This window comes from Vulpes lagopus, chromosome 12 (genome assembly GCF_018345385.1).
Source record: "Vulpes lagopus strain Blue_001 chromosome 12, ASM1834538v1, whole genome shotgun sequence".
NCBI lineage: Eukaryota > Metazoa > Chordata > Mammalia > Carnivora > Canidae > Vulpes > Vulpes lagopus.
The window spans coordinates 64,063,265-64,207,443 of NC_054835.1; positions in this window are offsets into that span (position 1 = coordinate 64,063,265).

A 144,179-nucleotide genomic window follows, 5' to 3' on the forward strand; every position below is an offset into this window, starting at 1 on the left:
TCCTTCCACCACCACTCTGCTCATTGGCTGGAAATCGTCAGCTGTCCTCAGTGTATTCAGAGTTTAGCTCAGTTCTGTACTGATGTCTCCCTCCGATATTGCAAGAAATCAAATAAAATCTGTTTTGCCATTTCAGCCAACTGCCTGGTATATATACATCTGCATGTCTTATATTGTAGGAAGTTTATCACAAGGACTGATACTCTTGCCCTTTCAATTGGAGCATGTAGTCCATTTGTAATATAATTATAATTACATCTTACCTTTGGTTTTCCATTTGACTATTCCACTTTTGTTTCTCAGTTACTACTTTCTTGCCTACTTTTTAGTTGATTTTTTTTTCAATATTCCATTGCTCTCTCTATATTGGCCTTTTTATTTTTATTCTATCATCTATCTATCTATCTATCTATCTATCTATCTATCTATCATCTATCCACCATCCAACTATCCTTTTTCCCTATCAGTTAGGTATTTCATGATGCATTGTAAACATCTTAGAATTTACTTAGAATTAATAGTGTATATTTATCCCCACATCTCAATTCACTTAAGAAATTACACATTTTATTTCTCACTATATATAAAATCTTCATGCTTATAGCACTTACAAACTATACTTTCATTTTCCTCACACTCTTCTTGCTATTACAGTCATATGGTCATTTGAATACCTGCTATAAATCTCATTTTACTGTTATTTTTATTTAAAATTTAATTATCTTTTAAGGAAATTACACGGAGAAAACAAATTTTATTTAAAAGTAAGTTCCATTTATTAAATAGTTTTAAAAAGAAATCCAAAAGTACATTTTCCTGCACCAACCAGTTACAAAATTCAAAAGTGTCACTTATGCGTTTGCTTTAAGATTCAGCTTTTAACTTTGTAAACCACATCTGAGAGACTTGGCGCTTTTGCATTGGGTGTTTAATTTATTTTTATTCTATTTTGGTTCAGAGGAAGTAGAAAATATTTTCTGGCATTCTTATTCACTTGTTACATTTGTATGAGGTTCTGGTTGCCAATTTCTCAGATAACAAATGACAAAGCAGAATTATTTAAAGTGTTAAGGTTCCTACACCTAAAGCTAAGTCGTGAATATATTGCTGAATTCTCTAATATCCTTATAGCTAACAGATTGACAGCTGTACATTCGGCATGCTTTGTTTTTTGGGTTTAGTTTCCATTGAAGGGTTATTTGTCAAGGTATAGCAAATTTTGTAAACTTGCATCAAGTTTATGAATAAAGGATCATTTTTAAGAAAGTTTTAGAGGAAGATTTTTGGTTAAATCAAGTTAAATACCATTTTTGGTGCTCTTCTTTTCCAAGTCTGGTATTTCATTTTACACCATTGCTTAAGAATCTTGTAGTTGAGTTCGGCTGGTTACTAATTCTCTCACTTATCTGATAATCTTCATTTAAAAATAATTTTTTTAGAGGGTACTTTTACTGGGTTTAAAATTCTGGATGGCTTTTTATCTCTTTCAGCACTTTAAAGAGTTTACAGTATTTTGGTGTTTTCAGTTTCTGATGAGAAGTTTGTGTATTGTCTCTTTTTTACTCTGGTTGTTTTCAAGATTTACTCTATTTTTTGTTTTAAGCACTGAAAACATGTGCTTGTGTGGCAACCTTTTTCTTTGTCTTTTTTTGGGGGTTAGTTGAGGTTCTTGGATCATTAAATATTCTTGTATAGGTAAGGAATTCTTACTGTCTGTAAGTGGGACATCAGACTTCATTGTTTCACAACTGTTTTTGTTAAGGTCAAAATTTTGTATTCGAGTGTTCTGACGCTAATTATCTACAGCATAGCCCTATCTATCTAGAGGATATTAACGCTATTAAAAACAATAATTTGAGTCATCTAGACTTGAAATTAGTCTTTATCACAAATTATTCAAGCAAATCAAAGATGAATAATTCCCAGGACTGAATAAGATTTGTTCCTTCTATGTGTTCCCAGAACCTCTTGTACTTAAACTGGTCAGAGCATGTATGTGGAAATATGTGGAAATACATTATTTATAGCTTTTTAAGTCTTTGTATCTCTTTGCGATATTTTACAGCAAATGAGTTAAAATAAAGAGCTATGACTTTTTCTTTATTGTAATTTCAATGTATAGAGTGGAAGGAAACATTAGGCAGTCAATAATATGTTGTTGATTGAATTAATGAATGAATAGGATATCATACTTCTCTAATTCATAACTCTGTAATCTAGGGCTATGCCATTACCAATATGGGAAAATAAATTATAACCAATCATATGAATTTATCGACAGCCCTTTTTGTTCTACCTTTCAGTCAAGGGCATTACATGTCCCCATTGCTGCTTGCCAATTTTGCAGAATATTTTTCTTGCTTTTCTTATTTAGCACTGTGCATAAGAGATGACCTAGCATCAGATTATTTATTCTTGCTATCAAACTGAAAAATAGATAGCCTTTTGTGATTGTTCTCAGGATCTATTCTCTGTGACTCTGGAAAGAAGTAAGTGGCACTGTCAACAGGAGTATAATGGTACCTCTACGCCCCCATGTTATTAGTACTCCATCCATGTCATGGTCTAAAAATTCACAAAAGTCTCATGGTCATATGAAGTGATTTGGGGCTGCATCTTCAAGAAATGTATCCAAGCTGCATCCCCAACCATATTGATGCCTCCATCTCCATTCAATAAAGCAATGAAGATATTGACACAAAGCGAGCCACTTTCTTGTCTGCTCTAATCTTAAAATCCTGCTAGAAGTCTTTTTCCCCCAAACCAAATAATAATCTGAACGTTTGGGAAGGAAGATCTGAAAACTTTAGTAAGAAATATATGACTGATATCTAAAGTCTAATTTAGTAATTCAAAATTTTGGCTTAACTTATTTTTTTATGAAAGTATGATGATCGCTTCTTGGCCTTTTGGCTAAGATCAAGTGCTTATGAAAGTATGAAAAAGTATCATTCCATAAGGTAATATTAAATAAGTGACTCCTTTTCTAAAAGAGTATGCAGTTTATTATCTGTTTTGCTATGATGGATTTTGAATTTTTTAAAGACTTATTAAATTATTATTTTAGAGAATGAGAGAGCTTCGGCAGAGAGAAAGAAAATTTTAAGCAGGCCCCACTCTGAACATGAAGCCCAAAGCAGGGCTGGATCTCACACCCTGAAATCATGACCTGAGGTCACAGTAAGAGCTGGATACTTAACTGACTGAGCTAACCAGGTGGCCTGATGCATTTTGAATTTTAATATGTTTCTTTTTAAAGTCATTAGTAGGGAAAGTCTTCTTATTCTTAAAATATTTTAATTCAGTTATGATATGAATAAGTCATGGAGTGAGTTGTTGAATCACTGTGCTGTGTCTCTGAAACTAATGTAACATTGTCAACTATATTTCCATTAAAAAAAGGTAAAAGGAATGCCTGGGTGGTTCAGTTGGTTAAAGGTCCAGCTCTTGGTTCAGCTCAGGTCATGATTGCATTGGTGGTGGGATCCAGCCCTGCGAGGCTGTGGGCTCTGTGCTTAGTGGAGAGTCGGCTTGAAGATTCTCTCCTTCACTCTCCGTGTGCTCGCTCTCTCTCTCCATCTCTCTAAAATAAATAAGTAAATCTTTTTTCTAAAATATGAAAAAGATAATAAAAATAAAAGATTTAAGATTGTATTTATGGAAAATGCAACAATGATGCAAGATAAGATTAAAAAGATGAATTAACTTAGAGATAAATTATTAAATTACAGTATCTGCATTTTTATTGTAGACAATGATATTCAGAAAAGAAACTTTTGTATATGAGGGAATATGAAAAATGTGTAATAATTTCTTACATGAATTATAGAGTTATACCTCCAAAACAGGAAAACTGATATTAAGATTCAATTAGGTGACTAGATCCTAAAAATAAACATTTTTGTGTGTTTCATCAAATTTAGCATATTACATCTTAGAAATAAATATGCAGCGTATGGGCAAGAAGAATCAAGTCAAACTTGATTTGGGTAAATATCACCCATATTAGCTATAATCAAATGGTGGAAGCTCCAAAAATTCAGGTTAAATATATTTTTGAAAGCTCAGTTACATAATGCTGAGGCTTCAAGAACTATATGCTTAAATAACTTTTTCTTGTACCCTCCTTTCCATTGTTTGAATATAACTTATTAAGAAAAGTTTTTTTCTACTTACTGTAATATCTTAAGGTACATTCTACAGAGTTTATTTTTAAATGCCCAAAATAAAATACAATTTGGGGGAGGTGTCCATCGAAAGATGAATGGATAAAGAAGATGTGGTTTATGTATACAATGGAATATTACTCAGCAATTAGAAACGACAAATACCCACCATTTGCTTCAACGTGGATGGAACTGGAGGGTATTATGCTGAGTGAAATAAGTCAATCGGAGAAGGACAGTGTATGTTCTCATTCATTTGGGGAATATGAATAATAGTGAAAGGGAATATAAAGGAAGGGAAAAGAAATGTTGGGAAATATCAGGAAGGGAGACAGAACATAAAGACTCCTAACTCGGGGAAACGAACTAGGGGTGGTGGAAGGGGAGGAGGGCGGGTGTTGGAGGGGAATGGGTGACGGGCACTGAGGTGGACACTTGACGGGATGAGCACTGGGTGTTTTTCTGTATGTTGGTAAATTAAACACCAATAAAAGTTAATTAAAAAAAAAAAAAAAAAAAAAAAAAAAAAAGTACCTTTTTAAAACACTCTTTTAAATGCTATCATCCTTCTATATAAAAGAGAATTTAAAAAATCGGGATATTGGGGTGGGGGAATAATTAATAGTCCTCATCTCACCAAAGAAAACCAGTTACCAACCTTTTAAATCTCTTTATTATGTGGTTATAATTATTCCTGAGAATATTGTTAAATGTTTTATAATTTTCTTTTATTTAATATTAGAAAATAAGGTCTATACAATGTATAAATTATTCCAAATATTATTTCAATAATATTTAACATTTTAATGCACATATTTAGTGACTATGTGTGATTACACATACACATTTAGTACCATTTTGCAATACCTACCTTTTATGTGTGAGAAAACATCACATGGTTTAGAAAAAAATCTGTAGAATTCGGATACACAAGGGAAAAAAGCCTTTTTGCACTGTAATGGGCAGAGACACCCTTTTACGCAGAGAATACAGATAATGTAAAATTTGAGAGTGTCTAAGAAAGGCTCTTGTGTCACGCTATGCAGAGTTAATCAGATCTGGGAGCAAGCAGTATGTGTACTGTTCCAGATCCTATACAGGGGTCTTTTAGTCCCTTGTCTCCCACTGTATGTTCTTTTAAAAACAGTGTATTCATTATTTTCTTGCATTTATTAGTTGGATTTAATGCAGAGCCTCCCAGATTCCTGGGAAATCTTCATGTATGAAACCTTTGTTCACATTTTATCAGAATATTAATTTGCAGGTAATAAAAGTGATAATGACAAAAATCACTTCAAATTTATATAACTGTTTTAACTCTTCAAGGCACATTTACCTATAATTTTCATTTTCTTTAATGGTGGGTGTCAAGCTCATTCATCTTTGTACCTGGTTTCTGGTGGTCTAGCAAGTTGTTGCCACATTGTAGAGTTTCAATAAATGCCTGCAGAAACGTTACTCACAGATATCCTGTCAGATGGAGAGGACAAATGTCACTGTGCTATCAGACAAAAGAGGAAAGTGAGTAGAGCTATATTTGATTTACTCAAGAACACATTATTTGTTAATGGCAGAGTTCAGACAAAACAAAACAAAACCAGAACCGAAAACCCTAAGGTTCTATCTTCTAGCCTGGGGATGTTTCCTATCTAATTGAATTTGTCCTTCTTGTTGATAGAATTTTGTGCAAAAATAGAGTTTTAGATAAAGTATATGCTACCATTCAGCATTTCTTTTCTTTTTCTTTTTTCCAAGGAAATATAATGTAATTTTGGCCCTTTTTCTATCAGTATTAATACCAGTTGGACTCATTTATAGCAGTGAAGTTAATGCGTGTTTTAAAAAGTACTCAGAATTTTATGTTCATTACAATTCCCCCCAAAAGAAACACATAGTTCTATGCCTTATAGAACTAGCACCAGTGTTGACCGGGAGGCCAAAGGGGCCAGGGAAAAGTAAGGGCCAGATCTTTTATTGTTTTCACTAGAATGAATGGGTAATGCAGTATGGTTAGCATGGGATAGTTTGAATAATTTCATTGCGCCCTGGCTATAAGGATCCCGGGCTCCTTGAAAGAGCAAAAGTTAAGTTTATATCCGACAGTAAGAATATAATCAGGGTGGCCATGTGGACTTTAAATAAATTGCCTTCCTACTTCTATTTAATTCTTTTACTTTAACGTAAAGCTAAATCTTCTAAAATTTCAAAAATCATATACTTTTCACTAATACCCCATTACTAGAGGGGGAGTTGGTATAACTAATATCTAAACTTATTTTGAAAACCACCATTTAACAATGTGGAGACATTGTGACTTTTCTTAAAATTAGTTTTAATATGGAAGGCATACTCAGTAAATTTCCATAAAATGTATATATGCTTCTTATCTGATGACTATATATTTCTGGGTACTAGCATGCAAGAAGCAACCTCACCACTTAGAAAGAGGCAAAAAGAGAGTACTTCTGTGCTTTTCAAGGCCTGCTGGGCTGTTCACATAAATATCCAGGACCCAAAGCATAATCATGCTTTCTCTGTTAGAGTAGAAGTGAATGGTGGACAAGTTAATGGAATCCTGTGCAAAGTCTGGCATGCTGCACATCTACTGGGACACACACTGTTTTTGTTTTTTTGTTTTTGTTTTAATCTTGGAATACATAATAGGAAAGGAGACAGTTGATACTTTGCAGACACTCCACTTTGGTTCATTTGCTGGTAAAATAAAGGCTGCTATAGTCAGATAGCCTAAATGGAAACCATTAAAACTGACTCGCTTTTCTAGAGAAAGCAAATTTTAAAAATAAAATCAAATCTCTGAGAACACTGCAGAAATTGGTGCCATCTGTGAAAATGTGAAAGATGAGGATGAGTGGTAGTGACTGCTATCACATCCCATCTAATTTTATCAGTCTAACCCTTCAAAACCAAGGTGGATATGGAGGCTGGTGGTGGACTACTGCAAACGTAGTGAAATATTTCTTGTACAGGAGATTATCATAGTTTAAGTTACATTGTACCTGTGAGGAGAGAGGCGAAATGTAAGTCACTCTGTCCCATCACTTCAGGGGTTCACCTGGAGAATTTCAATGCCAGTCTTCACAACTCTGCAAGTTTAGAAGGGAAATACTTCAAGTAGGGGGAATGGTTAGTTACTTAAACACTGAATGATAGGTTGGGCTGATAACGATTAGGTTTCTAATACCAAGAAAGTCAAAGGGCAAGGAAAAAATTATTTTCTTAGAAGGGATAGTTTACCCTGATGATTTGGAGGATTGAGACCTCCTAATACACAATGGAAACAGATAAGCTTAAATTTGGCAAATGGGCAATTCACTGGGATATTTCTAAAATCTCTTGACCAATTTTGACTTCAAACAGACAAGTACTGCTGCAGTGGGATAAGAAAAGCACAGAAACTGTGAATGTGACAAACTTCAGACTTTTTCTTTTGAGTCAATAAGCTTTTGGTAGTTTCTTATTGCATCAGTAGGAAACCATGCACCATCTATTTCTCTTAACACTCCTAACTTCTCATTTATGAATTCTCCAGTATGTGGGGTAAGATGATGATCAAGGTTAGTAAAAAAGTCTCATTATATTTTAAATGATAACTTTGCTTATGACACACAATAAAGTGATTATGTTTGCTTCTGTATTGGTCTTTTTTTTTTTTTTTTGTATTGGTCTTTTTTAGATCTGAAAGATTAGAATTGTTGCTAAAATTCACTTAGCAGCTTTGGCATACCTCCACCATGTAGCATAGCAGCTCTACTTCAAGACATTTACCCAAAATATATATATATATATACATATATATATATACATATATATATATACATATATATATATGTTAATTAAAAGATACATACAAGAATGTCCATGGCAATCATTTTTATAAAGCCTAAAACTGGATGTAAACCAAATGTCTGTTCAATGGAGACTGGATAGATGGATTATGGTATATTTGTACAATGTATTTCAGCAATAAAAAAATGAAACAAACTAATTACTTGCAATGAAATGGGTGAAACTCAAAAATATGCTGAGCAAAGAAGCCATATTCTTACATGTATACATACCTGCACACATTTATATAAATAACAGATATCGCTATTTATATAAAGTGAAAGAGCACAATAAAAATCTATGAAGATATAAATTAAAAAATGATTGCCTGAATGAGGAAAGAATATTGACAAGAAAGGAGTGTGGAGGGATCTCTTGATGTGAGGGAAATGTTCTGGATCCTATCTGGGTAACAGTTTCATCATTACATGGGTATATAAAATGGTTGAATCGGTGTCCATCGAAAGATGAATGGATAAAGAAGATGTGGTTTATGTATACAATGGAATATTACTCAGCAATTAGAAACGACAAATACCCACCATTTGCTTCAACGTGGATGGAACTGGAGGGTATTATGCTGAGTGAAATAAGTCAATCGGAGAAGGACAAACAGTGTATGTTCTCATTCATTTGGGGAATATGAATAATAGTGAAAGGGAATATAAAGGAAGGGAAAAGAAATGTTGGGAAATATCAGGAAGGGAGACAGAACATAAAGACTCCTAACTCGGGGAAACGAACTAGGGGTGGTGGAAGGGGAGGAGGATGGGTGTTGGAGGGGAATGGGTGACGGGCACTGAGGTGGACACTTGACGGGATGAGCACTGGGTGTTTTTCTGTATGTTGGTAAATTGAACACCAATAAAAGTTAATTAAAAAAAAATAATAAAATGGTTGAATCTCACACAATTTCACAATTAATACATTTTATTGTAATGTAAATTTATCTGCATTAAAATGAGAAGCCTTGGGGATAGTGACTTAAGGCCAAAGGGGAGACTTTAGGGAACTTGTAATATTCCTTTTCTTTTTTTTTTTTTTAAGGTATTTTTTATTTATTTATGATAGTCACAGAGAGAGAGAGAGAGAGGCAGAGACACAGGCAGAGAGAGAAGCAGGCTCCATGCACCGGGAGCCCGATGTGGGATTCGATCCCGGGTCTCCAGGATCGCGCCCTGGGCCAAAGACAGGCGCCAAACCGCTGCGCCACCCCGGGATCCCTGGTATGAATATTTTACAGAATTACATGGGGCCAAATGAGATTATGCATAGAAAATACTTGAAAATTGTAAAGCACAATATAAATTAAGGTATTATCACCTTCCTCACCAATTGCACTTTTCAAGATGAGTCGTTAACAATGAATTTCACCAAATTTCCACACATCAATCAGGATAGCCAATAAAACTATCAATTCATCCATGATCTGAGAAAGAGAATTGGGGCTCTGGGTATACAGTGACACAAATATTTGAGTTATAAGGATATAGGTCTTTCTAGGAGCAATAATATTTGACAGCCACATCATATCTGTCAACTGAAATTAGACATACCCAGAATCTGTGAGTAAAGACAAAGCCCCTGTCAAAAAATACACTCTTCCTTCACTGTCACATTTTCTTCCTATGTATCATCATCATCATCATCATCATCATCATCATCATCATCAGTATTGCCCTTGTTATTACTACTATCATTTGTTAAATACCCACTAACTTTACATCTGTTTTATATGGAACATATAATTTCTACAATTCCAGAGTGACTACATTCCCATTTTCTTAAAATTACCATTGTTCACCACATGTATATTGATCAGACATTCATGATCAGCGTCTGATTGATGAGTTGCTCAACCTCAACAAAACAGACATTTTAAGTTGAATAAGTCTTTGTTGTTGTGGGGGGGGGGGACTGTCAGGTATCTATATAATGTTTAAGAGCATCTCTGGCCTTGACCAGATAGATGCTAGTAGCACATTTACCTAATTTGTGACAATCGATCATGTCCAAAGACACTGCCAAAATGTCGGGAAAGAGGAGGTGCAAATTCATGCCCCTTCACCCTGTTGCCTGTACATTAAAGTAGCCACAACCTAGTGCCAGTTAGGCACACAAAAATTCCTTTTACTTTTACTCAGAAGATCTGGACTTGAATTCCAACTTTACTATTATAGTAGCTGTATGATGTAGGCAAATTATTCAGTTGGGTCTGTGAGAGTAATAACATATCAAGTCTTCCTGGGAATGACTTTCATTTTTGAGTCTTAATATAAAAGACAATTCATGTGTTCCTTTTGTAATTAAAATAAACCTTTACCTATTACTTTATAATAAGTCACCATGTCTGTTCTTCTTGTAAAATATTTCTCAATAGCAATGACTTTTTCTTTTCTTTCCTCATTCATTTGTTTTTATTACCATCAAACACACTAGAACATTCAGTGCATAAGAGGCCAGCCTTGTGTCTAGGTAGCCACTTGATGCCCAGTATCTCACACATGGAAAAGTAGCTACAAGGAAATGCTCAATATACATTTAGCATATAATGGCTTAATTGTGATAATTTATGGGAAAGTAACAGAGTAGTTCTAATTACATTGCTGGTGCTTACTAAATGCCATTTCCTTGTTCTCTTGTGTTATAAAGAAGAAGAATGAGTCTCAAAATTATTTCCCTGGTGGAGAAGTACTCTGTTACAATCTGGAATATGATATATGTTAGGCTGAATAATGGCTCCCTGAAGATGGCCAGGTCCTAATCCTTGGAATTTATGAGTGTGTTGTCTTATGTAGCAAAAGGGACTTTGAAGATGTGATTAAATTAAGGACCTTGAGGTGGGGAGAGTATCCTAGGTTATTCCCATAAGTCCAAGCTAATCACAAGATTCAAAAAAAAAAAAAAAAAAAAAAACACAGAAGAGGGAGGCAGACAAGTGGAACCCAGGCACATGGCAATACAAGTCTAAACAAAGGAAAATGGGTGGCCTTGAGAAACCCTTAAGGCAAGAGGGCATCTTTTCTCCTAGTGACCCCAGAAAGAACACAGCTCTGTTGACAGCTCGATTTTATCCCCCTGAGACCCATTTTAAACTTCTGGCCTCAAGAACTATAAGAATATAAGTTTGTGAGTTTTAAACTCCCAACATTATGGTAATTTATTATAGCAGCAATGGAAAACCAATAGAAGAATTTACCCTACATATAGGTGTTTTATCTTCTTTTCTCACCATCTCATCTCTTTTACAAAAAAAAAAATAGTAACGCAAGCTTTTCCCATTTTTTTATCCTTTACTCTTTCACTTTAATGTGATGCTTGCTCTGAGTCGAGGAAGGCAGAAGTTTCCTAGCATACGAAAACCAGTTGTAGGGTGCAGAAAGTATAAATTGGTTGATAATCCAATTGTGCAATGTAATCATTCCATTCATTTGGTCAGTAAATATAGTTGAACAACTGCTAAGTTGTTGAACAACTGCTAAGTTGTTCAATTCTCATTCACTACTCACAAAGAATAAAATATATATAACAGAGTTCCTTTCTCTTACAAAGTCAGACTCAGTGGGGAGAGGAAAGGGGAAAAGAAATGGACACTTAAAGAGGGAATTTTTAAACACTGTCAGATAACAATAATGGAAGTGTTCCTAAAGCTCTATGGGGACACATAGCTCTTTCTCAGGACATCTTTTTAGAGAAAAATAGATACACACTGGCTTTCCTTTGTAGTACATCCTTTTAAAACTTATTGAAAAGCTGAGTAAAATCTATTCATAGGGAATTAAATTGATTCACACAATATAAGGAAAAGAAACATCTCTTTTCAAGAGGCATTAAATCTACCTCCTTAATAGAGAAATAAAGATTAAAAGAGGTGAAAAATGATGAGAATGACCTTTTTAGTTCTAATCACACAAATAAATCAGTGCACTGGTGATGAATTCATTAATTTTGATTAAACACAGAACTATGAAGTCATTTGAATTAATTCAGTAATCACCATCAGGAACAGATGCTTTAGAGCTTGATATTGAGCAGACCCTCTAATTTGCTCTTTGACCCAGTCTTAGGGAAATGTGTACCAAGATCTTCAAGGTAGCTGATTTTATACACAGATGGATCAAGTATGAAGTTGAACAAGACCTATAGATAGTAATGAGGCCCTAACCTGCCCCCTAATAAGGATAACATCAAGGTTAGCATAATTTTTGAAACAAGCAGTGGTTTCACATTAAGGCTAGAAAGGGTTTTATTGGCAGCAATGATAGAAACTCTTTAGAGCTGTGCAAGGAATTTTGAGATACTTCAGACTTAGCATCTAGGACAATGGAGCTATGGAACTTTAAGTTGTCAGATATGCCATAGGTAGTGGTAAAGTCAACTAACTATAAAGTCACTTCCAGAATCTGATTACCAAGTACACCCAACTCCATTCAAGGTTAGTGATTCTGAGAGGGAATGAGTTGTTGGGTAGGAGCCTTATCCATGAGTATAAAGCCATTTCCTGTAGGAAAATAAAATTGGGGTTAAATTTGGGGTTAAAATTTGCAAGAGTAATAGCCAATATTACTCTTGGCTATTAAAATAGCCAATAGTAATAGCAGAAGCTACTAGCTGTTTCTCATAGAATTTTATCTAAATAAATGAAAAAAATCCTGTACTCTCAAGTAATATGATTTTCCCACTCACAGTATCGGAAAGCAGGTGTCCTAATGTACCAGGAGTGCTGTAGTGTCAGAGGATCCTCATGACAAGTCTTCACAGAAAATTAGAACAGCAAAAGACTTAAGCTGTATGTACAAAGTATACATTTCCATCTCGCTTTTTACTTCTTTGGATTCCAACCATAAATTACCATAACAAAAAAAAAAAGAAAAAAAAGAATTACCATAACAGAAAATGGAAGAATAATTTTTTTTTTTTGGAGAATAATTTTCGTATTGAATTGTCAAAGGTTTTCCATAGAGTAATGATTTTTAAAAACACACAAAAGTTGTTATGATTTTTTTTGGAGGAAACCTCAAAAATGTTAATCAAACATGTCATGAAAAGCCTTATTCATTAACAAAAGTACTTATTAGAATTAATCAATCCTATGCATCAACTGGCCCATAAGTAAATGGAGAAGAAGTTGAACAGGCTACATGCACACAACTCAAAATGATTGGCCCTTTGAGAATTGTTATTTTCTGGATAGGATAAAAAGCACAGTAAGAGAGTGGTGTTGGGAAATAAAGCCTATTTTTCTCTCTCATTCCAGAAATGAGAATTTTGGCTATTTTCAGGCAGATATAACTCTGAGCACCATTGATGGGGGTGGGAGGAGAAGAAAAGAGAGACTCAAATTCAGGCATTTAAATAAAGTCCAGTAGATTTTTTAAAGACAATCAAAAGTCTAAAATTAAGCACTCATATACACAGAGGACTGTTCCGTAGCATCAACTGTTCCGTGTTGTGCAGGGATATTTTCTACATGAGTTACAAAGGCTCTCTAATGGGATTCTGATAGATACTTGGAGTTCCTCAAACAAGTACGAGGAGGGGCAGAGGGAGAGGGAGAAGCAGACTCCTTGCCAAGCAGGGATCCCAATGTGGGGCTTAATCACAGGACCCCTAAATCATGCCCTGAGCCTGAGGCAGATGCTTAACCCACTGAGCCACCCAGGCCCCCCATTGTGAACCACCTTAATAATTCTTTTGTAACAGCTAATTTTTCCCTACTAGCAATCATGACAGCATCACAACCCAGCAAAGTCCCATCCAATATCTTTCTTTATAAATAGGTTAAACACTTATTTTAATTCAACAGTAAACATTTTAAACCATTTACATGGTCGCCTCTACATACCACCTTTTCAATTTCTTTATTAGATTTACTCCTAATGTCAAGGAGAATAAATAGCTCCTGAGCACTACATAATCCAACATAACTATTTTTATTACCGTAAAAAAATCACATTCTGCATTTTTCTCTATAATTTTGATTAATTTTATTGGATAGTCAGAGATTATCTTTAGTTTCTCGAAGTCAATGTACACATTAGATTGACAATGACCCTGTTAAAGAAAAAAAAAAAGATATTCTTGACACTTAATAAAGCGGGAAGGAAAACTTTATTCAAGACGTGTGATAGGTGTTAAGGCTAAAACAACAGGGGAGGGAGATGGGGATCAACTCTAAATATAACAAGATTAGTGGGGATTTATATTTAAGGAGCAGATTAGGGGATCAGTGGGTAGAAAATTACTAAGAGGAGACATCAACGATACAGTGGAATTTTTGCTAAACTGATCAAACAATTATTGCTGAAGGCAGGTCAGGGTGATCAAGTATCACCTGGGGGATGGTAGGGATGAGGAATTTGATCTGCTATTGAGGCTGATGGGAAATCAGGGGTGGAAGGGTTCTGTTTAAACTGGCTTAATAGGCTTCTTGCTTAAACTAGGCTTTGCAAAGACAGGGAGAAGAGGGCTCAGGGGACCCTGACTAATGTTTGGTCAAGGAAAGTCCTCATCAGTTTTTAAAAAATTCTTACTTTACCAACAGACTGTATTCTATTATTTGCATCTGCTCATGCTGTTCAAAACACACTGGCTTTCTCAGGATTTCTTGAGTGTACCCGGCATGCTGCCTATCCAGATGCTTTGCACTTGATCTTCCTTTTCCTGTAATTTTCTTTCCCCACATATTCACATGTTGTCTTTCCTTACTTCTATCAGATCTTTGCTTAAAATATCTTAGATTAACCCAACCTAAAATTACAAAAGCCATACCTACCCCCTAGCCCTCTCCCTTTCTTCCTGCCTTTTCTCCTTATAACTTATCAACTGAAATTATCATAAAATAAACATACATATAATACACATCTATCATGTGTGCATTGATTTCCCATATTTTCTCTCTCACTGTGTGAAGTTTCCTTGAGGGTGGGGGATTGAAGCTGTTTTATTCATTTGTGTAATCCTAGCACTTAAAACTGTCCTTAGAACTGTATGATAGGGAAAGTGTTCCACAAATATTTGTTGATGAGTGAACATACACAGCCTTGGTATAGTCTTTCCATTAGGGTAGTTATTTAACAGTTTATGCCCCTAATTCCTATCGTTATTCTTTTACATAGAACTTGCTTTGCAACTGCATTTATAGACCATGCTCTGTACTTTTTATAGTTCACAGGTAGGAAATCCACAACTTGGAAAGTGCATATAATTTTATAGAAACAACATAAAATCGAGTATTCATATTAGATAATTAAAGTAGTAGTTACTCTACCCTACATAATTTGCAAGAAAAAAATCAGAGTGATTTATGAAGCACTTGTGGTAGCTTTAAACTGAATCATTGATAACTGGATTTACATGATTCATTTCATGTAAAGCTACAAAATTTGTGAGGTATGGTTTAGAGTTATAGCTAATTGCAATTTAAGTGGCTGATATAATGATCACTGAGGATAGATTCACATGTACCACTATTGATTCCTAAGAACACAATAAAAACAATAGTTATGAAGAATGAGGAAAATCAGAAGTTAAACAAAAGTGTCAATCTTTCAGGCAAAAATTCTGCTTATATTAGAAATTTTGTGAATTCTCTTTTCGTTTTTAACAATACATAGAATAAAAATGATTTTATGGAATTGTGATATTCACCTTCAGGGTTTCCCAGAGACCTCAAATAAATCGGTCAATATGTATCAATTAACTAGCAAAGATGGTCTGAGCAGCACTTGGAGAAGAGGCATTTGCAGCTAATTCGTCCAAATTTCATTATTTATATAGAAATCATTTCTTTTCCAAAGGAATATAGAAAAAGTTGACTGGAATATAATTATATATCCTCAGAATCATCTCATTTCAGTCATATTTTTTGAAAAAAATTAACAATGCCTTCTCAAACTAATTAGGACAAATAAAACTCCATGTATCTTTGGGACTTTACATATTTTGATAGCATAACCTGAATTATAACTTTTATGACATTTAAAGAACATTGTTGATGTTAAAAGACTAAATTTTCCATTTGTACAGGTGAAATCATTAATTCTCTGATATGAGATTAAAGTTCTAATATGCGATAGACTCTTCTAATGTCTTCTCTGTTAAATGCTAACATATAGTTGTTCTTTCAACATGAGAACACCATAACCACTTTGTCATTTTGAAAGACTAAATAAAGCTTCTGTTATACATGTTGTAGCATCCCACAGACTATTATTCCTAGAAATTTGGTTGTTAGGTATTGTATTCATCTTACATATCAGTGGAAGTTTAGAAATTGGAAACATCCTGGTTCCAATTGTTTCTGGTTGATTAGCAGCAGCAACAAAAATAACACAAGCTTAAACTAAACAAACAACAAAATAACACCCTTCCCCAACAACAACAAAAACAGAAAATAAAATATTTATCTGGGCCTCAGAATGGATACTTTTAACTATTAATTTGACCAGATCAATTTCCTGTGAAAGGTAAAATTTTGTATAGGACATACCTGTAAACACCACACTCAGAAGCATGCCATTGTCATAACGTAAAAAAAAAAAAAAAAATCACTTCTCTTGCCCATGAAATTTATTTAAACTCTCTTCTCTATACTTAAAAGAACACTCATGTGCCCCACGTAACTCTGAGAAAGATAGAAGGAGGGAGATACATATATACACATATTGACACACACACATACAAACACACACCTGTTTGTGCTCTTATAAATAGTCCATAGTCATGTCATAAATAGTGTAAGTTCAATTTCCTCTTTGCTGATTTGAATGCCTTTTACCTTTTTGTTATTGTCTGAGTGCTGTGGCTAGAACATTCAGTGCTGTATTAAATAACAATGGCAAGAGTAGACATCCCTGTCTTGTTCCTGACCATAGAGGAAAAGCTCTCAGTTTTTCCCCATTAAAGATGATATTAGTTGTGAGTTTTTCATATATGGGCTTTGTTATGTTGAGGAATTTTCCCTCAACATCCACTTTATTTTTTATCATGAATGTGTTGTACTTTGTTGAATGTTTTTCCTGCATCTATTGAAATGATCATGTGATTCTTATCCTTTCTTGTATTAAGTGTATCACATTGATTGATCTGCAAATATTGAGCCCTAGCAACCCAGAAATAAATTTCATTTGGTCATTATGAATGACTTTTTAATGTATCATTGGATTCGGTTTGCTAGTAGTTTATTGAGAATTTTTGCATTTGTGTTCATCAGGGATATTAGCCTGCAGTTCTCTTTTTTCTCTTTCTTTTTTAATTTAAATACAGTTAGCCAACATATAGTAAATCATTAGTTTCAGATATAGAGTTCAGTAATTCATCATTTGCATATGACACCCAGTGCCCATTACATCTCATGCCTTCCTTAAAATCCATCACCCAATTACCTCATCCGTTAAAGCCTATCACCGAGTTACCTCATCCCACCCTCTCCAGCAACCATCAATTTGTTTCTTATAGTTAAGAATCTCTTATGGATTATCTCCCTCTGTGATTTCTTCCCATGCAGTTTTCCTTCCTTTCGCCTACGATCCTCTGCACCGTTCCTTATATTCCACAGATGAGTGAAACCATATGATAATTGTCTTATTTCACTCAGCATAATACCTTCCAGTTCCACCCATGTCGATGTAAATGGGTAACGGGTAAGATTTCATTCTATTCTGATGGCTGAGTAATATTCATATATATTCATATATTCATATTCATATATATATATATGAATCACATCTTCTGTATCCATCCATCTGTGGATGGACTTAATCAAGATAAAAAGCCTTTGCACAACAAAGGAAACAGTCAACAAAACTAAGACTGCTTATGGAATGGGAAAAGTTATTTGCAGATAACATATCAGATAAAGGACTAGTATCCAAGATCTTTAAAGAACTTATCAAACTCAAAACAAAACAAAACAAAACAAAACAAAAAAAGAACTTATCAAACTCAACACCCAAAAAACAAATAATCCAGTCAAGAAGTGGGCAGAAAACATGAACAGATATATCTCCAAAGAAGACCTACACATGGCCAACCAATATATAAAAAATGCTCCACATCACTTGGCATCGGGAAAATACAAATCAAAACCACAGTGAGATACCACCTCATGCCTGTCAGAACGGCTAAAATTAAGAAGTCAGGAAACAATGAATGCAAGAATGCAGAGAAAGAGAACTCTCTTACACTGTTGTTGGGAATGCAGGCTGGTTTTTATCTTTCCTTCTATCCTGAATGATAGCCTTGCTGGATAGAGTATTCTTGGCTGCAGATTTTTTCCATTCAGCATGTTGAATATATCATGCCACTCTCTTCTGGCTTGCCAAGTTTCTGTTGAAAAATCTCCAGCTATCCTTGTAGATTTTCCCTTGCAAGTTTATGACATCTTTTTTCTTCCTGCTCTTAAGACTTCTTTTTCTTTATCACTGTATTTTGTAAATTTAATTACAGTATGTCTTGGTGTTGGCTTCATTTTGCGGATCTTGATAGGAGCTTTCTGTGCTTTCTGGATCTGGATATCTGTTTCCTTCTCCAGACTAGGGAGGTTTTCAGCTATTACTTCATCAAATAAATTCCCTGTCCGTTATTATCTCTTCTTCTTCTGGCCATTCTATAATATGAATGTTATTACATTTGATGGAGTCACGGAGTTCCCTAAGTCTATTCTTGTGTCTTTTGTTTCACTTCATTGCTTTCCATTAATTTGTCTTCTAGGTCATTAATTAGTCCCTCTGCTTCGTTCCGCCTCCTGTTCATTGCATTAAGCATGTTCTTTGGTCATCCCAAGACTAGTATTTGAGGATATCATCTTAAAAATGGAGGAAGGGGGACTAGAGCCTTGAATATTGTGAGCAAGACTTATAATAAATGCTAATGGGAAAAAGTTAGCTATTAAAATTAAGCTGATCAAATAATTTTGAGGACTATTGATAGCAAAAGAGATTTCAAGTAGATTTAATAAATGGGCTCTTTTTGTTTTTAAAGATTTTATTTATTTGTTTGAGAGAGAGTGAGTGAGAGACAGAGAGAGGGCACAAGTGGGGGTACGGGCAGAAGGAAAGGGAGAAGTAGACTCTCTGGCAACAGGGAGCCTGAGGTGGGCTTAATCTCAGGACCCCGAGATTATAACCTGAGCAGAAGGCAGACACTCAAACAACTGAGCTACCTAGGCACCCCTGAACTGTTCTGACTTTTTCTCAGAGACTCAAACTCTAAGAGAATAATTCAAGACATTGAATGGTGGAAATATGAATTAATTTAAGATGCTTGGGATACTTGCAAATGGATAATCTTACTAATAATATTAACTGAAAGTAGTCACTCAATTAACTATGATACCTAATCAGCTGCTTGGAAAGCTTCTGTTTAAAACTGCACTTATCCAAAATGTGTTCCACTTGACTGTCATGTGGCATTTTGTCTCTACCTTCTGTTTTGTAATCTTCGTCAGGAATTCATGCTTAATGCTGCATCAGGTAATTTAGCAACTGGTCAACTTCCTGCTGGTTTTAAACCACGTTTTCTTAACCAAGGCTTATTCATACAAACAAATCTCCAGTGCAACCTAATATGTGTAGGCTGTGAAACTTTTTTTCTTATCAGTTACTTTCAGGCACCCAGTGTCTTAACTATGATATCAAATCTTAGCCTAGATTTTTTTTTCTGCATTAAACTATGTTGTCCAGTCACCATGCAGCATTTCTTTGGCTACCTAACTCTCTACAGTTTCATAATCTTGGAATTCTAGTCTTTGTGCATTATCTGTATCTCAGGAACTCATTCTTTCTGTATACTGCCAATGCCAATTTGCCTGTTGACCGCATGACAATCTCAATAAAACACACTTTTCCTCTAGTCTATACTTAAATACCTAACAACAGATGTGTCACAGATACAATCAGTAAGAACAGAAGAAGGTCAAAATGTAAAGTAGGGCCTGTAATTCCACCACCATGTCAGGCATTAACACCCTTGTTACTTAACATTTTGATGTTGGTGGAATTCTGAAGGGCAGAGTTCTGGGGCAGCTAGAGGAGGGGATGCTCAGGAGGCAAGGCGGAGTAGTTTTTTGCCCACTGATATAGAATTATTTGAATATTTTATCCATTGGTTTTGCTGTACTAATTGTTAAGAATACATATAAGTCCTGTAATACTTGACTGAGTAGTCTTCTCTTTAATTACCTGTGCTAGGGTTACTATTTTTTTTAAAAAAAGATTTTATTTATTTATTCATGCTGTGCAGATTTATTAGAGGCTGGCAGAAACTTGTTAAAGTAATCCAGCAATAGTAAAAGAAGGCAATAAATCAGACAGAAGATAATGTCTTCATTGTGATTTCAGACCAGGGGAAGACACTGTCATAGATGACTCCTAATTCCACCAATAATTGGCTCTATTTGTTATGGAAGCATTGAGGACAGAACACACGGTATTTCACCATCATTCTTGTGGACTTTATGGCCCAACTTTGTAGACTTTAATTACTTAGGCTATACAAATAATAGCATTGGTGAATGAAATATGAAAGCTACCTTCTATATTCTTCAGCCAATTAGGATGTACAGGTGTAAATAATGCTTATCCTACCATAAACAAATCACTGGGATAAATCAATGATTATTATACTTTGCTTTATTTATATAATTATTTATAATATTATTTATCAAAATTAACAATTTTGAGCACTTATAATTTACTATGCACTGTTTTAAGGATTTCATGACACATAGTAAATAACACATTAATACTTACTGTTCTATTAGGATAATAATGAGCTCTTATACCAGTAGGGAAAGTGAGGCATGGAACATTTTTAATTGTCTAGTGTTGCATAACCTATAAGAAATCCATAGAATATGACTAAAATATTAATGACCAAATCATCTATGTATGAGAAAAAGATTCAAATTGCCTTGAAAGTCCAAGCCCTCTAAATTATACTGTAAAATTTTTCAGGTTTTCAAGACAAAACTAAGAAATGAGGAAGAATATTATCTGAATTCCCAAGATGTTTTCTTGGTACCAAGTACTATAACATAGATACAGTGTTTCCCAGCTGTGTTAAATATTACATAATTATTAAATATCTATATATTAATATTAAGTTTAAACATTTCAAAATGCTTCACACTAAACATTGTAATATTAAATATTATAATATCTAAACAATATACATTTTATATATTGTATAACACATAGATCATGTATTTATCTTCCTGAAACATTTGTATCAGGCTTTTGTAAAAGAAAAAAGTCGCCAAGCGATTTCTTCAGAATAATATTATTAAAAAATTAAAATAATATTATAAAAATATAACCAAATTTACCTCAGCATTTTCTTACTCATTCCTAAATTATACTTAAGACTTTAAAATTATTGGAGGTAGTCCAATTCAGATCTTGTGCTTATGGTAGCATTTTTACCTTTATTTATTTCAATACAAGAGAACCACCTTTTTCTAAACATAATTCTGAATGCTTTGGGGCCTTGAAGCTGAAGGCTTAAATAAACATTCATTTTACTGTCTTTGATCTTAATAATTTCATACATGTTTCATCTGTTACTTTCTGAAAAATGAAGAAACCACATGCAAAGTTTATGAATATTCATTGTTATGGTTATCTACACTTATTTTGTCTTTTTTATAGGTACAACTCTTTAATAAAATGATATTGGAATCAATTGCCTTTTAAAAAACACAAAAAATAATATGCATATTTTTCATTGGCTAAATGCCATATCTTTGCTTATACTAGCATCCATTTTTCCTGTCTATCACTTCTTCCCTAACACATAGAAACAGATGTGTATGACACAGGAAAATGTATATGGTAGACAAATACTAATGGTGATAGGCTTTAGTTATAATATTTTTTAAAGTGACATTAATAGAGATGCTTTTATGGTTTCTAAGAGTTACCTATGGTGAAAACTTGAAAACCAATACACTATAAAAATTATGAGAGGAGGCAAGTGTATCTCCAACCAACAAAGCAAAAATGAACATGCTACTACTAGATTTCACAAAGGAAATGATGAAAAAACTTGTTGATGTTACTTTAAAGGTGTCATTCCATTGTCTTTTGGATTACAAGAGTTTGAGATATGTGCTTTTATTTATATTTGTTCCCTCTACATCTCATACACGTTTTTTTTTTTTCCTCTCTACCTGCTTTCAAAATTTTTCTCCATCAGTTTTGTTTAACATTCTGATTATAGGGGATCCCTGGGTGGTGCAGCGGTTTGGCGCCTGCCTTTGGCCCAGGGCGCGATCCTGGAGACCCGGGATCGAATCCCACATCAGGCTCCGGGCGCATGGAGCCTGCTTCTCCCTCCGCCTGTGTCTCTGCCTCTCTCTTTCTCTCTGTATGACTATCATAAATAAATAAAATTAAAAAAAAAACATTCTGATTATGATCTGCCTTGGTCTGATTATCTGTGTCTTTCTGTTTAGAGTTCTTTGAGCTGTTTCTTCTTCTTCTTCTTCTTCTTCTTCTTCTTCTTCTTCTTCTTCTTCTCTTCTTCTTCTTCTGATGACGATGATTTTATTTATTTGTGAGAGACACACACACAGAGAGAGAGAGAGAGAGAGAGAGAGAGAGAGGAAGGGACACAGGCAGAGGGAGAAGCAGGCCCCATGTAGGGATCCCGACGTGGGACTCGATCCTGGGTCTCCAGGATCACGCCCTGGGCTAAAGGTCCACCACCTGAGCCACCGGGGCTGCCCCTGTTTAGAGTTCTTTGAGTTTCTTAAACTTGGTTAGTTACATTTTTTGTTTTTCAAATTTGCTCTTGCCATTAATATTAAATATTTCCCTAGAGTCTACTGATAAAATATCCTTCTTTTCCATTTGTTTTTACTTTGTACTTTATTTTGGTGAAAGTTCTATGCCTTTTTAACTTCACTAGTCCTTGTGCCCAATCTGGTTTTAATCTCCTCTCAATTTTTTTTTGTTTCATTTCAGAGACTATATTTTACATTTCAAGGTCCACTTGGTCTTCTGTTTTATACTGAAGAGTTCTATCTTTATGACAGTCATGCTTCTCTCTATATTTTTGTACATATTTATAAGATTTATAGTAGCTTTTTATTTTTTTCCTTATTCTTTGGTGGTTTACTTATTTATTTGAGTATAGTTGACATTAGTTTGAGGTGTACAACATAATGATACTACATCTCTATATGTCATGCTATGCTCACCACAGTGTAGCTACCACAGTGTGTAACCATACAGTGCTATTACAATATCTTCGGTTATTCCCTACATTGTACCTTTTATTCCATGACATATTTCATAGTTGGAAGCCTTATTTCCCACCCTTCTTCACTCTTTTGCCCATCCCTCCACACTTCTCCCCTCTGGCAACCATCATTTCATTCTTTGTATTTTTAGATCTGATTTTGCTTTTTGTTTATTTTAATTTATTTTTTTAGATTACGTATATGAGAGATAATATGGCATTTATCTTTCTCTGATTTATTTTGCTTAACATAATACCCTCTAGTGCCCATATTATTTTGAAATTCAAATCAAAGAACTGAATTGACCTTAATCAACAAGAAAGAATGTATTTTGGTAATAACCCAAATAGCCAGAAAGTAGCATTGTTATTTTAGAGGAAATATTAAAAAGCTCAGGGAAGGGACACCTGGGTGGCTCAGCAGTTGAGCGTCTGCCTTCGGATGGGGGCATGATCCCAGGATCTGGGATCCGGGATTGAGTCCCATGTCCAGCTCCCCATGAGCCTGCTTCTCCCTCTGCCTGTGTTTCTGCTTCTCTTTGTGTGTCTCTCAGGAATAAAAATAAAAGAAAAAAGAAAGAAAAAAGAAAAAAAAAAGTAAAATAGCTCAGGGAAAAGAAATATAAAACTCTTGCTAATCGCCCAAGTAACTGAGTTAATAATATTCAGTTGTTGTTTCAGCTTGATTTGTAGTGACTTAATAATTCAAAGAAACTGTCATATATTATGCATGTATACACACATACATATTCAGATATACAGCAATTTCTATCATACGCCATTCACAAAATTAGTCCTAGATGGATGATATATCAAAATGTTTCTTGAAAAAAAAGCTATTAAAAAAAGCTATAAATATACCTGATTTTAGATTCTGACACTAAAGATAATCTCTGCATTTAGAACCTTCTTTCTACTAATTGATTTTTCTCCCAGTTATGGGTCATGCTTTCCTGCTGCTACACAAACATGGTAAATTTTTATGAGATGTTGGAATTGTAAAGTTTAAAATTATCCATATCAGTTTTAATATTTCTTTAAATAGTGTTACAAGTTGTTTTTTCGTGTAGTCAAGTTATTTTAGGTCAGTTTGATATTCTTAAGGCTTGTTTTTAAGCTTTGTTATGGCATGGCCAGATTTGCCTTCTCTTTGGGCCTAATTTTGATCCATTCTCAAAGCATGACACTTTTAAGACGCTACCTAATGTCCTATGTAATTTTAAGGTTTCTCTGGTGTGTCAGTTGGGAACTCTTGTGATTTACAGAAATTATTTGGCTTACAGGGTCTGGTGATTTCTTTGGATTCTTACAGAATTTTTCCTAGTGCACGCAAAAATGAGGACTGAAAGATTAAAAGAAACTCCTATGTAGATTTCTAAAGTTCTGTCTCTTTCTGGTTTTCTCTTTTTCAGCCCAAACATTATTTCTGTCTCTTATTCATTGGACTACGATATGTTTCTCTTCAATACAGTGAGGAGCGTTTTAGTTACCTCATTTTTGTGCTGTGGCCTAAAAGCCAACTTCAGACAGTAAGCTAAAGCAACCACAGGAGTCAGATTGTTTCTCATTTCCTCAGTATCACAACCCCACATATCTTGCTGTCCAATGTCTGAAAACAAATTTTTAAAATTTTAATATATTTATCTGGTATTTTAGTTGTTAATGGCATTAAGGCAATTTGTCTGAAAGTTAAAGAGCCTGAAGGCAAGACAAAATAATTCTAATCCTCACCACATTATTTACAACATCAAAGATAAGGGAACACTATACAACCCATTTATAGGAATACCATAATTCTGATACCAAAAGCAGACAAAGACATTATAAAGAGATATTATTCTGTATGATTGTAGGTAGCAAGATCCTAACCAATGTTAGCAAACAGAACCTAGCAATAAATAAAAGGTATAACTTATGACCAATAAGTAGGTTTTTATCCCAGCAATGCAAGATGCTGAATTAATATTGAAAAACAAATTGTTGTAATTTATCATATTAGAGACTATGAAAGAAAAATGGGTGATCACAACAGATGTATAAAGAACATCTGACAAAATTCAAACTCATCCATAATAAAAACTCTCAGCAAACTAGTAATAGAAAAAAAAAAAAAAAAAAGGAAGGGGAGGAGGGCGGGGGTTGGGGGTGAATGGGTGACAGGCACTGAGAGGGGCACTTGACGGGATGAGCATTGGGTGTTATTCTGTATGTTGGCAAATTAAACACCAATAAAAAATAAATTTATTATAAAAAAAACGAAAACAAAAACTTCTTCATCCTGATAAAGAACATATGTGAAATACCTACAGCTAAGATGATACTTAATAGTAAAAGAGGGAGTAGTTTTTTTTTTTTTCTCTCTAATATTGAGAACAAAACAAGGATATTTGCTTTTATCACTTCCATTTAGTATTGTATTAAGATCCTAGCCAGTGCCTTAAAGCCGGAAAAAAAAATAACATTCATACATATCAGAAAGGAGTAGTAAGCTATTTTTGTTTAACAACTGCAGAATATTCTGTATATAAAAATCCCATGAGATCTACAAAAAAGGCACATGAGTTAATAAGTTAAAAGGGTACAAAATCCATATGTAAAAGTCAATTGTATGTCTAAGTGCTAACAATGGGTGTTTATACATTGAAATTAAAAATAAATGCCCTTTATAAAAGAACTTAAGATAAAACACTTAAAGATAATTTTATGAAAACATTTGCAAGACTTCTACAACTGAAGACTTCTGACTGCTGAAATAAACTATAACTAAATAAATACATTATGTGTAAGGATTAGAACATTTAGCATTATAAACATGTCCATTTTCTCTAAATTGATCTATAGATTAAATTCAGTTCCATTTATAGAAATGTAGAAATAAAGAGGCTGTTTCTAGATAAATATTGTAGACTTTTTGTAAAAAATAAAAAAGCCGTTTCTAAATCGATATTTTACGGCACCTCTGCTTTTCCACTTGGATTTTAAATTAATCAATTTCAATCAAGGTGCTATTAAAAACACATGTTGCAATTGTAACAGAGCCTAACCTTCTGACAAAGAATAAACAGAGTTGCAGGATGGCTATATTAAAAATGTGCTTTACAATAAATATAATACATAAGAATAAAAAGACAGTAGACATATAGTTTTCCCAGATGGTCATTAAAATACCAAGCTCTAGCAGATAGTGTCAGGGGTAAAACAAGATTCAGTCAAGGAGTTCACATGTGTTCTTCAAACCTAACTGCTAAAAGCTGAATGAATATCATGCTATATCAAGGGGCAGAGTCCTTAATACCACTTTCCATCTAAGTATTTTAGTATTTCTGTGATACTATCACTCATTATTTAGTTACTAAAGATATTTTATGGGAAAATGTGCAAGAATTGGAAGAAAATGTACAGTAAAACTTGATATCCCAAGCTTTATAGCAATATTAGAGAAAACATGCTCACTCACAAACACACTGGCAAATATATATACACCAGATAATTTTCATGAAAAATTATTTTCATGTTACAGGAGTTGAAGATCAGAAGAGTTAAATATCAACTTTCTAGACTTAGAAATCTGAGGACTTGATGGCAGAGCCATGATTTGAACTTAATTTTGTTTCATTTTAAAGGTTTTAAGTTTAAAGGTTTTAAGAATATATATGAGTATATATGTATGTATATGAACTATCTATCATTTTTATTACATTTCAATTAGCTAATTACTAATACAACTGCTACCTTTGTAAGGGATTGAGTATAAATAGTTAAAAAAAAACAAAAGCTCCTTTATTTAATCATGTGGAATTTATTCTAATGATCTAAAGATGATTTGGTGATAGGATTCTTGTTATATTACTAAATATTAGGGATTTTTTAAATTTTTTTTCAGATACTATGATTTTAGGATGTTCATATGCTAAGACTAGTGAGAGGGAGGAATGAGAACAGCTGGAATATGGTCCCACAGGCAGAGAAGTTGGCCTTAGACAGAACCATGGATTGCCCTTCTAGAGTATTGGGGGGCGGGGGACTGTGGATATTTGAAGAATGGTTTTTTAGATTGCTTCTGAGAATGCATGAAATTTTTTCTCCTATTCTTTTTCACATTGGAATTAAAGTGAGGACATAGAACACACACACAAACACAAGAAAATAGTTAACATTGAAGACCTGAGACTGCTATCTTGAGAAAGATCAGTTTGCAGAGTTGTCCTGTTACAAAGATGTCTAGAAATTTGAATCATGGAAGCATTCAGAACTGAGGCTGGCTCACAGTGTATAAACTGTTCAAAACATATTTTCTGCTGAACACTTATTTCCTACTAGGAACTTCAGATGTGGTACATGCTAGGCAAGGAAAGCCTGTAAGAATAGCCCCCAGGAAAAACTGTGGACACTGAATCTCTGAAGAGTTTCCCTGGTAGAAAAGGTTTAATATACGTTGTCATAACTGGTTATTGAAGGAATTAAGCACACTCTGTGTGACTCCACAAGGAGAGAACTTTTGCAACTCATACCTGGTTTCCTCTGGATTTTGTCCCATGTATCTTTTCCTTTTGCTGATTTCGCTTTGTATCTTTCATCATAATACATCAAAGCTATGATTATTAATGTATGAGAGTCCTGTGAGCCCTCCTAGCAAATAAACCTAAGGGTAACCTTGGAGACAACTTATCCATAAACCCACACATGTGCATGCACACTCTCTATATATACAATTAAAATATTGAACAAGTTGGGTCAATTATTTAACCGATTTATGGTGAAAGATCCCACTTTCTATCATTGTTGGGGATTTTTTAACCAAGTGTTGATATATCTATGAATATGGATAAATAATTATCTTTAAATATGACAAAAGGACCATAGGAGTTTTAAAATTCCTTTAACTTTTCTAAATTCCTAAAAACTATACATATAAGATATAGTGTTAATAATTTAGAACTATTGTGATCTTAAGGTTTGAAGAGTCTATTTGGGTTTCTAATATACTATCTGCTTAATTAGAACTAGAGCTAATTCAAAATGAAGTATTAAAAATATTGGATAGGAAATATAAAAGTGTTTTATATAAGGATATAGAAGGTAGACTCAAACTAGAAAAAAATACATACTTAAGAAAACAACTTTAACATGTAATTTTTGTAGGAAAAAGGAAAAAGACCCTAATGATTATTTATATTTTAAACACCAGTGCAGAGACAAAGAATTAGTGAACTAGAAATTGCATGTAAGGACATTTCTCAGAATTCAGGACATAAAGTATAAGAGGTAGAAAATATGAAATTGAGAATAAATGACATACAGGATGGATTATATATGAAATCAGAGTCCCAATATAGGGGACTCTGTTAAAAGAGAGACTGTTAAAGAGGTAATATGGGAAATGAAATATTTCCAAAAATGATGATAGACTTGAATTTATAGTTTCAGGAAGCACAGTAAACACTAAGCAGCAAAAATAAAATGAAATACATTATAAGCCACATAATAGTAAAACTATAGAATGTTAAAATCAGAGTTACATTAAAATATCCAGAGTACATAGGCAGTTTATCTATAAAAAAATAACAAATTAATAAAAAATTGTCAATAGCACTGGTGAAAGCTAGAATGCAGTAGGATAATATCAAATTTTCAGAAAGAAGAAAATTCTCACACTGTAACCCCAGTTTAATGCTAGTTTATGAATTAAAGTGGAATATAACATTTTATAATAAAAGAAACTAATAATTAGCTATGATGGACTTTGCTAAAATAACTTTTAAAAGTTGTAAATCAAGAAAAAATACCTGAGAAAATATGAAATTGAATAATCAGAAAGAAATTAATAAGTATGCTATCACATTCATATTATAAGAAAATATCAACTGTATAAAACTAATGATAATGTCTAAATTTGGAGGGAAGAAGGCAGAGTTAATTAAGATGTTGGGCAGTCCTAACCCCTACAAGAGGTTAACACGTTGTAAGGTATTTATGGGGTATATATTTATAGTTTTCCCCTAAGTTTGTATACCATGCTATTAAGAGCAATCAATAAACAATAGACAGACAATAAACTGGCATGTAACTGCCATTCACTAAGATGAAAAACTTTTTGCCATGCCTCTAACATCTGTTGAGCTTAACAAATTCAGATGCTATATCAATATCGCTTGTATTGTTATTTGAAGTGAGTTTCTTGTACACAGCATGTGGTTTGATAATATAGGTTATTAAATTCAATTTGCCAATCTCTGACTTTTAGTTGGTATATTTAGCACATTTACATTTAACATAATTATTGATTTATTAGAGCTTAAGTGAGGCATTTTGGTTTTTATATTTGTTTCATTTGTTCTTCATTTCTTTGTTTTTATTTTTTCCATTTTCCTGTGGGCTCTTTTACATTTCATTTTGATTTGCCTTTATTATTTCTGAGTATATCTCCTGTAAAGATGTTTTAGTAGTTTAAGATTATATTAAGAAATGTTTAAGATTATATTAAGATTATATTAAGATGTTTAAGATTATATTAAGAAATTATATTAAGAAATGCTTAAGATTATATTAATGGGGGGAAATGTAAAGGGGCCTAAAGGGATATAAGTTTTCTACACTCTACTCAAACATTTCTTGTACATACTCAAGAACCACATCAGATGTTATAATTTTTACTTCCACTGTCAAACATAATTAAGAAAACTCATGAGTTTATTGCATTTACCTGGATTTTCACTTTGTGATTTCATCCTTTTTGATGGTTTAAAATTCCTTCCTTTATCATTTCCTTTCCATCTCAAGAACTTTCTCTAGCTGTTTTTTGAGGGTATCTTGTTTAAGTCTCTTATCACAGACCTGAGGTGAAATTGCATGAATTTTATTGATTAACTCATCGGCTTATTGCAATTTTGAAAATAAGTTTTATTTGACCATCAATAAGCAATTATTTACCACTTAGTTTCCAGACAAGGCAAGTGTCACAGAGACTAAACAAAACATTGGCACCTTGAATTGTTCCCATTCTCTTTTGAGTAGCCAAGCCTCTTTTAAAAGCTCTTCGGGGAAAATGATATATTTAGAAGTAGGTAAGAAGTCAATGTCTTTTAACTTTCGGGAGCAATTTTATTATATAGAGAATTGGGATGTCTCTCTTTAACAGATCTGAATGCTTTGTGAAAGGACATCCTTCTTTGTCACTGCTTTCATTGTTTCTACTTAAAGTTTTTCATTTCCAGGACTGTTACCATGAATAATCAAAGTCCTTTGAATTGCTGTATTATTATAACCCCCATAATATATTAATACTTCTGTGATTTCAAAAAGGTCACAAGAGCATCACTCAGATTCCTATTGCCACCAATTCAGCATGTCCCAACTTGACTGAACTTGTATTTTTATCTCTTAATCTTCTACAATAGATTATTTGGTCTTTACTTTTAAGTTATATAACTTTTAAGGTATATTTTAAAAAGTGGTGTAGCTACTAACTGGCCTTTGGTCAGATTCTTCTTAAATTCCATTCTTAATTTTTCTGATATTTAATTAATCTCTGACATGATCTACAGGTTACATATAAATCATTTATCTTTGAAATAAAGACTTAGGAATGAGCAAAAGCAATTAATCTTGACTAAGGTTATATCATTGTTCTCTCCTCCTGTTCATGATAGACATCTTGCCTGGGTCCCAGAAAGTAAATTGCTGGGTTTAAAGGTGTCTCAAATTTCCATATTTTTAAAACTTAGATCTTCCTATAAAATAGCACTTCGTTTTATGATATTAGGATTTTGTCTATTATTCTAGACCATCTCTTATAAAAATTGACACATGAAATGTTGTTTTGTTAGTTTTTATTATAAATGATCATACCTTTTCTTTAATTTTGCTTAGACTTGTTCAGAAATACAGAGATGATTCATACTTCTTCACAGCCACATTTAAAAATCTGTAGACAAGTACAGTGAAAATCCCTGACAAAAATTTTCAATTAAACACAACTACAAGGACATAGGGTCCTTTTTATTTAACATAGTTATTTTGCTTTATTTAATTTTATTTAACATAATTTTATATTTAAAGGCTGTAATATTTCTCATTTGATCAGTTCTTAGTTCCATGGTTTTATGGTTTATGGTTTAACGTTATCAATTACAAGGATCACCTAGTATATTCCATAGTATTCTTCTAATCCAATGGGAAACATGAACTGAACATTATCCCTGGATTTTTCAAGTAGAATTTTTAAAAGTATCTCATGTTTTAAAAGTCAATCAAATATAGAAATGTAGTAGTAAAAAAGATAATACTATTAAACTGCATTTTAACAATGAGCTATATATCATGAAAAGGGAAGCTTCAAAATTACTCAACGTTAACAAATTAAGAGTATTTTTCCTGTCAGTGAATGGAAATTTTGAAATTCTTAGAGAAATTTTATTATATACAGAAGAAATTTAAGTAACAGTGTTTTACCAGAATTTGCTTGTTAGCTTTCTAATTGCAAGATCTCTGGCCTTTAAAGAGTTGAAAGCCCTGATACATTGAACATATGAGTTATCAGAAGGTACACATAGAAAAAACTCTAAGCATAGGACATGTCCAGTGTTTTTCTAAAGGTGGCATATCTCCCTCTTGCACTGCGATGACTGATACTGATAACACACACATGTAATTTTCCTTTCTAACTTGGATTTAAAAGCAAAGGGTTTCTCCTGTTTTCCAACAGAGATATTGCAAAGTAACAAGCATGACGATATTCTCCTTACACAGCCCCAGATAAAAACTCAAGACCATATTATAAATTTATTTTATTTCCCTTTTTAAAATATTCTATCAGTGGTGGCTTTATTCTGTCATGCTCTCCAATTGATATATTTTAATTCCATTCTTTCAACTGATATATTAATCAAGTAAGAAAATAGCAAATGCCCTAGGTTTGTCCCTCAGTTTGGTTTATAGAACTTTCAATACTCCCTACCCACCTATCCCTTCTCTAACACAATGGCCAAACATAAAATTTGGCTATACACTTACTGATAGTCCAAACAAATGAGAAACTAAATGCTAGACAATACTCATTAGATAACTTTTTTTTTTTTTTCAGAAATTTCTCATTGTCATTGGGGAACGTTTTCTAACTTTGCTTTTTGGTAATGCCTTTGGAAATAATTTTGTATCAAGTCCAAAATTGATTTTCTTACTACCATCCCTTGTGCTAATCAAAGTCAAGCTCTCACCACTAGATGCGATTCCTATAAAGTGATTCTGTGAAGATCTATCCTTACGTTCAGTTATGCACCTCAATCAAGGAGTATGCCTTACAATAAGAGAGCATGGGAGGACTCCTCAGCACCTTTACACAACCTTCTCTAAATATAATTTCTAAGTTTTTTGATGGGCCCTGGAGTGCAGACAGCTTGAGTGTGTATTTTCTGACAAGTATTGCAAGTGCTTTTTTTTCTTTGTAAATTATGATAGAATCATGTACTCTATAAAGAAAAGAAGTGTATAGGAGATTTGACATCTTTATATAAAATCTAAAAATTTGTGGAAAGTTAGAAATACTGAAGTTAAGAATCTTATAATGAAGTATATAACATATAAAGGTGTTTTCTGGGTTCAGACTTTGGCAAGTAATTGGTAGCGGGTTTACTTTCTTTGAAATTCCAATTAAAATGTTCATAAGTACTGAGGAAAAAATAAATAAAAATTGGTATGGCACTGGCAACTGAGAAAAATAAAGAGTACTCGTGACAAAGGAAAGTAGGAGTATAATTTTAATGTCAATTCAAGTAGTATTTAAGGCAAAAGAAAGGGTATATGAAACAAGAATTATTTTATATTAATAAATAGAATAATCCTAAGTGAAGAAGAATGGTCTCCAACTTTTATGCCCTAAATAGAGTAGTGGTCTTTGGTGCACTGTTTTCAATCTTTTTCAGATCAAATACATAAAAAAATCAGATAATCCTTGTTTTAAAAAATTCAGAGAAAAAATTTGAATGAAAGAAAACAGACATGCATATGTTTGACTCTTAAATAGATAAAGGATGATATATGAAGATCCTATTATCTTTGCATGGTTAGAGAGGGACAGGTGAGCATTCTGTGAAATCACTGACCAGAGAACGCTACCCTTTTTCTCTGTCATTAATGAATGTATAACCATAAGGTAAAAAATTCAGCTCTTCCAAGGATTCAGGAAGAACTGTCTGCTGTCTATTAGAATCACTGGACTGCGGCTCCATTGCTTTAGCCTTCCAGCCTCCTTTGCTTCCATTAGCTTTTGAACCTAGTCTGATCTCAGTCTTTCTATTTTTGCAATTGCCTGTCCTTTATTTGAGCATTTCTATTACATTAGCTTGGCATTTGACTCAGGTCAAATCACAAATTGTACCTCTGCTCTGTGAAATGAGTGTGCTTTCCCAAAACTTCTATTTAGATTTTAATATGGTGGACGATAGCACTTAAATGCCCCAATAGGTTCTTAAATCTCTGAATCAAAATATTTATCTTAAAAATATCAGATTGGGATCCCTGGGTGGCGCAGCGGTTTGGCGCCCGCCTTTGGCCCAGGGCGCGATCCTGGAGACCCGGGATCGAATCCCACATCAGGCTCCCAGTGCATGGAGCCTGCTTCTCCCTCTGCCTGTGTCTCTGCCTCTCTCTCTCTCTCTCTCTGTATGACTATCATAAATAAATAAATAAAAGTAAAAAAAAAAAAAAAAACTTTCACAAAAAAATAAAAAAATAAAAAAATAAAAATATCAGATTGTTTCTTTAAAGTCAAGTCTTTATCATCAAAGTAATAAATGCTTATCAATTCATACCATATTATTGGAAAAAAATGAATGAACTACAGAGACTTGTCACAGGCACCTGTTTATATGATATATGAGTGAAATAAGCTTTTTCCAACAAGCCGAAAGTACTTATTCTGTATTTTATTTTATTTTTATTATTATTCTGTATTTTCATTGATGAGTATATTTGTATTCATTTTCTGTCTACAGAGGTGGAAAATTTTTTACATATCATCTGTAACTGTGAAATGCTTTATAAGTAATGTTTTTCTTACCATAATACTTTATATTCCTTTTAGATTAATTTTTATTGAATACAATCCTATTGTAACAGAAAAAAATAAGCCTTTTTGGAAAAAAAAATCCCTAATTTGTCAAAATCTATGACTGTATGAATAGTTTTGCATTATTGGTTAGGTTATTATTGGTTTGCATTATTGGTTATTTTTTTCAAATTTTGATTTATTTAAGTTTTAATTTTGAAATCAAAATAGTTGTTTCAATTTAATGAATATTAAAAAATGATATACCATAAATTTTTATAATTCTATAAGTTAGATATTTATTTCTCTCACTGAAATGTGAACTTTAAAATCAATTCTGGGGACGTCTGGGTGGCTCAGTGGTTTGGTGTCTGCCTTCAGCCCAGGGCGTGATCCTGGAGACCCTGGATAGAGTCCCACATCAGATTCTCTGCATGGAGACTGCTTCTCCCTCTGCCTGTGTCCTGCCTCTCTCTCTGTATCTCTCATGAATAAATAAATATTTAAAAAAATAAAATCAATTCTGATGCCATTAGTCACACTTTTTATACCATAAGAGGTATCTGACATCAACTCTTTATCATGTGTATATATTATGAAAATTATTTACATAGGTATATATGGTGATACATAAATCATAAAGCACTTTTATAGTCAAGATATATATGTATCCATTGAAATTGAAATCAGGGAGGTAAAGCTATTTACACAGTCATAAAATGAGTAGTGTTAGAGTTGGGAAATCAGTTTATATCTCCAAATTCTTAGTCGAACCTTCTTTCCATACTGAATGTTGCTTTTCAATCATCAGAAATAATCAAAGGAATCTGTGTTATTTAGCAAGTAGGCATTTTAAATACCATTTGTTATTCTCTGTTGTGTTTCACTTTACCTCTAGATATCTGTGGCTATGAACTGAACAAACTGAAACTACCTACTTGCAGTTGAAATTCAAACCTTGGCATAATCTAAAACAAAATGATTCTGAAAATCCATAAGCATACTTTAAATTGCCTCTTATTCTGACTGTTACTCTCTTCTTTCAGACACACACACATTTACTCACACATTACATGCACACATACACACTATGACTATAAGAACTAATCTTGTTAGCATATGGATATTTTTATGAGAGAGAGAGAGAGCAAAGGGGAGGACAGAAGGTGAGAGACAGAGAGAATCCCAAGCAAACACTCAGCATGGAACTGAGATGGGGCTTGATTCCATTACCTGAACAAAATCAAGAGTTGGACACTTAACCGCCCGAGACACCCAGGCACCCCCTTGTATATTTTAAAGGAATTCCTTATGTCCTTAAGCTCTCATTTATAACATTTTTCTTTGTGAGGGCACCTGGGTGGCTCAGCAATTGAGCATTTGCCTTCAGCTCAGGATGTGATCCTGGAGTCCAAGGATCAAGTCCCACATGGGCTCCCCATAGGGAGTCTGTTTCTCCCTCTGCCTGTGTCTCTGCCTCTCTCTCTGTGTGTCTCTCATGAATAAATAAATGAAATCTTTAAAAATAAATAAATAAACATTTTCGCTGCTTTAATGACTTCACCAACTGTGTGGCTTTGCAGCATTTCATTGATTATAGTGACAATAATCATGACTGGCAGGTATAACAAAAATAATGAAGATGACTCAGTTGTGATTCTTACAGAGTAAAATAAAAGGACTATTTTAAATAGGGCAAAATAATTTGTCGATCTAATTATTATATTAATTCCCATCATTTTTTATAATCTAGTTATCTAGGTAAGATTAATTAAAGCAGTTGCATATACTTTAATATAACATCCACTTTTACCAAGTTGTGGTTTTACTTAATTCTATAGATGATTAGAAGGTAGAATATTTTAACATTGCAGAGTTAAATAATTAAAACAATTACTAGTTTTAAAATATTTTATTGATTATGATATCATTTCATCTAGATGTAAGAATCTTTAATCTCATGGAATTAAATTACATATTTCATAAGAGGATTAATTTTAGAACCAAATATGACAAGAAGGGAAATCTATTTTAGTATATAGCCACATTTACATATAGAGTGATTTGGGAAACTGATTTCCTAAAATTATTCCAATACTCTTTAAAGAATTCAATTTTTCTGCTTTGAATATTCAGCATCTAGCATAATTGATCATGTGTTTTTGGTTGTAATCTTAATCTTATTCTTTCTTATTGCATTGCATATACATATTTAGATTGGTAATCTGTGTTTTTCTTGGAATCTAAGTAACAAGCTGAAAATTTTACCAATGGAAAAATGTAACTGGGCCTTTGTCATAAGAGGGGTATAGGATTCCATTTCAGGAAGCAGATTCACTTATTTTCTGGACTGATTTTACCTTGAAATAAAATATTCTCTAGAGCCGCTAATAACTTTGTTTAGATATGTTTGTGCACAGAAAATATCAAGTGCTTCTTTATGAAAGAGCGAAGAAAGAAAGAAAGACAAAGCTTTGCTAGCCTAATCCTTCATTATTTTTTTCATGTTTAGAGTATGATGAAAATAGCAGAAATGTAAAATTAGAACTGTAATATGGGTTTATGGTAGAAGTTGGAAAGTGTCTTTTATACATGCTTGCCAAACTGTTCAGGTTAGGCTGATTTGTATTGATACTTGATGCCAAAACAGGAAATCACAGAGCAACCCAAGGGATCACTAAGTTAAAACTTGGATTGGAAGAGCTATAGATTTATGCTTATGAATGATAATTACTGCTTTGGGTGCATTTTGTTCACATATGTGTAGTTGATTGTGATAATAGATACTGGACATCAGGCACTTTTCTCAAACTAACATATCTAACAAGTGATTCAGAGGGGTTGTACTAATCTTTGATAATATCTAACATGGATTGAACTGCTAATCCAATGACTAGAAACAACTTGGACCCTTCACCAACATTCTTTAAAACAAAGTCAGAAAATCTGTGTCCTTCTTCAGACATTTGTGAACTGGAGAGAATTTATTACATGAACACACAGAGAATATTCATTGCATATCAATCTTAATCAATGACTAATCAATAAAAAATAAGATATAATTAGATTGGAAAGTGTAAAAAAAACAAAAGATTTGAAAATAGCTAAAATGATTTGTGGAGAGTTTCTGCTGCCTCATATATACACTTTTGGAAATATTACATTCCCTTACTAAATATCCACTTTTCTCTATACAACTAGGACAATACAATATAACGTTTATTTATTCATGTAATTTGTTTTCAATCATTATTTATCTGGTTTCTACTATGTAGAACCTAGACATTTATGTCACAGTATTCAGTTGTGCAGGGTAATAAGGCCAACTATTTTTGTGGCTTTGTTTAAAACAATGAAATTTTCTTTTTTTTTTTTTTTAAAGATTTTATTTATTTTTTCATGAGACACACACAGGGAGGCAGAGACACAAGCAGAGGGAGAAGCAGGCTCCATGAAGGGAGCCCGATGTGGAACTCGATTTCGGGACCCTGAAATTATGCTCTGAGCTAAAGGCAACTGCTCAACCGCTGAGTCACCTAGGTGTCCCCAATGAAAATTTCTAATGGGGATCATGAAGACCTCCATCTTTATAGCAATGAACATGTTAGGAATGCCAAGACACACTTCTCCAATAGGCATCTGAATAAATGCCAGTATTTAAATGGTCAGCCAATCTTCTCAAAGTCACCAAAACAAAATATTTCAACTCCAAGTCAGATGTACCACTGCTTGCTTCCTGCCAGAGTTATATCCTACTGTGTAGACACTAGCTGATTGTTTTATAGGGAGTCATAGACAGAGAGGTGGGGACACCAAGAGAGAGGACCCAACCCCAACCCCATACTTGGTCATCTCACAATGGAGGGAGGCATCTCACAGGCATATATTTAAAATAACTAGAAAATTAAGACTAAGAAAGCATTTGTTGCATCACTTTGAACAAATGTAGATTGAAGGAAAATAAAAGTCAAATTCCTACTCAGTGGTAAAATGTGAAGCAAGATTTATTCACATCTGATTGAGCCACATTTTTTTCTTTGGAGAAAAATTTTTAAAAAGAACAGAGAAAAAATGCCAGAGCTAATTTTCCAGAACTCCACATGTGATGGGAAAACAATACTTTTAGTCTATATAAAATAAGGCAGAAAAATAGGGGAAGAAGAAAAACAGGTAATTCTCTTAAGTGTAGTATATTAAGTTTTCTTTAAATCTTCAGTAATTCTTTTCAGAAAAACAAAATATTTGACCAATCTTTTTTTTTAAAGATTTACTTATTTATTTATTATAGACAGAGAGAGAGAGAGAGAGAGAGGCAGAGACACAGGAGAAGGGAGAAGCAGGCTCCATGCCAGGAGCCCGACGTGGGACTCCATCCTGGGACTCCAGGATCACGCCCTGGGCCAAAGGCAGGCGCTAAACCCCTGAGCCACCCAGGGATCACCATATTTGACCAATCGTATACATTCTACTGATTGCTAATTTTTGCATTCAAGAATCTGTTTTACAATAAATAATAGGCTGTCATAAGTTAACTTAAAATCAGATTATCAGAATGAATTTTGTTGTTTTATATTGGGAAAATAGGTTTATGTTGTATTTATTTGGCATGTGGACACAAAGAAAACTATGGGAAAATTAAAGAAGTAATAATGCTAATGAGTAATCAGGAAAAAGAAAAAAAGCTGGTAAAATAATAAGATTCAGGTTGTTGCCTAAATGTGAGTAGAAATCAGTGTGGTATATGGTATATTCACTGAGGACATTCTCAAAAAACTTAAACTGCTTAATACTTCCTGGAAAATGGAAGTGAACCTTCATCAAAAATACATTCAGAACTTGTGAAGACCAAAAAGCAAAGAATACTGAAGAGATTTTACTAATAGAGTAGGTTATAGAGGTCACTATTAAGTCTTATTTTAATGAAAGGTAATCTCAGCAAGAAAGTAAAATGTGCAAAGAAGTGAATGTCTGAGATTGTAATGGAAAAAGAAGCTTTATTTGCATAATGATTGCCATCTCTCCTATCTGCTGCGTTCACATCAAAAGAGCAAAACTCATCATTTAACTATAATGAGGGACATTTCAAACATGCCAATTTAGTCAGTATTTAAATTTCTTTTTCAGATAGCAAGTCCGCTTGTCATAAACTACTATTTGCCAAGAAGATTTTGAAGATATAGTGACTTTTTAGATGCTAAATCAGTTGATGTATACAAGTGGGAAATAAATTATACAGGAAGTGATATGCAATAAACATCTCTTTCTCAGAAGAAAATGCACTCCATATGTGTACGCACGTACTCTCATTCAGTGATGTTTATAAGTGCAAGGCACAGAAAGCGAATGTCTATCAGTAGATGTCTGTATCCACAGAAGGAAATTCTATGTTGGTATTTTTTTAATAGGGTATTTTCTACATTTACTAATGTGAAAAGAGACCCACAGGACATTGCTAAATAAGCACGTAAGTTATAGAACTGTTAAATATCTTGCTATTTAAATAAAAAGTTTCAGAAGGTAGATAGATGACACGATGATAATGATGGGTCGGTGGGTAGATGGATGGACAGACAAACAGAGTTAGTGTTTGAAGTCAGGGAGATGCTGATTTTGATTATGCATAGAAAGTATGAGGGAGCAGGATTCACTCAAATATTACTAGTGGCTTCCACAGAGGAAGTAATGCTAAAGAGGGATTGTATGGGATTGGAGGATTTTAACTTTTCCTATTACATGTTTCAGAGCAGCTTTTTTCTATATAGTATATACAAATTTTATAACATGAAAAACAAATAAAATTAAATTAAGAAGCTTTACAATGTCTATGAATACTGTTAAACCTGTAGTCATAGTTAATGCTGATCTAAGAAAATATATCTTCAGACTCCATTTTGTTCTGCACTTACAAAGCAGAAATTTCACAAAAGTAAATGCCACAATAATATGTGGAATAGCAATCATTTTTTCTTAAAATCAGGTTTTCAGAACACCAATATCAAAATCTTCCGAAATGTTTATTAAAATTGCAGACACTGGGCCCACCCCACACCTAATGAAGCAAAACAAGGAAACAAGGTTTTTGAAATCTTTAAGTTAAAAAATATTTCTCAAAGTTATTTGTGATGAAAAAAGCCTGAAAAAATGGCTATAGAAAATATACAAATATAAAGATGTGTCATGAGGAGAGACTTCTATTTTAATCAAGGATGTAAATGGTTGGATATCGTCATGATGCCTGCGGTAAGTTTTGCCAGGCTGTGTTGCATAACAGAAAAACCTATCCAAAACCATGTGACTTGTACCAATGAACATTAATTTCTCACTCAAGCTAAATATGGTGGTGGGTCAGCTATAGCTCTACCCAAAGCTGCCACTTTGGCTCTACAATTCCTCTCTCTATAGGACCAGGGTGAAGAAGAAACCTATCTCTGGATGTACTCTTATAAGGAGAGATAGGAAATGCAGGGAATCAAGACAACCAGCTCAAAGAAACTTAAAGTTCTGTTTGGGAATGGCATTTGTCATGGTCACATACATTCCAATAGCCAAAGAATATCCTACGGCCAGATCCAACTATAGGGCAAGGGAATGAGGCATTTTCTAAGTCATATTCAAAGGGAAAGAACATGAAATTATCTGACAGTGATAGAGCAGTGAGTTGTGAAAAATAACACAACCTACCATACAAGGAATGGTTGGAGGAAGGTAGTCTGGAAATTACTTTATGAAAAATAATTTCCTACATAAAATGCTCATCAACAACATAACATCATGAGGTTTAGATTATATAGAATTTAAGTTACATGAAGCATCTTTTTTTTATTTACTTTTATTTCATTTTAAATTATCTGCCTACCTTCCTACCTTTTTTCCTTCCATGCAAATTTCTATGACTCTGTTGATTTAATTCAAGGGCATTGGCCTAAATGTTTCTATAAGATTACTAATTTCAAATACATAGTGCTTGCTTAGCATTATATGTGTATGTAGGTGTGTATATTCTTCAAAAACCTAGTCTAAAATAAGTGAAGACAGCACTTCTGAATTCAAACTTTTGTTGCACAATGCTCCCTGTGAAACTTAAGACAATCAATTTCTTTTGTCTATGTCTTTCTCTATGAAGTAGATATGGTTCTGTAATCCCTACTCGAAAGTGCTACGAGCGTTCAATGAATAAATATAAATGATTTGTTACAATAATGTTTGGCATATGATAGACAAAAAAATGTGTAAGTGCTTATTACCATCACATTGTTGTTACAGGTGAAGAAAACTTTTTTCAGAGAAGTCATATAACAAACCCTGAAAGATTTTTTTTAATTTTATTATTTTTATTTATTCATGAGAGACAGAGAGAGAGAGGCAGAGACACACAGGCAGAGGGAGAAGCAGGTTCCATGCAGGGTGCCCGAAGCGGAACTCGATGCCAGGACCCCAGGGTCACGCCCTGAGCCCAAGGCAGATGCTCAACCCCTAAGCCACCCAGGCATCCCAATCCAAAATAAATTAAAATCCATACCAGTTATATTTCTAAAAGAAAATTCAGTACATAACAAAGATTAGTTCCCAAATCAATACAGGCTTAAATATATACGATTTTTAATCTTTGGAAGCTTGCACATGAACTTTGAATAACATCAAATTATTATGATATTTAGCTTTGAGTCATTTATTTTTATCCTAAATATCTTTCATTTCTGAAATTACAGTGTACATCATTCCACTAATACTCATGCTTATAGGAATATTCCTTCTAGCGAGGCCATGTATATAGGGGAGATTTTTTTTCAATGTAACTTAACAACTGTTTATTGGACATCTGGTAATTGCTGGCCTTTTGCTATCTTTTTCAGTTCTACTGACACTTTCATCAAATACACATAATTTGATGGTAAAAAATAGTATGTGAATTTCACCATTTGCCTTTTTGAGTTTTGATTTTCATGTTGCTGACTGGCTTCACATTTAAAGTTTATTCATGTGAAGTAATCTGTCTCTTTCTCATGTTTTAAGCCATCTTCACATCCTAATGGCCAAATGTATTGCAGATTTTCCAACAGACATGGAAATAGAATAATAGCTTCATTTAGTTGAATTTAAAAATAGATCCCAGGTACCTGCGTGTCCTAACTGTTGAACCTGTTAGGTAGAATTATGTTGCTCCCCTGCACCAAGTAGCATCTCATCAGTCCACTCAATCTTATATTATTCCATGCCAGTTATTGGGGTGTGGTCCCAGTGTCCTGTAAATGCAATTTCCAGAACTATAAAAATCCACAATATATGGTCTCTGCTAATGAATCAACATAATTATGTTTCCATGGTAACCTAGCTTCCAGAGCAAACCACTGTCCATTGCATGATGTGAGAATGAGTGAAAGAAAGTGTTTGAGACTTAAATAAAGGCACGTTTTCAAATGGTTAGGTTTTTTTTTTTTTTTCATGACTGTATAGATGATTTGCAACTTTATTACAGGCAGAGATTTTATCAAATATTTCAGTAAAATACCATCTCAATCCGAATGGGAAATTAGAAATCTGAGGGATTGGGTTTATAAAAAAGTCAGAGATCTCATGGATGAGAAAACTGATCATAATTCAACTTATATTTCTATTTTTTATTGTACCCTGCTCTTCTTGGCACCTCTAGTTTTGTTAGTATGGCAATCATGGGGAAATATTTCAGAGTGCCCCATTTTTTTCAAGGCAAGTGTAAGAGTTTTCTATTTATACATTCTTGTCATCTATTTTATGAAAGCCAGGTTTTAGCTGGAAATGCAAACAGAATCAAGTGTTTGTCATTAATGGATTTCTTAAGTTATATTATGATAGTATCTAGTCATGTTCTATGACGGTTGGAATTTTTTGCTTACATGAATGTTCAAGTAGATAAATGCATTAAATGTTCATAATACAAACTGAGGGTTGCTGGAGGGGATGTGGTCAGGGGATGAGGTAACTGGGTGATGGACACTCAGGCGGGCACATGATGTGATGAGCACCAGGTATTGCAAGCAACCGGTGAATTATTGAACTCTACATCTGAAACTAATGATATACAATATATTGGCTAATTGAATTTACATTTTAAATATAAGATAAATAGATAAATATCCATAAAATCTGGTGTTCATCCCCATTCTCTCCTCTAGCCAGGCTTAGAAAAAGAAGTTGGAATATGAAGAGGAACAAAATACAATATTTTTGGCTAACTGAACACCGGGCTGCAGAGTAGGTTCTGGAACTCTCTAGATTGAATCACTTCCAGTCTTGGGTCTCAGCAAATCTGTTTTACCAAAGACCAAATATTAATAGATGTATTGAGTGAAATCATTACTAATGTGAATATACAGCAAAATTCTTTGTAGGGATAGTTTGCAGATTAATACTAAAGTATCCAATCAATTCCTATGTATTCCATTTTCCTCATTCCATTATGCAATTAAATTGAGGAGCAAGCACCCTTAATATTCAGATAGCAATGCTTCATATTGAACAACACAGTGTGGAATTTGGCCTTTTGGGGAGACCTGCATGATTATTTTAAATTTCATTAGATTTTGGCTTTAAGTCAGCAAGAGTCCTTTCATATTGTTCCAGTTATTTTCCATGTCCCCAAATGAGTCATTTTCAAAGTGCTTTTAGGCATCAGATTAGCAACCACTATGGTTTTATTCCAATAAATTCTTCCTAATTTCTACACCTATCAAATGTCGTAGGAGTTTGAAATCTCACTGTTTCAGAAGGTCTTGTAAGAACTATTCTTCCTTCAACTTCTGCATCTTTGGATCACCCACACATGGCTTAATTGGTGATTTTATTATAGAGGAGCTATCTACTAGAAATGATTTCATTTCGGTTTCTTTCCCCCTCTTCTTTCAAAGTGACCAGTGATATTTAAAAGTATGGTTGTTATATCAGCCAGTGTCTTGGGTGTACTCCAGTGACAGTATTGGAAGAGCTGCCATAGCTGACCCTTAAAGAAAAATGTAATGTGATTATAAGAAATAAGCCTCTGTAGTTTTAAGTTACTCAGTTATGGGCAATTTCATTACTGCAGGATAACCTGGCCTCACTGATCTAAATACTTCAATTGTTAGGCAATTTTGGGGGGGTCGGATCCTCTTGTATAAAGGATATATACATATACCATGTATACCTATGTACGTACATAATAGATTTCAAATAAATATTTGTTGAATGAATGAAATGACACATTAACAAATGGATATATGCATATTTCATCCTGCTATTTAGCATTTTTGTGCCTCAAAAATCATAGTTCTAGAAGGAACACTTGTTGAATGAACAAAGGAAAAGTTGGGCAAATATCTACATACAAATTACATTCAAGAGGGAATGTAATTAATAATTCTGAAATTTTGTCCAAATTTAGAATAAGAAAAATAATTTTTTTTAAGATTTTAATTATTTATTCATGAGACACACACACACACACACACACACAGAGGCAGAGACACAGGCAGAGGGAGAAGCAGGCTCCTCGCAGGGAGCCTGACGTGGGACTCGATCCCCAGTCTCCAGGATCTCCTGGGCCAAAGGTAGCACTAAACCACTGAGCCACCCAGGCTGCCCAAGAAAAAGAATTTTAACACATTCAGCTATCTGTAAAGGTTTATTGCATTGGGTTAGATAAATGTAATTTGTAAAAAATATATTTTCAAAACTCCTGCTTTGGTGATCAAGAGAATTATTGTAATGGCTGATTCCTTAAGATCTTCCTGTTAAAGAAAACATCTAGCATTCATTTGATCTAATTTTGATGACATTTTCTAAAAACCCAGTGCTTTTTATTCAGCAGTGTGTTTAGCAGTGCCACACCATAATTCATTTAATTTTTGAAGCATATGATTGATATTTCATTGCTAATTATAACTTCCAGCTTCTGTTTCTACGCAAGATTTCCAATTACATTAAAAGTCTCAAATTTGAATTGCCAAACAATGATGAGGTTGAAGGAAAATTATCTGATTTTATAACTTAGAGTTGGAAATTACTTAAGATGCTTTCTGTGTAAAGCCAGTATCCTTGACATGGCAATTTATAATTTAATATTTTCACTGACACAAACCATTGACCCAAGGATTTCCTTTTCTCATAGAAAGAGGGGCATCTCTCTTCAGAATAGCCTATTTTGTTGTTTCCATGGAGCTCTCCCATTCAAGGTACCAAATAAATAACAAAAAAGAAGAATTTAAGAGCATCTTTGGCATACAGTACAAACAATTTCATTAATATTGTCTTCTTTCATTTTTGAGGATTTGGGATGAAGGGCTTTTTGAAATACCTAATATCTACTGAATTCCTGGCTTAAAACTTAATAAATGCAGAACAATGTGCTGTCTACTGAATTTTCTCATTCACACTAGAGAACTCTAATTTAGAAAGGTAATAGTGACCACATGGAAAGTAATTTGATTAAACATAGTGAGATAAGTACTGGAGTGCACAATTCTGTCCAGTAATAATTTGTTAACAGTCTTTAACAACGCAAAATATGCAATTTGATTCAATAAAAAGCCCGTTCAAGTGAAATTATTCCCTACATCTAATTAACTTGTGTATAATTATCCTCTTGCTTTTCCTTAGATTCTTTAATGATTATATTATCAGGGTGAGGGAAGTATCAGGTTGTGAGAGTAAATATCACAGGATGTGCTCTGATATCTGTAGTTATCTTTGGGTTCTCGTATCTGCGTAGTAAGGAAGAATGACAAACCCTAACATTGACTAAACTGATGGCACTCAATCTCTTCTCTTCTTTCAATGACTTATTCCAAAGAATCAAGAATATAAGCTACGTGTAAGCATTTTGCAGTATTTTTTGAACCACACACAGGCAGTTACATGCTTAAAGTTCTTTTATTTCTATTACCAGAATCTATTACCTATATATAAAATATGAATTTGAGGAGCATTTTAATTGCTGTACTTAAAGGGTAATACTACTTTCTTAGGAATAAAAAGAACCATATAGTCACCTCTTTCCATGCATAAAAAGTAAGTGTTATACATAAGTAATGAGTATTAATGAAAAGACTGACTGTGACCATGTTGTATTATGAAGTCAGTGAAATTCCTGTCTTAAATGGTGACATTCTGTTTTCTAGACAGCTTTAAAAATCCACTTGACCTCTTCATACTTAAAGCTCCAGGATATCGTAAATTTAACTTTCCAAACTTAATCAAAAGCAAACTTTATTAGATATTAAATCATTCTTTGAATTGGATTTCAATAGTTATGTATCTAAAATAACCCGAAACTGTCAGTCTTAATACTATGTGGTATACCTTTCAGAAGATTTTCTTATAAATCCAGAACAAAAGAAAGTGTTTCCTACATTGTCTATTCTGCTATTCAGGTATAAAAACATAACCATACTTCATTAACCTTGGTTTATTCATGGGAATAACAATATAATATTTTTCTGACTTTTATGGAACATCATGCTGAGAAAGAACAATTGGAGTAAATTATTCGATATCAGCTTTTGAATCATAATGAATGGCATTGATTTAAATGATATTGTGCATTTTAGATAACTTAAGCACTTTTCCTGCAGTGTATTATATTTTCTGTAGGAATATAATTTTTTTCTGAATAGTATTTCTTCCTTGTACTGCAAATAAAAAAGTATGGATAAGTAATCTTAATATATTGAAAAGTATCAGTGACCGAATCACCTTAAGTAGCACAGAACAGAACTTTCATGTAATGTGATCAATTGTTCAGAATATCGTCATGCACACACACTCACAAGCACGTACATGCGTATATATTGTTGTCCACACATTTAGTTTATACACCTTGTTTTTACTTGTCTTTTCACTTATCATATCTTTTTAATTATGGATTTCAATTGTGACTTAAAATTAATCCATATCTGTATCTATTTGTTGTATTACATTGCAGAGAAGTAAACAATTCATTAGTCTCTCATGAATAAATAAATAAATCCTTAAAAAATAAATATATTAGTAAGCTCAGTAAAGATATGTTTAAATAAATCAGAAAGCTAGCAACAATAAATATTTAATGATATCTAATATACATACTTAAATTTCCCCAATTGTTTCAAAGATGTCTTTTTTACTGTTGTTTTGTTCAAATCAGGATTTATAAAGCATACTCATTATATATTTTTGGTATGCTACTCAGTTCTCTTTTATTTTCTTGCAGTGCCTCACCATTTAGTTTTCTGATACTTGAATTTTTTGGAGTAAAAAAAAAAATCAGAATTCCTATATTCTGGATTTGGCTGATTACTATAGTTTCTACTATAGTCATTAAAGAATCTACTAAACATCACATTCTTTCAGCAATCTTCTCATGGGATTTGTTTTTTTCTAAGAAGGTTTGTGCATTTTTCTTCAGTACTGACAAGTTTGTAGACAGATATTGATTGTCGAAAAGCAAAACAAACCAATCCTAAAACTATTAAGTATAAATTTAACAGAAGATGAACAAAACCTTGCAAAGAAAGTTAACATGGAAATTTTAAAATGAATAAAAATTAAGAGATCAATTTTATGCATGGAAATACCTAATATTTTTTAAAAATCAAGACCCTGTGACTTGTGGGAACTTAATGAACAGTGTTCATTCCATTGAACTTCCTGAGTGTATAAGTTAGGTTTTTTAATTTATTATTAACAATAATACATTGTGCAGATGACAAAACATACTCTACACAAATAACTGCCTATTTTACTTTCTTACATAATTCTTCTTTCTGGTAAAAATTCTACTTATATTCTTTTCCCACACAGAATTTGGTAAGTTGATTCTAAAATTTATATGGACTAAAGAACAACTAATAGATAAGATGATTTTGAAGAAGAGAAAAAGAGTTTTATTCTAACAGTGAAATACAAAGCTATAATAATTTAACATGTGGTATTTGATAAGTAGACAAATGGATAATTATATAAACCTGAGTCATGGACATCCACATATATATGGAACAATGGGAAAATAATAAATGATTTTGCAGAATTTTCTATATATGATGAGATTCTAAAAGTTAAAACCTTTGAAATTTATAAACACTTCTACCCTTAACTTGGAATTTTGTACTTAAATGAAAAAGAAAGTAAAATTGTACAAAAATTACATGAGGATTTACAAATGAACCATGACATAAAGTGCATGAAGTTCTCACAGGATTTGTTCTGCAGAATGATCCAGACTTAATCTATGAAACATGCAGGGCCATGGCTTTTTAAAAAATTCTTTAACAAATCACATATCATGCAGCAAGCTGCTTCAAAATTAAGATGAATTCTTCTAGGATTGTGAGAATAGATCTTATGTACAACAGACGAGAACACTTCATAATCTGCCAACAGTGATAATTATAGAATCAGGGAACCTCTAATTGTTATTAGCTATCCACCCCCTCCCCACCACTGAGCAGCATTTCAGGTAATGAAGACCCACCACAGGACATCAGAACAATGAAGCTCATTTTTCAACGGAGCAGCAAAGTACACAGCATGCATATTACAGACTCTTAGAAACAATAAATAGGAAACACCCCTGGATCTGCAATCATCTATCTTATGATTGACAGTGATTGAAGTAGATGGAATCTCCTTAATATGTTCCAGAATTTATAAATAGGTTTACAGTATCCATTCTCTCTATAAGTACTTAGGGATGTCCCCATCGATATTTAGGATATCACACTAAACCTTCTTGGCCTACTCCTTGACTTACCCCTTCAAGTTTTTTCCTTCATTCCTTAAATTTAGCCAGCTTGTCAAGGACCTTGCTAGCTTTACTGTATGACTTCTTGAATGAGCCACTATTTCTAGTATGAGGGCCAACTAGATTTTCTTCAAGAGCTTAGAGCTTCAGAAACAATAAAAAAAAAAAAAAAAACTTTCAGGTGATGTGATTCACATCTTTTCAAATGACCTTTCTTAGCTACCCAGCGTTTTCCAAAAACACAACTGAAGGGCATCCCGAAGACTAGGAAGGATGATAGATTGTAAAGTAGGCAATACTAAACCTTCTCCCTCTACCAAAAAAAAAAAAAAAAAAAAAAAAAACCATGGCCATGTGGCTGCTTTATCAGAAGCACCTCTATATTTATGTTTCCAATAATATTCCGTAGATAAGACCATTTCTTTCATCCAATAATCCCTGCTTTTCTGTACTGTTATTATTATTAATGCAAATAATATTGAGCCTTGGTTCATTATTGTGTGCTGTATTTAAGTACTTTGGATCTATCATCTCTTCTGGCCTCACGGGAACCCTATGACGTAGCTTATTATCCTCAAATTTAAAAATGAGAAAAATCAGGATACAGCGATGTATCATAACTGATTAGTGGCAAAGAGTGTTCATTTCATTGAACTTTCTGAGTATGCAAGGTGAATTTTTATTTTTTAAATTATTAGCAGTAATACATTATGCAGATAACTACAGGAAATAGTCTACAAGGATAAATGCCTATCTTACATTATTACTGATGTTCAGATCTCATCATCCATGATATTATAAAATTAACTGAAAACGAAACTCCTTAAACAAAGTTAATGAGGTTTAAAATGACTATATAGTTTAATTTGTCAGAAGTGGATTCGTGGTTAAGGAAAGAATAAGGAAGGATTGAGGAGGGGAAACTGGTGTGCTCTTTCTCAAGAGAAGGAAGAGGGCTTATTTGGCGTTCCAACAGAAAATTTAGAGAAGTTTCGTCGAGATGTCCTGCTTTCCCTCCCCTGTCTGCCTCTATTTCTTCCACTTTATCTGTTGCTTTACCACTTTTCAGTATGGCTTTCACTTTTACTTTGCCATTTTGCCCTTTCCTCTTCCTTGCTATCTTTTTTCTTATCTTCTTTCTTCTGCTCTTCTTTCTTCCCTTGCCTTCTCGGTGCAGGATCTGAAAGATCATAGTCGCCTTTGCTAGCTTGAGCTTCTCAGCTCTGAAGCTGCTCACATTAGAAAATGAAAAGGTCCCATGCTAGGGTGGCCTGGGCAGAAGCTTACCAGTCCAAACTAATGTGAGATCTTGGAGTAAGGACTGACTGATCAGGAAATAAAGAATGAAGGTTGATTCTCTCCTTGCCTCTCGTTTATTCATTTAACAGATGTTTTGAGAGCTGTGAGATGACAAAGCACATACCTTATGGACAGTGCATCCCATTATTAGTTGAGCAAGTAAATGAAGGTCTTCCGTGCTTATTTGAGACATTAGATGTGCTATTTTACCTTAGTATTAACTACATCTTTTCACATGTTCCCCAATGCTAATATATGTTGTATAATCCCAGGTATCTGAGAAACCAGTGGGTATCATTAAAAGTAGTTTTTCTTTCTTCTGTGACACGTTGCTATAAGCCAGCATTGTCTAATCGGAGACACTAGCCACAGGTGGCCAATAAGCACAAAAATACGGTAGTCCAAATTGATATGTGTTCTAAAAAGTATACTAGATTTAAATGACTTTGTATGAAAAAAATTATTATAAAACATTTCATTCATACATTTTATATAGATAAATTATATGAAGTTTTGGATATAAAGATTAAGTTATATAAAAGTCATTAAAATAGCTTCACCTGTTTTTTTTTTTAAGATTTTATTTTATTTATTCTTGAGAGACTCAGAGAGAGAGGCTGAGACACAGGCAAAAGGAGCAGGAGGCTCTCCGCGGGGAGCCCCTTGTGGAACTTGATCCCAGGACCCCGGGATCATGACCTGAGCCGAAAGCAGACACTCAACCACTGAGCCACCCAGGCGCCCGTCTTTACTTTTTTTTTTTTTTTTAATCATGGTTATTAAAGAATTCAAAGTGACTTATGTGTTCATGTTGTACTTCTCTGGCACAACACTGCTCTAAGGAAAGTTTATATTACCTTTTCTGTTGTGTATGTCACAGGAAGATCCCTATGGTAAAACATTATTCTCAATTCCATATCTGTTCAAGTAAAAATTGTCTTCGTGCAGAAAATTGCAAAGGAAGTGTTAAGGTCTAAGCATTTCTGCATTTATTTATGTCCTCAAATGATACTGATAGATTAGACAAGCATGAGTTCCTGTATAAAAACAGTCCTCCAGGTCTCCAAGTAGGAGGCTTCCTGAAGTGGACGGGGATCTAAATCTTATTATTCATTCCGCAGCTTGTGCAGATGCATAGTGGTCTGTAGTTCCCCAGGGCCTATTGCAGTCTTTCACTGAAAATGGTTTAATTTAGTCCAGACCAAGCCAATAACTATCTGTTAAATTTTCCACAAGTTTCAGTGGCGATTTGCCAGACTCTGCTCAAATGGGTTCTCTTCCACTTATTATGGAGCAAGAACATGTGGTGCAAAGGATATTTGGGGATAAGGATGTAAGAGAGTAGTAACAATTCCCTGGCGTCTCCCTAGGTTCTCCAGGGGGCACAGTGGAACCCAGTCTTAAGAGTCAAACATCAATATTCAAGGATCTCAGAGGTGTCCCTACAGATATGAAAGACAACCCCCATAGTAACTTATTTCTATTTCTACTGTACTATAGGGTTTGCACAATTTAGAAAAATGCCCGTAAGTTTCTGATAAACCCAAAACTATCTTTTACAGCCCTGTGGTAGAGTAAAAATCTGGGTTGAATCAAATTTATACTGATGAATATATTGAATCAATTATATTGATTGAATATATTGAATCAATGATATTGAACCAAATTAACCACATTTGTTCACCTTAAACTTAGATTAGATTTCTTAGGTCATTATAGCCTTTTCAGATTGACTTCTTTCACTAAGTGATATGCATTAATTATATAGAACTCCATGTCTTCTTTGTGGCTTATTTCTCTTATCTCTGAATAATATCCATTTAATGGATGTACCACATTTTATCCATTCACTTATTGAGGAATATCTTGGGTACTTTCTGATTGGGGAAATTATGGATAAAACTGCTATAAACATTCATGAATAGACTTTTTGTGGACACACATTTTCAACTCATTTGGGTAAATATCTAAGAGAGCAATTTTTGAATCATATGCTGTGAATATGTTTAGCTTTGTAAGAAACTGCCAGACTGTCTTCAAAAGTGGCTGTATCATTTTGCATTTCCACTAGGAATGAGTAAGAGATCCTGTTGTTTTACATCCTTGCCAGCATGTTGAGCATCTTTACATATGCTCATTTGCCATCTGTCTATCTTAATTGGTGAGGTGTCTGTTCAGATATGTTGCCCACTTAAATTAATTGGACTATTTGGTTTTCATTATTGAATATCAAAAGTTCTTTGTATATTTTGGATACGAGTCTTTTTTTTTCAGATAGAAATTTTGCACATATTTTCTTCCAGTCAATGGCTGCCTTGTCATTCCCTTACAGAGCCATTTCCACAAAAAAAGTTGTTTAATAAAGTCTACTTTATTTCTTTGATGGATCTTGCCTTTGCTGTCTTATTAAACACTCATCACTAAATCTGAGTTCACCTAGATTTCTCTTTTCTTCTAGACATTTTATAGTTTTTCATTTTGCATTTGGATTCCATGATCCATCGTCAGTTAATTTTTGTGAAAGCTATAATATCTGTGTCATGATTTTGTTTTCTTTCTGGAATATGAAACTCCAATTGTTCCAGCACCATTTGTTAAAAAGAATAGCAATATCATTGAGGGAGACAGAACATGAAGACTCCTAACTCTGGGAAATGAACTAGGGGTGGTGGAAGGGGAGGAGGGCAGGGGGTGGGGGTGACTGCGTGACGGGCATTGAGGGGGGCACTTGACGGGATGAGCACTGGGTGTTATTCTGTATGTTGGCAAAGTGAACACCAATAAAATTAAATTTATTATTAAAAACAAAATAAAAAATAAAAAAAATTAAAAAAAGAATAGCCCTGTCCATTGAGTATCTTTGCTCCTATGTCAAAAATCTGTTGATTTGATCTATGCAGACCTATTTCTGAGCGCTCTGTTCTGTTCCATTGTCATGTGCATCTATTCCGTCAACAGAATGCTGTCTTGGTTCCGGTAGCTTTAAAGTAAGTTTTGAAGTTGGTTAGTGCCAGCAATGTCATTCTCCACTTTCCTTCTTTTTACTCAGTGTTCTGTTTTAGAGCCTGTTTATTGATATACACAAAAATAGTTTGCTGACATTTCGATTGGGATTGCTTTCAAACTATATCTCATTTTGAGTAGAATGGACATCTTTACAATATTGACTCTTCCAAAATACAAGCACGGACTATGGAAATACACCGCTATTTATTTAAATCTTTGATTTCTTCCTCATACCTTTTTCCACATATAGATTGCATAGTATATTGTTAGATTTATTCTTAAGTACTTCATGTTTTGATGATATTTTAATGGTGCTATGTTTTTAATTTAATTGTTTGACAGTAGATAGAAATGCAATGAACTTTAGTATATCAATGCTGTACCTAGTAACTTGCTATAATTGCTTATTAGTGAGAAAAAGATTTTCTTTGATTCCTTGAGATTTTATACATAAACATGTTACCTGTGAACTAAGTTTTATTTTTTCCTTCCCAATTTGTGTACTTTTTATTTTCTTTCCTTCTCATATTGCACTAGGACTTCTGTTATGTTAAATAGAAATGTTCACAGGACATATTGCAGCCTTATTTCTCATATTCTAAAGGCAGTATATAGGTTCTTACCATTAAATATGATGTTAGCTGTGAGTTATATGTAGATGTTCTTCAATAAGTGTGGAAGTTCCCCTCTCTTCCTAATGTGATAAGAGTTTTTATTTTTCAAACGTTTTTCCTGAATCAATTGTTATAATCATATGGTTTCTATTCTTGATTCTGTAGATTTGGGGTTACATTAATTCATTTTTGAATGTTGAACCAGCCTTGCATACCTGTAAATCCCACTTGGTCATAATATATAAATATCTTATACATTGTAAGATTTGATTTGCTGATTTCTTTGTGGATTTCACATCTATTTACCTGAATTTTTTTTTCTTGTGTGAGTTTTACTGGGTTTTCTTTCTTTCTCTCTCTCTCTCTCTCTTTCTTTCTTTCTTTCTTTCTTTCTTTCTTTCTTTCTTTTTCTTTCTTCTTTCTTTTTTTTTTAGAGAGAACACATGTGAGAACATGAGCTGGGGAGGAGGAGCAGAGGGAGAGAGTGAAAGAATCTTAAGCAGGCTCCACGCTCAGCATAGAGTCCAATCTAGGGCTCAGTTACACAACTCTGAGCTGAAATCAAGAGTCAGACAGGATGCTTAACACACTGAGCCACCCAGATGCCCCAGTAAATTGTGTTTTTATTTAAGTTATTTAAGTTTATTTAAGTAAATTGTCCATTTTATTTAAGTTATCAAATTTGTAGAGATAAAGTTGTTGTAGTGGTCCTTTATTATCCTTTTAGTGTCCATGGAATCAGTAGAGAGGACCCCTTTTTCATTTCTGACATTGGTAATTTGTGTTTTCTCTATTTTATACACGTTTACCTTAGTTATAATTCTATCAATTTTATTAATCTTTTCAAAGAAACAGCTTTTGGTATTGCTGAACTCCTTTATTATTTTCCTATTTCAATTTCATTGATTGTTTATTTTTCCTCTGATTGTTTAAAGGTTAAATTGCACTCTCTTCTCTAGTTTCCTAAAATAGCTTAGATTATTGAATTTACATGTTTTTTATTTCTAATATATGCATACAGTGCTATAAATTTCACAACTTTTGCTGCTTCTATAATTTGACTTGTATTTTCACTTTTAATTTTGTTCAAAATATTTTTTGAATTTAAGATTTCTTTATTGATCCATGTGTGATTCATAATCATATTGTTTAATTCCCCAAAGTATTTTAGGGTTTTCTGGTTTTATTGCTGTTATTGATTTCCAGTTTAATTCCATTGAGGTCTGAGAGCATACTTTGTATGATCCATATAAGTTCATTAATGTATTTTAGGTCCAGACATGGTCTGTCTTGGTAAATGTTCTATGCGAACTTGAGAAAAATATGTATTCTACTGTTGTTGGGTGACCTATTCTATAAATGTCATTTACATCCTGTTGATTGGTGGTGGTGTTTGGGTTAACCATATCCTTGCTAATTTTTGGCATGCTCTATCCATCAATTACTGGAAGAGAGATGTTGAAGTATTCAAGTATAATTGTATATTTTTTTCTACTTCTCTTTGCTCCTCTATTAGTTGTTGCCTCATATTTTTTATGTTCTGTGTTTAGATGTATATATGTTGATTATTATGTCTTCCTGCAGAGTGGAATCCTGTATCTTTATATAATGCTTCTTTATTTAAAATAAGTTTTCTGGTTCTGAAAAGTTCCTATGCTGAAATAGTGATTCCAGCTTTTTAAAAAAATTAATGTTATCATGATATATCATTCTCTGTTTACTTTTAAATTATATATGTCTTTATGTTTAAAGTAGGTTTCTTGAAGACCACATACAGCTCATATTTTTAAGTACTCTAATACTCTTTGTCTTATAATGGGTTTATTTAGGCTATTCACATTTAAAGTTAGTATCAATATAGTTATATTAATATTTATAGTATTTGTAACTTTTCTACTTATCACACTTGTCATTGTTTCTTTTATTTTCTTCCCTTCTTTTTCCACCTTCTCTGATTACTTGGTGACATACCTTATTCCATTTTTCCCCATTATTTTAGGGGTTGCCTGCATTTGCAAGAAACACTTAACAATAATCCAAATACACTTTCAAACACTATATAGCTTAATTGATGGTGCGGATACTATATAACACATTAGTTCCCTCCCTTTCCTCTTTCCTGGCCCTTGTGAAATTGCTGTCTTTCATTTAACTCACCCATATCCTATAATCACTCAATACATAGTTGCCATTATTACTTTAAACAATTATATAATATCATTTAAAAATAAAAGCATAGATCTTATTTACTTTTACTTTTACTTTCTCTAATGTTCTTCCTTTCTTTGCCTAGATTTACGTTACAAAGTTTCTGACTTATATATCCTTTTTTTTTTCCCCTAGAGAACTTCCTTTAAAATTTCTTTCAAGTGGGTCTGCTGGTGATTACTTCCCTCAGTATTCATTTGTCTGAGGAATTCTTTATTTCTCCTTCACTTTTTGAATAATATTATTACTGAGCAGAGAAAATTGTCTGGTGTTTTTTTTTTTTCTTTCTTTTTCAATACATTGTTTTATTCTATTCTTGGTTACAAGGATTCTGATGAGAAACCCACTGTAATTACTATATTTGTTCTCCAGTAGATGAGATATTTTTTTTCTGGCTTCTTTTAAGAGTTTCTCTTTTTTTGAAGTTTGAGAATGCTATGCCTACATATAGATTTGTTCTGTTCAGTTTTGTATTTTCTCCACTTGGTGTCTATTTGGTGAGCTTCTCCAAAGTGTGCTTTGTTGCCTATTGTGAATTTGGAATATTCTCTGACATTATTGTAGCAGATATTTTTCTCTCTTCTCTCTTTCTGTGATTGCAATTGCATGTATGTTGTATCCTTTTGAAGTTGTGCCAAAGTTTTTGGATATTCTGTTCTGTTTACATTAATTTTCTCTCATTGCCAAACTTCAGTTTGGGAATTTATATTAACATATATTCAGATTCCTTAATTTCTTCCTCAGCTATGTCTAGTCCTCTAATTAGCCTATCAAAGGCATTTTTCATTTCTGTTAAATTTTGTTTTGTTTTGTTTTTTAATTGAAGCATAGCTGGCACACAATGTTACATTAGTTTTAGGTATACAGCATAGCAATTCAGCAACTCTGTATGCTATGCTGTGCTCACGCCAATGTGTCATCAGCCAACTACCATGTGTCATCATACAGCACTTTACAATACCACTGATTTTATTTTCTATGCTGTACCTTTCATCCTGTGACTTACTTCTTTTATAACTGGAAGCCTGCACCTCCCACTCCCCTTCATTCATTTTGCCCATGCCTCATCTCCTCACCTCTGGCAACCACCAATTTGTTTTCTGTATTTATGGTCCTGTCTGTTACAATGTTTTTTATTTCTAGCATTTTTTTTGGAGTATCCATCTCTTTGTTTACACTACCAACCAAATCTTTTATACTATCTCTCTTTTTATTTAAAAAAAAAAATTATTTATTTATTCATGAGAGACACAGAGAGAGAGGCAGAGACACAGACAGAGGGAGAAGCAGGCTAAACTGCTGAGCCACCCAGGGATCCCCTATACTATCTCTTTTTACTTAGAATCTTAAACATATTAATTATATTTATTTTAAATCTCCTGTCTGATTATTTTGTTTTTTTCAATGTTTTAAGATTTTATTTAAATTTTAGTTGGTTAACATATAGTATAATATTCATTTCAGGAGTAGAATTTAGTAATTCATTACTTACATATAATACCCATTGCTCATCACAAGTGCCCTTCTTAATACCCATCACTCCTTAGCTCGCCCCCCCCCCCCAACCACCTCTCTCCATCAGACCTCAGTTTGTTCTCTATAGTTAAGAGTCTCTTACGGTTTGCCTCCCTCTCATTCTTTTTCTTTCTTTTCCTCTATGTTCATCTGTTTTGTTTCTTAAATTCCACATATGAGTGAAATCATATGGTTCATTGTTTCTCTCTGACTGGCCGTCTGACAATTTTAAATTCTGTGTACTATCCGAGTCTGTTTTGTGTCTTCAAACTGTGTTTTTTCCCCTACCTTTTTATCCTGCCTTGTGATTTTGTGCTAGAATCCACACCAGGTGGTATCAATAATTATAGTTATTAAAAATGTAATTGTAACATGAATTGAGGGAAAGAAAAATGGATTGAGCATTTACTATGTAGCAAGCCCTTTTAATCAATGTACCTGGGTTGTTTTATTTAATATTCAAAGCAAAATATTATCTTCCTTCAATACATTAAAAAATTCAATTCTAAGGTATCAAATACCAATGATCATACAACTAGTGGGCAGTGGAACCTACATTGCACTTTTCTATATGACTATATAGTATTTAATTCATAAATACATGTCATAATAAATATCTCAGTTTTAGAAAAAGAAACAAATGTAATTCTGCAAGATAAACAAGAAATACTAAGTTTTCAAAGACTAAATTAATAAAGGCAATAACATTAAACATATGAGAATTACTTCCTACAATTAAAAAACCATGATGGATTTTGTTCAGGTTAAAATTACTAAAAATAGAACTTCAAAAGAGAACTAAGTTTATAATATTTATACAAAAATAATCAATATTATTTATTATTGTTGCAAATTCTAGTCTAAATGTTGACATTCTGAAAAGTGTTGAATTACCAAGCTGTGGAAGGAAGAAGGGGAAAAAAAAGCCTTTTATGAAGTTTCATGAAAATTTTAATACATGAATGCACAACACCTATCCATCATTTTTTTCATTAAAAAAATGTTTTCATCTGAATGTAGTTGATACACAATATTACATTTAGGTTCACATGTATAACATAGTGATTTGAGATGATTACATATTACTCTATGATTTCAATGTAGCTACCATTTGTCACCATACAATAGTACCACGATATCATTGACTATGTAATATTTTTAACATTGTTGTATTCCGGAGGCCTGGAAATCTTTGAGTTTTTTTTTCCCACATATTTCAAAATACCAGATAGCTTTATTTTCAATAAATGGAATACACTGGAGTTGAAAAAAATGTCAATGTCATCAGGTAAAATAGATGCTAATATAGGAACAATTTGATACCATATTGAATCATTTATTATTTATTAAGCACATGCATAAAGAGGATGCCATTTAGCACAAGATCCACTCCTGTATTTAAATATTAAAGTACTCTGCCTTTTATAATTGTATTACTTTTATTTGATTTTCCAAATAACACATAATTTTCCAAATAGTGTAGATAGGTACTATAATAATTCACTAGGATGAACAATAGACACTAGAATGGGAATATAAAGCTATCATCATTGAATCACATATTAAGGGAATTGAAGAGCATCCTATAATATGTGATATACCTTTTTAAGTGTTCTGGTTATGATGATGACATGATAAACAAGAAAACATGGTGTTATGTAAATATTAACCCAGAAGTGTTGTTCAAGATGGATTGAAGATGGCCAGAATGAAAACAAAAGGGCAAGCCAGAAGACCAGGTGTGATGCAGGCTTCCATTGATAGACTTGAACTAGATTAGTACAAATAGGAAGAGATAAAATTGGAATGTATAAAGAGAAGTGGACAGACCCAGTAACTATTTTTAGATGAAAGTGAGAGAAAAGAACAATTTACAAGCCTGAGTTACTGACAGAACTATGTCACCTCCGTGGAAATCTAAAACTCAGATAAATTCTTATCCGGAATAACAAGTAACCCTTTTCATTAGAATAAGTTTTGTATATTCCCTCACAATAAAATGCAAACCTAGTAAAAGTATTTCTTTTTAATTTACTCTATTTTTTAAATTTAATTAAGAATGAGTTAGAGAATAGCATATATATATAAATAGACTTTTTTAAGAACTGATAGACCTATCAATATGCTAGCCAGGGACATTTGGAAGGGCAATAATCAAAATATAGTAGAAGATGCTGCACAGGATTTTAAAAAGAACTCTTAAGGAACCAAAATCATAGCCTAAAGGAAAACCATTGGACTAGCCCAAAGCATAAAAAATAAGACCCAAATTTAATCAGAAGAGATCAGACCCTAAGGAGGCTTCTCTTTATTTTAGAAAAGAATCTACTTATCAGAATTTAAGTTTTATTTTTTTTAAAGATTTTATGTATTTATTCATGAAAGACATAGGGAGAGAGAGATGCGGAGACATAGGCAGAGGGAACAGGCTCCAACATGGGACTTGATCCTGGGTCTCCAGGATCATGCCCTGGCCTGACGGGGGCGCTAAACCCCTGAGCCACCTGGGCTGCCCAGAATTTAAGTTTTAAACCAATATTCTGCTTGAGTGGACATGCTTATCTACTTGTAGAAAAATAAACCCTTCCAGTGACTAATATAAGAAATTAGTAATTTGAATTTGCAATAATTCATATTTTCTGTGTCATTGCACCTTTGTAATGTATTTCAGAAACCCATCTTGTTTAAAAAGCAGAGATAGAAGTATAAGATTTAGATCCTAGAAATGATCTTTCATTTGAAAATGTTTAACAGATTTGTAATTCTTGCTGCAACAATAACTGTGACATGTATCAATTTTTTTTATACATTAAGGTTCTTACATAGAAAATGTATATGCAACTTAATTTAGATAATAACCCAAAAACTTCAAATAGGTTCCTCAGAGTTCAATGTTCCTAAGAATTGCTCCTTGTTTAACCAACAGTCATATATTTTTTCTTCCTTGTATTCAGATTTGATACCATTTACTAATTACTTCACATTACTGCTCTTTAGAAGTTATGAATATACATAGACTTTGATCCAACTGAGTAGTTGTATTTTATTGGAATGAAATTCATAGCAATATCACAAGAATGTAGAATAGAGTCTACACAGTTGTCAGGAAATTTTTACATCTACACACAATTTAATCAAACATTGGCTTCATTATTCACTGGGTATTGATCCAGTTGCATAGCAAAACTGAGATCAAACAAACAAAAGAAAAAGACAGCTCTTTGAGAAATCCCTACCTCTTCTGGCCTCTTTAATTCTTGATTTACTTAACTATCTGTCAACATAGAAATGTAACCTATTGGTTATTCTAATGATAACTTATGGATCCTAATGTATATATTGAATGATTCCTACCCTAACATCTGAGAAGTATGTTTCGGTAAAGGTAATTTTCAAGACCTGATGGGACACCTGTAGCATAGGTTTATGAAAGGAAGGGTAGTGGGAAGATTAACACCCAATTGCTGCACATCAAGTTCTAGATCCCCGACAGTTTTGCCTCCCAGAGAACCTTTACAAATGTGTGCATACGTTCTAATGCAAAACATCTATGGATACCTGTAGATATAGATACTGTGTAGACACTGAAGTATAGATACATGCATACGATATACATAGATACAAAGATCAGTTTCCCCAAGCATCATTTTACTAATTTTTCTAAAGGTTTTTATTCAGATTCCAGATAGTTAACATATAATATGCTATTAGTTTCAGGTGTACGTAGTGATTTGAAACTTCCATGCAATACCCAATGCCCCTCACAGCAAGTGCACTCTTTAATCCCCCATCTACTCAACCCATCCTCTTAGCCACCTTCCCTCTGAAAACCAGCGGTTTGTTTTCTATGGTTAAGAGTCTGTTTCTTGATCTCACTCGCTTGCTCTCTCTTTCTCTCTCTCTCCCTCCCTCTCTGTTTTTTTTCCCCTTTCTTATTTGCTTTGTTTCTTAAACTCCACATATGATTGAAATCATATGATATTTGTCTTTGCCTAACTTTTTTCACTTAGCATAATCCTCTCTAGCTTCATCCATGTCATTGCAAATGGCAAGATGTCATTCTCTTTTATGGCTGAGTAATATTCCATATCTAGACCACATCTTCTTTATCCGTTCATCAGTTGATGGACACTTGGACTGTTTCCATAATTTACCTATTGTACATAATGGTGATGTAAACATCAGTGTGCATGTATCCCTTTGAATTGGTATTTTTGTATTTTTTGAGCAAATACCTAAGAGTGCAATTGCTGAATCATAGGACAGTTCTATTTTTAACTTTTTGAGGAAACCTCCATACTGTTTTCCAGAGTGGCTGCACCAATTTGCATTCCTACCAACAGGGCAAGAGGGTCACCTTTCTCCACATCCTTAACCACACCTACTATTTCTTGTATTGCTGATTTTATTCATTCTGACAGGTATGGGATAATAAAGGGTTAGTGTTAAAAATGTACAAAGAACTTATAAAACTCAATACCCCCCAAACCCAAACAATCCAATTTATTAATTTTTTAATGGATTAGTGACAGATTCAGATCCTTTTACCTGGTTAACTCCTATTAACCCTGGGAATCTCAGCCAGACAGATTTTAGATGCCACCTGGGTATTGCCATATATCCTAGAAACCTCTATGATCTACCATACTGACTCACATACACTTCTCCAACCTGATGTCTGATATATCTCTATCATATTTTTACCATACAGTAAAATTTTTCTCTTGTAATTGCATGTTTTTTTTTCCTTTCCCTTACTTCACAGAGTATAAGCTTGTTAATATTAGAAATTACTTTTATTCACCTACAATATTTAAGAGGAATTGCTACCAAATAGGTACTCAATTTTTTGAAACTTAATATCATTTCTACCTCATTCATAACAAACTGATAATTTCAGTCCAAATTTTTCTCTCTATGCTATATCACCTGTTAACTGTACCATCTATTTTGATATTTGCTAATATGTAGCCTTGTATTGTTGTCTAAATATTTTATCTTTTAGCTTTTTACGTAACCAGAATATAAGTTCTCAAAGTCAGAATTCAATTCCTTTATTCCACTCTTCTTCTAACAAAAAGTATTATGCATACAGATATTCAATAAATAAATATTAATGGGAGGATGCCTGGGTGGCTCAGTGGTGAGCATCTGTTTTTGGCTCAGGTTGTGATCCTGGGGTCCTGGGATCTAGTCCCTCATCGGGCTCCCCGCAGGGAGCCTGCTTCTTCCTCTGCCTGTGAATAATAAAATAATGAATAAATAAATAAAATCCTTAAAATAATAAATAAATAAAATCCTTAAAATAATAAATACTAATGAGAAAATATGTGGTTATTTTTTGTATATAGATTTCATTTAAATTAAAAATAAAACTATTACATAGTAAAAAGGAAGTGAGCTAAGTAATCCATTACATGAACAAAACACGAACACCAAAAAATTAATTTTCTAGGATTAAGAAACATTTTAGAGTAGAGATGCAAATGCTTTCCAAATTTTCATTCTTAGATTTTTACAGTAAAATGTATCATTTGGCAGTCATAATTTTTATTTGACTGTATCACAAAGACACATCCTCTGACAATAATAAGGTAGATAAAATCTTGAGAATAACATTGAGGTGTGATTCAAATCCCAGATGCATTAACAAATAATATAAAATTATTTTAGAAGGGATAATGATGATAAAATAAATTAAATTATTGTCAAAATGTCTACATTATTTTAAACTAGGGGACACTTATGGAAAGATAACTAAAGGGATTAAATGATGATTATTTTATTCAGTTTTGTTTGCTTATTCTAAATAATCCCATGGACTAGACCAGTTGTCTCTAGTCTTTAGTCTTTAACAACTAGAGAATGGAACAGATTCATAAAAAGACTTAACCTGATGTGAGAGATTAGACTATTGTGATAGTCTCCACTCTCTCCTTGTTATAGAATTATATCCACATTCTTGTAATGTGACTTTGCAGGACTTCTCATAAGAGTGAGCAGAATGTATTCCATCACCACTCTGATGCTGGGCTTGTACCTATCTGAAGCCAATTCCTCAACTTAAGCAATGGAGATTTCATCCTTTATTGCAAACTGGAAACACATCACTTTAATTTCCCTGTTAATCTTCTCAAAGGCATTACTACAAAGATGTTTCCCTCTCTTACAACAATATTCAAACATGAGATTATTTCTTCTAACTTAAAAAATGAAAACTTTCTCTTGACCATGTTCATCTGACCAGCTTACCCTTTGCACCAAAACTGCTTCAAAGAACGATGCATATTTAGTGTCTACAGCTCTTCTCTTCCTATTCTGTTTTTGACACATTATAATCAGATCCTATCATGGTCACCAAAGAAGTCCATTGCTGATAAACCCAAATGTCAGTTCTTGATTTCCACTTGACCTGATTCCATATGTTCTTGGTTTTCTTTCTTTCTCACTGACTTCTTCCTCTCAGTCTCCATTGCTGGCTCCTCTTTCTTACATGTAACATCTTAATTTTGGAGTATCTCAAGGATTGATAGATAATACTTGTGCCACTATTTGTCTCTATCTACACTTATTTCCTTGGTGATCTCAGAACCATACACTAATGACCCTCAACTTTCTTTCTGTAGCCTAGGCTCCTTTCCTGAATTCTAGGTTTAAATTCCAGACTCAGTATTCCTATTGCAATTTCTCATAGAAAACTCAAACTTAGTATCCCCACAACTTATCTTTTTTCCTTCCAAACTTGATCTCCCATCAGCCATTTCCATCTTGGCACATTGAAACTCTAAGGCCTTTCTAACATGAGTATTCCTTTTAATAAAGTAAAACCCAGTTCAACAAATATTTGAGTGTCAAACACTTTAGTACACTAGACACATAAAATGTCCTTATTGTAGCTCACTGGTACCCTACCCATAGAGCACTACAGGAGAAAGCCAACCCCTGGAACCTCACCCATGAAACCCCACTCAGACTCTTGACTACAGTCTAATGGTGATATATAATATATATATATATATAATTAAATATTTATTGTATGTAATTATATATTAAAATTAAAATATAAAATTATATAAAACTTATGTGTTTTATAAAATATAAAAGTGAAATTTATATTATTGGATACTAGAGAAAAACTAATCCTTAGCCCAGACTAGGATTAAGAGCACAGAGCAATGATGATCTGGAGTTAAGCCTAAAAGTTTGACAGAAGTTTTATAAGTGATCATTTATATGTAATATTTGGTTGAATTTTTTATTAAAAAATATATTTAATTGAGATTTTACAAGTTGAATTGGACAAGAATATACTGAAAACTTATTATAGGTCAAGTCCTGGGTTAAACGCTAAAGCTGTCATGAAAGTGAATCCCATGTGATCATTGACCTCAAGGAGAGAAGACATAGATTCATCTTTATAATGAGTAAAACTATAAAAGTCAGTTGAGACTCAAGAAAAGTAATCTTACGTTCTCTAAGATGGTGTGTGACCCAAGTATTTTAAAAAAATGATCAAAGAATTAATAAAACATAATCAAATGCCAAAAGTCAAGAAATGCTGGACAGGACACAGTCTTGAACAGCAACAAGAGAAATGAGCACCAATGACCACAGTTTTAATTTCATCAGCCTTCCCTTTGGAAGGCTAAGTTTATTGATCTTTCTCTATACCTTTCTTTCACTGGAAGACTTTTATATATGATTAACGTGTTTGTAGAAGATACATACAGCCTTTCCCTGCCTATCTCTCTACTTTCCAAAACCCAACTGTCCTTAAAACACAGATATTTTCTGCTCCATCCTGAACAGACTCTTCTACATAAAGCAGGCTTGCAGTTGTCAAGCACTAGCCATGACTGAAGGATAAGGGCTACTTCGTTAAGGAGCATAAGATTATGAAGTTCACTGTGACCCTATACTTAAGTTTCATTCACCATCCACCTTTATTATTAATAATGTTTGATGCCCATTTGTCTATGTTCTGCATCTCTTGATTCATTCCTCATTCTGGAGTGGATAATGGAGCACTTTAATACTGAACCCTAAACCCAATAAGAATATGCTTAAAGGGTGGCCATCACTGCATTAAGGCCAGGGGGAGTAAAGGAATATATTTTTAAAATTAGTTACTTTGGATAAAATACATTAATTAGTATGGGGAGCAGAGCGCAAATTGCATGTGTAAAAGAAGCAAATGAATGATTAAGAAATGGAATTAATGAGAATTATGCAAGTGAATTATCAGTTGAAGAAACAAAAATAATGGAATACTAGCCCTGAAATAATAGGAGAGAAAAAATATTTTCTTTCCCTTTTTGTTGTATTTCATTCTAATTACTTTTAGAATTTTGGCATTTAGCAAAGAGGAAATAGATAATAAAAAGTAAGATCCAACAAAAATAAAGCTATCTCATTAAAAACACTTAAGATGACATAAATCAAAACACTATAAGGAGATTAATTATAGACAGAAGAGTATGCATTTTTAAAAATCAAAATATAATGAAATTATGTAAAAATACAAGTATTTTAATATAAACAAGAGGAAATTTGATAAAGGTTATTTTAACTCAAAGTTCTCAGCTATAGTCAATGTAGAATCTTCAGCAAAGACTCTGACGGTTGAACACATACCCAAAAGTTGGAAATTGCCCCAATAAAGTGTCACTGATAAAGCAGTTTCTAGCTGCAAAGCAGCAAAGTAAACAGCAGGACTATGGTAAAATAACATTTTAATGGATTTAATTTTTCTAATATTTTCTAAGGCCAGATGTAAGGAGAAATTTCTTTATGTTTTGTGTAATAACTTATTTAAATTTTTGCATAGTTATTTGACTAAGAATAATTAAATTTTTGTGCTCGAGATAGGTAGGTAGATAGATGATAGATAATAGATAGGTTATGTTTTATATAAAAACACTAGTACAATACTTCCCATATATTGTCCTTATTTTCAAGGGATTAAACACCTAATGATATTTATGAAATAATGTACAAATATGTTATTATTTTCTAAACTGGACAAATATTGGGGCACCTGGGTGGCTCAGTGGTTGAGCATCTGCCTTTTGCTCAGATCATGATCCCGTGGTCCTGGGATGGATCCCAGGGCTCCCAGCAGGGAGCCTCCTTCTCCCTCTGCCTGTGTCTCTGCCACTCCATCTGCATCTTTCATGAATAAATAAATAAAATCTTTTTAAAAACTAAAACTAAAAACATAAAATTAAATTAACAAATATTAAATCATACCATGGAGATTTTTTTTTTCCTGCATGAAAGAGAAATATCAGGAAATCTCCATAAGTAGGGGAAAGCTCACACTTGAAAACATCTGTTATCCCATGCACAAAACTTAATTCAATGTCAGGTTGATTTTATATGATCCTTATAATCTAAGGATAAACTGATTATTGATACTAATATATTTCTCAGAGAGTGGAAATATATTTATTTTTTATCCATTGTACATATAATATTATGAATTAATTTCTTCTCCTTTTTTTGTAAATTCAATAAGCATAAGAATTTATATCCAAACATTCAATAGTGATATAATCATTAGCAAATTTTGTAACTATAATGAATGTTATTCTTTTTAACTTAATTGAAGTATAGTTGGCATACAATGTTATATTAATTTCAAGAGTAGAGTGAATCAATGTTTATATATATCAAAAAATGTTCACTACCATAAGTGTGATTGCCGTCCTGTACCATACAAAGTAATTACAGTGTTATTGACCACATTCCTTATGCTATATTTATCCTTGTGATTTACCAATTAATTTATTAAGTCATTAATTTTTTCATTTTGGAACATTGTTTTAAAAATCTAATTTAATCTTGAAATCATTCAAAACATTTTGGTGTTTCCTTACTATTTTATAGAGGTTCAGGTTAGAGTACTATTACCTAATCTACCCAGTAAATACTGATGAGAAGGCTAGTTTTCCTTTCCAGACTTTTTTCAACTTCTAACATATGCAAAACCTGGGAAGTTATCAAAGAATAGAGACACGGTCTTGCTAAATTTGAGAGTGATTTCAAAATCTGCCCAAATACGATATAGCATTAAAATTTAAATATGTTTTTATTTCTTATTTTCAGACTCTGAAAGAAAACTGGACAATATTTTTCAAAGTGATGTAAAATATGCACTTAGATATAGAGTTGGCAACATGGAATTTCTTAAAGTGCTTTGAATCTCACTTGACATAACGGTGTAAGAATAACATATTTATTATTTATCCCTTGGTGCATTAGTTGTGCATTCTTTTATGGTTGTGCCATTATCTCTGCAGAAGAAAAAAAAAAACAACTATAAAGAATCACTGTCAGAAGGTCACCATGTTCATTGCTGGAGATTGAAAGATCGCCATGCCCTAGTCTGCCTTTTCAACAGCCAAACACTATTGTTCTGTACCTTTTTCTTCACAGGACTTTACTTAGAAACCCTCTGAGGCCATGTTTCTATTGTCTGCTACCAAAGACGGTTGAAAATGCATCTGTTTCAATGAGATTCATATTTCCACTGTATAGGTGATGTGAAAATGCAGAGCTAGAGTGATAGAATTGCTGCATTTCCATCTGTCACTAGTAAGCCCATCCTCACCATGCTCCATTTTATAGCTGCAAAATCGCATCTGCAACCTACACCAACAAACTCATGTATCTCATCCCATCTCACTCACACTCCGAGATCAGAGATCACACAGGGCATGTTCCCCAGGGCAGTCTTAGAGGCCATCTTAATAGCCTACCTACTACAGCAATCATCTGGCTCTAAAGCATGTTTATCAGACGTCAATATTCACATCCTTGGCAATAATAAGTATTAGCGATGTAGTAGAAAGAACAAAATCAAAGCACATTACTCTCTTCAGTTCATCAGTGTTACATCTTGGTTTTTGTTTAATGGTCTTTCAAGTCTTCTCATCTAAATTAATAATAATTAGTACTCCTGTGAAGATGAACTAAGTTACAACATACAAAATGCTTTAAAAGAATAAAAGAATCACAGTAAGGAATCACAGATAGAGATACACATGCACTGTATATATGTATTTTGTGTGTATAACATATTCCATCTAATTATTTACAGAATAACAAATATATGTGCATTTATATGAATCCATGGTTATGTGTTTTTGTACGTATACTATACATTTACTCAGATACATATTACTAGTAGCAAAACTGAGTAGTTTTAATTGATTTGAAGGGTAACCTTTGGAAGTCTATAACATGACCCAAAATAACTTTAGCTTCATAAGCCTCATTCTCCTTTTTTTGGTTCCCTTGTTTGACCATTATGTCCCATCCGAGTCATATAGCCTTGATTACTTCAATTTTGGTATGAAAGGAGTAATGTGTATTAAAGACTTTTTCCCTTTGGGGAATATTTGATTCCCTTGTAGAACCCTGCTTGTGGGAAGGCTTTATCTATCCTGAAATGGAAAATCCTTTCAAGTCTTATCAGGTCCTTGCAATGTAACTCTACTAGGCATTGTTTCAAACTGAAAGTAAGAGTTCCAGGAGTCATGAGTGCTCTTAGGTGAAAAGGTTATTACTCTCTCAGAGTATGTAGCTTTGGGAAATGCTGTAAGCTCAGAGCTGCAATGCACATGAGAAAACCATTATGGTAAAAATAACCTTGAAATAATTTTATAATATATTGAAATTTTAATTCATAAATCCAAATCCATATACATTAATGAGTAATGACAAATTGTGTTGTATTTATATTACAAAGATTTGCTGTAATACAGTTGAAGAACACTGTTAATAATTCTGAGTTTAGAGAACAAAGACTGCATATCAGGGGCTAATATAATTTTTCCCTAGCTGGGACCACTTGTCCCCTAGATTCTTAGTTGTAGAGAAGGCAAGGACTATCATGAATTTCGTTTGAAAAACAGAATTATTACACATTAGAGGCTACAAGTAAACACTTGCCCCTCCAATCAGATGAAACAACTTGCTTCCAGGACAGGTAGTATTAACTACATGAAATAATCCATCCCTTTGAGAAACAACAGTTGAAAACCACAAAGTGGATTTTGTCATTCAGCTCATATGCAAAAGTTATCTTAATACACAGACCACAGTAGCCCTCTCAATCTGTAGCTTCTACTCCAATATACCAACTCATTTCTAATAAAAAAAAAAAAATGTGGGTGGGGCATTGTTTTAACAACACAAACATCTAAAATGCACAACTATTTCTGTATAATTACAAAATTTATTTCAACTTCTTAAATATATATAATAACTGACTTTTACAAATGCTCAAAAATTCATCAAATACTCATTTCTTCTGTTTCTATATTCACACTTTACCTATTAAATTACTCTGAAATTTGTCAGAAAAGTATAGAAAGGAATGCCAAAACTGTAAAGGTGATTATTCAAAAAATAAATAATCAAAACTATGTCATTAATTTTAAGATGCACCATATTTTTAATGTTCGATAAAGAAAGAAAAAAGATGCTATCAATAACAAAACATTTATATATTAGAATGCTTATATGGGGGCAGCCCAGGTGGCTCAGTGGTTTAGCGCCGCCTTGGGCCCGGGGCATGATCCCAGAGTCCCAGGATCGAGTCCTGTGTCGGGCTCCCAGTGCATGAAGCCTGCTTCTCCCTCTGCCTGTGTCTCTGCCTCTCTCTCTCTCTCTCTCTCTCTCTCTCTGTGTGTGTCTCTTATGAATAAATAAATATTTTTTTAAACAAGAGTGTTTATATGTATTAAGAATTATTGAGGTGTGCCTATTGTATCATATCTTCTACAACCATCGAAAGAAAAATGTAGGAAACAAATGTTTGCCTTAAAATGTTTTGACAAAGTCCTAATCTCTCAGATAACTCTTTAAAATTGGAAACTTCAAAGCCCCTCTCCTTTTTCTTCCCCCTTATAGTAGCATAGTCTGAACCAGCTTAAGGATTGGTGCTATAGCATTTTCTCCAGTATTTCCTTCCAGACTTCTGACAGCCATCTACAAGTTTTGATATTGGTACTTACTTATTTGGTATGTGATAAATGGTCCTTTTTATTTATCTCAGTTACAAAACATGATGCAGCTTAATCTACTTTCAAGTCTCTTCCTTTTTGGGGTCCCCTAAACCACTTACTGTTATTCAGCAAGTAAACATGGAATCACTTTAATTGTTCCAACAGCAGATATTTGCTTCACTGCTATCAAATGTATGCCTTCACCGTTCCCATATTAATTTCCAAAGTAACTTTACCTCTCAGTCAATCATACTATTTTTTAGATATTTTAAAAGATAACTAAGTATAAATATGTGGTACCAAAAAATATGTGGACCAATAATGTGTTTTTCCTCTAATATGAAATTATATGACTAAAAGTAAGGTCATGCATGAAAAGGCAGGGGCAGCTTTGTCATGACTTCCATTTGACTATAACTATAAGATGCCATCAGTGAAGAGACACATTTCAATTCCAGAAATGTCTAAATGATGTAAGTCTTGAGAGTGATGAAATATTTATGTTCTTCAATCTAATACAGGGAAAATAAAATAAGAAACCTATGATTTTAAGAAAATTCAGAAAGCAAAACAGGAACAAAGTAAAATCACAAAAAACAGAAAACAGAAACTAAATTCAAAATTATTAGTCATGTCACTAATTGGGAAATAGGGAAATCCAACTATTAGGAGAGACTTTGAGATTCTATTTAAAAATAAAACAAACAAAATAAAATAGAATAGAACTCAATATGAGCCCAAATGACAGAAGATGAAAAACTAAGAAGATAGAGGTTAAGAAATAGAGAAAATTGCTGTAATAATGCTATACAACTAAAATAGATTTCCAGTAAGAAAGTATTTAAAGGTACAGAAACATATATTATTTTCTTAGGAAGTTAATATTATACCAGTGTTATTAGTAGGAAATAAGACAGTAGCCCTGGAACACTCAAAAGAAACAACAACCATACTATTGAAATCAGCAATGATTTCCACAAGATGAATAAGAAGACCAATTACAAGGTGGAAATCAAACATCAACATATTTTCTCTATCTCAGCAATATCCACATGGAAAAGAGAAATAGAGGAACTGGATTCCATTAACCTAACAGCCAAAATAATTGAGTACCTATGATTAAATCTAACTAGAACTGTCCAAAACCTTTATGCAGTATCTACCACAAGATGTTGCAGGTAAACCAAGTGGAGGAGATAGTTTTGTTTAACAAAGACCCAACCAATTTGATCTAATGTTGGTGACTTTTATTAAATGAAATATTTGATCAAATTAGGGTAATCTACAGCCTTGAATCCAGGCCATTTACAGACCAATGCTGTGTAAATAGTGAAAATTATAGGAAAAAATATTGGAGCATCTTTGTTATTTCTTGTCTCTTCCAGCAAAAAAGGAATGGCTGGTCTGAAAGCAGATCACTCACGATATGGCTTTAGTAATCTAAATCGAGGGATCCCTGGGTGGCACAGCGGTTTGGCGCCTGCCTTTGGCCCAGGGCGCGATCCTGGAGACCTGGGATCGAATGCCACATCAGGCTCCCGGCGCATGGAGCCTGCTTCTCCCTCTGCCTGTGTCTCTGCCTCTCTCTCTTTCTCTCTGTATGACTATCATAAATAAATAAAATTAAAAAAAAAAAAAGTAATCTAAATCGAGCAAGAGTCCCATAATTTTGAATTTAAAGTCTCAAAATCCAATTTATTCTGTAACTTGAGCTGAAGCTAATATTAGAGGATCAACCTTATCAGGAGTTCAGATAAGACACAAGGCTTTGCATTTTTTTTTTTTTTTGTCAAAGTAAAAGACCTTTAAGTAGAAAAATCCATTTAAGAATCCAGTGGGTTTTTTTTTAATCTTTTTATGTTAGGTGTTCTGGGCACATAACTTGTTTTACTTTTGAGGTTGCTAAAGACAGATTCTGAACCTAAAGTTTGATGAATAACTCAAAGGTATTTAGGCAAAAGTTTTTCATGCAATGGATATATGTGAGAAAAGTGCACGTTTGAAGGTTGGGAATATAAAGGGTAGATTGTGGCAGGCACTGAGATGGTTGACACAATCCAGCCTATTCCCAGCCTCTTTTACTCCTTGCAAATCTCAGTTATTAAGGATGAGAAAGCTAAGAATTTGCTCTGTAACAGTTAGGGGTAGCCACATAGTACAACTCTTGTCAAGGGACTGAGGGATGAATTTTGTGAGAAAAGCATTGCTTTTTTAAAATTAAAAAAATTAATAATAAAACAAAAAGATATCAATAGCAGTAGTAGTTCTCATGGTTTTCCCAGACATTATCTTTGAACTCCATTGCAAAGTCTGATGCTGCAACAGTCATCCACACAAGTCAATAATCTTAGGGCAAGGCCAGGAGAATTATAAAGCTGATAGCTCCAAAATTTTAAATCTCCCAGATTCCATGTTATACAAAAAACATTTTTCTTTTTTTATTTTATTTCAAAAAATATTTTTCAAACCAATCTAATTCAGTCTTCTTCCTATGCATTTCCCCCAAATCCCCTCCAAGGAATTTCAAGTTGCTTGCCCCGAAATTATTTTCCTCTACCTTCATGCTAAGCATTTATGCCCAAACCTATCAGTTAGAATTCATATTCCAGTGTTATCAAGGTCCTTAGCATTTACATGGCTTTGTACACTTATATGTGTGTATATATCTAATCTAAAAATCTATCTCTACACAATCTTAAACTTAGAGAAATGAAATTTACTTAACCATAGTTAGGTAGCAGAACCTATTCTTCTATTGCCATAAATGGCACCATCATTTCACCGCAGTGCCACACAAATGAATTTCATTTGAAACTCTGTATTTTTGTCTCCCTACACATCCAACCTTAATTTCTATCTATTCTAATTCCAAAATATATCTCATGTCCATTCAGTTATCTCTTTCCCCATTATCCCCATACTCATTCAAATGTCACTTCTCACAATGAATGCTTCTGCAAAGGGGCTTTTTCTTTGCCTTTAACTTTGTCCTCTTCTAATCCATTGTCCTTCCAGCAGCCAGAGAAATCTTATGAAATTCCAATGTGACTGTGTCAATCCTCTGTATAAAACATTTCAACCACTCTCTATTGCTTTTAGAGTAATGTTACAATAAGATTTCCAAGACGGGCTGACTTATTCTTACTTCTCCTCTCTCTCTCTCTCTCTCTCTGTTTTTTTGTTTTGTTTTGTTTTTATTTTGTTTTGTTTGTTTGTTTGTTTTTGCCTCTCCCTAACTCTCCAATCCATGGCCATGTTAGTCTTCTTTCAGGTTCCATGTTATCTTCCACTTCTGTGTTCATTTTAGATTGGGTGCTTTGGAAACAGACAGTGAGATGGAGAGTTGCATGCCAGTGATTTACTGGGGAGTGTTCTAGGAGGATACACCTGTAAGGAAGGGAGGCCAGCGGAAGTTGGGAGGAGAGAAAAGCTAACCAACAATGTGATGGCAACCGAGGTCTCAGCCAATCTTATGAAAAGCTCGAGCTAGGATGTCTCTTTGGATTCCCCCAAACTGTAGCAAGGAGGCTAGATGTTGGCATCGCCACATTGACTCATAACGAGCAGCTTCTTGGGAGAGAGCATGTCCTTAGGCAAGGTGTATTTGTGCAGCTGATGGGAATTCCCAGAGAAGGATACAGCTTTGAGACTTCAGTGGTAGATATTTCTAGCGGGAGGGAGATAGATGTGTTAACTCTGAAGGAGGTGTCAGAGGGGAATGTGACAATGTTTATTTCTATATATCTGTAGATCCTGTTTCCTTTAATTCCTCTCATCCCTCATAACTTTTCTTTTTTTTTAAATCAGGCTAGCTAACCTCTATTCATCCTCAGGTCTCATATACTGTGCCATTTCTCACACTCTATCTTCACCGACCCCAATTCTTGGATTCCTTTTTACATGCTTCAATAATATAATGCAAAATCCCCCAACCATAGAACTCAGTGAACTGTGTGATGATTGTCTACTTATTAAAGCTCTGTGAGGCAGAAATCATCTTTCTTACCTTAGTGTTCCTAGAGTCCAGAAGAATTCCTGACAATACTTGGTGCAAAATGAATACTTGTTTGCAAAGTGAATGAATTTCACACTTATTTTTTTTTCACTTTTTCATGGGTTGTAGGTATTTTTTTTTAAAGATTTTATTTACTTATGCATGAGAGACGCAGAGAGAGAAGTAGAGGCAGAGACATAGGCAGAGGGAGAAGCAGGCTCCTTGGGGATCTCAGTGAGGGACTCCATCCCGGCATCCCAGGATCAAGCCCTGAGACGAAGGCAGGTGCTCATCACTAAACCACCTAGGCATCCCTGTAGGTACTTTATTTTTTACTTTAAATTCAATTTGTCAACATATAGTCCATCATTAGTTTCAGATGTAGTTTTCAATAATTAGTCAGTTGCATATAATACCCAGTGCTCATTATGTCATGTGCCCTCCTTAATGCCCATCACCCAGTTATCCCTCCCCCCACCCACCTCCCCTTCAGCAACCCTCAGTTTGTTTCCCAGAGTTAAGAGTCTCTCATGGTTTGTCTTCCTCTGGTGTGTATTTTGCTTGGATCATGGTTGATATGTTTTTATAATATCTTTTTTTTAAGATTTTTATTTATTTATTCATGAGAGAACAGAAAGAGAGGCAGAGACACAGGCACAGGGAGAAGCAGGCTCCCTGTGGGGAAACCAATGTGGAACTCGTTCCAGGACCCTGGGGTCATGCCCTGGGCCGAAGGCAGATGCTCAACCTCTGAGCCACCCAGACATCCCACGGTTGATATTTTTGAGTCTGTTCACTCATTCATCCATTCTTCACTGGACAAAGTGATTAGAAGGAGGAAATATCAACAAAGGAATTTCACACTTATTTTTATGTTTTACTGAGTTCTAGATCTTGCTGAGACAAAACTCTCCAAGATCAGAAAAATAAGTGAGAGGGAAAAAGAAAGTAGTAAAAATCATAACTGGGTGCTTTTCAGAAGTTTTTCAGGTAATCTCTCTATTTCTAAATCTTGTTTGTGGAGAAGTTTCAATTTTTTGTTTTGTACCAGACTCCTTGCTTCCTACCGGCAATATCTTAGACAATACACACTTTATTAACAGTATGTAGATTATTTTAACTATATGGATTTCATCATGTAATCTATTCAGCTGAGAAGTAAAATTAGTAAAGTCATGAAAGCAGTGTTTTACTTGCTTTTTTTCATGTTTCCATGACTATTAGCCATTTATATAAGTTACTGTTTCCTTAGTTATATAGAAAAATATAGGAAAGTACCTTTGGTGTCAAAAGGCTCATGATGAAATTAAACTATGCCTATTCATATAAAATCTAAGACATTCTTATTTGTACATAGAAAACACCATAGATATAGAAGGCAAGGTTAAAATAAACTTAGATAAAAGCAGCATAAGTAGAAATGGTACCCTCTACTTAGCATAGTAGTATATGTTCATTTTCTGTGAATTAGGACTGGATATATATATATGTGCAAATATAGCCAAAACTAGAGCAAATATTATGAACCATACATGTTAACCTCCTAGTAATTTCCTGAAGGGTTAACATCCTGTTTAACTTTGCCCGCTCACATCAGTATGTCAGAGCACCTAGGCACTTATTAACTGCTTTTTGCATTGAATTTTAGGGATTAAAAAATGCATTTAAAAGATAGTGATTCCCTGTTAATTACAGTTGTTTAAATATGTACACAATAATCAAAGTTCAAATGTCTTGCAGTCCCAATAATAGTAAACATATTCTATTTTTTATTTATTTATTTATTTTTAATTTTTATTTATTTATGATAGTCACACAGAGAGAGAGAGAGAGGCAGAGACATAGGCAGAGGGAGAAGCAGGCTCCATACACCGGGAGCCTGACGTGGGATTCGATCCCGGGTCTCCAGGATCGCGCCCTGGGCCAAAGGCAGGCGCCAAACCGCTGCGCCACCCAGGGATCCCACATATTCTATTTTAGAAGACTAATCCAACCAGGCAGTTTTTCAACCAATAATAAAATTGCAAGCAGTATACTTCCTAATAGATTTCCAGGTTTAAACCGAGTGCCTGGTCAAGCTCTCTACAGATGTTTTGTTTTCCAGCATAGCCTCAGAAAGCACCATATACAACTACAAGCCCACATTTACTTGTCCTCTTGGAACACTTCTTCTAAGAAGAAGACTTCAGAAAGATGAGTGACTCTTTTAAATGATTCTTCATTTCTTTACTTGTAAACATATTTTTTTAATTCTTTAGACCCAATTCTAAAGTTGTTCAACAGAGAATCTATCAGAGTGCCTTAGTAATCTAGAATTTAATGCATATGAACTACCAACATAAAAAATGATTTTACTTCTCTTACTTTGCCCTGAGGTAACCTGATGATAAAATTTTTGCTCTCCTATTGTCCTTGAATAATAGCATTATTATCCATAACTATCTAGTCTGCTATTCAAAAGGACAGAGTATGAGTAATTTGGTAAGTCTCTAAAGCATTATATTAATGGGGCATTATTCAAATGCAAAGTTAGACATGACAGCATTAGTGAAATATAGAAATATTTCAAGGTTTTGTTAAATGTTGAAGATCATATTTTCTATAAGCTTATGTTCAGCAAAAACTAATCCCTGCTATTGTAGCATTAATTTCATCATTTTATGTAGTTAATATTGAAAATTACTTATGTCAAGTCTAGAAGTTGTATATATGTTTGTATTCACCTATAGACTACTTCGAAGCATATGTATATATATATATGGTCATGTATAGAAAAATCATGTAATTTATAGAAATCCTGTAGTAACACAAAGCCTAATGATAGGAATTATAATACAATGAAATCTCTATTTATGACATTTAGTTAACCAGATTTCTTTCTGAATTAGCATTTACTGACTCATATTACAATGTTTATTATTACAATTCCTATCAATCGGCAGTGGCAATTATTCACTTCGTTTCCTTTAGCTAACATGAAATATCCAAATAATGTCTGAAACAAAGAAACACTATATTCAGAAGATATTTTATGTGTTTTTTAACATATTTTAATCTTGAAAACTTGGACATCAGTGTGTGATAGATAATGAAACTTGATTAACAAACCCATTCACGGAGGCTGTACACATCAGTTTATGACCACTTAGGATTATAAAGACTTTACTAATTTGTGAATGGACTCTTGATTTTAGTGATATTTATGCAGTAGGTTTTAATATCGCCATAAGTGTCTTCATTTCAAGCAAAAGAAAAATTAGGCAGGTAGAAAAATATGTCCTGCTAAACTCTTTATGTTTTAGGTATGCTATCAGTCATTTTTCTTGAAGCTGTCTAAAAGCTAATTTTTTATGTGCCTTTGCCCCAAACTATGCGTTTAGCATTTAGTCTTATCTCATTCAATATTCAAATTAGCTCTTAGAAGGAAATTTGATTTTTCTGTTTATTTACAGAAAACAAAGGTTTAGAGAGTATATTTGATTTTCCTAACACACAAAGGCTCTAGAGGTCAGAACCAAGAGTGGACTCAAAGTACATCTTATTTACAAATCTGTGATTTTCCACAACTATGTTATACTGCTTAAGCTCATTAAATGAACAGTTCAATTCTATTCAAATCAATATCACTTGAAACTTTTATGTGTTTGCACATACCAAGTTAGAGATAAGAGGCAATAGTATGTTTTGGGTGTATTATCTAATGAGTCCAAGCAAGTCACACTCAAAATTGATTTTTATTTTTTTCTACCATTCCTCATGCCAGTTTCCTGTGACACATTAAAAGTTGAATAAATATAATTAATAAACACACTTTTTTGACTAATGAGAACTACAGGATTTATAATAGAAAAAGGAAATAAAGTCTTCTAAAAAAACCCCATCAATCATAATTTTTTATTATTCTGAATAATAATTGCTCTACATTAAATAAGACTGAGTTTGTCTTATATTAGATGCATCTCCTGATCTGCAAGTTATTTCTTTGTGTATCTATTCAGTTCTTATTTTATATTTTTCAAAATAGAATGAGTTAAAAAGTTACTTTTTTCACATTTGATTTTTCAGGAAACAGTTTATTCGCATATTGAGAGTGAAAAAACTTTTATTACACTTATTAATAATACTATTATGAAATTTCTGAATATTATAAATTTTTATAATGCTTTGTCATGTCTTATGTTAAATATGTAAGTGTAGTATGGATTCTGTCCATTGGATTAAAATGCTTAATTTTTTATAAAAGTACAGTAAGAAAAATCTATGGGGTTATAATTAAATTGAATTATGCATCTCAAAATTAGACCCACTATTTACACACAGGTATATACTTTTTAGCCTTCCATGACTTAGGCATATTTCTGAGGGAGTCAGATAATGATTAAATTTTACATACATTGTAATTAAAATGTTGATGTCCTATGTAGAATTATAATGTGCTATGAGAAAGAATAGAGGTAGGATATGACTTGGTCAGGGGCATTTCTCCTTTAGAAAATGATATTTTAGTTGAGTTTTGAATAATGACATGACTTCCTCAGGACAGAAGATTGTCAGCACCCGGGAGTGGTATTCACAGGTGCCAGGTCTATAGAAGGACCTTATTCCCACATGTGCCTATAATGACTACTTCACACTGTAAACTGAACATCCTAGGTGCCTTGGGTCAGTCCTATGACCTCAAAACCTAGGGCACCCATCAAGTTCACAGAGCAATGTGGAATTGAGAGTATTGTGGAGAGGAGCTGGCAGAAAAAAAGTCTAATTGGCGTAGATTCAGGAGTGACTAATAAGAGAATTGGAGATAAGAAGTGAAGATTACTCCTATCTTAGAGGTAATAAAACCGTTGAGCACATAAAGACTTTGTAGGAAAACCATATTTTATTCATGTAGGAATAATCCATGTGGCCTATAATTTATACAAACACAGATATTTTCTTTTATAATTTTATGCAGTGTTATAGAACACTTTATTACTTGTCTGAAGGAAAAACCATTTAAAACAATAAATAAATTTTAAAATATAAACATATACTCATTGATACTTGTCAGCTTAAAAACTTAACCAGTGAAAGATTACTGTATTTTTTCTTTTCTAAATAAAAAAATATGAGCTTGTAACTGGTGATATAAATAATCACAATTTAATAATTCTGTATACCAAGTGGCAGAGTTTTAAATAGTATTAATTAGTATTTACATTAATTTTAAAATTCAACAAAAAGACAAATCTGCAAAGTATGTAAACAAACAATTCATAATGATATAAAATGGCAAAAAAAGAAAGTTCATCCTACTACAAAACTAGATAAGAGTAAATTATGAAAACAAAGAAATAACACTTTACGTTATGTATTGGAAAACATTGAAAATTGTGTCCAATATTGACAAAATGCCAAAGAATTGGGCATTTACAGATAACTGCTAAAAGGATTCTAAAGGATAATGGTTAGCACTTAGAACATAGAATCTTACCACTAATCATATTTGAGCACGTAATTGCAATTTTAGTTTTAAATTCTAAAAACAATCCAATGTGCACACAAAAAAACAAAAATAATTTCTAACCTAATAATATTATACAGTAGTAAGCATTTATCACCATTTTAAGTTTCTAATGATACAGAAAAAAAGATCACAATTCATTCTCAGTTTTGAAAAAAAAACCATATTTGTTAAAAAATTGCATAGAAGACTTGAAGTAATCATGTCAAGAATAAAGAAAAAAATATTTTTGTGGTAGGATCACAATTGTTTCATTTTTATTTTCTGTTAAATGTTTGGAAAAATATCAAATGTTTACCGATAAGATTTTTTGTTAATATGCAAAGTAGGGGGTGGGGAAGGGCTGACTGGGTGAACAGGAACTAAGGAGGGCGGTTGATGGGATGAGCGCTGGGTGTTATACTATAGGTTGGCAAATTGAATTTAAATAAAAAATTTTAAAAAAATAAAGTAGAGGGATCCCTGGGTGGCGCAGCGGTTTGGCGCCTGCCTTTGGCCCAGGGCGCGATCCTGGAGACCCGGGATCGAATCCCACATCAGGCTCCCGGTGCATGGAGCCTGCTTCTCCCTCCACCTGTGTCTCTGCCTCTCTCTCTCTCTGTGACTATCATAGATAAATAAAAAAAATAAAATAAATAAATAAAAAAATAAATAAATAAAGTAGAGCAAAAACAAAGCTCTTCAGAGTAAAAAAGTAATTTGGATTATGATGCAATCTAGGCATTAACAGCTTCGATTCCTAAATATATATATATTTCTAAAAACTGCATTGTTCTATTCATTTGCATAATGTGCTTTTCACAAGTGGTGGAGAGGAAATAACCTATACTCTTCTCAGCCTGAATCTCTAAGCAGTCATAAAGCCACCGAGCAAGGAGGCAGGACAGTGCTTTTCTTGACAACCTAGTTCGAAAGTTGTATAAGCTTCTACAAGGCACTTAGCGTCATGGGACCTTACCTGTCTGACCAGGAAGAGTGCATAATCATATTAGCCCCACTGATGTATTGCATGTAATTCTATGCAAATACTTAAGGCATTATGCAAATATAAAAATCTGTTATCATCAGCTCTGAAAATATACTGAGCAAGGTATCTGGTATTTTTGTTGACACAGGCAACTGTATACCATCTCAGCTGTTTTCAAACATTTCTTGAAGCTGAATCTTTGCTGGTGAGTTTTATTTGTCTTTATTCATTACCTACACCTACAAACTGTGCTATTTTTTTTTTCTTTCTGTGCAAACAAGAACTTGAAACACGGGAAGAAAGGAAGTACGGTAGGCCAAATAAACCCAGAATCATTACCTTTATGGCAAAAGGGTTGTAATCGTTAAAGATTCTAGTAGGAAGGAGTGAGAAGAGCAGAGACATGGCAGGAGAAATGGTGATAGAGTCAAGTGTTTGGAATAACACAAGAAGGAGGTCACCAGTCCAGGAGTGCAGGGGGCTACCAGATGCTAAAACAGCCAAGGAAAAGGATTCTTCCCTAGAGCCTACAGAAGGAGCCCATCCTGCCCTCACCTTGACTTTAACCCATTGAGACTGTTTTAAGACTTCTGTCCTCTAGAACCGTAAGGGAACATGGATTTGTTCTGTTTTTAGCCACCAAGTTTGTAGTCATTTATTACAACAGCCATAGGGTACTAATTCAGGAAAGAAGGGAAGGCGGGACAGAGGGAAAGAGGGAGGAAGGAAGAAAGAAAAAAAAGAACATTATCACAGCAGCCTCCAATCTAAGAATACAGTAGACAAACCCACAAAGAACAATTCCATGAACTTTCTGGCCGCAGGGGTTGTGCTGTAAACATCAGCCTACCTTTAAAATCATTTTGTGTGCTATTTTAGGTTGTTTATACCTCTATAGGAAAAGAGATGGTCAAGCCCATTTTATGTTTTTTTAAAAAAAAGTTCAAGCTCTTGCTTGATGAAGTGGTTTCTATGGAAACAGCCTTCAAAATCTAATATAAGGAAAAAAGAAAATATTTTCAGAGAACAAATTAAAATGAATTCCAGTAGGCTTTAAAATGGTTTAAAATTCAAATGTCAATTTTAGCACATGGAAATTATTTAAATAAAATTTGTTCCATAGAGATTTTTACTTTATATTTATGCTCCCATAATGAAAAGCATAGTTTGTCACCAAAGCAATGTGTACTATGTCTGTGGGTTATTTGGCCATGATATATATTTCATCTTTATTAGATTTTACTAGTTTTCATGAATACTAATGCTAGTTTTAGCTGTATTATCTCCTTTTCTTTTTCTCTCTTTTTTGCTATTAGTTGTCACTCAAAGTGGGTTTACTTTAGCAAGTTTGTTATGCAAGTCTATGAAAGCTTTATTAGCACAATGAACTGCACACTAAGGAGCAGAACTCTAGCATAAAAACCTCTTCTTTTTCTTAATTTGAAAATATTTGAAGAACTTTTTCTTAGTCTTTCCCTGAGAAATCCTCCTACCCAAAACACTGTTCACTCCCAAAGTTTCTGTAATTCTGACATCATTAAGGCAAAGACTATTTCTGCACATATTCTTTTAAAGCAATAGATTTACTGGCATTATTGTGGAATTTTTGTGAATGTGGTGCAACATGGCAGTAGATGAAAATGGTTCTTAGCTTCTAGGTAAAGATAAAATATCTGTACCCTAGTGCACTGATCCCATTAATTCAAATAACTTAATTAAAAGCTTGCTGAGCTCCTTATCTCTGATAACCTGTATGTAGTATTATTCAATATCTTTTCTTTTTTAGAATGGGAAAGAAAGCTCTGGTCTAAAATCAGTCCAGAATAATTTTATCTTAATCTTTTTCAGTAATTTATTTTTCTCAGTTGAATCCTTCACACAGGTATTAATGACAAGATTTCACAACCCTGAGATATATCTAGGGGGGTTCATTCTCTTCCTGTGCATAGATCATTATCATCATCACCATAGCTATCTTCTATCGCATTTAATTCTGTGTCAAACATTCTGCCTCAGGATTTACATGCATAACTTATCAACAGGGAAGTTTCTTTTTTTTAATCTGTATTTTACAATTGAAAAAAAAAATAGAGGTTTAAGGGCATTTATCGGCATGTCCAAGATTATGTGGTAAGTAAGAAATTGCCTGTCTGATGAGAGGAAGTCTTTAGCTTCTGAGCCCTGGTTTCTATTGGGTTCTGGTATGCAGACAGAGGAAAAGGAGGGTAGGGCAGAGGGTTGCCCAAAGAGAGGCCATGCAGAAGGGCAAAGAGCAACACAGATGAAGAAGGAGCATTCCAGCATCGTTCCTGGTAACAGTTAAGATGGTTTTCCAGAACAGGTGGTTAGCAGCAGAGACTTACTGTGCAATCAAGTCTATTTCTTTTATTCTGTTCTTAAACCTACAAGTATCCAAGTGCTAGATTAATAAAAAAAAGATTTAAAGCATTTCCTTATTTTTTGGCATGTTCTAGAACTCCTTAATATATTCACTAACACTTCAGAAACAATGATTATTTGGGGAGAAAATCACATGGACTAAGTTTTGTAAAATGACTTGAAGAGAGATATCAAAGTCGTCTGTGTTATTTTGTAACTTCATGGTTGTAATAGCTGGTCTGTTGTTTGGGAAATATGATTTAGTTTTTCTTAAATGGATTATGTATGTACCATGTCACTGAACTCACATTTTTAACAAATATTCTACAACTCTTATAGCAGTTTTTAATTTTTTAATTAAATAATTGACTTGAGCAGCCCATTTAGTTAGGTTTACACTGTAATAATTAGCAAAGATGAAAGCAACGACATCAACACACACACACACACACACACACACACACACACACATGCCGCTCTTACCTCAGTTATAAAAGCTATGTTGGGAGAATCGTTGATATAACACCAAAATAAAGTTCAGCAATCCCCTTATTTTTCCAACACAAATGTAATGACTGTGATACATACAGGACGTCATACTCTGCAAGCATGCTGAGATAGATCAATCATTGCATTGTCTCTAAAACATTACATCATAAACAGGATAGAACCTCCTGATAATCATTTAGGGCTGAAAGTGACAAAAGTCATAAGAAAAGTGTAAGTAAACTCTGCAGGGGCCTCAAGAACCAGGCATTTAAACCCCAAACTACAATAAAAGCAGAATTGAATATATCAAAATATACAAACCTTAAATCCAGGTTTCCTGATTGTCAAAACTGTTAACCTTATGATTAGATTCTAGGTTTTCCGGAGTTTGGAAAAAATATATAAGCTTCAGTGTAGACCTCCCCACAAACAACCAAATATCATGACCATTTTTTTTTAAGCCTCCCAACAATGCAGCCCAAACTCTAGCAACCTTTTCCCAGAGGATCTGGGCAATGGGCCTGTTGTAAATGCAAGGAATCCAGCCTTGCAGGGTTCTGTGTGGCCCTAAGGCTATTTTAACCCCACTGTTGAAGACCCATGGACACTGTGCCACCATTTCCAGTCCCTTGAAAGGAAGGCACTCTCTGCCCCCTTAAAAGGATTCATTCAGATAACTGGACACTCAATTAAACCCCTAAGCCAGTGAATAAGTGAGCTGCATCTTTAAAAGCCCAGTTCATTTCATGAAACCCACTAGATCTGATTTGAAATTAAAGGATTAGTCACCTACTACCATGTTGCCACTTGTCAAAAATGCCCAAGAAATAACATTTTGGGGGCTTATAAACAATAATAAAATATAGTGTTTCTTAGAGACTGTACATTTTATCTTTCCTGAATTAAACCATAGTTAGACAAAAGGCTCTCTGCTGTTGACCTAAGAAAGTCTGCTCTCCAAATATCTGGACCATCTTTTATTTTATTAAGAAAACTTGAGCCGGGAAATAAAGGATACATAAAGGATAAATCCTATCATTCAGTTTTATTTTTTTCATAAAAGATAATGCTAACACCATTCATGATAAAATTCACTTAATTTTTAAATTATCCTTTTTGTTTTTAAGCATAATTACTACTGCTTTGTTAAAATAATCTTTTAATTATAGTTATAGGAAGTTGGGATTATGAAAATATAAATTGCATATAGTATAAGCACATATTAAAAGTACTTTATGTTGATTTTGAGTAAAGTAGATAAACAAAACAAGTCCTTACCAGCAGAAATGTGTTTCTAAAATACTGCATTTGCACATGCTCAGAATAATTTTGAATTCATTTTGATTAGAGCAAACTGCTTATTCTCAAGATGTTGTCAGACTTTAAAGATTTCCACTTTAGTGGTTTACTGTGACATCAATGCTACATTACATTTCATGCAAAAATCTGTTTCCCTAGCAACAGGAAGCAAACTGCTCATTTCAAGGAAACCAGTAGAAAAAAAAATTTTTGTTGTTTAATGTTGAATACTGTAGCTTGAGATGGTTAATTACACTGACATAGAATATTGTGGTAAATTAAAATGATTTTAAATCCTTCATAAACAGAATGTGAACTGCTGTACTGTATTAATAAAAGATTTTCAAGATCTTATTTTAGGGTACAGAATAAAATATGTTCCCACACATGCAGAATGTAAAAGACCAAGTATATTATCAATGAAACTGACACTAACTTTATGTTCTTGAACAAGAAGGTCATTTTACCATTTTTGGACTATATTTTTACCTCTGTAAAATAAATGGCATGGATTAGATTGGATCCAATGTCCTTATAGCTTTAGCAGTCTATGATTTTGTGATTTATAACTCTCACGTTGATTGGTGAAGATTTGACCTGACCTGACCTTCTTTCTACAGATAACGTAATACATCTCATAGCCTGTAAAACAAATATGAGCACAGTAGCTATAGGCTGTTAAGGTGGAAAGGCAGAGGTGGTATCCACCCCTTGAGTAATGACCAGGGAATCAAGGGTGGATGAAAGAAGGCAATATGGAATAGTATATATCTTCCATTTTGGAAAATGTCAATGTGCACAAACTGAGCCAAACCTCAAATCTGATAAATTTCTGAGTTCCCAAAGAGGATCTCTGGTGTTTGCTACTGTTATGAGCATATAGAAATTCCGGGGAGCTTATAAGGGCTCCCTTTCTCTTGGATTTGACCCTAAAAGAGGTGAAGAGACATGAGGTCATGTGTCTTTGCAGGTCTTATTTAGATTGTGTTCTTTTGCTCCCTTAATCTTTGGTTAATCTTTATGCTTTTCCCATATTCCTATAAAAGATCAAACTGGAGCTTCGTTGACTGAAGAAGGAACCCTTCCCTTTTCTAGACAGCAGCCACTCTCTTAGGACTTGGCCTTTTCAGTAGCAATAAACAGTAATTCTCACCCCATTCCATCCAACCCACAAATAAGAGGAGGACCAAAGAAAAATTAAGCAGGCACATTATGCAAAACAGGTATCACTTTGTATACTATTTATGCTCTCATCCAAAGTAGGTATGTAAAACCTAGCTATCAAGGATAGAAGTTGACAATACAGTTTGGTGAGCAAGAGCCCATCTGGTAAAAATAATGTAAATTTATGCTTTTCTACAAGAATGGGTTCTACCTCAAATGAACAGAAGGAAAGATTCTTAGAGTCATAAAGTAATCCTAAGCATCAACCCCAATAATAATTGGCACAAGGCCTAGTACTCAATTCATGTTATGTATTATTGTTGTTTTGTTATTGTTTTCTTAACCATATTAATTTAGTGATAATCATCTTGACTAGAAAGCACTAATTTAAACAAGAATGTGTTATTTTTATGAATTAGCAGACAATGGACTTAAAAGGCCCAGCGAGTCCTCAGTTTCAAAATATCTATTGCAACACACAGCTATCAGAATGATTGGTATTGTAGTATTTGATATTGAAACCATTGGTCCTTGGGGGCAGTCATTCATTTGCTTCGTTTCTGGAGTCTTTATTGCATGCAACGTATCATTTCCAAACACTATGTTGGCAGTACTTTTCCCACATTAATGAGTTTAAACAAAACAAAACAGAATATTGCTTACCTTATGCCACAAACTGTTTACCACGTTGTCAAAGATGATGAAGTTGAATGTTCTGAAACAAGAACACAAAGAAGTTATATGGGAGAAAAATCATCCATAGGCTACAGCTGTAGGACACAATGACTATACAGAAAAAGTTATCATCCAGATAAAATGACATTAAGCTCAGGACAGCTACATCGACAGAGACATTTTTCCTCCACCTCCAAAATGTCTTTTTTTTTTTTAGACAAAATAAATCACTTAGTAAGTAGGGAACATATTTTCCACTGCAGAAAATAATACCCTCAGGTTTTGCAATCAGGCACTCTCCCATCTAAAATCTCTCAAGCGTGGCCTTGATGCAGTCACACCCATCAGGCAATTCTACAGGGACCCTTTAAGAATAATATAATGCCAACAATAGCAGCATTCAGAGGTCTAGACATGTGGTTAGGAAAAAAAAAATCAAAAAGCTTTAAGAGCTCTAAAATTGTTCATAAGAAGAATTTTTGTTATTGAGCACTAATAGGATATTATCTGCCTGAAGGCAGAGGTCTAAGCCATATGGTTTCTTGGAAAATCCCCAAGATCCAAAATATGCAAGTTGATGTTGACAGTCACAGTAAAATGTAAAGAAAAATAAGTACATTGGAAATTACAGTGTCAAAAAGTTAAACTTCCCAATCTACTAAAACATTAGATGTGAGCCAATAGAGATTAGCCTGCCTAACCACTTGGATTAAATGAGATATGAATGAAAGTAGAAGCATGATATTCTTTCTTCTCTTTTGTTGTTGTTTTAATTAAGCCAGGTGGAGTTAGAGTTACTGTGAAAGTAAAAAAAAAAAAATGTCTATTCTATGATTAAGTGGAATTTCATAAGTGAGGTCAGATTTACACTGAAGTAGCCTAGAATTTGGATTCTGTCGAATTTTGGTCTGGGGTTAGATGTAACAAGGATGGATGAAAAGAATTCGCCTAAAATTTGAGCTGGAAGGGATTCTAATACACAGGGAAAGTTCAGGGATATTTAATCCAGCAGCCAGAAAAGAAGTAGCAGCGTCTAATTAACATCTTACACTTGCAATTAAGAATGGTACATGGCATGGCATCATGCTGCTGTATACAGAAGCTTCCCTGTAATCAACCATATTAAACTGCTAAGCCCCCTAAAATCTCATTTGTTTTGAAGTTCCCTCCCCTCTCAAAAATGGCCGTTTTGTTGGCAATCATAGTGAGAAATATTTGCCCCTAATAACTATGAAATTACAAAGTTTAAATCTCAGAGAATCTTGTCATCAGTCCATTAAGAACCAGACTTCAGCCGACAGCAGGAAGTAGGATATGCCAACTCCAGAACCACCCACCTTGGGATGAAGCTGTCATAAATGAAAATAATATCAGGGCACTAAGTGAAGCAACAGGGGCTCCCGGTAACACTCCAGCCCCAGCATTAAACTGGAGGGCTCACCAGAACCTATTACATTATCTCTGACCTCTATAGACTGGACCAAATTCAAAAGAAGTTAGGTGAAATAAGCTTTTGATATGATTCTTGTTCTTAGGACTAGACTATGAGTAAAAAGCATCAGAAAGTATGTGACATTTTCCATCCAAGCACAAGAAAGACAAAAGACAAAGGGGCGTAGACAAATAGCATAGGCCCAGGGAAGTAGATTTAGTGTAACCTTCTGAGGCTGGGGAGGATCATGAGTATGGATTTTCAAGTGAAGAATAATGTAGGTCTCATTTTTGAAAATAAAATACATTGCCACAAAATCATATAAACAATTTCTATGTTTCAAAGAACTTTGATTCAATCTGAACCATAAAAATAAAAGGAAATAAAAGTAAAGGAAATCCTTTAAAGTAATGCCATAGAGATTTTAGAGCAGGTTTAAGGAGCCAGTACATACACATACAAGTCTACTCTGAATAGTACATTGGAAATTACAGTATAATATATGTATATATTATACTGTAATTATACATATATATATATTCAGATAGTCACAGACAAAATTATATATTGACAGTCACAGACAATAATTATATACATATAATTATTGTTTTAGTAAATTTGTATGCAAAAATGGCTTGTCAGCATTCCAAAGACATTTAAGAAACTATTTGAGTTAGTTAAACTATTGAGTTAGTTAGTTATCTAAATTCAATATGAAGTAGTTGATAAAAAAAGATATACAGGGATTTGACAAATAGACAAATTGTTCCAATATCCTTAGGAAAGTCATTCTAGGAAAGCTGGCATACAATATTAGCCTCAGTTGGTTATCAAATAAAAATGTCCTTGTGTATTTCAAATTTTAAAAAGTAGGTTATTATTATATTACGGATGAAAGAAAGGTAAGAAAATGGTAGTAGTAATTGCATAAATTTTGTATCTTCTTCAAATAGAATTCAGCAATGTATAGAATGAGTTGTACATCATGACCTAGTGGGACTTATTCCAAAGATTTAAAACAGATTCAATTTTGTCATTGAGGTAAAATTGACATATAATATATTAATTTCAGGTATACAACATAATGATTTGATATTCAGATAATGTGAAATCACCACCAAAATAAATCTAATTAATATCTGTCACCATACATAGTTAAAATGTTTTTCTTGTGATGAGAACTTTTAAGTTTTAATGTCCTAGCAACCTTCAAATAGGCAATACAACATTATCAAATACTGTCGTGATTATTAGCTATAGTCTATACTAGGGAGGATCAGTTTTTTTTAAATCAATCATAGTAATCCATTGCAAAAACAGGCTAAAGAAAAAAGACTACACGTTTGTGTCAGTTGATACAGAAAAAAAACAAAACAAAAACAAAAAAACACAGCAAAATTCAGCATCTATTCCTGACAAAAATTCTGAGGAGGATTGAAAGGAAGATTTTCCTCGACATGATAAAGAGCGTCTATGAAAAGCCTGCAGCCAATAACTTGCTTCTTAATGGTGAAAGACTAAATACTTTTCCTCTACTATTTGCAGCCAGGCAAGAATGCCTGATCAAACAAACTTATTAACATAGTTCTGAAAATCCTAGTCAATGAAATCTAGTGGGAAAAAATGCATATAATTTTCAAAGGCAAAAATAAACCCCTATTTGTAGGTAACATATTTGTCTACAAAGAAAGCAGCAAAGATTCCAAACTATTCCTAGAACTAATCAGTGAGTTCATCAAAGTCATAGGATACAAGATAAGTATATACAAATCAGTTGTTTTTCAGTGATCTATAGTGGAAATGTGGTCACCAAAATTAGACTGAGAAAGACAAATACCGTATGATTTCGGTTCTATGTGGAATCTTAAAAAAGAAAAAAAAAAACAAATTAACGAACACACAAAAAGCAGACCCTTAAATGCAGAGAATGAAATGATGGTTGCCATAGGGAAGGGGTTGGGAGATGGGCAAAGTGGGTGTAGGGGAGTGGGAGATACAGGCTTCCAGATAAATCATGGGAATAAACGGCACGGCAGAGGGAATATGGGCAATGATCCTGTAATAGTGTTGAATGGTGACAGGTGATAACTACACCTGTGGGGAGCAGAGCAAAACGTACAGAAATGTTGAATCACTATGTTGCCTACTTGAAACTAACCTGGTGTGCCAACTATATACAAATAAAAAAATATTTCAAATGCCATTTTGCATCTGCTAAAAAATGTTATACCTATAAGGAAATGTAGTAGATTAAGTCCAGATGTGTATGCTGAAAACTACAAAATGTTAAAGAGAGAAATCCCAAAAGATCTAGACAAATATGGACACATACCATATTTGTGAATAGGAAAATACAGCAAAGACATAAATTTTCCTCAAATTGGTATTTAAGTTTAATATAATTACTGTCAAAATCCCAGTAAGACTTATTTATGCTCATTTTAGACAATGTTTTTCTAAGATTTACACAGGAAGCTGGTAAAACTAGAATAGCAAATAATCTGGAAGAAGAAAAATAAAATGACAATGAGAGCTCAGTCTATCTGATTTCCAGATTTCTCATATAGCTGAAGTAATCAAGATTGTGTAGTATTGGTGAAGGCATGAAACATAGATAAATGGAACATTAATTAAAGAATCCAAAAAAATAAAATAATAAAATAAAGAATCCAGAAATAGACCCACACAAATATACAAACGGATTGTTTTGTGGTTTTCAACAATTTTTTTTTTATTTTAGGAAAATTTCAGATTTACAGCCAGATTGCAAAGATAGTACAAAAAGGTCCCATATACCTCATGCTCAGTTCCCTTATTATTAACGTCTTGCATTATCAATGTAAATTTGTTACAATTAAGCAACCAATATGATACATCATTATTTTTTATTTTTTAATATGTATATTTTTTATTGGAGATTGATTATTTTTATTAACTGAAACTCATAGTTTAATCAGATTCTCTTAATTTTACTTAATGTTATTTTTCTATTCTAGGATCCTAGTAAAGACACAATATTACATGTAATAATTATATCTTCTTAGACTTCTCTTGGTTAAGACAGTTTCTCAGACTTTCATGGTTTTTGATAACCTCAGTAGATAAGAAAGGTCAGGTATTTTGTAGAATGTCCCTCAATTGGACCTTAATGATGTTTTGCTCATAATTACACAGGAGTTCTATGTTTTGGGGAGAAAAGTCAAGAGGCAAAATGCCATTATTATCACATCATATCAAGAGTATATACAGTCACTATGATCTAACACTGTTAATATTAGCCTGGCTCATCTGGCTGAGAAACGGATTCCCAGGTTCCTCCACTATCAAGCTACTCTTTTTATACCTGTTTTCCTACTGTATTATTTAGAAAGAAGTCACCCTGTGCAGCCCACATTTAATGAGTGGGGAGTTATGCTCTCCTTCTTTGGGAGTAGAACATCTACATAAATTACTTAGAATTCTTTTGCACAGATTTGCGTTTTCTTCCATCCTTATTTAGCTATTCAGTCATTTATTTATAACAATGTGGACTCACAAATGTCTTCCTTAGGTTATAATCCACTACAAATTTCTTTAACTTGTCTGCCAAATTGTTCTAAACTTTGTTGTTGAAGTCATTTGAGTTGACCACTGTTTGCCTTTGATATACCCTAGTTATCATTAAGTTTTTTGTTTGTTTTTGAGCATTTCTTTACTTTCTAGCACCATGAGATGCTCCGGACTCATACTGTATATCTCTTATTCCGTTACTATAATCAACCTTTTCTCCTTGGGGCTGCTTGTGTTGGAGAATAGCATTAGAAACCAATATTTGTGCGTTGAGTGTGACTGTTCTACTGGTATGTTGTTCCTAGGTCCTCTCACCGGATGTAGTAAGAAAGGGCAGGTATGTATACAACCCATGTACATACACAAATGTGTAAATAGTTCCACATGATATTAAGCTAAACGTGTTCATGCTTACATTTCAAATTTGAATTAATTACCACATAGATGATTCTAGACTCTCACCTTGCTTATTTGTAACCTCTTACTCCAACAGTGAGAAACTTGGCCTCCTCCACCTGCCATCCATTCACATAATTATTTCATTGCAGGATAGAGATACAGATAGAAGTATCTAACTTGTTGGCCTGTAACTCTATAGGAAACACTTTCATCAACTCTAGTATTCATCCAGTTTCTTTTGCTTTTAGTTTTACAAACTCCACTAATCTTCAGAGTTATTTTTCCACCTATCCCATTCAGTAGGGCAGTTTCACGTAATGGGAATACCATCGGGTTGTTTCGCAACATTCTGCATTCCATTCTGAATCTCCAGACCTCCTTTATTTACCCCTTTGACAACTCCCTTTCTTTATCTGAAGTTTTTGAACAAGATCATTTTCTAACTTCTTGAAGAGCTTTAACATTTCTTCCAAGGCAGATCTGCTGAGAATGAATTTTCTCAGCTTTTCTTTGTTTGAGAAAGTTTGTATTTCTCCTTCACTTTTGAAGGATGATTTCACAAGATATACAATGTTGGTTTGATAGATTTTCTTTTCAACACTTCAAATATTTCATCCCACTATGTTCTTGCTTGCATTCTTTCTGAATAAAAGTACACACTAATTCTCTTCATTGATCCCCTATAGGTAAGATACAGCTTTCCCTCCGTCTTCTTTCAAGATTTTCTCTTTGTTTTTTAAAGTTTGTTTTGTTTGTTTGTTTGTTTGCTTGCTTGCTTGTTTTTTGTTTTTTAAAGTTTGAATAAGTATGTTCAGGTATAGATTTGTTGTTCTCATTTAGTCTACTTGGTTTCACATGAGCTTCCTATGACTGTAGTTTGGTATCTGTTATTAATTTAGAAAATTCTTAGTAATTATTTAAATATTTCCTCAGCTCTGCTCTTCTCTTAGGTATTACAATTATACATATTTCATGCATTTTGAAGTCAAGTATGATGTTGGGTGCTGTTCTCTGTGTTTTTTGTTTGCTTATATTTTTAATTTTACTCTTGCATTTCAGTTTGAGAAGTTTCTATAGACCTTAAAGCTTACTTACTCTTTTATTAGCCATGTTCATTCTACTGATGAGTCCAACAAAGGAAATTTGCATTTTCTAGACTTCCTTTGGCTTTTTCCTTAGAGCTTCTATCTCTCTGTTTACATTTTCATGTGTTCTTGAATGCTGTGTATATATTTCCTTCAGTGTCTTTAACATACTAATAATAACTCTTAAATTCCTTGTCTGATAATTCTGAGATTTGTGTCACATATGAATTTACTTCTGATATTTGCTTTTTCTCTTTACCCTGTGATTTTTTTTCTTGTTTTCCTGTATGCCTTGTAATTTTTTTTTGAAAGCCAGACATGATGTTTTGGCTTATAGGAACCAATATAAATAGTCACTTAGTGTGAGGTTTTCTGTTAATTTAGCTTGAATTTGTGCTATGTTTAATGTTTTCTGTTGAACATTTCAAATTTCTGTTTTCCTTTTTTTTTTTTTTTTTTTTTTTGGCTCCTTGTTTTCTGACTTTGAGTTTTCCTAAATATTTCCTCTTAGAGAAAGTCTGAGTCTTGCAGCATTTTCACCTATAATCCATGGTTATTATATTGGAATCCTGGCCAACAGATGTAGGGTAGGGGAAGTGTTCTGGAATCTTGTGACTAAATCTGTCTCCTAGTGTGTTTTTGGATCTGGACTGTAAACTTCAAAAGTGTTTTTCTAGTGACATAGCATCTCCTGGCCTCTTAAGTAAAAACAGTTAAGACTAGAGGATAGAGTGGAAGGAAGAAGAGGAATTCTCTTCATCAGTTCAGATAAGACTCTGGTAAAGTCATTTTCTCTCAGGAATGACCCTTTCTTATAGACAGTGATCTGGACAGTGATCTTATTCACAGTGATTGATCTCACCTTTCCCACCCATACCACAAGAGAATCTTCCTTGGATTTTCACTGTGAGTACCTGCTGGGGTTCCTGAAGGTAAAGCCCAAGAAACTGTAACCTGAAGTAGTTTTTCAATATAATACATACTCAGCTCCCAGTAATTCATCGAAATTGCCACTTACATGTTACCGACAGTCTGTAGCTCTAGTAGCTTCTACCTAGATAAGCATATCTTGCTGTGACACTCTGGATTTGCCTCCTTCAGGTTTCAGTAGTGGCTCCCTGACATCTCATTTCTCTAAAAAGTCACTGATTTTCACTATGTTCAGTTGCGGGTTTTTTTAAAAAAGATTTTAATGTATTTATTCATGAGAGACACACAGAGGGAGGCAGAGACACAGGCAGAGGAAGAAGCAGGCTCCCTGTGGGGGAGCCCGATGTGGGACTCGATCCCTGGACCCCAGGATCATGACTTGAGCTGAAACCAGACGCTCAACCACTGAGCCCCCCAGGTGCCCCCTCAGTATGTTCAGTTTTGTTATTGATGGTGGTGGTGGTGTTTTGTTTTGTTTTACCACAAGGGCAAAGCGACAGCTTTTAAGTTCTTTATATGTCTGAGCTAAAACCAGAACACTTGCCCAACTAACCTTGGACAAAGATGTGAAAACAATTCAGTAGAGAAAAGATTGCCTTTTCAACCAATGATGCTGAAGTAAGTGGACGTTTATATGCAAAATATGAATCTCAAATTCATTCTCACATCATATACAAAAATGAGCTCAAAATGTATCATGGTCTTAAATGGCAAGGTTAAAACTATGAAACTCTTGGAAAAAACATAAGTGAAAACATTTTTATACAGAGCTATACAAAAAGTTCTTGATACCAAAAGGTATGATCTATTTTTTAAAACCCTGTAAATTAGTTCTCTCTCAAATTGTATATATATATAATATAATATATATATATATATTACATGCTTAAGAGAGGATGAAAAGAAAAGCAAAATACTATAATTCTCAAACCATTTATCTATCAAATGACTAAGGTCTACAATATATAAAGAACTTTCAAAATACAATAGTTGAAAATAGGCAGCAATCTGATTAAAAAATGGGAAAAATCATGAAAAGATATTTTGCTGAAAAAATACACGTGTCAAATAGCATGTGAAAAGACATTCAACGTTATTAGCCATAAGGGAGACACAAATCAAAGCACAATCAGATGTCATTGCGCACCATCAGAATGGCTGAAACAAAATAGTGACCATGACAAATGCTTGTGAGGATGTAGAGAAACTAAATTACTCAGGCATTGCTGGTGAGAATGTAAGGTGATATGCCTGCTTTTGAAAATATTTTGAAATTTTCTTAAAAAACAAAACCTTCCATTTTCATAGAAGCCATCAGTTGCACTCCTGGGTTTTTAATCCAAAGAAATGAAACATGTTTACACACACCAAAAAGACAACAACAAAACAAACAAACAAACAAAACAAAAACAAAAAACAAACAAACAAAAAGACAAAAAAACAAAACCCCACAAATCAAAGACACAAAAACAAAAACTAAGCAAAAATATACGCAAATGTTAATGTCACCTTTATTTATAAGAGCTCTAAATTGGAAACAACGTAGATGTCCTTCAACAGGTGAATGACTAAACAAACTGGGGTATGTTCACATTATGGAATACTAACAAGCAATGACAAGTAAAAAACTATTGATGCATGTATTACCTGGATGAGTCTCCAGAAAATTATGCTAAAAAATATCCCAATACCAAAAGGTTACACACTCTCTTAGGTGATTGATGAAACATTATTGAAATGGAAAAATTATAGAAAACAAATAAGAAATGGAGAACAGATGACAGGAGTTAAGATTGGGGGCTAAAGAGAAGTGGCATGGCTATACATGGAAATGAGTGGATTTTTTGCGGTGATGGAAAGTTTCTGCGTCTTCACTATTCAATGTTAATATCATGTTTGTGGTATTTTATTATCATTTTGCAAACCTTATAATTGGGGAAAATTGGTAAAGGGCCCATACAATCTCCCTATTATTTCTTACATCTATAAACAAATCTACAATTATCTCAGAATGAGAAAGTTTAACTGAGTTTTTTCTAACAAGTTTTTTTTTAAATCAATTTATTTTTACTTTTAGAAATTATTTGGAAAAGCAAGTCACTGGGTCTAAATGGTAAGTGACAATGACTTTTTTCCCTGATATAGTTTGAGACGTAAAATGAAATTAATATATCCAATCTGAAGCAGGGTGGTAGTGATTTTATTTTACAACCCGTGTCATAAAAAAACTTGCAAAGGGATTTAGAGAAGTACTTTTCATTTTCTTTGATTCAATAATGATTCAAGCTGCTATACTTGGATAGACTTTACCTGACAGTGAGATGTCGTTATCACTCTTAGGACTGAAGAAGTGATAGAAAAACTGAAGCCTGTAGAATAAAATACTTCTCCACATAATAATCTACAGAGACTATACACTATTATCAATCAAGAGTAGTGATTCCAATATCAGTGACTGACAAGAGTGTTACTTGATTATTGTTTTTTATATTATTCAATTACTTATTTGTCATGTATTTGTTACCCAGAGGCATATATGAATCAGAATTTCTTTACATAAGTTAAGTTATGCAAATACACTTTAGAGCACATAGGCTATTATATTTCCCAGTCCTAAAATTGCCTTCAGGCTTCAGGTCAGTCATCTTGCATGGAACATTTTCTTGTGATTTACAGGAGGCATCACATCTGTTTCTTTGCCTAAAACCCAAGAGGCAGTGGCTGTATTAGATAAAATACATTTAAATTATTGAATGTAAGAAAATTTCCCAGCGTAGTACTTCCCATAGTCTGAAACCATTTCTCATTTTTTATTTAAATGTAAATTTTATGGAGTTAATCTGAATGCAGAATCACATGAGCCTATTACTTTGCTACTTGTGGAAACAGTGAATCATAGAATTTGGTACTGTAAATCAACTCATAGATAATAATTTAGCCAAAGCCCATAGTTGATAGAGAGGGAAGCTGAGAGTGAGGGCACTGTAACTGGTCCAAAGCCTCAAATTAGGCAGAGTAAGAAGGAAACTAGATCATAAAGCACCTTAAAAAGGGGTGCTTTATTAATATGACACATTGCAGAAATTTTAATATCTCTTTGTGCAATGAAGCTAAATAATAGAAAACTTGCTGCTCATAATATCACTATCAATTTAGATTTTATTTCATTTGGAAAGATTCCCTAGAATCCTAGAAGATCACATTGCATTCGTCTCTTTAATGTGTCTGTGTGGTTAATTAATTGATTGATGATTTTACAGAATGAACAATTTCTCACAGTATGATGAAGCTCTAATCTGCAATGTGATGATATTTGGGGGTGGTAGGTAATTAGGATAAGATTATGTCATGAGGGCGGGGCTTTCGTGATGAGATCAGTACTCTTATAAGAGGAAAGAACACATTCCCCATGTGCATGAATGGAAGAAAGTCCATGACAGCACACAGTCAGAAGGCAGATGTCTGTCTAAGAGCGAAAGCAGATTTTTTACAGCTCTGCTTTGCTCCCTCTTGCAGTCTTCATCAGATAAGTCCTTGAGGAAGATTCCATGAAATCTTTGTTCTCCTCTGAGCCCAATTTGAAAACTACTGATCTGTATTATTAAGCAATAAAAGAGCATATTAAAATTCAGCCTTAATAAAGGCAATGAGCATGCGTTCTAAGAAGATGTGGCTTAAAATAATATAGGCTAACATAGACTCTGATGACTGGAAATTCATAGCATGGATCATTTGTTTTTAGTGGCATACCCAAGGACTAGAGTAGGACTCAGCAACATGGCAAAAAAAAATGTGCAAACCAGGTGTAGAGCCTTGTAGGCTGCAGAAGATACGAGAGGATGTAACAGGACTTCCGCTGAGAGGGTTGTGTAAAAGGTACACCATCCTTCAAAAAGATCTTTCCACGCACCCTTGACACTAGAAAGTCATTTGTGTTATTAATCTTCTCTTTTAATTAAAGGACCATTCTGTGCTATAAGATAAATAATTGCATTATGTTTATTAGTTGGAAATGGTTTTCCCTCGTACTTGAGAGTCAGGGAACTATGTAAGCTGATTTCGTATTCATGTCGCATAGAATTAAATATGCAAAGTAAAAGAAGAAATTAACAAAAGAAAAATTGGAGCAATAAAACTAATGACAATTCCAAGATTTATTATTTGGACAGTATACAAAGTTTTATAAATATTCAATCATTTTAAATCAGCAGTCAGCATGCAGTATACCTGTGACTTCCTTCGTCAATCTAACAACTTTCATGAATTTGTTAACACAAATTACAACTTTTAAGAGGCTTTGTTTTTTATATGAATATCAAAGTCCCTGTTGGCTAATAAATATGCTAGAGTTTGACCCATAACTTAGTAGGTTCAAGTAAAATGGGACTTGAAGTGATTATTGGTATGTTTCTTTTAAATAAGTTGTATCAAAGAATATTAATCTATGTATTAAAATTTGTGCAAGTGTCAATAGCCAAACTGTGGAAGGAGCCTCGGTGTCCATCGACAGATGATGGATAAAGAAGCTGTGGTCTATGTATACAATGGAATATTCCTCAGCCATTAGAAATGACAAATACCCACCATTTGCTTCCACGTGGATGGACCTGGAGGGTACTAGGCTGAGTGAAATAAGTCAATCGGAAAAGAACAAACATTACATGGTCTCATTCTTTTGGGGAATATAAGAATTAGTGAAAGGGAATAAAGGGAAAGGAGAGAAAATGAGTGAAAATATCAATGAAGGTGACAAAACATGAGAGACACCTAACTCTGGGAAATGAACAAAGGGTAGAGGAAGGGGAAGTGGGTGGGGGGTTGGGGTGACTGGGTGATGGGCATTGGGGGGGCACTTGGTGAGATGAGCACTGGGTGTTATGCTATATGTTGGAAAATTGAACTCCAATTAAAAAAATAAAAATAAATAAAATAAAAAACAAAATATGTGCAAGTGTTGGGGTGCGTGGGCTGTTCAGTCGGTTAAGCATCGGACTCTTGGTTTCAGCTCAGGTCATGATCTCAGGGTCCTGGGATAAAGCCCCGTGTTGGGCTTCATACTCAGGGGAGGAGTCTACTTGAGGATTCTCTCTCCCTTTCCCTTTGCTCTCTCTCTGTCTGTAAAATAAAAAAAATAAACCTTTATATCTTTAAAAAAAATAAAAGTCAATACTTAAATATAAATAAATATATAAACAAATATGTTTTCTTTTTTTTTTTTTTTAAAGATTTTATTTATTCATGAAAGACACAGAGAGAAAGGCAGAGACACAGGCAGAGGGAGAAGCAGGCTCCCTGCGGGGGGAGGGATGCAGAACTCTGATTCCAGGACCCTGGGGTCACACCCTGAGCCAAAGGAAGAAGCTCGACCACTGAGCCCTACACCCCTCCCTGGGCATCCCAAATATCTGTTTTCTACGTATTTTTGAAATATTCACACATATTCTCCCTGCAAAAGCTAAACATTTCTAAAGAGCAAGTCACATATAATGAAGTAATAAAAAGATTTATCTCATAAACAAATATGGATCGCAGTCTAAGAGGCAACATGGCATGTATTTTAATACATTTAAATAAATCCACTCAGTTACTTGGCTAATAACACACTTCATAAACCGATTTCCTCCTTAGAAAAATTACTGAAGGCAAGATAATTTAGCACTAATGTTTCCAAAATAAATAACTTTAAATTGTACAAAGTACTAAAATATTAAATCTAATTAAATAATGACACATTTACAAATGTTCCATAATAGTACAATGAGTTTCAGAGGCCTGGTTTGTGTTAATATCTTTGAGTGCTTATTCTTCATACAAATCACAACTAAATAGATTTCAAGAGAAACATTTGATGGTGTGATTTATGCAGATTATTTGATTCAATTTCAATTAAGTTGCTTCAGCAATTTAAGCAGCTAATTTGATTAGCCGAAAATGTTTTCCTTCACTAGGATTTATGATAACTTTAAATCAGTCCCCGATTGTAAAATGACTTTATTGATTGGTAGACTACCATGAAGCATTTCCTCAATTTTAGTAAGATTCATTTTTCGTGTGCTTTAGACTCAAGTCATGTATTATGTGATTGACGCTCTTGACATTCTATTTACACATCACATAAATTTATAAATCACAAACTATGATAGGGATTATAGCAGTAGAATCATAATGCATGATCCAGATTTTTTTTCACCCTCAGTTGAAAAATTAAATTTGATGCTATGTCTAAAATAAAAGGGAAAATAAAATTTTGTATTCATAAGTTATGGGTCATATTTGTACATACGCAATCTCTTTGATAATCATTGGTGGTCTTCTTAAAAAGAAGGTAATAGAAGAACCCCAATTCAGTCTTTATTTTTCTCTGTGTTTGATGTCTGAGATTTTTTTTTAAAATGATATAAAAATGTGTGGTTTTCACTGGACAATGGGATAATAATAAGTTTTATTAGGAAGTGCGATTGGCATTAGCAAAGTTTGGATCAGCAGTTCACAATCCACAGATTGTCAGTTCTGAACTTCAGGTGATAAGGACTATGTGTAAAGACTACCGGAAGAGAGGAGTAGACTGCAGTCAGCTTTATGAGAAACTGCATACCTCCTCCCTGAAAGCGATTCTAAAGTTCAAAATCATTAATTTTGGAAAGGCATTTGTTATCACTGCTCTACTACAATAACTTGCTATTTTGACTTTTGTGTGCTGGCCATGTTTATTTATTTTCTTGATTTTGTTTTTAACAGAGGGGCAGGGCCATAGCTTACTTCCCTTCCCCTCAGACTCACCATGAATCCATTCTCAGTCCTTCAATTCTCTGAGATGTGCCATGTCCGAAATCCACACAATTCTATTTTTACAGGTCGCTACTAGTAGTAAAGAGCAGAAGCAAGGAAATAAGCAGGTGGATAGGAAAACCCTGAGGTTTGTTTGAATGAAAGACCCTTCCAACTGGGTGTTATTCTGTATGTTGGCACATTGAACACCAATAAAAAATAAATTTATTATAAAAAAAAAAAAAGAAAGACCCTTCCAGATAAATGACTCTGGCTTCTCCAAGAATCTCTGAAATGCCTAGCCAGATGAAAGGAAAAGAAGAAAACTGACTAGTGGTTCATTGCCAGCACTTAAAGATTCATGCTTTAAAAGGTATATATACCAGCACTTTGATTGATTTATTACGCTACAAGTTAATAACCACTTTTCCTGAGCTTGTTCAAAATGACATTTTAAAATGTCACTAAGTCATCTGGCTAATTTCAAATTATATTTTTCAAATGATCCTGGCCACATTTGTACTTTAAGAGTTTTAACCTAAGCTCTACTCAACCCATGAGGGAGGGATTCTATGCCTAATCATTTTTTATGTTGTTTCATTTTTTTTTCTAAAGTGGTTGTAATAACTTACACAGGTGCAACATAATATACCATAAATAGTATAACAGAGGTTTTATACTCCGTATTGTTTAACAATTTGCCAAACATTAAAAGCTATTAAAAAAAACAATACTGATTCAACTGTTAAGTACTTTGCTAAGTAGAGGGGTGGGAAAACCAGCAGGTTAATTAAAAAAAAAAAAAAAAAAGAGCCAAACTAATATGGGCAATGACATATCAATCTAAAGTAAATTTGAGAGATTATGCATGCCTCATTTTCAGCAACCAGTGTATGACTGATGTAGGTTTATCATTAAAATGCCTACAATTATCCTCCCTCTAGTAATGAGACCATGAAGCGCCTCTTATGAAGAGTTGAACCTGGTTTGACCATATGACCATATGCCTTGTCCAGGAGTGAGACAGAAGTAATGATGTGCCAATCTGAGCTTGCTTTTCAGGTGCTTGAACATTTCCACTCATTTTCCAGGAAACATGGCACTGGCAAATGAAAAAACCCAGAAGTCAGGGTGAAGGGGAGATCACATGAAAGAAGTCTAAGGAGCTTCAGAACTGGCAACAAACCCCAAGAAGCCAAGCTATCTAGTTAATTCATAGCTATCTATAAATGTTTTGGAATGAGAACTCTGAATTCTAGTGGGTAGCTGGCCACTCAAAATAAAAGCCTCCCTCTCCCAGCCTCCATTCCATTTATGGGTAACCATTTGGCCAAGTTGTAGCCAATAAAATATAAAAAAAGAAATATTTATTTAAAATAAATAATATAAAAAGGATATAAAGAAGAAAATTGCAAGAAAAAAATTCTTTGAAATCTAGTTTATTTTTTTTAAGATTTTATTGATTTATTTATGAGAGACACAGAGAGAGAGAGGCAGAGACACAGGCAGAGGGAGAGGCAGGCTCCATGCAGAGAGCCCAACGTGGGACTCGATCTTGGGTCTCCAGGATCACGCCCTGGGCTGAAGGTGGTACTAAACCTCTGAGCCACCCAGGCTGCTCTGAAATCTAGTTTAAATAGAGTTTAAGCCTTTCGTTGCTCAGTTGCTCTCTATTTCCCAGAATCTGAATCCCAGAATCCCAAAAAACATTGCTTCACACCCATTAGACTAGTGATTTCTTTTTTTTAGGTCTGAGAATAACAAAGATTGTTAAGACTGAAAAACAAACAAATTTTTTGCATGCTTCTGAAGGAATTGTAAGACTACTTTGTTTACCAATTTGACAATATCTAATGATATCAAAAGATTCCTTCCCTTCACATTCCACAATTCCACTTCCAGTACTATATGTTTATTAAATATCTTTGCACATCTGTTACTAAGATCTTATTTTCTAAATATGATTATCCAACAAAAGGACAGCATTCCCTGGAGAAGTGGTTGATTTCAGACCTGGACAGAGAATACACAATTTGGTCCTAGAGCAACTTGCGGTATCAGAAAGTAGGGAAGTAACTAAAACAAACAAAAAAGATGGGGCAAGTTTCAAAATAAAAACTAAAACATAGGGGGATCCCTGGGTGGCGCAGCGGTTTGGCGCCTGCCTTTGGCCCAGGGCGGATCCTGGAGACCCGAGATCGAGTCCCACGTCGGGCTCCCGGTGCATGGAGCCTGCTTCTCCCTCTCCCTCTGCCTGTGTCTCCGCCTCTCTCTCTCGCTCTGTGTATCTCTGATGAATAAATAAATAAAATCTTTAAAAAAAAAAAAAAAAAAACTAAAACATAGGTAATGATCTGAAAGAGCTCCAAATGGCCAAATCAGTAACAATTTAAACAGGGGGAAAAAATGACATTAGATTAGAACTCATGCAACAAAATAAATACCCAATAACCACCAGCCAATATTGATATAAATGAATCATTGAATAAACGTGGGGAAGAAAGCTTGTCCTCTCTGAAGATTTTAATTAATAAATATAGAAGTGTTAGCCATAAATACAAGACTGGCAGTTATTTTTGCAAGCAAAAAAAATTGTTTATTTGGGAGCAGCGGGTAATTTCAATTCAGGACAAGCAAACTACAGCAAAACCATAGATAAGTCTGGCGAACAAAGGATAAGAATGTTCTTTTAGAGAGGAAAATGGGGAGAAGGGCTGTTACAAGCAAGTCCACTGGAGTTAACTGGGAATTTGAAGGTAGTGACTTCTCATTGGCTGAGTTGTGACTGTCTCTCATTCGACTGTTGGAAGGAGAGAGAAAATCCTTTCTTCCTCCTGTTGGGGTGGTAAAGCAATAGGTAAAGTAGTATAGACTTGCAAGATATTCTGGTTCCAGTTGGGTCTGCAGTTGACCACCAGCAGTAGGGCATGCGAGAAACTCCGGGTAGCCTCTTGACTCCACTTTAAATGAACGTTCCTTTATTAATTTTCACAGAAGGAATAAAGGAAATAGAAAATCATCATTGGGAAACCACAGTAGTAATTGTTGAAAGTGACCCAGTGCTAAAATAGTGGGTGAGGATTTGAGGAGAAATAGGATGTTTACATGGTTTAAAAGTATCTCTCCCAAGAAATTTATTACCAGGGAAATACTGTCACTTTACAATTCAGAAACTTGGTAGATACCACTTGGAACAAGTAAAATCAAGATAATAACACTATTAATAAGACACATTTTTGACTTCATAAACCTCCAGATATAAGACACGATAAAGTACAGAACTCTTCAGGAGCGTCCTTGCCAAGAACACAGAATTTTAATCCAATTATGACTAAGCACCAGAACATCTCTAATTGTGGGGCATTCTACTAGATTACTGGCCAGTGACTTAAAAAGGTTTTAAGGTCAGGAAAAAAATGAAAAAAATGAGGAATTATCGCATATTTAAAAACTAAAGAGGCATCAAAACAAAATATAATAAGTGATGCTCAATAGAATCTTGGAAAAGAAAAAGGCTATTAGTGGAAAATATTATAAAAATTTCAAGAAATTCTGTAGTTTGTTATTATTGTGCTAATATTAACATATTGGTTTCCATATTTGTACTGTGGCTAGGTAAGGTGTTAACAAGGTAAGCTGAGTGAAAGGTATATAGAAATTTTTCTTACTATTAATGCCTATTTTCTGCAAGTCTAAAGTTATTTTAAATAAAAATATTAAAATTATTTTCACAATGAAACCATAACATAAATATGAGATTCTTCATTGAAGCAATTGATGCTACCGTAAACTCAAATAATTATCTATGAAAATGGTTATAGTTATATATTTATACAATAAAATATAGTAATTAAACCAAATGACTTTTGCTAGCTGTATTAAAACCAATATGAATACATCTCTAAGTCAGAGCTGAGTTCAAAGCTGACTTTTAAAATAGTTTTATGCTATTTAATTAAGGGTTGAAAATATGCAATAAATGCCATACAAATATATTGTTTATGGATGGACACACTCACAAAGTAATAGTAACTACATACAGGGTAAATAAAACATAAACATGAACTTCCTCATATTTTTTGCATCTGGAAAAAGAGAGAGAAGAATGGGATAATGAAAAAGACACAGAAGACTTCAACATTATCTTTGAATATTTATTTTTAAATAAAAAAAGAAAACTGAAACAAGTGTGGCAAAATGTTAAGATTTTCTGTGAACCCTGTGAATGGTACACAGACATTGTTCCTCTTACTTTTATATATATATATATATATATATATATATATATATATATATATATGAAAATGTCAAAGAAATAAAAGAAACATGGCAAAGTTAAGACGAAAGGGAAAGGAATTTAGAAAAGGAATTTTATAAAAAGGAATTTTATTTAGAGAAAAATATATAGTATTCTCAAAGATAACAGCAATGAGTGCCTCTATTATGCTCAAGGCATAGGGAGTACAAAGGTAAAATATAAAAGCAACAAGAGTTAGTAACTTTTTTTTAAGAGTTAGTAACTTATATCTATAAAGCGTTAGTATAAAATTACTCTAAGATTTCAAGTCTAACAGTTTGAGTGTGCTAACAGAGCATTATTGTATGACGGGTGCAAATGTGATTTTAGAGAGTTGAATACAGTAAGGGTTATCTACAGACAAAAAGAGAGAGAGAGAGAGAGAGAGAGAAAAGAAAAGAAGAAGAAGAAAAGAAAAGAAAGAAAAGAAAAGAAAAGAAAAGAAAAGAAAAGAAAAGAAAAGAAAAGAAAAGAAAAGAAAAGAAAAGAAAAAAAGAAAAGAAAAGAAAAGGAGCAAAAAAGTAGGAGAGCAAAGGAATAGACATATGAGTAAGGAAAGAACCTATATCCAAAGTATCATATCAGCGAACATTTTCATAAGAGGGAGAAAGAGCCCAAGATTTGAAATGAGACCAAAAGGATCATAAAGAAAGAACTAGAATTTTTTTTTTAAGTACTCTGTGTAGGGGTGCCTGGGTGGCTCAGTCATTTAAGCAACCAACTCTTGATTTCAGCTGGGTCATGATGTCAGGGTCATGAAATCAAGCCCTGCTTCCAACTCCACACTCAGCGCAGAGTCTGCTTAAGATTCTCTCCCTCTACCCCTCCCCGCCCTGCTCACACACTCTCTCTTTCTCCCTCTTTAAAAGAAAAAAAAAATACTCTGTGTATGGTTTACATACAAATGTTTGTTTCTTGCTTCTGAAAGTCCACTTGGTGCTAAGTCTTGAGGGGATAAGTCATTGCTGAAAGAAATTAAGACCTAAATAAATTGAAGACTCCTCGTGTTCATAAATAGGAAGCCAGATAAGAACCCTCAATATTACTAAGATGACTATCCCCCCCAAATTGATTTACATATTCAATGAAATTTCCCACAAACTCACAGCTGTGTTATTTACAGAAACTAAAAGCTAATCCTGAATTCCATCAAAAGTGATGATTCATGCTTCTGTCTTAGAAAACCTAAAAGTTCTAGTAATCAAGACAGTGTAGTACTGACATGAGAACAGACATAAAGGCCAGTGTACAGTTTACCCTTGCACAATGGGCAGAGCAAGAGGTTAGGGGCACCAACCCCTATGCAGTCAAAAACCTGCATATAACTTTTGATTCCCCCAAAACTTAGGTCCTAATAGCCTGCTGTTGGTCAGAAGCCTTAACAATAATAATCATTTAACACATATTTTGTATGTTACATGTATTATACATTTTTACAATAAAGAAACTTAATATTATTAAGAAAGTCATAAGAAGAGAAGCTCCTTAACTTTAGTTTTTCTTATTTATTTAAAATTTGACATTCAAGCTCAATAATTTTCTTATTGTTATTTTCCAAGCAATTCAATAATGCTGTGTTTTAGGAAAATAAGATATCAAGGCCAGTATTCCTATGATCTTCATTAAAATTCACTCTTACATTGTCATATTTAAAGGACCATAAGGTGGCACCTGGATGTCTCAGTTCATTGAGCATCTGACTCTTGGTTTCAGCTCAGGTCATGATTTCATAGGTCAAGGGATTGAGCCCCACTTTGGGCTCCACACTCAGCAGGGAATCTGCTTGATATTCCCTCCTCCTGCCCCTACCCCCCAATAGTGCTCTCTCTCTCTCAAATAAATAAATCTTTAAAGAGTATTATAAGAGAGAAAATGGAAATAAAGTTTATAAATATAGTCAAGATCTAAAAACCATTTGTAAATAATACTTTTTTTGCTTAAAATTACATATTACAGTGAGATACTTAGAAAGGACAAATATAAAAGGCATGTACTTTGATTAATACCAATGATAAAGGGTAGGAAATATAATACTGCATTAAAAACAATAAATTACTTAGCAATAAGTAAACGATAAATGTGAACATGAATATGAATAACATCTTACTGTAATACTTAAGAGAAGATTTTAAAAATTAGAAATATGTCTCATCCTGTAGTAAACTTAGTGTTGAATTAATGCAGATTTTCTACAAAGTAATCAATAAATATAGTGTAATTAAAGTAAAAATTCTAAAGGTCCATTTTAAGGGCCCCAAATGCAGTTGGTGTATTTTCTGTTTTAAGAAAGCACAAGAATGCAATCATGATGACAAGTACCAAACAAAGAAAACATACCAAATACACACTTTCTATTAGAAGCAGCAAATAGTAAAGCGTGTAAGTATTTAATGAGTTTCTCACACAGTGTTTCTTTCCCTTTCTTCCCTGACTGTTTTATATAATCAGTTGCTTGGAAGTTTGTTGATCAGAAGGCCCTTAAGTAACTAAACATGTTGCTCTCTAAAGTTCTGAAAATCAAGTGCATTCCCTATATTAAAGTGGTAAAAACTTAATGACAAGAAGGTAGATATAAAGAAAACACAAATGCATAAAATAAATAAGAAATATTTCAGAATTCAGGTCTTATCTTTTTGTTGGCATGAGAATCTGAGTCATTTAGATCATGTCATCACTTCTGACTGCAAACTCTAATTCTTGTCTTCTTTATCACTAAGCTATATAAAGATCAGTCATGCCCTAGACTAAATGATAACATTTTCTTGAGATGATTGATGATAGATGATAGATGATAGATAGATAGATAGATAGATAGATGATAGATGATACAAAGAAAGAAGAAAAGAAAGAGGAAAGAAAGAAAGAAAGAAAGAAAGAAAGAAAGAAAGAAAGAAAGAAAGAAAGAAAAGAAAGAAAGAAGAAAGAAAGAAAGAAAGAAAGAAAGAAAGAAAGAAAGAAAGAAAGAAAAGAAAGAAAGAAGAAAGAAAGAAAGAAAAGAAAGAAAGAAAGAAAGAAAGAAAAGAAAGAAAGAAAGAAGAAACAGAAAGAAAAAAGAAAGAAAGAGAAAGAAAGAAAGAAAAGAAAGAGGAAAGATTTCATTCTGATAAATAGCACAGAACTTCTCATACATATCTAGAATTCTAAAAGAGTTTTGCAATTATGATAATTGGAGCCTGGCTAGTGCAGTGATATTGAAGATTAAGGGTCCTGAAGAATATTTTACACCACCTAATCTCTAATTTAATAGTATACTTATACTCAATTATATAAATTACACACTTTAAATCAATTAAATCTAAGTAATTTTATTGAATACGGTGCAAATCAATAGTTGTCAAGTATGTGAGTTTTAACTGACAGAAATTACATTTAAAATAACATAAGGTAAGACCCCAACAGTTCCTGCTTTTTGTCCTCAATTGTGTTTATATATCGGGATCTATCTGACTATATAGTCTATATCAGCATATATCAGACTACATCAGAATAACATAAGAGCAAACTTCTAGAAAATTCCCTATTTTAGCCATCAGAATAAGATTATTCACACTTAAAGCAATGCAGATGTAGAGGTTTATAATAATACCTCATCAGTGTAAAAGCTACTTCCTTGGGAAACTCATAGAGATAAATCTGACATAAAAATTAGACGAAACGAGCGTAGAGATAGTCCTAAAACATAATTTCCTTAGATTTCATTTGACTTTGGATTAGTAATCAAATTTGCCAGGAATTCCAAAATTTGAAAGAAAGGGATAGAGAGAATGCTATTCAATGCCTGTGAAACTCTTAAAATTGAATTTTAACTTTGAACCTAACTGTATGCAAACGTGAGGGTTTTTATATAAATATGCTGATAGTGTTATAGCTTCCGTTGCCCTAACAAGGACCAGTTTGTCTCCTGCCAGGCACTCTCCCCAAATATTTTGTTGATTGCTTGTCATTTTTTAATAGAAGGAGAAATATTTCATTTTTACCTTTTCTTTCCTGGTAGAAGGGTGGAGCTTATTTATCGCTTCTTCTTGTGATGTTCTATTTAGAGCTGAGCACGAAAACTATAAAGCTGTAACATTCTTTATTTAATCCTGTTCCTTTTTTCTCTGTATTAAGTATGGCAACTCTGCTTCTTGAATCCAAATGTCTGTTTCATATTTTTCTCTTAGATTTCTGGTCTAGATATAGGTTTCCCTAACACACGTGTGCAGGTTCTAACTTGTAATCTTCCTTCCTAGTGAGACAAATGAAGACAATCATCTCTTGAATTGCCAAAGCATCTATTATTTTAAGCAAAGCAAACAATTTTCACCACCTTGAGTAGGATAATTCCATTTGTAAGCCATTCTTCTGTGTCATCACACACATTTTCGGACCCTGCTGTGAGTGAATTGGATTTCTATTTAATTTCTCATGTCTTTTGTGGTTTTCCTGAGACCCTAGCCTCACAAATTTCCCTTCTATCACAGGGTATCAATTATTTTCCCACTAAAAAAAATAATAATTTCTTTAGTTATTTTCACAATCTTGCTATGTCAAAAATATCCAAAATTTATGTAACCACTTATTATAGTCAGGGCATTGAAAGGAACTTTCACAATTGCTTTATTAATTTGTATTGCAGTTAAAAGCAACAGCATCTCTCGGTAATACTTGTGGTTTGACTTATGCCTTGCTTGTTACCTTCTACTAGATCTCTCTTGCTCGAGTCATCCTCTCTGACCCATGGCAATTAAAATACTATTCTCTCCTTGCTCTCTGGATTTCATACTTTAAAGCAGGGGTCAAAACGTTTTTCCACAAAGCGTCAGATAATAAACATGTTAGACTTAGACAATGTGATCTCTGTCACAATTACTCAACTCTGCTGTTGTAGCATGCCCATAGCCATAGACATAATTAAACCAACGAATATGGCCATAATCCAAGAAAACTACAAGGACCAGACGGCCTGATCTGGGCCATGTACTGTAGTTTCTTGTTTTAAAACATTTAAATATAATGTGGCATCTAAGACTTCAACCCTTCTGTGTTATTTTAGGGATGTGCTCAGCTTTGAGCAAAGAATTATGCACAACCATCTCTCAAAAGTGGTCTTTACATCGCTTGAAAGGCCTAAATTTGCTAAAAGTTTTTCCTCGCACAGGATGAAGTCCAGAGAAAACTGATCAATTAGTACTAAACTGGCTCAAAATTTCATTGTGTATGCAAATTTCCTGTTCCACTTTGTAGTCATTAGCATTGGCACTCTGCCTTCATAATCACAAGATGGATCCTTATTGCTCAAGGCATCATGTCTGTTTTCTCTTCAGGAAGAAGGTGGAAAGGCCAAAGGCATAAGAAAATAATCTTATCTAGCTCAAGCTGCGCACTTTTTAAAGAGCTTTTCTGTTTTTGTTTTTTCTCTTTTCTCTTTTTTCTTTTTTTTAAAGAAATGACTTTTTAAATATTTTATTTATTTTTTTGAAAGAGAGAGAGCATGCACAAGCAGCAGGGAGGGAGAGGAACAAGCAGATTCCCCACTAAGCAAGGAGCCCCAAAGCTGAGCTCTATCCCAGGACCCTGAGATCATGACCTGAGACGGCGAAGACGGTTAACCAACTGAGCCACCCAGGCACCCACACCCCCACAAAGTGCTTTTCTACTAACAATTTCTTTTTACATCTCGTAGGCAAGAACCGAAATCACACAACACTTCTAATTGCAAAAAATAATAAAATAAATAATAAAGGAAAAAAAGAAAAATGTAGCTTACTTCTTTTTATTAAATTAACTATAACTTGAACCTTTATTTCTTACAGTAAACTGAAGAAAATTACATTAGATAAGCAGCTAGCAGTGAGTACCACCCTCCTCCCAAGGAAAGTAACTCTTCTCCGAGTAAAACAGCTTACCGTCTTTTGTATTTCTTTCCCATTTCTACCTTTTCTAATAACACTTGATCTTTAAACTTTTTCTTAAACTAACCTCCTTTCCAGGGAGTCTCCGGGTATATCCAGTATTTACAGAGAGCATTTTGCAGTATCAACTTTTTACATTACTTCGTATCATTTGAATTTATAACACTTCTTGATGTCTTTGTTTTCTTCACTCAGTAATAAAGATGAACTATTCCTCTTATTTGTGCGAGGTCTTCTTTGGTTTTCATTCACTTACTGATAAAATAATCTACTTATTTTTACTGGTCTACATTCTGGGTCACTGAAATCAGCAGACATATGCAGGGTCTATGTGAAGAGGAGTCCAGAGCCCGTTGTTGTTGTATACTGGGCAAAGAGGATGTATCAGACTTTTCCTTTTCTTCCTTGACTATAGATCACACTTGATAAAGAGAAACAGAATTTGGGATAGCCAGTATGAATCTATCTACTCATATTAAGGACTATTTATCTGAAAGCCCTAAAACTTTGAAATTTTGGTTTGTAACCCTGGTAGAAATTATCCGGGGAGCACTTAATTTTACCTTACACTATTGGATAAGAAATTGAATAAGGTTAAGGAGTGTCTAGCTAGTAGTGGAATGTTTTTTATTTGCTAACCCTAAAATTCCCATACACAAAAACTCTACATGTTTTAAGAGACACTTTACTTAGAAAGTAAACTACTATTTTTGAAAATTAAGTCCCAGCTCAGCATTTATTGTTATGGGTGCTACTATCATCTCAAAATACTAGAATCTGTGCTTTAAAGAAGAGACTTTGGGTTTATGCTTATTTTCTTGTCCAATAACTGATAATGAGTCATGTAACTGCTATGAATAGAGAAATTGATTCAGAGCACTTCTGGTATGCAGTTATTAGCAAGAAACCATCATTTCCTCTTTGGGGAAATTACCCAAAATCACTTAGAATAAGAAATAATTATGAAAAGATCATGTTAATGAAACTGGATGATAGATAAAACCTAAATGGTAAAATAATTGGAATGGCTGCCACTACTTTCAAAAACAGCGGTAATGAACCAGGGAAGAGCAAGGGCTTACAGAGGGTACTGCACACCTAGAGATTCCAGAAAAAGCTATTACAGTGTATTTCTAGGAAGCAAAGGACACATATTCAGATTAAAAAAAAAAAAGCCTAAATTCTTTTTTATGAAATACCAGGCTGATCATCAATATCTTCCATAAACCCAGCTAGGTTTTTTGAGAATCAGAATGAATATGAATAAATGAGTAATCTGACATTAAAGCTGCTTTTGTAGTTTGGTTATGGTGTAGGTATACACATACACATCAAAGGAACAGAATAGAGAGTCCAAATGTAAATGGAATTTTTGACTAATACAAAGTCCCTTTTCATATAGGTGAGATTATTATGGTTCATAAGAGAAATTTTGTTAGGTAAACAAAGTAACTTTTTTCAGGGAAAAGAGTAAATGTGCATTCTCACCTCATACTAAGCACCAAGATAATTCTGATGAATCAAATTTAATTGTGAAATCTAATATCATAATATTTGAAGAGGCCATAGGCTATTTGGGGAAGAAAAGCAGAAAGAAACCGTGACACAAAAAAAATGAAACAAAAGTCAGAAATCATAGAAGAAAGACTGATAAATTTGACTAAATAAAAAATATATATAAAATATTGCCAAACCCATCATACACAAAGTAAAAAGACAAATGATAAACTGGGAAAATATTGCAATTCATATCATCAGTAAAGAAATAATAACTTTAATATACAAAATGTTTCTACAAATTAATTATACAAATACCCTAAAGAGAATTGACAAAGACAGTTCAGTTAAGAGGGAGTTGAAATGGCTCTTAAATAATTGAAAAGAAGCTCAACCTCAATTTTAATAGAAAAAATGCAATTTAAAACTATGTTAACTGATCCTTTTGCTAAATTTCCAGATTTTTTATTTTTATTTTTATTTTTATTTTTTAAGTAATACTGAGGCAGCCTTGGTGACTTAGCAGTTTAGCACCACCTTCAGCTCAGGGCGTGATCCCGGGTCCTAGAATCGAGTCCCACATCAGGCTCCCCGCAGGGACCCTGCTTCTCCCACTGCCTGTGTCTCTGCCTCTCTCTGTGTGCCTCATGAATAAATAAAATCTTAAAAAAGAAAGTAAGAATGTTTTCAAGAGTGTGAAGAAACAGATGTCACTATTAACAATTAAGAGAGTAAATTGGTATAATTTCCATGGTAAGGAATCTGGTAGGATCTATTAAACTTATAAATGCAAATTTCTTTTACCTGGCCATTCCATCTCTAAAAATTGGAAATATATTTACACCTGTGGAATTATGTTAGTAACTATGTTTTTTAGAAATAACCTTAAATCATAATCTGAATCTATGGGACTAAATAAATCATATACCACCATACTATGTACTATTTAAAAAGTTAAGAAACTCTTTATGAGTTGGTAAAGAACCAATTTGTGTGTCAATGTAAGTAAAAACAACAACAAGACACAGTGCAGAAGAGTGTCATAATAAGCCCTAATTTTTTAGAAACAAAGGTAGAAAAATTATGTATGTGTTTGTGTATTTGCTTAAATTTGCATAAAATATATCTGATAGTCAAAACAAAACAGTAATAGCATAATGGCACGATTTGTATCGAAGAAGAAGAATTGAATAATGGAACAAGGGTGGGAGTGGCTGGGATTTTGATGTTAATTCCTTTGTACCTTCTGAACTGTGACCCAAGTAAACTTATCATCTCTTTAAAAATATATAAATAAAATATTTTTTAAAAGTTTAGAAAAATGTTTCAGATAGACAACAAGAAGCTATCTGAGCTATTTAAGATTGTCTAACCATGTGTTGGCCTATGCTTCCAAGTCTGTTTAGTTGGACATGGAAGAGGCCTCTGAGTTTCTGCCCATTTTGTGATTAGACCATGATGAAGGGTGTGGCAATGGACAGTGAGGACTCTAGACCTTTTAATCTTAGATGAGGCAAGAAACAGAATGTATGTTCTTCGAAGTTTTAGGCACTGAAAAGAGCTTATTCAGAAGGTCCAGGTTTTCATTCAATATCCACACACAAGAGGGCTAGAAGTCTGATTATTATGAGCACTGAATTTTAATACACAATAATTCAACAGAGAGGTAGAAATGAATGTCATTTTCTGACAACTAAGATTTACTTTGAGTCCTAGAGCAAGTAAAGTGATAAGGTTAGAGGAAAAAAATGTTCCTTTCAATATTCATCAAAAGAGGGAGAGGGAACCAAAAAAAACCTTTCTCCATAGACCAAATCTAGCAACTGGATGTAGAAACAGAAATAGAATTGTTCTTTATCTCCCTACCCAATAACATTTAATTTTGCTAAGGAGATGATTGAGGAAAGTCTGAATATTCTTCTTGGTAGCTAACCTAGGACTTTCTGCCTAGATACCTGTTGGGTTCTTTTTTATTCTTAAATTTCAAATACTATCCTACGAAATTTATTATAGTTAATCTTGGCTGTAATCTGGGAAGTAGAATGGGCTCTTCTATCTTCAAAATCATGTCTTTAACCAGCCCTAATAAGTGCTATTCTATCAAAGTCTGTTTTCCCTCTATGGGACTCTTTCTCAGGTAAACCATAGTATCACCAAATTAGAATTCTGTTGTCCTTTTTTCTCCAGTCCTTCTACTATTTCTACCTGTTTGATAGTTTCCTTGTTTCATGGAATTTTCTTGAATATCGCTCAATGTATCCATCATTGGTGATGTTTCTTATACTTCTGACTCCCTCTGCTAGAGCCTTCATCTATTCTGCTGCAGAGTCTGAGGTGCTCATGCCCTAGGATTGCTACCTGCTTTCTCCTTGTTTATATGCAAATTAGAGGCTAAAGACAGAATTCCCAGAAAATTCTGACCTCTTCTAATAGTTTACCTAATTAATTGCTTACTTAATCTACCTAATTACTGCTAAGATGTTATTAGTTTTCCTTGTTCTTGTCTCCCAGTTTGCTCTGTGATTTTCACCCAAGCCTCTGGCTCAGTTACCACTTCACTACTGATCTCTAGCAATAGGTTTGCCAATTTATTTTCCCGAACTAAACCTCTTACTCCTGTTACTGACTTGCGTCTCTATGATCCTGAATTCTTTCCTAGGTATTAACTATTGTCCCACTAAACAGACACTTGTATTAGTTTTCCATTAGTGCATAACAAATTACCACAAATTTAGCAGCTTAAAACAGCACGTATGTATTATCTTGGTTCTATGGGTCAAAATGTGGACATGGACTACCTGGATCCTCTGTTCACGGTCTCACAAACTGCAATAATAAAATTAGCTGGGATGAAGAGTCCTCATTGAAATTCATGTGGTTGTGGACAGAATTAATTTTCTTGCAACTATAGAACTCATATTGTCTTCTTGCTTCTAGACCAGCAAGAGGGGCCAGTCTCTTTAAAAATGCTGACCTGATTAGGTGAATTTATTCAGGATAATCTCCCTTTTGGTTAACTGAAAATCAACGTAAGACTAGGATCTTAATTTCCTCAAAATTTCTTTACATTTGCCACATAATATAATCATGGGATTGATACCCCTTCATATTCACAGATCCAACCCACATGCAAGGGGAACTTATTATACAAGGCTATGGATGCTTGGGGATCATTTTAGGATTGATCTATAAACTTAATGCAATCTCAGTAAAAATCCCATCTTTATTGAATTTTAGAAGTTTTTTTGTTTTGTTTTTAAATAAGGAAATGCAAAGGAGCTATAATGACCAATATAAATTAATGTGGTATTCTTTTAAATTAGTTTGTTGGCAAAGAAATTATTGAAACAGGATAAATTATTGAAATAGAAATATAATCACACATATATAGTTAATTAATTTGGACAAAAAAGTCATAGCAATGTATAGAAAAGGAAAAGTATTCTCAGCAAATGACATAGAACAAATTGAAAAAAATAAATTTTGAAGACTACCTCACCCCATACACAAAAATGCTAACTTACGATGGGCCATAGATCTATATTTGAAAGTTCAAATATAAGGAAGGCTGCTATAAGAAAATTTGAGCAAATATATTTAATGCTTTGTGGTAAGCAAGATTTTTTAGAAAATAAATAAAATAAAAGGAAAAAAACACTTGAATTTCATAGAGTTAAAAACTTATGCTCATCAAAACACACTGTTAAAGATATGAAAATTCAAGGCACAGACTGGGAGAAACAATGTAAATACAGGTATCTTACCAAGAACTTGCATTTATATATTTCCATAGAATATACAAAAATCTCTTCCAAGTAAATAAGGCAACTCAATAAATTATAGAGAAGGCAGTCTCTTTACATTTTTTTTTAATTTATGATAGTCACAGAGAGAGAGAGAGAGAGAGAGAGAGAGAGAGAGGCAGAGACACAAGGAGGCTCCATGCACCGGGAGCCCGAAGTGGGATTCGATCCCAGGTCTCCAGGATCACGCCCTGGGCCAAAGGCAGGCGCCAAACCGCTGCGCCACCCAAGAATATCAGCATCTTTACAAAAGAAGGTATACCTAAAGGCTAAGTTCCTAGGACAGTGATCAACATTATCAATCATCTTAGCATTATAAACTTAAAAATGCGATGAGATGTCATTTCAAAGCCATTTGATCAGCAGCAATTAAAAGTAACAGCAACAACAAAAGTTAGCAAAGATGATGAGCAGCTGGTGGGAGTACAAGTGACAAAATCTTCTTTGGAAATTATTTTGATGATCCATTTATTATGAATTTATTTCATACCCTACAGACCAGCAATTCCACTACTAGATATTTACACAAGAGAAGTAGAAATGCGTGTTTACAAAAATAAGCTTAGGGGCACCTAGGTGGCTCAGTCAGTTGAGCGTCTAACTCTTGATTTCAGATCAAGTCGTGATCTCATGGGTTGTGGGATCAGGCCCTGTATCAGGCTCTCACTCAGCAGGAGTCTTCTATAAACCTTTTTAAAAAATAAGTGTATAAGAATATTTATAGTATCTTTCTTTATAATAGCTATATATAATTTGGGTTGGAGACAACCCAAATGAAGATCAACAGGTAAATAAATAATAGATTATGGTATATTTCTAAAATACTACACTCCTCAGAAATTAAAAGAATATATAAATATATAATGATACATACAACAGTATGGATTGATATAAAAACATCATTTTGAGAAAAAAGAAGCCAGACACTTATGCAAAAATCCATTATGTGATTTCATTGACCTTGAGTTTAAGAACAAGCAAAACTAAGTCATGGTAATAGAAGTAAGGACAGTGTTTGTCTTTTGGAGCAGGAATTCACCGGGAGTGGGCATGGGGAAGCTCTTTGAGGTGATGCTTATATTCTGTATCGTCTTGGAGTATTAATTATACTTAGATACGCAAATATATATGTTTGTCAAATATTAAATACCCATTGCTCTTCATCATATCTATTTGTATCTCAGGGAGACAGAGAGAGAGAGACAGACAAGACAGGGCAAGAGAACCAAAGAGAAAGGCAGAGAGGGAGAAGGAGCTTCTGGCTCTCACAGCTGCTGTGTGGGTCTGTGGCCTCCAGACCCGGAGCACCATCCCACCACCGTGAAAGGAGAAAGGTCACACCCTGGGGAGGGCTACAAACATAAATACCCGAACAAATGAAAGCAATATGAACCTTTGGTTAAGTGAGTAACAAAATGTCCACAGTCTTGAAACTGAAGAATCCGTACTCTTGTATGGTGTGAGGTAATGAATCCCTCCGTAGCATGTGCTGTTTTGAGTTGGCTTTTCATCACTGAAACCTGAAATTATTCTGGTACGACTCAAAGAAATGACAGAGTATATATCATATACTATTTATAACATATGCATGTATTTTAAATATCATATACCATATATAAATAAATAAATATGGGGCTTCCAGGAATATATCTATTCGATGCTGCCTTAAACGTAAAATAAGCCACATAAAAAATAAAGACGTGCAGGGTTTTAGTTTTCATTTATGGACCAGAATTCAGTATGATTTAAGATTTAAGAGCCATGGATTTTCTTTTTGCCTTTATATCAAAAATGCAACTACTGAACAAACAGAATAATTCTGATGTCTATGGCTGGTTATAAAGAATATGTGGATAACTGTGTCATCTAAATTAATACCTCTGAACCATCTTTCTGATGTACGATATTTAGGGAACTAGAAGCTCAAAGTGGGACATTATAAAAACTCTCCAAAATGAATGCTTTATTTAGATATAGAGCATACTGGACATTGCTTCCTGATACCTTTGACATGATTTGTAAAGCTAGGGTATTATGAAGAAGGCACCATCTGTTTTCTCTTCTCAGTTTCTAAGCATATTTGAAAAAATATTTGGAGACAAAATATACTCTCTGAAAGGAAGGAAGGAAGGAAGGAAGGAAGGAAGGAAGAAGAGAAGAAGAAAGAAAGAAGAAAGAAAGAAAGAAAGAAAGAAAGAAAGAAAGAAAGAAAGAAAGAGAAAGAAAGAAAGAAAGAAAGAAAGAAAGAAAGAAAGAAAGAAAGAAAGAAAGAAAGAAAAGAAAGTGGGGGGATAGAGGGAGGGAAGGAGGGAGGAAGTAAGGAAGGAAGAAAACAAAGAAGGGAGGGAGGAAGTAGGAAAAAGCACAATGCCTTTAGACAAAGTATAAGAGAAAATCTTTCAAAGTAGTGCAAAGAACAAAGGATTTGTGATGAGTGTATTGAGGCTTGCTTCTCTTCCATTCAAGTGGGGAGAAAATTATGAGACAGCCGAAGGGTCCTGAACTATGACAAATCTAAATGTAGGTAGATTTTCAAAATACCTTGATTCAAAATATTGTGACTTTTTCATATAAGCAAAAATGATTAAATGAGTTAAGTCAAGAGGAATCAGAGGGTTCAGTGAAGCAAACGGGCCCATCATTATTCTAAAATGCATAAAGCATATATTGTGTTTTATATGAATATCACCATTTCTTAGGATTTTATCTGTAGTAATTTTAGGATAGGAATATGGAGCAGAATATAAAAAGAATATGTTCAAGTCCATAGTTATGGGCAAAAAGTTAAGGAGTTATTTTTTACCCTTCCTAATTCCGTGCCTATCCTGACTGCCAGGCATGTTTTCTCCTTACAGATTTTGCATTGGATGGTGCCACTTATCACCAATAAAATTACAACCCCACTTCCCAACCAGACCAATTACCCTCATACCCTGTTTTACTCCATTTTTTTTCTTTAATCTTGTTATCTTCTAACATTCTATATAATTTACAATTATCTGTTTCTCACTTATTGTGCATTTCCTATACTAAAATTTAAATTTTAGAAGGACAGAGAATTTTCTTTTTTGTTCCTTGAAATATCCCAAACATCCTGAACAGTACCTGCTTATAGTGCCCATCAATAAATACTTACTGAGTGTTGAATAGATGAACAAGTATATTTCAGCAGATATTTTACTAAAAAATATTTCTATATTTTTGCATGTATGAATAAATGACAGTATATCTAGAGGAAAGGTAGTAATGATGAATTATGTTAACATAAACATTACGAAGTAAGAGATTGTGTGCAAAATTAGGATATTGCAATATGACGTGCTGCACCTTCTGGTTTGCATGTTTGTATGTACATGCAATAGTATATCTTTAAGAAACATGGGTGTTCATCTTGCCTTTGGGAAATAAAAGCAAAAAGAAACTATTGGGACTTCCTCAAGATAAAAACCTTCTTCACAGCAAAGAAAACAGTCAACAAAACTAAAAGACAACCTACAGAATGGGAGAAGATATTTGCAAATGACCTATCAGATAAAGGACTAGTATCTAAGATCTATAAAGAACTTATCAAACTCAACACTCAAAACCAAATAATCCAGTCATGAAATGGACAGAAGACATGAATAGACATTTCTCCAAAGAAGATCTACACATGGCCAACAGACACATAAAAAAAATGCTCCATATCACTTGGCATCAGGGAAATACAAATCAAGACCATAATGAGATACCACCTCACACCAGTCAAAATAACTAAAATTAACAAGACAAGAAACCACAAATGTTGTCAAGGATGTAGAGAAAGGGGAACCCTCTGTTGGTGGGAATGTGAACTGGTGCAGCCACTCTGGAGAACAGTATGGAGGTTTCTCAAAAAGTTAAAAATAGAGCTACCCCATGACCCAGCAATTACACTACTGGATATTTACCCCAAAGTTACAAATGCAGTGATCTGAAGGGGCACCTGCACCCAATGTTTACAGCAGCAAATTCCACAATAGCCAACCTATGGAAAAAATCTAGAATGTCCATCAACAGATGATGGATAAAGATGTGGTACTTATGTGCAGTGGATTATTAGTCAGCCATCAAAAATGATGAACTCTTAGCATTCACGTTGATATGGATGGAACTAGCTGGTACTATGGTGAATGACATAAGCCAATCAGAGAAAGACAATTATCACATGGTTTCACTCATAAGTGGAACATAAGAAATAGCACAGAATATCATAGGGGAAGGGGGGAAAACTGGGAAGAAATCAGAGAAGGAGATAAACAGTGAGACACTCTTAACTATAGGAAATAAACTGAAGGTTGCTGGAGGTGAGGTGAGTGGGGGGATGGGGTACCTGGATAAGGAGCATTCAGGAGGGTACATGATGTGATGAGCACTGGGTATTGTGCTTATATACATCACGCAAGTGATGAATTACTGAACTCTACACCTGAAACTAATGATATACTCTATGTTGGCCAATTGAATTTAAATTAAAAAAAAATTGGTGTTCACCATATGATGGGTCAGCTTGGTACAGCAAGCACTCAGGACTGCAGATGTAAGGTCAAGATTCGGATCTCTTAGCCCCAGTATCAATGACTATCCCCATGACTTAAACATACCCTTTTACCACATTGGGTGTCCTAGCATTTAGCAGAGTGCCCAGCATCAGACATGTTCTTTGAATGAGTGATTTAGTCCATGAATGTTTCTTCAAAAAATGAAGACAGCAAGTGTACATGGTCCCAATGCCTTTTCCAGCCTTGAAGATTGTATTTTCTCCTAAAACTTGTTTTTGCTAATGTCATGAAAATATATTAAATTAACTGAATAACATTGAAGGTTATTACATTGGAGATATTATATGGTCACAATTGCTGCAGTAGTCCAGTTCCAACTTTTGCTAAAATCCTCACCATTTAGAAAGACAGGACCCTGTGTGAATAGAATAGAGCTGTGGAATCAGATGGACTTGCGTTAAAAGCCCACTGTTATCACTGACTAACCCTATGACTACCCTGAGTATCACTTTCCTCAGTTGTAAATGAGCTAATTAAGATCTGCTTCAAAGGGTCATTGTGGAAATTAAATGAGATAATGTACATAAAATACTCAGTCCACAGTTTGGCATGCATTAGTGCTAAATATATGGTAGACTCTCTCTTCCTGTTTTCCGTATCTCTAATTCTTTCTCCTTAGTTTTATTGAGATATGATTGCACACAGCACAGTTAAAGGTCTATAGTCTAATGGTTTTACTTAACATATATTGTGAAAAGATTACCACGATAGGTTCAGTTCACATCCATTGTCTCATATGGATTTTTTTAAGAGTCCCCCCCCCCTTGTAATGAGAACTTTTAGGATTTAATCTCTTAACAGCTTTTAAACATACCATATAGTGCTAACTATAGTCATTGTGTTGTATGTTAACATCCCCACTACTTAGGTATCTTGTAACAGGAAGTTTGTGCGTGTTGACCATTCTTCCTTCAATTCGACTTAATTCACCTTTGCAAAATTATTTGTTTCTTTGAACAATTGATTTTTAATGATTCTCATTGAAAATGAGTTTTCTCTATTGAAAGCCTGAAACATATCCTTAAATTACTGAAAGCATATCTATGATAATTAATTATAATAAAGCAAGGCTTAATCAGTTCTAATAATTACATCCTGTACTATTTGAAACATTCAATCATTATACTTCTCTCTGATGCCTTTTTACATAATTGCTCTATTTGTTTCAACTTACACATTCAGGAAAAAAGAAAGTCAGCTCATGTATTGATTCAATCCAATTTATTTCTGAAGTACAACAAATTGGAAGTGACAATAGCCACTTTTCTTAAGTGCTAACATTACACTACCTGACTCATAGACAATGACTTGCTGATTTTGACATTATATTTGGATTGAAGAAACTAACTGCCAATAATATTTTGCACAGTTGGGAGGCTACTTGTATATTCACTCACAGTTTCTGAATTCCAGGATAATGCTATTGGCTTTTTGTGTGTGTTTGTGTGCCTCAAGTATTGAATGCTTATTCATTTTGTACCTGTTGCCCCAAATTTGACAACCAACATGTCTCAAGTATTCTAATTACATTTAAAATCACCATTGTACAAATTCTGAGTACACTAAAATGGCTATGAAAGGAAAGGGAGGATTTAATACATATTCTTATATAAGACTATATCAAGGCCAGATGGCCAGATGATTTTAAATTAGTACTTTTTTTTAAGAGGGGGGAGGGAAGGGCAGACAGGAGAAGAGGGTAAATCTTAAGGAGACTCCAAGCCCAGTGCAGAGCCCAGTGTAGTTCTTGATCTCACAACCCTCAGATCATGACCTGAACTGAAATCAAGAGTCAGACACTTCACTAACTGGGGTCCCCCGGGCCCCCTTAAAGTAGTGATCTTGTGCTTTCTTATTCCCTTTAACACTGACAAGAGTGAGCACATGGGCAGGAATATATAATTTATGAAGCCCTTGCCCATACATTACCTTATGTGTTGTGCCCTTTACTCCCAAGGTAGACAGCATCATTATCCCATTTTACATGTGAAGAAAACGGACATTCAGAGAAATAAAGTGACAACTTGGATTATGTATCTTACAAATGAACAAGTTAGGACTAGAGCTCTTGTCTTCAGCTCCACACATTATCATGTTTGAATCATTCAATATTCTCTCTATTTCGACCCTCTCAGGAGAGTTGAAATACACTACGTTAACTTGTATCAGTATCCTTCTTCCATTAAAGAAAAAAGGAATCTGTCAAAGCCATCGAATTGTTATCAAGGGTTAAAACAAGAAAAATGCACAAAGCATAATAATACTGTCCCACATGAGGAGTACAACCATGTCCTAGAAAATTCCATTAAACCGACAAAGTTTCAAATCTTACAAGATTGATTTGAAATGGAAATCTCTAGTTGCAAAGATTAAGTCACGTGGTATTTTGACATTATCTTTCTCCTGATCACTTCCTCCTACAGCTGCTTGCTTTAACTGTTACTCACTTCAAAATGCCAATCCTCAGGAATAGGCTGGCCTCTATCTTCTTAATTAAAAGGATATATAGGGCAGAGGTTGAGTTTGAGTTCTGAGGCAAACACACTTGTGTTCCAGCAAAATGATCTCAGGCAATTTACATGAGCCCGACTAGCCTCATTTTCACCTTCTATAAAAAAGCAATAATAATGGGGCAGCCCAGGTGGCTCAGTGGCTTAGCGCCACCTTTAGCCCAGGGCCTAATCCTGGAGACCTGGGATCAAGTCCCACGTCGGACTCCCTACATGGAGCCTGTATCTCTGCCTCTCTCTCTCTCTCTCTCTCTCTCTCTCTCTCTCTCTGTGTGTGTGTGTGTGTCTCTCATGAATAAATAAATGAAATCTGTAAAAAAAAAAAAAAAAAAGCAATAAAAAGTTAATATTTAAGGTTTCTCTCAAAAAGCAAAAGAAAACTCTAGGTTGAGCTTTCAAGAACAAATTGGGCCCCAGAATCTTGCTGCTTCTCCCAATATGTGAAAAGCTGACATAGAGTTGTGGAAAGCCATGGCGTCAGGAAGCTGTTGACCATGGAACAGCGTGATCCTGTGTGTTATCAAAACAAATACTTGTACCTTACCGACCTTACCCCTTTCCCCACTTAATTTATTTCCATACTATATTCATGTGCAAGTGAATCAGATTAGCAAATCCAACAAAATCCATAAAGCTCATCTCTAGAAGACTTCCAAAAGGTAAGATTTTAGCTTCCCAAAGAAAACACGAATTTAGAACAAGATGTTGAGCCAGCCAAGTATTGTGTCTACCACAATAATTATATATACTGAGGAATTTTGTTTAGCTGATTATATGAGACAGTGCATATGATATTCTTGTACTACTATTTATATGTAATACACCCCAATAATTGCTAGCTACTATGATGATTATTAATACTTTGTCATGATAAATGCCATTCTGATATGTCCAGAGGTCAGTGTCTTCTAACCTGTGGCCTGCTATGCATTCACCACACAGATTTCAAGAACTCATATCTGACCTACTAAATCAGAATCTCCAGAAGGACATCTGGAAATCTATAGCTCAGGCATTCTTATCATCAGAGACATTTGTGAAATATTTCTCTAAATTTTAAAGCCTAGAAAAGTAGAAGAATACAACATTTTCCATTGAAGCAAAAATTTCATTTCCCTGCTTTGAAGCAAAACTACTCCTGCAAATAGAGAAAGAGCATGAAAATTCTATGCTTTTGACAAAAATATTTTCACTGTGAACCTTGAAGGATGAACAAGAGAAAGAATTTCATAGAATGGTAAGCTAGAGAACAGGAGCAGCATCCTTGTGTGAACATTTTCGGTGCCTCAGGCCTGGAGGCAGATATAGGCAAAATTAATTCATGAATAAAGATGAAAGTTGATTTTTAAACTTTTTTAAACCTTTGCTTCTAGGTGCAGATACAAAGACAAACACATAACAAAAACAAAGACACTCAAGTTGAGTGGTCCATAATCATGAGAATCAAAACTCATGCATTTCACCTAAAAATCCTCTCCTTTTAGGGAAAATCTTTGAAAAGTATTAGCCATTAAGTCTATGTTTTCTCGTTTTTCCTTCAAGACCTTCCTTGGGAACAGAAAGCGATGCCTTTGCCCTACCAAAGACTATGTCCTAGAAGAGCATGCTGGAGATGCATCAGGTCTGGACTTAAGAGAAGAGGTTGGGATTTTACAACTTTGAAGTTTTGGCTTTGTGGTGGGTATTGCTACTGTTGGAAGCTCCCCAAGGAATGGCAAGAATTAAGCCAAATCTCATCTGTAATGTTATAAGCTGAAGTCACGTGCAGATTCAGAAGGAGTGAAGGAAATTTAAGCCCGAGAGATCTTACAGGAGGAAATGGCCACCTTATAGTTTGGAATTCTAGACTGGAAAATGTGGCAGCGTTCAACAGATTGGGAATCACATCAGGAATTCTGCTGTTACAGTGAAGATAGCGCCTAGAATGCGCTCTAAGGTACAGACTAGAACAAAGCAAAAACATGAATGGACGTTCAGCTTGGTAGAACAGGACACAGGGCTCCGTCTCTTTCCTTCTGTTATGGAGTTATGTTATTTCTGGGCTGCAGAGTTCAGTAAAAGGGTCGATTTTCCTTTAGTGAGCTCCACTCCGTCATGGCAAGTGAGTGGGTGAAGAATTCTCTAGAGTATTGGGTCTACATTACAAAGAGCACACGATGCAAGAGATAAAGTCTGTCCTTCCTCACCCAGTACACATCTCTTAATCCACTACTCATTTCTTCTTCTCTGTCACTATCACTCACACTTATCCTTTCACAATTTTGTCACAGTTTATGATGATTCACAGAATGAGCTCTAACAAGCACATTGAAATTGGTGACCACAGGATACCTCTGGGGCAATGGCGCCTTTGGCAGCTGCACTCTCTGTAATGTCTTCACTAGAGTTGTGGGCCTACTGTGCCAAACACTACCTATCCTGCCTCTGGCCTCTTTTCCCCTCTTGACTCACTCAGTCATTAATACATTTTTATCTTATTTATATTTTTTTAAATATTTATTTATTTATTCATGATAGACATAGAGAGAGAGAAAGGCAGAGACACAGGCAGAGGGAGAAGCAGGCTCCATGTTGGGAGCCTGACGTGGGACTCGATCCCAGGACTCCAGGATCGTGGCCTGGGCCAAAGGCTGGCACCAAACCGCTGAGCCACCCAGGGATCCCTCATTAATGCATTTTTATTGAGTACTGCTAAACTGTTTGTAAACATAACTTAGATTTTAAGGGTAGAAAAATGAATAAACAGACAAAAAAAAAAATCCCTCCTGGACCTCATTCTTAAGGGTGAAGACAGGCAGTAAACAGTGTAAATAGACAAAATATAGATGGTAGTTAGTAGTAAGAGCTAAAGAGGAGAAAATGAACCAGTGAAAGAACTGTTGGTGATGGGGGGCCGGAGAGGTTGTGTGTGCAAATTTTGAGAGCATGGCCAGTTAGGCTTCTCTGATAAACTGATTTTTGACTGAATATTTTTTTCAAAATCAAGGATCAAGACATGTAAACATCTGAGTAAAAAGTATTCTGTGGACAGAGGGGACAGGAAATGCAAAGTGCTTGAGGTGGAATCAAGCCTGGAGCTTCCAAAGAAGAGCAAAAATGTCAGTGGTTTGCGTGGCGCGTGAAAGAGCCATCAGTGGGAGATGGGCTGGTGAGAGGGTGTCAGTGGAGGGGTTTGAAGATCATGTAAGGGTTTCAGCTTTGCTGTGATGGGATGGAAACCATCCTCTGATCGAGGAGCATAAACTCAGGGAACCCTTGGTGTGTCCTTGTCGCTCTTTTTCTTAGAATGAGCCACTTCTCACTTCTGCAACTATGACTAAGGGTACCTTGTAGCTCTGGCTCTGGCATCTTTGTTTGTCTCTCCCTCCTAGTGTTGGACTTTCCCTTGAAATCTTTAGTTTGGTTTCTCTCTCTCTCTCATTTTGGGCTTCTAGCGGCATCGGATAACTTTGCCTCGACCTGGTCCTGAGGTAAACAAATCTTAGAAATGAAAGAAACTTTCAGGCCAAACTTCTCTGTGCCCCCTTCTAGGTAGACAGTTGTGCGGACTTACAGAAAGACATTTACTGAATTTCCCAAGTTAGACATCATTACCTTATAATTATGGCAGGATGCAGTTCAGGTAAGATGCTTTCTGTGGTCTGTGTTTAAAAAGAAAGTGGGAGAGTTAGAAAAAAAAAATTATGTGATGTGTGTATGGATTTGGGTTGAGTGTGTATGGATACTGGTTAGTCATAGAGGTGGTCTGTGGTGGTTACATACCTGGAACTCATGTCCCTCTTCCTTTAGCTAAGTATATCCATTCAGTGAGTGTGCACTAGGCCCTCCCAATACCCAGGGGTTAAGATCTGGATGATTTACCATTAGAAACGACAAATACCCACCATGTGCTTCAACGTGGATGGAACTGGAGGGTATTATGCTGAGCGAAATAAGTCAATCGGAGAAGGACAAACATTATATGGTCTCATTCATTTGGGGAATATAAATAATAGTGAAAGGGAAAAGAAGGGAAAGGAGAAGAAATGTGTGGGAAATATCAGAAAGGGAGACAGAACATGAAGACTCCTAACTCTAGGAAACGAACTAGGGGTGGTGGAAGGGGAGGTGGGCGGGGGGTGGGGGTGACTGGGTGACGAGCACGGAATGGGGCACTTGATGGGATGAGCACTGTTATTCTATATGTTGGCAAATTGAACACCAATAAAAAATAAATGTATTAAAAAAAAGATCTGGCTGATTTAGATAATGTCCTCAAGGTTCATTCACATTGTATAATGGTAAGATTTTTTTTTTCCTTTTTAAGGCCAAATAATACGCCATTGTATGTATATACCACATTTTCTTTATCATCCATTAATTTAGATTGTTTTCATATTTTTGTTAGAGTGAATATGCTAAATAAACCAGGATTTGTACATGGACAAATACTGCATGATCCACTCACCTCAAGTCTCTAATATAATCAAACTCATAGAAGCACAAAGTAGAATGGTAATTGCCAGCAGCTGGGAAAAGGGGACGGGGGGATGTCTTCAATGGATATAACGTCTGAAATATATAAGATTAATAAGTTCCAGAAATCTACTGTCCAACATATTGCCTGTAGTTAGTGATACTGTGCTGTGCACTTAAAAATTTATCAAGAGGGTAGATCTTGTCTTAAGTGTTCTTACCACAAAAGAAACCAACAGAAAGCAACGTGATATGAGGAAATTTGGGGAGGTGATGGCTATAAGTATCCGCTTGTCTGCCATGGTAGTTTCATAGGTGTATGCTTCAAATTATATGTAATGAGTTTACATATATGTAAACAATTTACAATTATATGTAATTTACAATTATATGTAATGAGTTATTAATGAGTTTTAAAAACTCATTTATTTATTATTAAATAAATAATAATAAAGTAATTTATATAAAATATAATATAAATATAATATAGTATAATATAATATAATAATAATTATTAAACTCATTATTTTTTAAAAAAAAGTTTTGTATATCAATTATACCTTGGCAAGGCTGCAAAAAAAGACTTGATTGATTTAAATAATTCGACACATTTCATTTCTCTGGTCACAGTAAAGAATGGTTCACATGTGGACTAAGCTGGTTTAAACTAAATGTTAAGAGTCTGGCTTGGCATATTGAGATAGATGTGTGCTTTTATCATCTGGCTTTGTCCTCTGCTAAGTCTCTTTTTTCCAATTCTGTTTATACAACATTTAGTATAAGAAAAAAATCATTTTTTCATTTCAAGCAGAATCAAAATTATTGTATCATCTTGAAGTAAGATTACAGACTATAAAAGGAAAGGATTTTTGTTTGTTTGTTTGTTTTAGCAAAGCAGTACTTTTGTTGTTTTTTTCTCTCTTTGAATATTTGGTCCACCTTTGGCCTGACCTGCTGTACTTGTAGGATCTCATTGAAGGCCAGAAGAAGTGGCCAGTACACTCCCAACTCCATGAATTTGCTCACAATCTCTTAACGCCATGCCCTCAAAAGGCATAGTTTTTGTCCTAACATGAAAAGACAATAGTGTACCCAATTACACAGACACCTAAAGAGGGTTTTCAACTTCCCACCCCGAGATGAACTCTAATAGTTCTCCACTCTGTTTCCTGCAAAGTTAACCTCTCTAATTCTGATGACAAATTCTCTGTCAATTAGGACCCCATTTTTGCGTATCATATTGGCAACGCTCAAATCGGCATAAGTTGTAAAGAGATTCATGGCCTAATTGGAGATCAGAGAAAGGTGCCCTTCAGAGTCTGGATCTGGAAACTCCGTGGTGGTATCAAATGCCTACGCTCTATGCTCTTGCTCTTTTATTTCCCCCTTTGCTATGACAACCAAAACTTCGGCTTTGTCCTCAAATGGGCTGGTGGTGTGGATAGGAACAGTGGATGGGCTCCACTGTAATTAGAGCTATATATTCCCTCATCAGTGCCCAGCAAAGAAAAAAGCATTTTTTTAAGTTTTTATTTAAATTCTAGTAAGTTAACATATGTGTAATGTTAGTTTCAGATATAGGATTTAGTGATTCAGCACTGAAATACAACCCCAGGGCTCATCACAAGTGCACTCCTTCATCCCATCACTGGTTTAACTCATCGCCTCCTCCACCTCCCCTCCAGCAAAGCGGTTTGTTAACCATAGTTAAGAGTCTCTTTTAGGTTTTACCTCTTTTTTTGGTCCCCTATGTTTATCTGTTTTGTTTCTTAAATCCCACATATGAGTGAAACCATAGGGTATTTGCCTTTCTCTGACTTATTTTACACAACATAATACCTTCTAGCTCCATCTATGATGTTGCAAATGGCAAGATTTCATCATTTTTGATGGCTGAGTAATATTCTATTGCATATATGTACCACCTCTTCTTTATCCATTCATCAACTGATGCACATTTGGGTTGTTTCCATAACTTGGCTACGGCTGATAATGCTGTTGTAAACATCGGGGACATGGGTCCCTTTGAATCAGTATTTATTTATTTATTTTTATCCTTTGGGTCAATACCTAGCAGTACAATTGCTGAGTCTTGGGTAGTTTTATTTTTAACTTTTTGAGTAATTTCCACATTGTTTTTCAGAGTGGTTGCACTGGTTTGCATTCCCACCAACCGTGTAAGAGGGTTCCCCTTTCCCCACATCCTTGCCAACATCTACTATTTTCTGTGTTGTTAATTTTAGCCATTCAAACAGGGATGAGGTAATATTGTAGTTTTCATTGTATTTTTGATCTGTATTTTCCCTGATGATGATGATGTTGAGCATCTTTTCATGTGACCATTAGCCATCTATATATCTTCCTTTGGAAAATGTTTCTTCATGTTTTCCACCCATTTATTAACTGATTTTTTTCCGGTGTTGAGATTGGTAAGTTCTTTATAGATCTTGGATACTAGCCCTTCATCTGATATGTCATTTGCAAATACCTTCTCCCATTCCATAGGTTGCCTTTAGTTCTGTTGACTGTTTCCTTTGCTGTACGGAAGCTTTTATATCAAGTCCCAATAGTCCATTTTTGCTTGTTTCCCTTGCCTCAGGAAGTGTATACTGTAAGAAGTTGGTATAACCAATGTCAAAGAGGCTAATGCGTTCTCCTCCAGGATTTTGATGGTTTCCCATCTCACATTTAGGTCTTTTATCCATTTTATTTTTCTCTATGATATAAGCAAGTGGCCCGTTTTCATTCCTTTGCAGGTTGCTGTCCAGTTTTCCCAATGCCACTGGTTGAAGAGACTTTCTTTTTTCCATTGGATATTCTTTCCTGTTTTGTCAAAGATTAGTTGACCATATGGTTGTGGGTCCATTTCTGGGTTTTCTATTCTGTTCCATTGATATATGGGTCTGTTTCTGTGCCAGTACCATATTGTTTTGATACTACAGCTTTGTAATATAACTTGAAGTCCGGAAAGTGACGTCTCCAGCTTTTCTTTTCTCTTTCCAGGTTGCTTTGGCTATTCAGGTACTTTTGTGGTTCCATACAAAGTTTAGGATTGGTTATTCTGGCTCTGTGAAAAATGCTGGTGTTATTTTGATAGAGACGGCATTAAATATATAGATTCCTTTGGGTAGTGTAGAATTTTAACAATATTATTCTTCTAATCCGTGATTGTAGAATGTTTTTCCCTTTTTTATTTGTCATCTTCATTTTCTTTCATCAGTTTTTTATTTTTTTTATTTTTTTTTATTTTTTTTATTTTTTTTTTATGATAGTCACAGAGAGAGAGAGAGAGAGAGAGAGAGAGAGGCAGAGACACAGGCAGAGGGAGAAGCAGGCTCCATGCACCGGGAGCCCGATGTGGGATTCGATCCCGGGTCTCCAGGATCGCACCCTGGGCCAAAGACAGGCGCCAAACCACTGCGCCACCCAGGGATCCCTCATCAGTTTTTTAGAGTGTTCAGAGTATAGATCTTTTCCCTCTTTGGTTGGGTTTATTTCCAAGTATCTTATGGTCCTTGGTGAAATTGTAAACAGGATCAATTCCTTGATTTCTCCTTTTGCTGCTTCATCTTTGGTGTATAGAAATACAACAGATTTCAGTAGATTAGTTTTGTATTCTGCAACTTTACTAAATTCATTTATCAGTTCTAGAAATTTTTTGGTGGAGTCATTCTATATACAGTGCCATGCCATCTGCAAATAGTGAGGGTTTAACTTCTTTCTTGGCAATTTGGATGCCTTTTATTTCTTTTTGTTGTCTGATTGCTGAGGCTGGGACTCCCAGTACTATGTTAAATAACAGGGGTGAGAGTGGACGTCCCTGTCTTATTCCTGACTGTACAGGAGAAGCTCTTAGTTTTTCCCCATCAAGGATGATATGAGCTGTGGGTTATTCATAGATGGCCTTTATTATATTGAGATATGTTCCTCCTATCCCTACTTTGGTGAGGATTTATCAAGAAGGGATGCTGTACTAAGTCAAATGCTTTTCCTGATCTATTGAGAGGACCATACGGTTCTTATCTTTCTTTTCTTAAAGTGGTGTATATTGATTAATTTGCAAACATTGAACCACCCTTGCAACCCAGGAATAAATCCCACTTAAGTATGGTGAACAATTCTTTTAATGAACTGTTGGTTTCCATTTGCTAGTATTTTGTTGAGAATTTTTGCATCCATGTTCAACAGGGATATTGGCCTCTAGTTCTCTTTTTTAGTGGAATCTTTGGCTTTGGAATCAAAGTAATGCTGGCCTCATAGAGTGAGTTTGGAAGTTTTCCTTCCATTTATACTTTTCTGGAATATTTTGAGAAATATGGGCATTAACTCCTTTTTAAATGTTTGGTAGAGTTCCCACATGAGCCATCTGGCCCAGACTCTTGTTTGTTGGGAGATTTTTGATTACCGATTCAATCACTTTACTGGCTATCAATCTGCTCGAGTTGCCTACCTCCTCCTGTTTCAGTTTTGGTAGCTTGTATGTTTCTAGGAATTTATTCATTTCTCCAGATTGTCCAATTTGTTGGCATATATTTTTTCAGAATATTCTCTTATAATTGTATTTCTGTGGTGTTAATTGTGATTTCTCCTCTTTCATTTATGATTTTATTTATTTGGGTCCTTTCTTTTCTTTTTCGTAAGACTGGCTGAAAAATGCCTTGTTAACACAAACCCAAATCTGCTACTGAAGGCATAGGCATCTGAAGGAGAGTTAATCCTGATCAGTATAAGGCATTGGTTATAAGTAAATGTCAGGCTGATGGGGTTAGTCTGATGGGGTTCCAGATCATCACTTAGTCATTTTTTGATCCTGCAAAAATTTCCTCATCACTGACAGCCTCATGGCTTCAACCGTGAAATGGCTATAACTGTACCAACCTTGTCAGTTTAATCTTGAGCTTATATAAAAGAAAACATGTAAGGCACTTATACAAAACGACCTCCTTCCTCAAAGCAAATGCTCAACTCATGATGGATATCAGTTGTGAGGTGACCCAATCAGGTGGAGGTCAGCGGCACAGGTGGTGAAAGAATTCACCCAAGGTTGAACAAAGGAGATAAAAGTTAATTGAACACACTGCAAGGGAGCAGCAGGCAGTACATCAAAGGAGAGACTGCAGGCCAGGAGGCCGGGGGTGGGGGGTAGTAGTCAAGAGTGAAGGTAAGGAGCTATGGGAACCTATGGAATTTTCCTTTTTTGGTACCTGTGCTCCAATGTAAGAACCCATTAGTCAGCTGGGGCTTATGGATATTTTAAGGTGGGTCATCTAATGGGCCTGTTTGTACTCAGCCCAGTGGCCACTGTGGGCTTTTTTACCTTACTCAGTTTTTTTTTAATGTATTTTTTTATTTATTAATGAGAGACACACAGAGAGGCAGGGACAGAGGCAGAGAGAGAAGCAGACTCCTTGCGGGGAGCCCGATATGGGACTCGATTCCAGGACCCCGGGATCACACCCTGAGCCGAATACAGGTGCTCAACCACTAAGCCACCTGCGTGTCCCCTTATTCAGGTTTCTATTGCTCGAGTTGGCCACCTAAAAGTGGCCTCTACATTAGTATTATCTTGAAATGCAAAGGACTTTTTTTCCACAGTAATAATTACTTACAGTCTGAAGTTGGCAAATCCTTCTCGAACTAATAGGCTCATGAGCAGAATCTAGATACTGATTTAAAATGTTGTGTGTTCACCATGGGTACTGCTGAGACCTCTCCTCATGCCTTGTTCAGGCTGTGACTATAAAGAGTTTAGTGCTTCAGTACTCTGACTTTGCAAGAGTTTTCTGGAAGTGTCTCTGAGATCTATTTGCTTTTCCATTATAATTGGTAGCATCTTCTAGGGCATTCTCTGGATCTCTGAGTTGTGTTTTTATATGTATGTTTATGTGAGCGATTAATGCCTCAGGAGGGCCTCTCCAGTTGTATTTATATTTGAGGATATGGGAGGATACTTAAAGGCATTTAACAAGCAGCGCTATGGGACCAATAAGCCCTGAGAAGCAAGCCAAATGAGTAACTCCCCAAACAGCAGTCTCATCTGTCTAAATACTAGTGATGTGTTTTAGCATCTTGGAACCTGAGCCTCCTTCCTTAGACAACATTGCTGATGGCAACACACGGGAGCAAGGATTTCTGGTGATCATATTTGACTCTGTCTTGGAGCAGCTGGCATGCTACTTCTCCTACCCAACTGGGGAAATAGTTCTACTCCCAAAAAAGAATTTTCCATGAAAACTTTAAATTATAAATTAGAACTTTGAAAGAAAAAATTTTTTCAAGGGGAATTCATAAAGTATTCAATGAATTATTACTGGTCTGTACTCTAACCTCCTAGCAAGAATTTTCTGGAACAAATAGTATTTCTGTGTGGATGAAAACTGCCTTAATTCTCATTCCTGGTAGTTAAGCTATATGGATGTAGGAATATCTATTTTCAAATATTACTACTATTTTTCAGTATAAAATATACTGATATGAGTATGATATAATGTGAAGGTTGTGACCATCATCCAGCCCATAATTTGAGATGGAACTTTTCAGAATTTATCATACCACTGAGCTCTTATCTGTGGGCAAGCTGTACCTATATAGCCACGGTCCTAGGATGAATCCTATTGTCACAACACTGGGGTAAGCCAATAACTTCAGCCTGTGACTTCAGAACCTGTGAGTTTAACTAGACACCTAGAGATGTGCTTACATCCAAAAGACAAATGCTCTTATTAAAATTCATTAACCCCCTATTAGCATAATATCCTTTTCACATCTCAGATACTAATTTCAAGCCCATAAATACAAGAAATGAAATGATTCATATTCTCAGGACATCAAAACCCAGTTATCTAGACATAAAGTAATGTAAATGAAGCTGTTGAGTCTGTCATTTGGTGGAGGAGAAGCATCAGTGTGTTCACTCTCTTTGCATTGTGTGATATCTAAGCTCTATATTTATGATGCAAATGCTAGTAGGCAAAGTGCAACCGAAATCAATATGATTTTGCTCAGTATTCATTCAACAGATGCCATCTGTACAATATTCTTTGGGATGGTGTTTAACAGAACTATGGAAAGTAATGACTGTTCGAATATAAATGACACTTTTGATTTTTACTGAAAAGCAACCCTAAGCACCAAAGAAGTGCCAGTTATACCAGTTCTGAAGAAAGTTCTCTGTATTTATAGAACCAACGAGACCCATGTATGCTTACAAAAAGAGTGACCTACCGTTGTATCTTAAACAACTGTTAGTTTCAGGGATCTCCATAATGCTGTACAAGGAACTAACAGTTTTTAAAATAATTTTTTATATTTTAGATAAGCCACCAAGCCACTCTTATTTTTTAAAGATTTTATTTATTTATTTGAGAGAGAGAGAGAGAGTGCACGAGCAGGGGGGAGGGGTAGAGGGAGAAGAAGACTCCCCACTGACCAGGGAGCCTGATGTGGGGCTCGATCCCAGGACCCCAGGATCATGACCCGAGCCTACAGCAGACACTTAACAGACTGAGCCACCCAGGCGCCCCTATTTTTAATACATTAACAACTCACGTCCAGCTCTGTTGAACCTAACACCCTGCCACTAGAGATATAGTAGGATTTCTCATTTCTATAAAAAAAAAAAAAAAGACAAAACAAATAAAAGATAACAATAAAAACCGCCACCAAGGGATTGGCTGCCCAAACTGACAATTCGGCTGTTATTTTAGGTTTATTTCATGAAATCATAGAAAAGCACAGCTTCAGATCTAAACTTTAAGTTCAATATTGTAATCACACCTGTCTCCTACACAGAGTTTCTATTGCTACAAAAGAAGAAAAGGGATCAGCAGCTCTGAGAAAGTATTATCCAGAACATTAGGGAGCCTCCTAGCAAAGATCACCTTTTAGAGATGTTCAGCAGATGACAGAAATAACCCCTCTGGCCCCCTGGACGTGCTTAACCATTGGCCAGGAGCAGCCCAAAGGAGCATGTGGCTCCCACATGAACAAGTAAATCCCCAAGTGCACCAACCGGAGACTGTCAGCTGACAAATTCTTTGTACTACGTCCTCTGGGTAAGAGGATTGAGCACTATGCCCTCCTGGCCATCACAATAATATTTGATTTCTCACAACAATCTATTATTTTAGTTATTTGCTAATTACTTTTTCTTTTTTTACTTTTTACTTAAAAAAAAAAAGACTTTATTTATTTATGAGAGACAGAGAGGCAGAGACACAGGCAGAGGGAGAAGCAGGCTCCATACAGGGAGCATGATGCAAGACTCAATCCCAGGAACCCCCGGGATCACAACCTGAGCCAAAGGGAGAGGCTCAACCGCTGAGCCACCCGGGTGCCCCTCCTTTTAACTTTTATGTTGTGTAGAACTTTCCTTTACTCACTGACTTTCCAGGACAGAAATAATTGAACATATATTCTTTTTTCTATTTTCAAGATGAGTTATGAACATGATGACCTATATAGTTCTCCTGGTCAAACAGGACTAGCCTTCTGTTTTTGTTATTTTTCTCTTCCTACCACACTGCTTATAACATAATGTGAACACATCAAGTAATACACAAGATCCAAATGAATGATTCCTAAAATATGTACAGTGATGAGCACTGACAAATCACTTCCCCATGGCTTGGTTTTAAAATTAGGCACAAAAGAGCATAGAAGATGGGAAATGAAATCTGGGACTTGGTAGTCTGCAAGGGAAATATCCCTATTTACTTCTCAGGAGCTTAAAGCCTCAAGTACATTTTAAAATATTCTCAGAGTTGATTGAATAGCAAAAAAAGAAAAAAAAATAGATTTCCACAGGTCTACAACTTACTGAATCTCCTGCCTTTTTAAGAGCAAGGATGTCAAAGGGAAAATATGAAGACGCCAGCAAGCACATTAGATAAAAGCCAGTAGATAGACTCACATTATATCCCAGATAGACATGCTGGAGATAAAATGAGTTGACACATCTGAGTGCTGTGCTATTTACAGCTCTGTAACTAATATAAAAGGTCATAGAGGTCACTGGGTTTGGAGTGTGAATTTGCTTAAAAACCACAGTCCATCTCTGGAGCTGCCTTCCGCTTGTCCAGAGCTGTCAGACCAGCAACTGCTTCTCTGCGTTCATGGGGACTTGAATTTCATCCTGCCACTTGAAATCTAGTTGCTGTGTAAAAGCATCTCAATTCAGCGAGTGCAAGTGAACTCCTTGAATTGCTTTTTCTTTCTAATACATTTACCTTTTAGCAGGATGAATTACAAAGCCAACGTGATCCCTTTGGAGACATCTTTTAGTGAATGTTGTGCTCAATGGTCAGGGCCCATCTATGTAAGACTAAGGACGAGCAGTCATTAAAGATCATAAAGTAGGTGATTCACATTTATCATTGATTTCTTCTTTACATATGCAGAGTGATACATTTTATTTCTTGTTCTATCCATCAGTTATTATTACCGGCTTGCTTGGATTTCAACACCTTCAAACAAACCCAAAAAAGGTAGTTAATGTAGTTATAAGTCGTCCCTTAAAAAAAAAAAAAAAAAGTTGATATTTTTGACTCTCAGGATTATAGGAAAATGAAATTCTACAAATATACCAAGTAAATTATTTTAAATGCTAACATTGCTAAGTCTTTTGGGAACTTAGAGTTTTTACATGCATTCTTTCCTTCCTTCTGTCCTTCTTTCCTTCTTTCTTCTTTCTTTCTTTGCTGAGTATCTACCTATACTGTGATTATGATAATACTTCCCTTCACACACCAAACTCTATACTACTACCCACTAATGCTTTGGGTGAAAAAAATCATTTCCAAATATTTTATAATAATAACCCATTTTAAAGTAATTTCTAACTTGTGCATCTAAATGATAATGTTGAATATATAGCAAAGAAGCAGGAGTCAGGATCTGGACTTTTCTTGGACTATTCTTTTTCTTTCTTTCTTTCTTTCTTTCTTTCTTTCTTTCTTTCTTTCTTTTCTTTCTTTCTTTCTTCTTTTTTTTTCTGCCTGTTTGTCTTCTTTCATCTTACTCGAGTATCTCTTGCTCTTAAATATCTTCCATGAAATGTCTCTAAGGCTCTGAGTGACTTTTTGAAAACCACTAAGCGAAGGCATTTACAGTTTGTGTAAACATCTGTCTACCGTTTACGTATATTAACTAGAAAGAATAGAATATTGAACATTAACACAGTTAATGTCCTTGAATCAGATTACGCTTTGGAAAACCAGACTAAGGCAATCTAAACTAAAACCAGTTTAATTTGAATGTGAAAGGAACGATCCATAACCTGGTGCATTAAACTTTCACGGCCACAAAACAGATTTCCGCAGCCTGTATGATTTAAAAGAACACACGGCTATTTAGGAATCAAGATTCTGGAATGGCTTTGGGGAATCTTCTGCTTAAGGCTCCGGAGACTCCACTTAAAATGTTGGCAGGGTAAAGCTCTCATCTGCGATTCTGGATCCTAGTCCAGGGTCGTGTCCTTGCTGGCAGGATTCAGATGCTTGTGGCCCTCAGCTGCTGGGTCCCCTGTAGACTTGCTGCATGATGCTCCTCATTGGCGATGCACATCACGGTGTCTTGCTTCTCCAGGACCACTGGGATGGTCTCTTACTCTAGTCTGGAAGGAGGGAGTTTTCTATAACATAATAAGATCAAGGGAGTGACATCTCATCATCACCTTTTCCAGATAATGTAGCTTAGTCAATGGAATCCCATCCCATCCTTTCACTGTATTCTACTGGCCAGAAGCAAGGTCCCTACAAGAGGGTGGAGATCACGGGGCCATCTCAGAATGATATTTACCATACCTGGCCCACAACCAAAGCGATTGCAGACTGCCAGGGGTGTTTGGGCTAGCTAGAGTCAAATGTGACAACCAGAACAAAACCTTATTTCCTCTATACCCTTTGTCTGTGGTTTACCCTGAGGTTTAATCATTTCATTTGTCTAGTTTTAATTCTCATTTAAAAACTAATTTCCATACCTTTTCCAGTCTTGCTGTTCTTACCATTCCTGTGGTGGAATAAGGACATTGTGATTCCATATTTACAAGCAAAGAAACTGAGCTTCAGAGAGATTATTAACAAGCTCAAATTCTCTTAGGTAGTAAGAGGGAGAGCTGGGAACTGTTTCAGACATTGTGGCTTCTGTTCTTAGTGTGATATCACATACCACAAGCACCAAGTCTCTATAAGGCTTGCCTCACGAGATATCTTGCAGTGCCCATAAGGATTGCCTTAGCATCTCGTAATTCCACGTATACAAAACTGGTTGCATAACCATGCAGTGTGCATAACAGGCAGATTGGGTTAGACTAGACGTCCACAAATACACAGAGATGTGAAAATATTTTTAATTGATATTTTCTGACAATAGGGATATTGTGGAGTCACTATCATATTTTCTTCCATCTCTGAAGCTAATATACATTTCTCTGAGGTGGCATATTAAGACACTAATCCGGATACTGATGTGCTAAAAAAGAAAATTCTAACTAGAACTCTGTTTTTATTTGTTTTCAGGATCTATTCACTGGCGCCATGATATAAATCTCAGAACTGTTACTGAGCTTCAAATTTCCCTTAATAAAATACGCCAAGTATGTCATGGCATATCCTTATTACTACTTTGAGTCAATATGCTCCTTATGAATAAGCTTAAGAGTGTTGGGAAAAGTTGTTTGAAAAATAAATATGCCTGTAAAATAAAATCCAGAACCGAGCTAGAGTTGATCAGACCACGTATTAGAATAGAAAGGTAAATTAGAATGAAAAATAAAAACATAGCAGAACATATAAACTTGTGGAATCACTGTGTTGTACACCGAGAAGTAATGTAGCATCGTGTGTCAACTATATTTCAATAAAAAAAAAAAAATAAGATGATTTAGAATGTATACGTCAGAAGGAAGCAAATTAGCATTATTGTTAGCTGGAACTGTGTCCTCCTATCACCAATCCCACTCTCCCAGTCTGAGCAGAAGAGTTCTCTGGTAAACTGAGCTTCATCTTAAGGCCCAGATTAGAGGACAAAGGAACCTCCTCAAACCTTAAACCCCAATCCTAACTCTGTGTCATTTTACACTGTGAGCAACCACATGGTTGGAGAGAAAAATGAGAGCCAACCAGAGTATGGCTAGAAGAGGAAAGAGAAAAGGTCCTTCATGCCTCTGATCTTTAATTTCTGAGTGATCCTACTCTCTCGTAAGAAAGTCAAGTAACCATCATTGAATATTACCAGTTATATCATCGCTTGAAGAAGCCAAGTTTGGGAATATAAGAGGGACTTGAAGAGGGACTGGAGAGAGTGCCTTTCTTCTTTCCAGCATAAAAAAATTTCCTGTAGCGTCATTACAGTAAATCTATCAAAATCTGCAGAACACTAGAAGTCATGGAGATATTGAAAGGAAAATTTGAGGAAAAGTGTTATGTTCCTAAATGGGTCTAGAAATGCAGATTGAAACAATAAATAAATATAATTGCTTTACACACACTGTAATACTCTGTATTTGTGGTTATTTATGTGAAATCAGCTTATTTGGCTATGGACTATTTCCTGGAGAACCATGCTAACGTCTCATTAAACAGGGTGTCAGGTAGTCTGAGAAATAGGGGCTGGGACACAATTATTAGCATTATAAGAGTTTTCTTGGGAAGGTGCTGCTTTGCAACCTTCTCGGGAGCTTCCGGGGATATCTGAAACCAGCTCCTCTGTGTGCAGAGCAGGGAGAGATCAAATGAAAGAGGCAGGCCACTCCAGATTGGTGTTAATAAGCAAAGTAACTTACGAGTTTTGTCCTGGGTGGCCACAAACTAGTAGAGTTCTGCATTCACCTGCCAAATTGTAAAAGTTTAGATCGAGGCTTGAACAGGGTTCAACACCTTCCAGAGAGTCTCAACACTGCCTCTCTACCTTAAAGTTATATTCTTGGGTCAGCTCTTGGGAATGGGGAAAGCAAGCAGAAAACACATTCCAAACACAGGGAAGGAGTCAGGGAGCCTCCACTTGCCTGGGTCCAGCTTGCACATCAATCAGTGGTCGTCATGTCTTCTTGATGACCTTCCCCACCAAGAGGCAGCAGAGCTTGGGAGGGGAATAAAGGTAGAAATAGAAAGACAGGCCAGACAGAGTGTCAAGCAGCGATGGAGACGTGAATCTTCACCAAACCACAAGCAGCTCCGGAATAAAAATTGCTTGATAAAAGAACCCCATGTTGAGGAAGATTGCATTGTCTTAGTGCCTATAGGTTGCCCCGTAATTGGCTGGATGCTTCCCAGAAAGAGCACGGCTGTAACTTGAAAGCTGAGGCAATTGTGAAGGTGTAAGAGCTGGAGACTGTCAACTAGCTGTAGTCCTTACACCGAACAGCGGGTAATACATGATAGGAGATCCAGTGGTGTATCTCCAGGGCTGCTACAGCTGGCATTTTAAGGAACCCCGTGTAGAAAACTCCGACAATGGCATATCCAATATGAATAGACCCAATCAGTCATTTAAGCAAATTTATTTGTGTGTATAAGTGAGTGTGTATATTCTTTGTCTCTTTATTAAAGCAGCAGTGAAGCTGCCAGCTAGCATTCGTGAGGTTTGACACCACATAGAATTTCCTCATTTGTACATTCTTGTCTGCAGAGTGGGAAAAAAAAAAAAAAAGATGCTGCCTTAATGGTTAGGAAACACCTACCATACTCATCTTAGACCTGCATGTGGTCTCAAGATACGATAGTGCTTGGTTTCTTGCTTCCATGAAGGTAAAGCATTAGGAACCCTCTTACGTGGAGCAGTGGGTAAGGACTAGAAGGCTTAAAAAAATATCTGGGCCAGTACACATTGTGTCAAAAACACCACCTAGCAAGGGATCTTTCTGGAAATCCACTCAAACTCCCACAGACTTTTAATAAGTATGTGCTTTGAGTACAAATAAGAAATTTGTTATATTTTAGGTTTGGCTCAGGACAAATCTATATCACGTCGGTTTCTGGATTGAAAAAGATGGATGGGATTTTTTACTGAGTCTTGCCCTTAGTTTTCAGAGTTTTATTTGTAATGACCTATGAGTCACTCCTGGCTTGGCCTAGAGGTCAAGTGGAAATACCAAGTGTAAAATGCAATTATTTAAGAGAAGTTGGCCATATTTTATGATAGTTTTATAAGAATTTGGCTTTGATTTTTAACATGATCCACAAATACCCAGAAAAAAATAAGTCAAGCAGTGTTGCTCGTGTTTTCTACGCTCCATACTCTGTATTTATTATGAGTCTAGCATAACCTGAATGTCTGCTATTATCTATAATGAAATATATAGAAACACGTATTGATAAGATTTCTTAAGATGGTTGGAGCAGGAGAAATGTGATCATTTGATGATCTTCCAAATTAACCTGCAAATTCCAATACAATTTTCTTTATGAAAACAGATAACGAGCCAGATTTGGCCTGTAGGTCACAGTTTGCTGACCCTTGTTGAGAGTAACTTTATAGTGTTTGGAAACATGAAAGCCACGCATCTCAGCTTTCCTGGCTTCTAAGTGTTGATCCTAAAAAAAATAAAAAATAAAAGTTGATCCTAATCCTTATCCATAACCTACAGCTTTCCTTTTCCCAGAAGCTAGCCTGGCTATGATCTGACAATGTCTAGAGATCACTTTTCAGCTACCAAAATAAGATCTTTTGATTTTGTAGAAAGTATAGACCGGAAGTTCCAGTAGCGATAGGTTGGGGGCATCCAACCTTTGCTTTGATTTGTCTTTCCCTGTGCTGATCCCCACAATCCTTCTATCCCTCTCCTTGCAGAGAGCAGGAATTCTGTGATACTCAAGCATATATCCTTGTCTGATACACCAAGCAGAGAGGAACAGACGTTCAGGTTTGGTCACTTAATTGAAATCTTTGAGGCATAGAATGAGTTACAGTTTATAGTCTGTAACTGACATCTGAGGGAAAGCCTAACTCCAAATTTGCATGTATAAAATCTGGAAAACCATAATGGATCCTTATGGGTAAGGGTGACTTGAGACAAACCCAGCACATCTTCCGTCTTCCATATATAAAAATGCAGGAAAATATATAGCACTCGGTGCAGGTTCACTCACATTGGTAAGCAGAATTTAGAACTCACCATCTGTGTTTCCACTAAGGGAAATTTTATTCCTTTCATATACAAGGATTTCTAGCCCTGAATCACTGGCAGCATAATGCCATTTCCTTATTGCATGATTCATCAGCTTCATTTAATTAAGCTGAAATCATAGGATTTCATAGGTAAAATTCAGCCCAGCATGTTTTGGTCCCTGAAATACCATTCTTCCCCAGAAGCCCCTGACCTACAGTGAAAGCAGAAGGCCAACCATCTCTTCAGGTTTATAGTTACTTTCCCCCCCCCGGAAGACAGTTCCAAGGCTGTCTATGCCTTATAGAAACCTAACAGCAGTCCTAAAAGATGTCATTGTCTAAGATTTAAAATCCTGTTAAAAGTGTCCAGAATAAAATTCACTGCTGGTATAGAATTCCGAATGTGTTGATTCTGCTTGACTTCTGTTACTCTTTACTTGTTGAGGAAAAAAAATCACAAAAACCATTAGCACCGTACCTTTGCCTGATATGGAGTCTACCTGTTTCACGTGTGTTTCCAGAACTGACTAATTTTGTGCATCATGAAAAGAGAAAAGAGCAAAGGTTTAGGTAATTGTGAGTTGGTACAGTTTATTTATTTCTGGCTTCCCTAATTTGGTAGCTACCATGTATCCAATGACTCGTATGAGACCCGGTGTATGATGTCTTCCTCCAATCTGTAAATAAACCATGTGAAGAAGCATTATCCTGGTTTTGTTG